This window comes from Populus nigra, chromosome 11, assembly GCF_951802175.1.
Source record: "Populus nigra chromosome 11, ddPopNigr1.1, whole genome shotgun sequence".
Classification (NCBI taxonomy): Eukaryota; Viridiplantae; Streptophyta; class Magnoliopsida; order Malpighiales; family Salicaceae; genus Populus; species Populus nigra.
In genome coordinates, this window is record NC_084862.1 from 6,469,291 (window position 1) to 6,574,798 (window position 105,508).

At 30.5% G+C, this 105,508-nt stretch overlaps 7 protein-coding genes across 16 annotated transcripts; 5 read left to right on the top strand and 2 right to left on the bottom strand.

Moving 5' to 3' along the window:
- The first annotated feature begins 11,192 nt into the window (after window positions 1-11,192).
- On the top strand, window positions 11,193-12,073 carry LOC133668760 (uncharacterized protein At5g65660). Its single transcript, XM_062088749.1, has 2 exons — window positions 11,193-11,581; window positions 11,696-12,073. The coding sequence occupies exons 1-2, from the start codon at window positions 11,348-11,350 to the stop codon at window positions 11,867-11,869; spliced, it is 408 nt and encodes a 135-aa protein (XP_061944733.1). The 5' UTR covers window positions 11,193-11,347; the 3' UTR covers window positions 11,870-12,073.
- Window positions 12,074-14,716: 2,643 nt separating this feature from the next.
- LOC133668594 (uncharacterized) lies at window positions 14,717-18,466 on the top strand. 4 transcript variants are annotated; one of them, XM_062088543.1, is made up of 2 exons: window positions 14,717-14,963; window positions 16,406-18,466. In XM_062088543.1, exons 1-2 carry the CDS (start codon window positions 14,957-14,959, stop codon window positions 18,244-18,246), a joined length of 1,848 nt encoding a protein of 615 aa, XP_061944527.1. In that variant the 5' UTR covers window positions 14,717-14,956; the 3' UTR covers window positions 18,247-18,466. The 4 variants fall into 4 exon arrangements, with proteins under 4 accessions (XP_061944527.1, XP_061944529.1, XP_061944530.1 ...); XM_062088545.1 differs by having other exon boundaries at window positions 14,718-14,963; window positions 16,345-18,466; XM_062088546.1 differs by having other exon boundaries at window positions 14,718-14,963; window positions 16,511-18,466.
- Window positions 18,467-22,077: 3,611 nt separating this feature from the next.
- On the top strand, window positions 22,078-24,568 carry LOC133667957 (acyl carrier protein 2, mitochondrial-like). The gene is made up of 2 exons (XM_062087671.1): window positions 22,078-22,401; window positions 24,083-24,568. Exons 1-2 carry the CDS (start codon window positions 22,183-22,185, stop codon window positions 24,257-24,259), a joined length of 396 nt encoding a protein of 131 aa, XP_061943655.1. The 5' UTR covers window positions 22,078-22,182; the 3' UTR covers window positions 24,260-24,568.
- Window positions 24,569-33,943: 9,375 nt separating this feature from the next.
- LOC133706266 (calreticulin-3-like) lies at window positions 33,944-38,848 on the top strand. Its single transcript, XM_062131763.1, has 14 exons — window positions 33,944-34,103; window positions 34,737-34,844; window positions 35,162-35,354; window positions 36,136-36,394; window positions 36,531-36,587; window positions 36,685-36,732; window positions 36,936-37,022; window positions 37,107-37,164; window positions 37,286-37,353; window positions 37,469-37,561; window positions 37,667-37,723; window positions 37,826-37,921; window positions 38,284-38,313; window positions 38,593-38,848. Exons 1-14 carry the CDS (start codon window positions 34,004-34,006, stop codon window positions 38,602-38,604), a joined length of 1,266 nt encoding a protein of 421 aa, XP_061987747.1. The 5' UTR covers window positions 33,944-34,003; the 3' UTR covers window positions 38,605-38,848.
- Window positions 38,849-49,937: 11,089 nt separating this feature from the next.
- On the bottom strand, window positions 49,938-56,555 carry LOC133668517 (uncharacterized). The gene is made up of 8 exons (XM_062088421.1): window positions 56,175-56,555; window positions 56,026-56,088; window positions 55,840-55,935; window positions 53,759-53,806; window positions 52,302-52,373; window positions 51,067-51,125; window positions 50,457-50,544; window positions 49,938-50,347 (listed from the first exon to the last, which is right to left on the bottom strand). Exons 1-8 carry the CDS (start codon window positions 56,472-56,474, stop codon window positions 50,198-50,200), a joined length of 876 nt encoding a protein of 291 aa, XP_061944405.1. The 5' UTR covers window positions 56,475-56,555; the 3' UTR covers window positions 49,938-50,197.
- A 15,470-nt stretch (window positions 56,556-72,025) lies between these two features.
- On the top strand, window positions 72,026-78,275 carry LOC133668498 (uncharacterized). Of its 7 annotated transcripts, XM_062088389.1 has the most exons (14): window positions 72,028-72,373; window positions 72,486-72,538; window positions 72,642-72,810; window positions 72,889-72,952; window positions 73,472-73,551; window positions 73,689-73,842; window positions 74,271-74,332; window positions 74,488-74,550; window positions 75,145-75,203; window positions 75,510-75,591; window positions 76,852-76,892; window positions 76,989-77,234; window positions 78,047-78,114; window positions 78,190-78,275. In XM_062088389.1, the coding sequence occupies exons 1-13, from the start codon at window positions 72,227-72,229 to the stop codon at window positions 78,063-78,065; spliced, it is 1,239 nt and encodes a 412-aa protein (XP_061944373.1). In that variant the 5' UTR covers window positions 72,028-72,226; the 3' UTR covers window positions 78,066-78,114; window positions 78,190-78,275. The 7 variants fall into 7 exon arrangements, 4 of the variants coding, with proteins under 4 accessions (XP_061944375.1, XP_061944374.1, XP_061944373.1 ...); XR_009833730.1 differs by lacking the exons at window positions 78,047-78,114; window positions 78,190-78,275 and adding an exon at window positions 75,331-75,380 and having other exon boundaries at window positions 72,027-72,373; window positions 76,989-77,083; XR_009833732.1 differs by lacking the exons at window positions 78,047-78,114; window positions 78,190-78,275 and adding an exon at window positions 75,334-75,380 and having other exon boundaries at window positions 72,027-72,373; window positions 76,989-77,083.
- Window positions 78,276-81,821: 3,546 nt separating this feature from the next.
- On the bottom strand, window positions 81,822-88,336 carry LOC133668727 (aspartic proteinase 36-like). Its single transcript, XM_062088678.1, has 10 exons — window positions 87,841-88,336; window positions 87,363-87,492; window positions 87,007-87,254; window positions 86,217-86,441; window positions 85,300-85,462; window positions 85,132-85,205; window positions 84,625-84,715; window positions 83,565-83,640; window positions 82,971-83,042; window positions 81,822-82,063 (listed from the first exon to the last, which is right to left on the bottom strand). The coding sequence occupies exons 1-10, from the start codon at window positions 88,062-88,064 to the stop codon at window positions 81,915-81,917; spliced, it is 1,452 nt and encodes a 483-aa protein (XP_061944662.1). The 5' UTR covers window positions 88,065-88,336; the 3' UTR covers window positions 81,822-81,914.
- Window positions 88,337-105,508: the final 17,172 nt, after the last annotated feature.

Here is a 105,508-nt window from a genome sequence, read left to right on the forward strand (position 1 = left end):
ACTTTTTTATTCAATCTCAATTTCAACCACAGTTTTAACCAAACATATATAAATACCAAACCAACCTTAACAAAAAGTACTTTTTATAAAAACAACTTTTTTTCAAACCACAACCACAAAAACTACCACAATACCAAACACACTCTAGTGGCTTTATTGAAAGAGTTTGTAGATGTTATTCCATTTTCCTACTCTAATATCCTAGGTTGAGATATAGATGTTTTGGTCTACAGGCTATTGATGAATCTAGTCAAATAAAAGCTTAAATGGAAGAGGCCAGATGTTTTGCTTAAAATTAAAGAGGAAGTGAAAAAAAAAGATACTAGATTCATTAAAGTTATGGAGTACCCTTAATGGATTTATAACATAATTGCAATCAGCAAGAAAAATAGAAAGATTTAGATGTGTGTTGATTATCATGACCTTAATATAACAAGCCCTAAAGATGACTTCTCGTTATCATATATTGATGTGCTAGTTGACAATGTTTTCCAGAATGTCACGTATTCTTTTATAGATGAATTCTTAAGTTATAATCAAAACAAAATGGATCTGAAAGATAAAAACAAAACAACTTGTATGATGTCTTAGGAGACTTATTGTTATAAAATAATGCCTTTTGATTTGAATAATATGGGGGCAACATACCAATATGCTATAATGGCTTTATTTCATGACCTGATGCATTGAGAAATAGAAATATACATCAATAATATGATTTTCAAGTGAAGAGAAGAAAAGAATCATGTGATATATTAAAAAAAACTCTTTGAAAAATTAAAGAAATACAAATCAATGCTTTATCCTATAAAATGAACTTTTAAGGTTTGATCTGGCAGATTGCTCGCGTTTGTCACAATCAATAAAGGAATTAAGGTCAATTAAAATAAAATTAAAAGGATTCAAACTATGCTTGAACATAAAATAGAGAAAAAAGTTTGAAGCTTCTTGGGGCGATTGAACTACATTGCCTATTTTATCTCTTAATTGACGGCAATATGTGAACTCATCTTTTGACTATCATGGAAGAAGAATCCAAATGTTTAAGATGAAGATTGTTAAAGAGTATTTGATAAAATCAAGTAATATTTACAAGAATCACCCTTGTTAAGACCATAAGTTCTTGACAAACCTTTGATTTTTATATAAAATGATCATCAATGTAGCAGTGGGCTATGCTTTAGATTAGCATGATGAGTTTGGAAGAAAAGAATAAACTATTTATTACTTGAGAAAGAAATTCACAAACTATGTGTCGAGATACAAAACTCTTGAAAAGATGTGTTGTGCTATAGTATGATGCATACGTAGGCTTAAATAATATATGTTGTACTATACTATGTGGCTTATATCCAAGATGGATCCCCTCAAATAGATTTTTAAGAAATTGTATCTATCGAGTTGCATTGCTTGATGACAAGTAATGTTGTTTAAGTATGACATCATTTATATGGAAAAAAAAAGTAGTTAAAGACAGTGCAATAACTGATCATCAAGTTGATAATATTGTTAATGATTACAAGCCAATAAAGTTTGAGTTTTCAAATGAGTCCATTATAGTGGTGATTGAGAATGATAAAATTGAACCTATAATTGATAGATTGACTAAATGGTAGTAAATATATCTAGAAGTAGTGTTGGAGTGGTGTTTACATCAAAGAATAAGTTAAAAATGAAGATTACCCACCTGAAGCTTCCAAAACAAATAAGAAAACATGTAAAAGATTGGCTATAAATTTTTACTTAGATGGTGAGATCTTATATAAAAGAGGGTTTAACTTTAACAAGATGCCTCGAAAAGGAAAAGGAAAAGGCAAGGAAAGACAATGGTGAAGATTCATTAAGGGTTTATACCACCTATACCAGTGGACACATAATGACATAACAAATTTAGAGAACTTGTTATTACTACACCACCATTGAGAGAGACGATATTAATTATGTTAAAAGATATCACAAGTGATAAATTCATGCAAATAAGATAAATGTTATTCCTATACCTTCGCATAACAAGATTTCACCCTAGTTATTTGCTATGTTGGAAATATATGTGATTGGCTCAATCAATCTAAAGGCTAGTAATGAGTATTGATTCATCTTTTTAGTGATCGATTATATCACTAAATGGGTAAAAATTGCTTCATACATACATATCACTTAGAAAATAGTGTGTCAGTTATTTAAAAGAAATGTAATATGTATATTTAGGTTGCCAAAATTATTGATAATAGATAATGCTCATAATTTTAATGGTAAGATGATGAAAACAATGTGCCAAAAATGAAAAATGAAGCATCGCAACTCCTTGTCATATCAACAAAACATGAATAAGGCGGTAGAAGTTGTAAGCAAAAATTTGAAGAAAATCCTCCAAAAAAATGGTGGCCTTTTATAGACACTAGAACAATGTTCTGCAATATGATCTTGCTAAGTAAAGAAGGAACCACTGAATCTAGAATACAAAAATTAAAGCCTTTAAATAAAAAGGAAAGTCAAATAACCATTATCAAGCTCTTGCAAAGTAGTAAGCCTTTAAATCCCATACCAATAAACAAGAAATCGAATGAATAAGAAAAATGCAAAGGTTTGGCACAATGGCAGTGATTACTTATATATCCTTTAATTTCAGATAAATGTAATTTTTTTTCCTGAAAATATCTTGATTTTATGATAATGTAATACATGTTTGAGTTGCAAGATGAACTTAGAAGATACAATTTGACTTGAATTTTTTTTAAAAATGTTTATGTGATTTGTGTCAATCCTTTATAAATGTTTTTGTGTTTATTCTTTTACGTGTTTTCTCTTTCTTCTTTTCTTTACAACCTTACTACACAAAGCCAAATAAAATAATATTTTTCATAAGCATTATAAAGATGAGGCATCTATCATGACCTATTTTGACCTCATCACCAAAAAAAAATAAAAAAAACAAATATTCTAGAACAAAAAAAAACTTTTGCAAAAACAATTCAAAGAAAAATTGAGCTACCATGTTAAAAATTAAGTTTCCCATTAAGTTTTAATTGAAACATCATTTTATTGTAAAAAACATGTTTTCCAAAATTAATCTTAATTGGTTTACCAAGGTCAAATATATCATTTTATGGTCAAAATCTAGATTCCCAGCAAAATCAGCCAAAACCATCATTTTATAGTCAACACGTAATTTACAACGTCAAAATTTATCAAAAACAATATATCAAGGTTAAATACTTCATTTTGCGATTAAAATATTTTTTTAGAATCAAAAAAATATTTTTTATGGTGAAAATTGGTTTTTTAAAGGTCAAAATTGGTTTTTTTAGCAATCAAAATGGTTTTTTACACTAATTTTAACTTTATCAAAACAATATATATATATATATATATATATATATATATATATTAAAAAAATTATTATAGCCTATGTGAATGTGAATCACATCTCATAACCTAGCTAGTGCAGTGGTTATTAAATCAAAACATCAAACAAATCCTAACCATTGATTCAAAGACTTAATCTAAGCTCATCTACACCTTATCATAGCCCAAGAAGATCTAAGTTGTTAATTGAGTTTAGAATCACTTTCACTTAGATCTAGAGTCTTGGATCAACTTAAGCAACATCTTAATCGCCTATCCAAACAAGCTTATAAACTTATTAGAGACCATGCCACACCAAAGCTTAGCTCACATCTTCTTCTCTCTCCTTATTGGTTGTCAAACTAGTCATCATTTCTCTGTCATCCAATAATAGTTCACCTTGAAACCACCATAGAAAAGAGCATATACTTTAGCTAAACAAATCCTGACCAATCCCCATCTCCAACGCGGTAACAACGTCTAAAAGCCAAAAAACCGAAGGGATAACCCGAGTCTTCATCATTGTTGATCTCCTTCCCTGATTAGTCGTGAGATACATAACCATCATTAATGGACGGATGAGATCATGATCATCCTGGTGAATAGATTGATTTGTCAAAATCTCACAAAGTCTTTCTCTAGACCATCAATAGTGATGGCAAGTATATGCATCGAGTGAACAATGTAGGTGTATTGTTAGGGGAGGAATAGTAATTATATATTCTTGAACAAGGCAAATCAATAACTACTTCACTAATTTCTCGCACTAAATTTTATTTTTAATTTAATTTATTTTACTTCTATTTGTAACTAAAAATAATTATGCTTGTATGTGTATTTATGGATGTTTAATTGAATACAATGTATGTTGAAAGTTGTAGCACGACAAACTCAAGAGGTTTGAGACCCCTTAGGTAATTCTAAGAAAAAATAAGGATTACATCAATGTTTCATTATAGAGTAGGGAGGATAGGAATGTGATTTAGTTTTGAAGGATTATCCGACATAAGTGTCAGTCCTGGTGTTTACCAAATTAATACTTGAATGATTGATCTACCATTGATTTATAAGACTACTTATTTTATTAATTGTTGTCATATATAATTTCATGTTGATTTATTAATTGATTACATATGATGCATCTTCGTGAATTTTTTTATTAAATAAAATCCTGAACTCTTTATTTTGATTTTGATTGTGTGGTTTTTTTTTATATGATATGATTCCATCAATATCGATTGCTTGATTACTTTTGCATCCCAACTATTGATATTAGATGAATTTCAAGGATTGTCAAATTCATTTTAAAAATAATATGTGTAATTAGTTCACTCATAAGTGGTTTGTTTTTCAATCAATCCTTTTTTTAAAATCTTGTGTTTAATTGGTCCATCTATAAGTGGTTTATTTTGACCAGCTGATTTCAAAACCTTTTTTTATTATTAGTTCACCCATGAGTGGTCATTTTTACTAATCCTTTTCAAAATCTTATGTTTAATTTGTCCACTCATTAACGGTTTGTTTTGGTCAATCAATTTCAAAACCTATGTTTTCTTATTGGTTTATCCATGAGCGGTTTGTTTTTGGCAAATTCTTTTCAAAATCTCATGTTTAATTGGTCCATCCATGAGTGGTTAATTTTGACTAATTGGTTTCAAAACCTCTTTTTTTTTCTAATTGGTTCACATATGAGTAGTTTGTTTTTAACTAATCCTTTAAAATTTTGTTTTTTTTATCGGTTCACCCATGAGCGGTTCTTTATTTATTGATCATTTTCAAAATCTCATGTTCAATTGGTCCACCTATAAGTGGTTTATTTTGACTAATTGGTTTCAAAATCTCATTTTCTAATCAATTCACCTATTTTTAATTGATCCTTTAAAAACAAAATCTAGTTGGTTCACCCTTGAGTGGTTTATTTTTAAATGATCAATTTAAAACTCGTATTTTCTAATTGGTTCACCCATAAGTTATTTGTTTGACCATTTTTATTTTTAAATCTTGTGTCGATTCATCCTTATTGTATTTTGTATATGTAATTTCTTTTATGTGATAACGTGTCGCATGTTATATATATATATATATATATATATATATATATATATATATATATATATATATATATATATATATATATATATATATATAAAGAAATCATGGAGGGATGGTTGGCTGATGATGATGAGACTTTATGTATAGTCTATGTCCAATTCCACTAGGTTCGACATTCAACTTGCGTTAAAAGGTGATAAAAATCAAGAATTATATCATTTGCGTTCGATAATTGGAATCTTATTTGCTTATGTGCTTATTTTATTGTGTGCGTTATCAAGTTTTAAGGCCACTATTTTTCCAAGGAATGGACTCTTATGTATTCATTTTTGTTTTCCTTTCACTCTTTTTTTTCCTATGTGCATTAAAACCAGATATTTTGCCTATGAATAATATGTGCATTACAGCTGGCTATAAGTTAGACGTTGAAGGGGTATCGTTGATTAAGTTCATCTTCCCTTCACATAGCCAACCCCGTACCCATGCTCTAGTTGAAATGTTATTAGATTTTTATAATCATTAACCCTAGGTGGCAACTTCTTTACTTATTTATATGATATGTGATCATTATTTTCCTCATCCAATGGACGACCCTTATCCAACATGCTCAATAAGTGCATGAGGAACAGAGTAGAGTTGTGGCTAGCGATAATAATCATAAAGGGCTCTATAAAAAAATACTTACTAATATTAAAAAAAGTGCTCTAATGAAACAAATACTTAAAATAGATAGATCCAAAGAAGCTTAACAAATGTATAAACATATTTAAAAGAGGCAAATTTCTTTAAATACAATATCCATAATTAAGTTTGATAAGTAAACATAATTTGATTATAAAATTACATCACAGCAAAATATTTGTTTTCCCAAATTACGTTGACTAATTTTGCAAAAGATACATAATATTAAGTCTACTTCTCGAATCGATGTTGCAAAAAACTTGAAAATAGTTTTATATTAAGCATGATCAACTTTTCACTTAATAATTATTTAATATTATATCGTACGCATCTACATGTTTACATACATGTTCCTAACCTTAGTTTTCAACAATTTAACTACTATCATACCCTTATTTTTATAATACAATGCCAATTTGTTCCAATTCTATGAACGTACTAAGTTCATCTCTAGCCTAAATCAAGTTTTTAATCTTTTACCAATCATCCGGTTTTTTATTCTTAATTTTCTATTTACCAAGGCACTAACCCCTATTATCGAGTAGATTAATTTCTTCAATTACTCATTAACTGGGGCATCAATTTTCTCAATCATCCATTGGTCGAGGAATTAATCTCTCGAATCGTCCATTAAACAGGGCATTAATCTCATTAACAGGGAATAAGCCTCTCAAATTTTGTTTTCTGATTTCCATTTTAGAATAAGATTCAATTAAAAAAATAATGAAATTACTTTTCAAAAAAATTACTAGTTTCTTTCAAGGTGTTGAACACCTACCTGATGTCTATACATACAAGTTGGTCCCCCATTCTAGTCATGTATAATGTCAATTTTTTTCTTTCATTCATTTTCATTTTTAATCGATACATCTTTATACAACTTACTACTTAATCTAAATAATCTGATTCGTTTCTTCATAACTAATATATTTTTAGCTTTCAAATAATTTAACCGAATTTGCTTAAATATTTGCTTTTTCTCCTTTCTTTTGAAATTTTCCAACCTTTTTCAATCAATTAATATTCATCTAACCATAATCTCCTACAATCCTAATTAATTACATCAAAATTATCAATCTTACAATTTCCTCCTCTTGGCTGAAATTCAAGACAATAAGGGAGAGATTTTTATCCTTTTCATTTTTGAAGTCAAATCATTACCCAATAATAATTCATGCTTACAAACATTAATCAACCACAATAATATTAATTCATTACACAATTAACACAATTTCATCCTCAAATAAGCCTAACATCTCTAATTCGTTAAAAAATAATCACTAAGTCAATGCAATAAATCTATTTGGAGGCATTTATTACCTTAATTGAATGGTTTTCCAAGTGTTGAATGCTAGAGAAACAAAGCCCTCTTCAATCCCCTTTTTCTACCCTTTTTAAAATCCTGACCTTTAATTTATTTTCAAAAAAACCTACCAAAACACTTAATTTTCCTTTTTAATTTATTGTAACCCTTTCACACTCAAATTTATTTATTTTTTGTATGAATTTATAAAAAAATTAAAAGAAAAAATGAAAAAAATTCCCCCCTCTTTAGCCTCCTCTCTCATTTTTCAATTGTAGTGATTGAAATGTGACACAAATAAAGTGTCACAATCAAAATATAAAATTTAAAAATTATAAGCATCAAAATATAGAAAAAATATGTCATGAGCAGTGTAAATGAATTTAATAAATAATGTTATATGAGTCAACAATGTTTAGGTTCATAGTAAAAAAGAATTGTTTTAGTTTTTTTTCCTTTTAATTGTTAATATTAATGTTAATTGTTAATATGCTACATAAATAAGTAAAAACTAAGATATTGGCCCACACTCCATATTAATTTTTTTTTTCAAATATAAAAAACATATTAAGTTAATAGAGAATGTTTTAAGCTCTTTGGGTCTGACGGTTATACTAGACCCAAGCGACTTAGATTGGCGATCATACTAGGCCCAAGAGAATTGGGTCTGGTGGTCGTGGAAGGCCTAAGCACCTTGGGTCTAGCGGTCGGGTTAGGCCCAAGCGACTTGGTTCTGACATATGTGCCTAATTAATGTTTTCTATAATTTTTTAAAAATATTTAAATTATTCTTAGAGTATCTTAAGTAATAACTCTAATTAATATTTTTTATAATTTTTTATTTGAAATAAAGAAAATTTAAATTATCCTTGAAGTATTTTAAACAGAAATTCTAATTTTTTTTATAAATTTTTTTTATTTTTTTATAAAAAAAACATTTAAACTATTCTTGAAGTATACTAAATAATTTCTTTTATAAATGTTTTCTATTTTTTATATAAAAAAAACATTTAAACTACCATTTAAGTACCCTAAACAAAAATGCTAATTAATTTTTTTATATAAATTGTTTTTATTTTTTATAAAAAAATATTTAAACCATCCTTGAAGTATCATAAAGAATATTTTTTATAAATTGTCTCTATTTTTAAAAAGAAAAAAAATATTAAACTACCCTTTAAATATCCTAAATAGAAATGCTAATTATTTTTTATGTTTTATAAAAAAAACATTTAAATTATCCTTAAAGTATCCTAAATAAGTTTTTTAAAACTTTTTCTAGTTTTTATATAAAAAAAACATTGAAATTACCCTTGAAATATCCTAAATAGAAATGTTAATTAATGTTTTTTTATAATGTTTTTATTTTTTAAAAACATATATTTAAACTACCCTTGAAGTATCCTAAATAATTATTTTTATAAATTAAATTATCCTTAAAGTATTTTAAACAGAAATCATCATTAATTATATATATATATATATATATATATATATATATATATATATATATATATATTGTTTCTATTTTATATATATAAAAAATTAAACTATCCATGAAGTATTCTAAATAAGTTTTTTTATTTTTTATAAAAAAATCACTTAAATTATCCTTGAAATATCCTAAACATAAATGTTAATTAATTTTTTATAATTATGTTTTTATAAAAAAAATTAAATTACCCTTAAAGTATCATAAATAATTTTTTTTTATAAAGTTTTCCTATCTTTTATAAAAAACTAATTAAACTATCCTTGAAATATTTTAAATGGAAACCTTAATCAAATTTTTTTATATAAATTGTTTGAATGTTTTTATAAAAAAAAACATTTATATTATTCTTGAAGTATTCTAAACAGAAATCATAATTTTTTTTATAAGCTCTTAAGTCTTGGAACTGACAGCCTTGCCAGACCCACACGCCTTGGGTCTTGCAGTCAGGCTAGATCCACGCATCTTGGGTGTGACAGTCATGCCAACTCAAGCACCTGGGTCAACCAGACATCACACATGGGTGTCAGACTCAAGGCATTTAGATTTAGCAACTCATGCTAAATTCAAGCAAATAATAAATAAAAAGAGGATAATAATGTATTTTAGTTATCAGAAGAGAGAGAAAAGAAAGAAAAAAACTTAAACAATCTATCACCGGTAACAATCAAATCATGATATGTTTACACGCGTCGGTCCATGTGAAAGAGGGCACTTCCCGGTGGCCAAATCTGCTCCATGTGATATGACGGATGTGTAGATTTTATCGTCAAGAAGTGTCTCAAGCGCCTCCTTAATGACCCAGGTGCCGCCCACTAGTTGGAGCATATGAAACATGCTCCAAGAACTTTTTAATTAAAAAATTAAAAATACAACGTAAAAATACTAAGATCCCCTTATAATCCTCTTAATTACACAAAATACCCCTAAAGGCAAAACTTTGTTTTTGTACTTTCTAATGTTAAAATCGTTATTTGCTTGTGCTTGAAAATTAAAAAAACCTAATTGTTCTTATGGAAGAAAGCTAAAAAACATTTATCCGCTTGTAAAAAAAATAAAAAATAAAAAATAAAACTACCATTATAACTTATAATGAAATATTTTTTAATTTAATTTTTTTATATAATAACAAGAAAAGGTACTGAAATGTTCAAGAATAGTTTACTGTCTGTTTGGGAGTATAGTTGTAATTGTTTTTCAAAGTATTTTTCACTCAGAAAATATAATAAAATAATATTTTTTATTTTTAAAAAATTATTTTTGACATCAGCATATCAAAATAATATAAAAACACCAAAAAATATTAATTTAAAATAAAAAAATAAAACAAATTAATTAAAAACATAAAAATAAATAGGTATGTAACAATGCGACGGAGGAAATCATAGTGGGCGAACGAACAAAAGGGCAACATTTGTTGCGAGCCAGGTACATGCAAGAGATAAGAACCAGCAATTTAAAAACAATTTAATTCGATTTTGATGCCCAGCAACCAGCAAAAGGAACCCTTCCCTCCTCCGTACCATCTGCCGGAAATTACGTGTACCTCTTACGTCATGTTTGGACGTGTGTTATTTATCCACAAAAAATAATAAATTAAATGTTTTTAGTATTTTATATGCCAATATAAAAATATTTTTATTAGTAAAGTCATTGTTTTTATATTTTAAAAATGTTTTTAAAATATTTAATTTTTTTTCTTTGTTTTAAATTAATATTTTTTAATATTTTTATATTATTTTGATGTATTGATTTAAAAAATAATTTTAAAAAATTAAAAAATATCTTTAAACATTTTAAAAAATAAAAAAATAATCAATGCATTTAAAAATATTTTAATATATTTTTAAAAAATACCTTCTACCACCAAAACTTAGTAGTCATTGGTTTTATATTTTAAAAATGTTTTAATTTTTTTTTATTTTTTATTTTAATTTAATATTTTAATATAATGATATAAAAATTATTTTATAAAAATAAAATAAAAAATATTTTTATATATTTAAAAAAACATTTTAAAAAATCAAACACCACCGTCCTTTACACGCATTCACCCTCGTCTCCGTCCTTTTAAGAGCGTGTTTGGCAGTGTGTTTTTTAAGAGCTTTTCAAATAACTTTTCGTGCCAAAATACATGCCAACGATGTTTTTTCATTTTTTAAAAATTATTTTTGATATCAGTACATCAAAACGATCCAAAACGTACAAACCATATTAAATTTTAGTAAAAAAAAAAATAAAAAAAATTCAAATTTTTTAGGAACACGGCCGCAGCCGCGTTCCCAAACGGTGCCTTAAATCCTCCCCTCCCCTCCCCTCCGTCCTCTATCCTCTCATAAACATAACAACCATTCATTAACAATCTCTGTAGTGTCTATCTATCTATCTATCATTTGCCTTTTTCCTTCCACACGTGAGAGAAGGAGCTGCTGCATCGCATTCATTCAGGGACTAGTGTGTGCTCTTATTGTTCCATGACTAGTCAGGATTTCTCTCCTCCCTACGTGGACGCATCTCGTCCGTCCCTCGGATTTCCTCTTGGCGCTGCCTTACTCTTCATAAGCATACTCAGCTTGAGTGGTGTTTTTTCTTGCTGCTATCACTGGGATAAACTAAGATCATTCCGCCGGCGCCGGTCTTCCTCCGAACACCCGGATCCTGGGGCCTACATCGAAACATCACCCTCTAAATCTAAGCTATTCCAAATGGTATCCGAATTCTGTCTCTTCCTGACAAATTGCCTAAGCTGTTGATGATAACTGTCTCCTCTCGCGTTACTCACTCCCCTTTTTAATCTTTCCTTTATTTTTCTTACTGTTAAGGATTTGAAGCAATACCACAACCAAGGGATGCCTGTAGTGATGCCTGGAGACGATGTTCCAAAGTTCATAGCATTACCATGTCCATGTGAGCCCCCACGAGGCTCCGAGAGAGTTACTATTGAAGTGCAAAAGCCGCCCAAGGCGCCGCCGCGGCTACCGCTGCTTGTGTATTAGAAATCGACCGTTCTGTGAAGGTACATATAAAAAAAAAATAGGAAAAAGAAAATTTAGATCGAGAGGTTACTCCAGTAGAGATTTTTAATAGAGGTTAATTTGTGCCACGTGCGGGCGACTTATTGGATATTTTGTATTGTTGTGTTGCACTGTGGTTTCGTGACTCTTATAATGTTTGATAATTAATTATTGTGTTTTTGTAAATATTTAAAATAGCTGGATACTGTTTAGAATTTGTTTGATAGTGTGGTAATGATTATTTTTTAAATAATTTTTTGTGTTGAAATACATAGCAATGATATTTTTTTATTTTTCAAAAATTATTTTTGATATTAACATATTAAAACAATTAAAAACATATAAATTATATTAAATTTTTTTAAAAAATAAACTTTTTAAAAATATGCATTCCGAAACGATTTCTTAATCTATTTTAAAATTTAAAATAACTAATAAATAATAATATAGTTAAATGATATAATCATTCGATATAGTTATCAATATAGCTAGACAACACGTCATTTGTTATGAGTAATGATATGTCATTTCTTACAAGAATTTTCAGCCATTTTTAAATATTAAAATTCAGATTTCTTATTTATTTTCATCTCAAAACATTAAAAAAAATCATAAAAATCTTCATAAATCCAAAATACACTATAATGACTTGAAAAGCAAGTTTGAATAAAAAAACAAAATCATGTCTTGATAATTTTTATGTGACTGAATATTAAAATAAATCAATAATTAATTTGAAAAATAATATATAAAGAATATATAATAAAAAATAGATATTTTATCCTTATTGATTATTTATTAGAAATATATTTTAAAAAAATATTATTTTTATATATAATTATTCATAAAGTAATTATTAATATTATCATAAAAACTTTAATTTTTTTAAATATTATTGTAATTATTTTATTTAAAGAGAATTTTATTTTAACATACAAAATAATTAAATAAGAAAGAAAAGGAAAAAAAAAGGTGATGGCCAAGAAATCAAGCTTAGATATTTTATGGCTTGAAAGGGCAAATCTAGGCTCACCTCGGTTTGAAAGGCTAGACTCACAAGTTTGACCTTTAAAAATTAAAAAGCTTATTTGCTCCTGGTTTTGAAAGGCTAGGTTTGTGCAACTTGTAAAAAAAGAAAATCCATAGTGCACAACATGGTATATACGCTTGCTAGATATTTTGTCATTTCTTATAAGAATTTTCAGCCATCTCTTGTAGAAAAAAAAATTAAATTCTAGATTTCTCGGTCCTATAACCTAAATTTAATATATTTTCACCTCAAAACATATAAAAAATCATTGGAATCTCAAAACACGTTATAATTAATCTAAAATTTAAAATCAAATAAAAACATACTTTCTAGATTCTCATCTAATCTTTTTAGCATAATTTAAGACCGATACCATCTCTATTGAATCTTCAAAACAAATCTAATGACATTAAAATCAATACTTTTTTGTGGCTGGAATGTCATGATCAATCTTCAAAACTTATTTTTATTTAATTCTATAATAATTAAAATAAATATATATAAGAATTATAATGATTTAAATCGCAAAGAAAAAAAACTTTAGTTAAAACTTTATTTTTTATTTATTTATGTCTGTCTTTAATATTTTTTCCAAAAACATGAAAACATGTAATTCTTATTAACAACATGTTTTTTTTTTAAAAAAGAAATATCATGACTTGAAAAGCAAGTTTGAATAAAAAAAATAAAATCATGTCTTGATAGTTTTTATGTGACTATATAGAAAATAAATGAATAATTAATTTGAGAAACAATTATATAAAATATTTACAGTAAAAAATAAAAAATAGATATTTTATCCTTATTGAATATTTATTAAAAATATTTTTTAAAAAAATCATATTAGGTTTATATATAATTTTTTATAAAATAATTGTTAATACTATTGTAAAAAGTTTAATTCTTATTTGAAAAGTTATTTTATTCTTATTTTATAATTTTTTATAAAATAAATAATTATTTTATTTAAAGAGAGGTTTTTTTAAAATTACAAAATAATTAAATAAAAAAAAATTCAATGGCCAAAAAAATCAAGCTTAGGCACTCTATGGCTTGAAAAAGCAATATAGGAGCGCCTAGGTTTGAAAGGTCAGGCTTATATGCCTGACCTTTAAAAATAAAAAATCTAGGTGTTTATGATCTTGAAAGATTAGACTTATGCAATTTATTAAAATAAAAAAAAATATAGTGGACAACACATCATTTATGCTTGGTAGATGACATGCCATCTCTTATAAGAATTTTCAGCTCTTTTTTTATAGTTGAAAAATCAAATTTTAGATTTATTGGCCCTATAATCTAAATTTAACATGTTTTCACCTCAATATATATATAAAAAACATTGAAATCTTTAAAAAATTATTTTTAATCCAAAAACACACTCTAATTAATATAAATTTAAAATCAAATTAAATTAAAACAAAATTTTTATGTTCTGATCTAATTTTTCTAGCATAATTTAATATCCAAATCACCTCTATATAAACTAAGAATTTAGTTTTATATTTTTAATTTTAATTTTAATGGAACTATAATTTTCAATGATTTGAAAAAATTAAAAATTAAAAATTTTAATAAGTAGATTTAAATATTTTTTAAAAAATTATTTAAATTTCGAATATATTATTTTTCTTTTAATTCAATAAATATATGAATGTTTGTTTTTTTTTAATTAAAATGACGTGGAGGGACCCAGGTGGTCCTTACACACAACTAGAGGTTTTGGGTAGGAACCCGTGGAATAAAACTTAGCCCAGGTCCATACCATCATTTATCGGGCCGACAACGTGAGAGGAATTAATAACCAGGTCCGAAAGCGTTCGAACAGCTTTTGTCGATGCTTCAGAGTTGAGAAAGATTGGGTGTTCTGTTTTTCTAGGTTTCTGTCTCAGTCCCAGTTGAGAGTCTCTGAGAGTTGAGAAAGATATCCTTTTTCGACAGACTAGTTTCTTTAATTCGAGGGCCATGGATGGATGCCGGTAGCTGATATATTATTGGGATTTCACCTCTCCTCTGCTTGCTTACGGCAGTAGAAACCCATGGTAGGTTAGTCTTTGACTTTATTTATTATTTATTTGCTGTCAATGTCTGTTCCCATGATCTGGTTTTACATCATTTCTCTAATGTGACCTATAGTGCTAGGGAATTTAGACTAAGTAGGTTCTAAAAAATGGATTGCAATGTGCCACTACTTAGCATCAAGTGGGGAGGTTTGAAACAAGGTAAAGGAATCAGTAGCTATGATTTTATTGTATGAATTAGTTTTATGCTTGGCATTTTTTTTTTCTAGTATGATCTTTTCTTTTTGCGCGCAAACAGCCAAAAATGTTTGAAGAAATGGGTTTGTTCTGAAACTCTTCCATCCATTTTTACATGAATGTTTTCGAACAAAACAAGTATTTTCCATAATTGCCAAAATTGAATTCGACTATCTTCTTTTTTAATGTCCAAGACAATTTAGGACGTGAATATTCAGCTCCAATTCCCATCCCTTTCTCTGCAAAGTTTCTTTTGTTCCTTTCAAGAAAACCATTATTCTTTGAGATTAATCAAAGCATGCCAAATTTTTTTTCTTGTACCCTATTTTATCATGTGGGAATATTACTGTTGCAATTTGCTTATTATTGGTGGAATGTGCTGGTGAAATTGGTTGACTGTGTTACTAATCTAAGCTCCCTTGAGCAAAGTTTATTTGAATCAGACACACAAACTTGGGAGAAAAATTGAGAAACAGAGAATGGATAAAAAAAAATTGAATATTTCTGGAGTTTCATCTCCATCATTATATTGTTGGCTTTTAATGCTGACAATGTTCTCTTTAGTGATACCAATTCTTTCCCTTTGATGCATGGGCCAAGTGTCTGGTTGAGAATGTTTTCCTTTTTACTCACTGGCATGACATGATGATTGTAGGTGATTTTTTTTTTCACTACAGAAAATAAGTTATTCTCATTGAAATATGGCATTGGTTCTCCAAAGAAAAGAACCTTTTTTTTTAGCCTGAGGGAATTAAGATGCTTGTGTACTCATTTATGGTCGAAAATTCTTTTTCAGTTTCATTTTCTCTCTTTTTTTTTTTACATTAGATATTATTTACATTTGTATGTACACACACACACACACTCACTCACATATATGTATGTATGTATTGATACCGAGCAAATCAACCACCCCATATGTAGCACAATGAATGAATTTACTTCCCCTTATTTCAAATAAACACGAGGAAAAATTGTAATTGACTTCTGATGTTCTATTGTATTAACCTGTTCCTTTCCATTCAATTTTTATTAAATTCTTGATATAGTTATTTGTTTGGAAGTTAGTTATTCCTTTAATGCGTTCATCTTTTTTAATTTCATGAGTTACCTTCTTTTTTATTTCCTTATTCTTGTCTTTCTATTGTCGTATCCATATTTTGTTGGAGGTTTTATGTGCTAGCTGCATTTGAAGAATACAAGTTTGAAACTGGTTATTTTGCGTGTTAGCACGAGGGGAAGCCTATCGAGCAACTAAAGTTGTTTCTCCACATTTTGGTGGATTCATGGCAGACCTTGCTTTAACTGTGCCTGATGCTCCTCTTGCATTGTCAGAACATGCTTTGGCCATTGGACAAGAGTTTCCTAATGTTGAAACTTGCAGAAGAACATTGAAAGATATTGCTATAGCGCTGCATTTTGATCTTCGGATAGTGAAATCAGATCGAAGCCGGTTTATAGCCAAGTGCTCTAAAGAAGGCTGCCCATGGCGTGTCCATGTTGCAAAATGTCCTGGAGTTCCAACCTTTTCAATTAGAACCTTACATGGAGAGCATACTTGTGAAGGAGTTCAAAACCTTCACCATCAGCAAGCATCAGTGGGTTGGGTCGCTAGGTCTGTAGAAGCACGCATTCGAGACAATCCACAATACAAACCGAAGGAAATACTGGAAGATATCCGTGACCAGCATGGGGTTGCTGTTTCTTATATGCAAGCCTGGCGTGGGAAGGAGCGCAGCATGGCTGCCCTTCATGGAACTTTTGAAGAAGGGTTTCGCCTTCTTCCTGCATATTGTGAGCAGATAAGAAAAACCAACCCTGGAAGCATTGCATCTGTTTTTGCTACCGGACAAGAAAATTGTTTTCAAAGACTTTTTATCTCCTACCGTGCATCTATTTATGGCTTTGTAAATGCTTGTAGGCCACTTCTGGAACTTGACAGAGCACATCTTAAAGGAAAATACTTGGGTACAATACTTTGTGCTGCAGCTGTTGATGCTGATGATGCATTATTTCCTTTGGCCATTGCTACTGTTGATGTGGAAACTGATGAAAATTGGATGTGGTTTATGTCAGAGTTGCGGAAGCTTCTTGGAGTAAATACTGACAACATGCCTAGACTTACCATACTGTCTGAAAGGCATAAGGGCATTGTAGAGGCAGTTGAAACACACTTTCCCAGTGCATTCCATGGATTTTGTCTGCGTTATGTTAGTGAAAACTTCCGTGACACATTTAAGAACACAAAGTTAGTGAATATTTTCTGGAATGCAGTTTATGCCCTCACAGCAGTTGAATTTGAAAGCAAGATCACTGAGATGGTGGAGATCTCACAAGATGTTATACCTTGGTTTCAACACTTCTCTCCCCAGCTTTGGGCTGTTGCATATTTTGAAGGTATGCGATATGGCCATTTTATGCTGGGGGTTACAGAATTATTGTATAATTGGGCCCTTGAATGCCATGAGCTCCCAATTGTTCAAATGATGGAGCATATTCGGCATCAGTTGACATCTTGGTTTAGCAATCGTCGTGACATTGGCATGAGCTGGACCTCAATTCTTGTCCCATCTGCTGAGAAACGGATTTTAGAGGCCATTGCAGATGCACATTGCTATCAAGTGCTTCGTGCAAATGAGGTGGAGTTTGAGATTGTGTCGACTGAGCGAACAAATATTGTGGATATTAGGAGTCGTGTCTGCTCATGTCGTCGTTGGCAGCTCTATGGTTTACCTTGTGCACATGCTGCTGCAGCACTTATTTCCTGTGGGCAAAATGCTCATTTATTTGCCGAACCTTGCTTCACTGTTGCAAGTTACCGGGAGACATACTCAGAGATGATCAACCCTATTCCTGATAAGAGCCTGTGGAGGGAACTGGGTGAGGGAACAGAAGGTGGAGGTGCCAAGGTTGACATTACAATACGCCCACCCAAAACTCGCCGACCACCTGGCAGGCCAAAAAAGAAGGTTCTTCGTGTAGAAAACTTTAAACGCCCAAAGAGGGTGGTTCAATGTGGTCGCTGCCATTTGTTAGGACATTCTCAAAAGAAATGCACAAAGCCAATTTAACTAGGATGTAGCTTCTTACTGTACCTTTCAGTTAATCTAAAAATTGCAACTTAACTAGGTGTGTTTGTAAACATGATGTATGTTTTCATTTAATAGCACAATGGCCTAATCCTTTTTGTAATTCACCTTTGTCTTGTGAATATGGAGTTACCATTTTGTCATATTCAAGCTTTGTTGCTGAGACAAATTTAGTAATAACAAGCACTTGATCGATTCTGAATGTCCTGGGTCTTATCATTTGAAACTCTAAAGCAAAATTTCTGAGCATTACGTGTTGTGTGAAGTGTAAACAACAGGTTTGTCGCAAATTGCAATTCATTCCTTTGATGATATATTTTGTTGCTTATGTTTATTGTTTGTTTTATGACAACATGGATGCTACAAGCACATGGAATATCATAGGATAGAAGATGTCCCGAATAGGAACTGATATCAACAAGAAACTAGAAGTCTTAATGGAATAAAAGAGTTAGAAGTCATGAGTCTTATTTTAAATAGAAGTCTTTAGTAAATTATGCTAGAAAATATAACAAATTAGTTAGAAAATATATGATTTCTAGAAAGAAGATGTGTTGATAGAAATACAGATTGTATTAAGATTCAAGCTCTTAATTTGTTATAAACAAATTGTATATAGGTATGAATTGTTGCTCATGTAGGATTATATAAAAAGACCATCCAATTACTAAAACCAATAGTCAACCATATATACACAATTTATTTACTTATTTCCACGTAATTTGTCCATTATTTATCTTTTATCACAATTTATTGCTTTTCTTTACTTTGATTTTGCATACAGACTTTGCTTTATTTTTTTCTCGCTTCTTTATTCTTTTATCTAGATTAGTTTTCTTACTTTACTCTTTCTTCTTAACTTGTTAAAATCAAATTTAGAATTCCACACTTTATTTAATTTTTTATTTCATTTGTGAGGCTGCTATCAACCTTTGTTTAGGAGTAGATTTCTAATTATAGGTTCTCCTTATTGAAAAGAAGAAATCAAGAACAAATAGCATAATTGATCGTGAATTCAACAATTAATCAACAAATTAATACGTGATCGATAATCAGATTATCTATCAATTCAACAAATTAACACTTAAAATGAGATAAACTTATTATTTTAACACATAATAATCATAAAAAAGAATTATGATAAAAACATCATCATTATAACCAAAGAAAAATCAATACATATAAATTACAAATGTCAATCTCATAGTCATGAATAATTTAATTGCCTCTCAACAATACAAGGACTAACTAGAAAGCCTCAATTAGACATGCCATAAGATAGTTCTTTATAATCTAAATCCCTTAAAAAACAGCACACAAATAAAGTTATAGTGCTCTCATGTAATGTATAACTCAACTAATATTCTCAACAACATTGCCTTCACTAGTTCTACAAGGTATACTAGTGTTTCTACACCTTCAACACAACATCGTGTATATCATTTTTAAGGACTGAAGGTGTAGTCAAATGGTCACAACTAATCGATTTGTTGTTGACATAAGTTAGTATCATGAATACTTGACAATATTTACAAATGTTGACATTCCTCAAATAAGATAATTAATATAAGATAATTAATATGATCATGTTAACAACTTAAAATGAGTCATCAATGATAGATCATCCGTTTGGAACCTCATTTATGTATGGTTTTCAGTTGAGTAATAAAAAGAGTTTGAAGTATACTTATTTTAAATACCATTAGTGGATCCTCTAAACTTAATAATTGTTTTATCTATGTTTAATCTTTACATTAATATCATTTCTCAAGGTTCTCTCAACTTTGTCTCTTTTATTACTTATGGTTTTATATAATTAACCTTCCTATGGATTGATCCCGGTTTTGTCAGATTATTTATTACTTTGACAAACCTATACTTCAAAAAAGACACCAATCATTTAATTGTATCATTCGTCTAGGCTTTTGGGTTGTTAACTCTTTTTTTGTGCTTTTTTTCCTCTAAATTTAATTAATACCCTTCCTTTTTATTTGTTTTTCCTTTACATTAGATTTATTTTTTTATTTAAATTTTAACTAATATCACCTCTTTTATTTATAAAAAAGTTGTTTAGTTCATATTATTTATTTATTATTTATTATTTATTATTTTATAATATTTCTAATAGATTTTTGATATTTATCTTTTAGTTTTTTATTTTATATAAATAAATTGTATTGGTATGGTGTATTTTCAAAAATAAATTTTATTTATTCATGGAAAAAAATAATTTTGAAGATAAAATAAATAAAAACATCAAAATTAAAAAGAAAAGTTGGGGTTAAATATTTTTATATGTATCCTTAACAACTTTTTTATTTTTTTTAATTTATTTTGTCAAGCATAGACAACATACTTGCTGTTTTAATTTAAAAAATATTTAACAATACATTCATAATATTAATATATTCTTTTATTATGTTAGAAATTAACTCAACTGAGTTACTTACTAGCAATCGAAACCAAGAGTGCGACTAAGAAAGCCAACTTAATGGAAGACTTCATGTAACTTATGGCATGGTTAATTATTGAGAAATATGTTTGGTATATACTAGTTATTAACCCTCGAGATCTCGTGGACTAATTTTCGAAATCAATTTTTAGTTAGTTCTTTTACAATTAAAATAGATGTTTGTACGAAATACTATGATTTAATTTTTTTTAAATGATTTTATTAAATTACTTACTATTTTTTTATTCATGTATTTTTATTAGTAGCATGTTTTTTGAATTAAAAGTGAAGAAATTAAAGCATTTTTTTTTAAAAAAACTAATAATTTTAAATAAGTAGTAAAAAATTGTTACTCTTTAATCTACATTATATTTTCTTATTAATGCGTTTTGTTTTATTAAAAATATATTTTTTTATCAGAAGCTTTGTTGTCTCTATAAAAAGACTTATCATCATCTAAAAAACAAGTATTAATTAAAAAAATTAAAACTAATATCTTATTTTTTACATAAAATTATAGGGAAAAAAATTAATCTAAGGAAAAATTAAAAAATAAAATTTCTTATTAAATATTCCTAATCACTTTTTTTTTTAATTTGCATATTAAATTCATATTAGTAATTAACAAAATGGTTGATAATATAAAAAAACAAATGTTATAATCTTAGCAAAATAAAATGGTATTTAATAGAATAATATTTTCAATATAATCTTAATTATTTTATTTAGAATGAATTTTAATTAAAATTCAGAAAAATACAAAAGGGCTAACATAAAAAAAAATTAGGTGCTTAGGCTTGGAAGGTTAGCTAGAGTAATTGTTTCAATACAAAAAAGCTCAAATATATGTTAGACCTGTAAAGCCATACTCACACACTAAATCTATTTTTTTTTTAATAGGATAGACAGAACATGAACTGATTTATTTTTTATTTAAAAATTAATCAAATAATGTGATGTCACGTATTGTGGTAAATATAGTTTGAAAATATAGTTGTACTGTGTTTTTAAAAAAATTAATTTTTTTATTAAAAATTAATTTTTTATATATATTTTGAATTTTTTTATGTGCTAATTTTAAAATTAATTTTTAAAAAATAAAAAAAATTATTTTGATGTATTTTAATATTAAAAATATTTTAAAAAACAATTATAATTACATTTCCAAACAGGTTTGATTAGAAAGAATAATTTTATAAAAGAAAAGGAAAAATAGGAAACGGTATCGATCAGGATTTAAATTTTCGGATAATTAATATAATATTTTTGTTTTATAAAAAAAAGAGAGAAGAGAATATAATAGAAATAGATAATCCCTGAAAAAACAATTATCTGCCGACATATACGACACCGTAAGAAAGCAGCCGATTGAAATATTTGCTTATTTGATTAGAGAGGCAAGAGTGTGTGTGAGAGAGAACTGTAGAAGAAATTTGTAGTCGTGAACAGAATAGAAAAGGAGTAAAATGGCGGCGAGAGGAGCTTTGCTAAAGTACCTGAGAGTGAAGGTACAGGCCATGCCTACCACGCGAAACCCGAACAACAACGGCCTCGTCGGTCTCTCCTTCAATTCCATACGCCGCCGTTTCTCCGAGGAAGTTAGAGGCACCTTCCTTGACAAGTCTGAGGTCACCGATCGAGTCGTCAATGTTGTCAAGAACTTCCAGAAAGTCGATCCTTCCAAGGTAAATAATGTTATTAAATATTTATCAGATTAATACCAGCTACTTTTTAAAGAATAATAGATTAGATGTGTTGGTCCTTCGTTTTTTTATTCTTTTGGGTTTAGGGCTATGATTGGAAGCTGAAAGTGAAATGGGTACTAATATGTTTTCAATTGCAATAGAAATGAACAAGTGTAAAATAAATGGGTTTAGGGTTATGATTTTTGGACCGTTCAAGTCCTTAATCCAATATTTTTCAGGAACCAAACAAAAGGGCAGTTTGATTTATTTGTGTTGTGACTTGTAAGATTCTCTGTTGTGCTGTTTTGATTTTATGGTTCATTGCAAAGTCGACAATCTGATGCGAATGTGCAGTAGAGCTCTGTGGTCTGTATTTGCTACGGAAGAACAAAAGCTTCATGGAGAAATTATAAGCTTCATTAAAATGGTGTTGGAAGATTAGTACATCTTGATTGTCCAAGACAGATATAGTGCTTTTATTCTTATGTGAATGTTTATTTTATTACTCGTGTAATCCTTGAGTTAATCAAGGCAATCAATGCAGATTTGAGTTGAATTTTGGCACTCTAGATTAAATGCATGTTTAGGTTTGACCTACTTTTCTGCATTGAGGTAGCATGGTCTTCTGATCTTCAATCTTCAAAATTATGTGATAATAAGTTTTTTTGCAACTGGTCTGTTGTCAAGAAGAAAATTGATCTGCAAATATGAGGACATAAAGAATATTAGCCCAAATCGAAGGAGTACAATGTTGGATCACTACTTGCCACTGGTTCCTACCTTTAAGTTTGATTTTTGCACCATGATATGGGTCTGTCCTTGCTCTCTTTCCACTTTTTATTATCAATATCGCTAGTAGTAGTCTGCTATATGAATGGTGGTGCAGCTGGTCATAATCACTCAGTCTCAGTCATAATGATGTTCTTAGAATCAAAGTGTTGATACGTTGAAAATTCCTGATTTATCAATGGGTCCCAGCTTATAGATTGAGTTCTTGCACCAAATGATCTCTGGTCTGAGATTTAGATTGCATTATTTTCTACATCATCATTGTCAGTGACGATGTTGCTATGTTAAAAGTTTTGATGGCATAGCAATTTCTCATGTTTCATTCATTGCAACTAGAACTTCGCTTTTTGAATGGATGTGGTGAATCTTTATAGAATGCTTGATGCCCTAGAATTTGCTGAGTTAGTTTGCAGTAGTGCATGAAGGTTGCATGTCTAATTTAGGAATTTGAGTTATGTCGGAGACTCTATCCAAATATTTTTTCTGCACAAACATGGGCTCGCTGTTTTGATTTCCTATCCTTGGCTATTTCACCCCATTTCCACTGGTGCGTTAGGTTGGTGAATTTTGTTGCCATTATAAATGAGTTTTTGGCATGGCCTTTTTATTAGTTTGTTGTAGAGGCTTCATTCATATCTGTAATTATTTTACCCCCTTTTCCTTACGGTGGAATACAGCATTGAGATTTGAATAAGAAATGTAAAGGCTATTCTTAGCATATAGTATTTGGTGTGTTTCCCACATTTCTTCCTAAAGAATCTCACTTGTAATTTCTCATTGGATACTTGCTTTTATTGCCACAAAGGGAGGGGGGCTAAAGAACTTGTAGATTCATAACACCATCTTCTATGTGGATCTGATTTTGGTTGTTATTTATTTTTCACTTTTGTAGGTTACACCAAATGCCCATTTCCAGAATGATCTTGGGTTAGATAGTCTAGACACTGTGGAGATTGTGATGGCCCTCGAAGAAGAGTTTCAGTTTGAGATCCCAGATAATGAAGCAGACAAGATCAATTCCATCAGTCTTGCCATTGACTTCATATCTTCACACCCTCAAGCGAAGTAGGGTACAATGTGAGCCCTATCGTCTTTTTATTTTTTATTTTGCTACAGTGATTAGCTGCAGGATTAAACATCATATTTTGGTACCTACTTTTCCATGTTCGAGTTGGTTTATCTTTCCTCTATTCTGGTTGAAGAGGATTGTTTCAGAATGTGACTGGCATGCTTGCTCTTCTAGTGGAAGGGACTTGTAGTTGTATGGTCCAACGAACCAAACTACTGGTTGACATTAGTTGTTCATGTCTATCTGATATCTTGAATAAAAAATTCTGGAGGTCATTACCCCTCTAGGTGCTTGGACATTCCTGATTAATTGCTCCCTACGATGGAGAAAATGTGTATCTCGGTATTTCGGGGCAACTAAATGTTCAATTCTTATTTTTCAAGGTTTAGGTTTCAGGTTTTGCCCATCAAGGATACTTGCGATCCAGACCAATATAGAAAGAAGTGAAGTGGATCTGGACCATTATAAAAAGAAGTAAAGTTACTGGAAAATGTCAGCCAAAATAATGCAAAAAAAAAAAACAAATATGTAATGATTTTTTAAATTACTTTTTATTCGGAAATATATTAAAATAATATATATATTTTTATTTTTTAAAAAATTATTTTTAATATTAATATATTAAAATAATTAAAAAATAATTAATTTTTTTCGAAAAGGAAGCTAGCTTTTTATTTTAGTAAGTTTTTTTTTTCTTTTTTTTCTTTTCATATTTAAATGGTATTCCCTGCTATTAGGAAGGGAAAGTGATGTATTTATACAAAACATTCTAAGGCCGTCCTTGCTTGGGCTTGTTTGGTTAGAATTTTAGAAGAAATCGTAATATAGGATTAGGATATGAAAATTTGGATATCTATTTTTTTTACTTCTTTCTCTTTTTAATTTTCTTACTTTTCATTTTTTTAACACGCATTTTGTTCATTCTCTGCTGTTGGTCATTGTTTCTTGGCTCACAACCGATCTTTTTAATCTTGTTTTTATCTTCTCAAAGCCAAAAATAAAATCTACAAAAATGTTAAAAATATAAGAAGTTTAGAAAATAGCTAAATTTTATCAAAAAAACATTTCTTTTGGAATATTTGTATTTTTTTGAAAAATATTTTAAAAAATATCTTATGACAACAAATATTTTAGATAATTAGTATGTATTTATTTGTTAAGATATAAATTTGGACAATTGATTTTATATCTCCAAGATTTTAATCTCATACCAAAATAATTAATATAATATGTTAAGTCATTTGTTGGTAGATAAATTATTTACTTCCTATAATTAATATAATTATATAATAGTAATATAATAAATTTGGACAATAATTACATTTTAAGTTTCTTGTTGATCATCATTAAGTACCGAAACAAACACATTAATGACAAATTATTGAGAATTTTTACGGGTGGTACTATTTTCATGTCAAAATCTAAAACAAAATTTTTAATTCTTTGAGAGAAGAAGGAAAGGTTTAACTTACATTTCAATTACAGACCGAAAAAGTTGGAGACTTTTTTGGGAGAGATTTTTTTTTGTTACAAGAGAAGAGATAACTTTTTAATTCTTTGATGCCCATTACAAACTAAAGAGGACATATAGGTCTCGAAATTCAAACAACATTAAAACTACTAAACTAAAAGATAAGCTCTAAACAATTGGCTAAAGAATTTATACAAAAAAAAATAAGACCTAAAAAAAATGGCTAACAACCTTATAGAAAAGCAAAAGATTATGTCACATACTTCGGGCCCATATATTTTTAGGAATCAAAATTATAACAAAGTGACAACAAACTTGATAAGATCAGAAAAGTCTAATGGGCATCAATTATCCTCGAGGTGGGTGCTAAGCTCATTTATGACGTCATTATTATCTTCAAAAGGATCTTTGATAGTCTTGCTACAAACTATGCTCATTAATCTATTTAAAGGCTTTAAACAAAGATCTATTAAGCTCTTGCTTCGAAGATTAGGAGAGGGTTTTTACAAAGTTCTTTTAAGTTTAGAGATCTTGAGCTTTGTCGAGAGAATTGATGTTCTCTGTGAAAAATACCTAGATCATCTAAGAAATTAAATTTATCCCACTATTTAATAAATGTTATCCTAATAAGGATTAAGGTAGTGTGAGTAAAGACAAACTAGTCTTTAACTTGATTTGAGACTTTATAATCCCATTTAACTATCCAGGGGACCTAAAAGTAGCTCACAAAACTAATCAGTTTTAAAATAGACTTATTAGCCTTAAGATATTTCTCCAAATAAGGTCTCATAGAAATTAACATTTGGATTGAGAAGATTCCTCATTTACAGTATTAGCTCTGAAACCATTATGAAAAGATTTGAGATTTCTGAGATAGCTGAAAGTGGATGAATCAACTATGCTTACCAATATTGTTATCATATGTCAGGACTCCTTTCTAGACATTGATATAGTCAAAGTAACTGAAGTTTTAGGTAAAAACTGATAGTTAGCAAGAAATATGAAGATATGAGAATTAAAGCCCTATTTGAGTAATAATTCCTTTAATTAGGAGCTTAAAATAAGCCCAATCTTTTCTACTTCTAGTAATTTATTTGACAAAAATTGATCATGTCTCTAATAAGAGCCATTGGTAATAAATAGCTCATTTATGATCATATAATGGTAGAAAGTATTTTGATAAGTGAAATGTCGCCATCTTTTATGAGGTTGAAGAAGGAATCAAAGATCTTTCAATCTTAAAATGCTAGAAACATTTTATGGAATGAAATAAGTATAAATTTTCTTTATCGTTGATAGGAGGAAGAGCTAGCTCATAAGCTTCTTCGGATATTAGAAGAGATTACATGTGTTCCTTTAATATGCCAAGGATTTGGAGATTTTTTGAATTCTAAAAACCCCTAAATTGTTTTTAGTTTGTGAAGAATTCTCTAATTAGAAAATGAATTCTTTAATTAGAAAATCAGGAAGACATATTTTCTCCTTTGATATATTATTATATATCAAAATCAAATACAAAGAGAATTTTTCTTTATCTAGAAAATATTTGTTTAGAGATCATATTCTTTACATCTTTTATTAGGATTTCTTTTGGATATTTTTAATTAGTTATCAATAAGAATTTTTTTTATTAATAAGATCACTTTTAAATTTAGAGATGCACAAAACTACTAATAAGGTTTCCTTTTGAATCGTGAAATAGTTTTGTTGAGCTTTATTTCAAAGTTCAAAAGTGAATTTTACTAACTGTTATTTATCATAAACTCTCTACTTTATAGTTCCACCAAAACCTAGTTCGGAGGCATTTATCTCAACAATTTTAAAACACTAGGATTAGTAATAGAAAGACAGGGAAACTCTTTAGCTTTGATCTTGCTATTTTTTATTTATTACAGTGGTGTATTGATGGTTTCATTCTACACGTTCTTTTCTAAGCCTATAAAATAAAGGTTTACAATTATGGATAACATTTTTATAAAAATATCACATATAATTAAGGAATTCAAGAAATCATTTTAGTTATGTTTTATCCATAATTTCATTTGAGAACTTATCACTAAATTAGATAGCCCTATCAATATGCTGAATTAGCCCTTTATAAATATAATGTCCCAATAACCTTATTTTAGGTTGGAATATAATCTTCTCTTTAGATGATGCAACTAAGCCTGCCTTTTATAGAATTAAATAATATATTGACATGTTTAAAGTGTTGATCCATGAATTCAAAGAAAATTACAATATTATCAATATAAAATATGATAAATCTTTAATAATGATTTTAGATTTCATGTATGATTTGTTGGAACTTAGAAGAAGCACTTTCTAGTCTAAAAGATATTATGTTCTACTTGTGGTGGCTAAATGGTATTGTGAATTTTATTTTGTATCTATCTGTTTCATTGATTTGTATTTGCTAAAAACCTGATTTTATATCAAACTTAAAGAATATTTTGTCTTTATAATGCTTCTTCAGCAAATCTTTCTTATTAGAAATTTAATACCCAATTCATTTTAGGCACTCATTTAAAGGCTTATAAATAATTACTAGCATCAGGATGCCTTATTCTAGCCCAACAATACTTTTAACATAGAAAGTTGAGTATCTCTAGAAGTTGAGGTTGGGCCTAATTAGGCCTTTAGATAGAAGATCTTTTATCTTATTTTGGTATAGGTCTAAATGCTTAGGGTTCTTAGCAATAAAAATGACCTTGGTTGGGATGTGTCTTTCATCAAACCCATCTTTATAAGATAGGTTGACAACATAACCTTTCCTATCCTAAAAGGCATTATGGATGGGAGCATATATTTTCTTGGTTAAAATACCCTGATTTTGGTTAATTTTCTAGTACACTTCAGGTTCTTTTAGTTTTTCTTCTATGTGATTGCATCCTACCTCTTCTTAAACATGCCTTGACTTTGGTTAAAATACTTTTATGCATGCCCCGACTTTGTATATAATTTTCATTTAACTTAAACATTTATACATATTTCATACAAGAATATTTCACATAAGCATTCAAATAAATATATAAGCACTAATCATTTGATTATTGATAATGGAAGCTATGAAGATATTATTGATAAACATACCACAAATAAATTAAAATTGTCATTAGAACTACATCATAACCCGTACAAAATTAAGTGGATTAAGTTAATAGTAGAAATAAAGATAACCCAATACTATAAAGTATTTTTTTTCTATGAAAAAGTATAGGGGTGAGATTTATTTTGACATGATAGATATGGATGCATGTAGTTTGATATTCGATAAACCTTAGCAATATGGTGTTTAGGATTTATGGTATTGAGATAGGCTCCAAGGAGCTCTTGTTTTTATTTTGTGTCTTGAATTCTATCTATAAAGTCTAACATAAAACTTTTTTTTCATTTATAAGCATTTTTATACCAATACCAAAAAAGCTTTTAGTGATGCAACCATAAAAAAGACAATTATTTTTGCAAGTTTGTGATTTAGAGGAATTAGAATTGTTAGAATCCAACTCATCATATGACGAAACAGATCTCTAAATTATTCTGAGGTTTAGGTCTTCACCTTCTGATTCATTAATCAGAATCGCGCATAGGATTTTCTTGAGGCTTTCATCAATTACAAGGGAATTAATCTTTTTTTTCTTGTATTTATTTTGATAATATCCAGGTTTGCAACATATATAGCAAATTGGAACAGTCTTTTTAGAAGTGTTAACTCCTGAAAAAGAATTATAGGTCTCATTAGACTTTTTTTAAAAAAACTTCATTTTAGAATGATATTCTTTTATGTCTCTAACAAGAAACATATTTTCTCTTCTTCTTTTTCCTTTTCCTTACAAGGGTCTTTTATAGTGGGGTAGCCTATTATTCATAAAAATCCCCTAAAATATTGTTATTATATTTCTTGTACTTTTCACACTGCTTTTTAAACTTGATATCATTATAGAAAGCTACTCATTTATAAACTACTTATGCTGCAAATTTATCATAGGTAAACTACAAGGGAAGAATAATTCCTATAATTTGAATACTTGTTATATATATATATATATATATATATAAGGAGGAATGTTCAAAATATGTTAGGGTATTAGGAGTATGCAACACATAAGAAAAAAAAATTTTAGACACACACACACACACAAAAGAAAAAACCATAAAATAAATCCACGAAAAAAAACCCAATGATCTTACTTGTTTTTTTTGGGCTGGGTCCAGCTCGTTCCATGTGGCTGGGCTGAACCCAGTAGGCCTAGTCGGGTCACTGGCCCAAACCAGTGACCATGTTGGGCACTGTTGCAGTTGCATGCGAGAATTATTCACACATGCACTGCACAATGCAGAGGTAATTAGTTTTATCTCCGCACAACTTAAAATACAAATGCAAAAAACACTGGGAGAGAAGAGACACGACTTACCTGGTCTGCTGGCGATCCTGTTTTTTCAGTCCTCCGCTGTCTGCGTTCGTCTGGTGTTTTCCCGTGTCTTTGTTCTTTCCAGTTTGTTTTGCTTTTGTTTCTCTTCTCTCCTTTTCCTCTGTTCTGTTTTTCTTTTCCTTTCCTTTATAGTGACGAAAGAATGAAAGAAAAACCCCTTTTGTTCTCCCCTGTTATTTGCGTTGTTCTCTCCTCTCGATGTCTCTGTTTTTTTTTCTCGTTTCCTTGCCCCCTTTCTTTCTCCTCATTTTGCCTGCCTCTCTCCTTTTTTTCCCCCTCCTCCTTTAGGTCTATAGAGGAGGCATATATATAGTTTATACATGGCTCTTATTAGGAAATGAATATTACATTAGTTTTAGGATGTAATCTCGGGTGATCAAATAAAGAAAAATAGGACCAAAATATTTTGATTGATATTTAGATGATTCCAGTGATTTCTTTCCAATAATTAGAGGATGATATGGCTCTTTTTTGTCCATCCATAGCTGGGACCGTGAGGCACCAAATGTTTCCTTTGGACTGAGGCAGGAAAAACGTGGTCTGCAGCTCCAAAAATCAAGCGCGATGATAAAGAAAACTAGCAGGAATTTGTAGAGAAAAAGAAATAATTGCATACAGGGAGGGGTATTGTTCAAAACACAAATGAACAATACCATGCTAATTAATTCCTATGTTGTTTCATGCTGCAAAGTCTCAAACGGTGGCCTTTTTTCTTGTGAAGAGAAGCAGAATATAATCCAACATGACGGTTAGTAATAGAAATTATTATGACATTTTCTGATCCAGTCCCTATTTTTTTTAATTCCTCTAACGAAACCAGTTCACTTTCCCAAGTTTGAAATTTGTCTTTAATTAATATGATAAATCCTTAAAATATTAAATCAGGTCCCTCGAATCAAGACCTGAAAAACTCGAGTTGGAATCCTTTTTGCGGTAGGATTTTCTACTTTTCCACTAGATGTTCAAACGAGAATATCTTGAGTTTATGATATCGAAATCAAGTAATTCAAAAGCCCAAATTTATCAGCACGTACAAGACTAAACTTCCATGAAGGATTCAAAGTGAGTTTAAATCATTTTGAAAAACAGAATTGCAAAAAAAACTCGGGCTAGAACCCTTCTCACGGCAAGATTCTCTACTTTTACGCTAGAAATTCAAAAGGGAATATCTTGAGCTTTTGATATCGAAATCAGGCGATTCGAAAATCCAAATTCATCTACACGTACAGAACTTAAACTTTCATGAGGATTCAAAGTGAGATAAATTTGTTTTGAAGAACAGAATCTAGCCGCAATTTGGTTGGTAAAAAAGATCTCCTAATCTGATTTGAAAAATTAACAATTCCGAGCATTCCCATATGATTGAGAGTCTGATATAAGAACAGTGGGCCCTAAGACTCAATAAAGGTTCAGATCAATTCTTTAACATGTCATGAATGACAGAATATAGCTGGGATAATCAGATATTGCACGAAACGAAGTCAAAATCAAAGTCTAAGTTGGAATAAAATTGATATTACAACAGAATCATTTTTTAGTGTAAATTCTAAGGGATTTATCAAACTTAAAAACTAGATAAAGAAAGGATGAGTTCAGCATCATAAAGACTCCTAATTAATCTAAGAATCTTGATGATTTCGGCAACGAAGGAGAAGGATAAAGAGAGCAGAAAACAACTGAAACAAGGTTCGAAAAACATTCATTCCTTCTATGCTTTTGTCAATTTTTCATCAACCATGAACTAAACTCCTGCAGTTGGTTCAAGAGGGATACATACAATCTCTAGCACGTGGGGTCCAAAAATAAGTAACAACAAAAAATATATTTTTTTGGAATATTTTGTGTTATTTTGAAAAATATTTAAAAAACTAGTGGCAAAAAATATGTTATGACAACTAATATATCCTTATTTTTTGTGGTAATAACACAAATGTTTTAGATAATTAGTTTATATTTATTTGTTAAGATATGAATTTGGACAATTGATTTATATCTCGAAAATTTTAATCTCATACCAAAATAATTAATATAATATGTTAAGTCATTTAATGGTAGATATATTATTTACTTCATACAATTAATATAATTTTTGAAATATTCCTTAATCTTATTATTTTGATGCTATTTCCACTCTATAATTTGTTTCCGGCTAAAATAGCTTAATGAATGTGTTTTGACTACTATTTAATATTAGTTTCTTAAGAAACTCCTTGTAATGTTTCTTTCAAAATAATAAGATTAAGGAATATTTCAAAAATAAAGAAGAAAGAAATAAAAAATATATTTTAAAGATTTTATTGCATCTTCAGTATTTGTTGTGCTTTATAATATAATTTTTCTTAAATAATATATTTTATAATATCTAACTTGTCAATATCTATAATTACCATTTTTTTTTTAAATTTGTAATACAAACATTTAATAATGTAGTCCTTATATCATATAATAATATTAAAGTATTAGCTAATTGAGTGGTTCCTGAAATCTAATTGGGCTAATTGAGTGGCTCCTGAAATCTAATTGGCTAATTGAGTGGCTCCTGAAATCTAATTGGCCAGATTTATCTAATTGGCTAATTGAGTGGTTACTGAAATCTAATTGGCCAAATTGATCTCTCAATGCATCATTTTGTTGTCTTCCTTCCAAAATACAAGCGTAGAAGAAGACTAAGAAAGGTCAATGAAAATGACGGTCAACTAAGCTGGGGGACGACCCAAGTCTTTCTTTCCACAACCCTTTTAGAAAATCACCCTTTCTTTCAATAAAATTACAACTTCAGTCATTTGCCCAGGAAATGGGCTGCTCCTGTACAAACCTCGGCTTTAATGGTAGTTTCTTCGAAACGAGCTCCTTCTTTCTTGGAAATTGGACAATGCAACGTCATGCTCAGTTCTGATTGGCCAGCAACAATAAAAATGTCAGACAAAAGTGAGGCCACCTTGTAATAAATCAAGCAAAACCAGGGCAATTTCCCAAATTTGTAAAATCCAACTAGACGTCGAGTTAATTATCAATTATTCCATGCATTAAAACAAAATTAATCAATTGGTCCTCTTGGTTTCGAAAACTATACACTTAATCCCTATATTATTCTTAAATATGTTTAAAACTTATTTATTTCGCCAAATTGTTTTCTTTTTCCAATTTATTTTTTTCTTTTTCTTTATTCAAGAATAAAAAAAGTAGATAAGATGAAAAAATAAGGCATTTAAAAATAAAATAAAACTACATCAAGGATGGTCAATTCTAATCAAAAGGTTATTTGATTATTTTTTATACAATATAAATTAATTAATTAGTTTTTGATATGGGATTGGGTTATAAGTAGCATAATTTTTTTTATTTTTTTATTTTTTTCCCATTACCATTCAAAACCTAAGATAAAATATAACCTATGATTTTATTTAGAAAACTTTAATATTACTAGATAAATTTTAAGAGTTGAATATAAATTATAGTTTAAAATCAATTGGACTCCACCATTAATTAATTATATATAATTTTTTTATAGTATTTGAGTCCAAATTATTTTTTAAAATATTTTTTTTTATAAATGTATTAGAATAATATATATATTTTTTTAAAAAAATTGTTTTAAACATTAATATTTTAAAATAATTAAAAAAACATAATCATTAGTGAGCCAATAGACCCACGAACACGACATCCACACCACCTCTCCCCACTTAAGACGGCAAGACTAGTAGTCAGACAAATACATTATTGCATGGAATGGCAAAGCCGTGAATAAATAGAATATAAAGGGCAGTAATTTGAGGGCCCTTCTATAATTGGAGCTTCGAAGCCCAGGCAGACTAAACACTGAGCAGCATTTCCGCAATGACGGACTTTGCATTAGCTATCAGTACTAAAGTTTTGTTATTCCTATGCGTCATTCAGTTCTCAGTTTCAGAAATCATTTTTGAAGAGAGATTTGAAGGTAGCTTCTTCTTAATTTCTTGCCACCTTTTTTCACTACTCTGTTTTGCTATGTCACCAGCTAGCATCCAATCCTAATGCTAGCTACTTCTAGTTAACCGTTAAAATCGTCATTCACTGTTTTGTCTTTTCTTTGGGGGTCTTGCATGCTGTCATTGTGAAATAATTTTAGGATTTGAAGTGGGATTTGGATAATAATGATACCCTTTTTCTTTCATTCTTTCTACTGTAAATTCAAGTTGTGATTTCCTTTGTTGGTGTAAAGTGGTGTTATTTTAATTTTTTTGAAGTAAAATGTTCTTTTTCTTTCTTGTTTTCTATTTGGTAGCTGAGAATTGTTCATGGAAAAGAAAATAAAAGAAAATCTGACATTTGAGGGTGTTGTTTGTTTTGCAATCAGTGAATACTTTTCTGGGCAAAGAAAATAAAATAAAAATGAAGTCAACAGGCTATCTGGGTTGACTTCAACTAAAGTGATTGTAAACTGCAGAGTTTAAAAGAACCTCCCCTACTTAATTAAAAGACTTATTTAAGTGTGAGAATAATTCGGTGATTGTTCGTAGTTTAAGATGACCTTGTTATATATGCAAAGAGTTGGTTAGTATTAATCAGTGTAATTTTGTGTTGGAAAAAGATGGTTGGGAGAGCCGTTGGGTTAGATCGGATTGGAAGAGGAGTGAAGGATTGGCAGGTTCTTTCAAACACAAAGCTGGAAGGTGGCCTGGAGATCCAGATGACAAAGGTATCGTCTTTTCTACTTTTGGTCATATAGGATTTGATGAATTACATACTCATTTTGCAAAGTACAAAGCCATTAGAGCACAAAAAAGGGCACTGTGGCAGGAAAAATAGTGGACTGCTTGTTCTTCTCGCATGTATTTCACCTATGCTGTTCAGGAACCTTATTGACAAGGTTGTCCTTGAACATTCTAGCAGTTGCTTAAGAATATATGATGGCATGTCGAATTCAGTTGGTTTCTTAATTGGTGAATCCTTTTATTTCACAATAATCAGTTGTTTGTAGATGATTATTCACCTCTTGATTTGGATATCTTGTAGGTATTCAGACAACTACTGATGCCAGGTTTTTTGCCATATCTGCAAAGATACCGGAATTCAACAACAAGAACAGAACACTGGTCTTCCAGTATTCTATAAGGCTTGAGCAGGACATTGAATGTGGTGGTGGTTACATCAAGCTTCTCTCTGGATTCGTGAACCAGAAGAAATTTGGTGGAGACACTCCATACAGGTTTGAATCTTATTGAATTCATTTCACATTATCTACACCCCATGTCTTTTCTCTGAGACATGGATCAAATATCTGTTTGTGGTACTTCATAAGATATCTTCGTGTTCAAGCTGCCCATTTTGCTACATTGCATTGTGAAAAAAAGTTAATTGGATCGATCATTTGGTTGGGCTCCATGTATGATTGCGTTTCAAACCTTGATTTTGTAAAGCTAGAATAACTTGTTTTTCATTCATGAAGACCTGCTTTTCATTTATTATGAATATACAACAGTTTTAATTAAACATATATTTTTTTAAACCACAAGTGTTTTTCTTAAACCCTTTTTGTTAAACGCAATCACAAAAGCTATTATAATACCAAACACACACCAATTCTCAATTGTATACTGTATAAATTGCACACATATCACAAACATTCACTTTACAAAAAGATAAATTGTGCAGAAATGTGTTTTGGTAAAATAAGAATTATACATTCCATCCATCTCTAATTTCTCTCAACCATTTACATGGGAAGGAGCACAAATGAATAAGCAAACAAAGAATCAATATCAACACGGAAGATTATTGTATGGCTTAACATTATGAAGTCAGGGTCAAAATACTTTAGGGCTACTGTAGGTTTGACAGACACCTTCTACTTTTCATGTATTCTGAAGGTTTTAGTCAACTTTCCTCATGCTCGGAAATGTGTTTTGTTTCCTCTTTTCCTGCCTGTTGGTTTCACTATCATACAAATTTTACAAATTTGTATTGATATCAAATTTTATTTTCTGCAGTTTTATGTTTGGACCTGATATATGTGGCAGTCAGACAAAGAAGCTGCATGTCATACTATCCTACCAGGGCCAGAATTATCCGATCAAGAAAGATTTGGAATGTGAAACGGACAAGTTAACTCATTTCTACACCTTTGTTCTTAGGCCTGATGCAAGTTATAGTATCCTGATTGATGGTCGAGAAAGGGATTCTGGAAGCATGTATACAGACTGGGATATACTTCCTCCCCGGAAAATTAAAGCTGTCAAGGCGAAAAAGGTTTGATACATAGAGATTCCATATCCTTAAAGAATTAGAATGTTAAATTGAAATAATATCGGGTTGTCCTCCTCCACCATAGCTAGAAGATTTTGAGGGTATACATCCTGACATATTTCATTCCCATTTTTAACAGCCTGCGGACTGGGATGATAGAGAATATATTGATGATCCTAATGATGTCAAACCTGAGGTATAAAACTTTTATTCTTTCTTTCTTACAGAAGATGTTATTGTAATTGTAGTGAATAGATTACTTAATCCTGTTTTCGGGTATCTTGATAATGCAGGGATATGATTCAATTCCAAAAGAGATTCCCGACCCCAAAGCAAAACAGGTTAGTGGGTTACTTACGTCTTACGGGTTAATGTCTGGATGAAGTTCAAGGATATGAATGATCCCTGGCCTTTTGATGCTGAGCCATCTCTAAAATTGATGTGGTTCACCTAAATAGCGTTTTATTTTAATAGTATGCAGTACTGTTATGGAAAACAGAATATATCAATATTGCTAATAATTGCATTTTGTTTCCCTGATTAGCCTGATGATTGGGATGAAGAGGAGAGTGGTCTATGGAAATCACCTAAGATACCAAATCCAGCATATAAAGGACCATGGAAACTCAAGGTGTGTTTATTGGCCTTCTAGATGGTAGAAGTTAAAAAGTTTAAATGCATATTCTCATTGTTAATAAAGTTTTCTTATCTACAGAGAATCAAGAACCCAAATTATAAAGGGAAATGGAAGATTCCTTATATTGATAATCCAGGTATTCCTTATGCAGCCATTCATGGAAAGTAAATAACTGTAATGCTTGCCCAAAATTTACCTCCCCAGAGTTAATTTACCAACAAAGAGTTAGTTATATCTTTCTTTGTAAATGTCACCAGAGTTTGAAGATGACCCTGATCTTTATGTGCTTAAGCCAATAAAATACATCGGCATTGATGTTTGGCAGGTGAGGATTAAGCATCTTTTTTGTTAATTTAGATACGAGTTTTATCTTTATGATGCAGCATGTGATTTTTTGTTATTTCTAAGATAAGTTGTAATATTATGTGGTGTCATTGCAGGTGAAGGCTGGCTCAGTTTATGACAATATTCTGGTCTGTGATGATCCAGAGTATGCAAAACAAGTGGCTCAAGAAGTTTTAGCTAACAGGGAGGTGTGTCAGTCTTTGGCCCTTTCCGGAGAACACTGAATTCTATTATTGTAGAGTTACATTTAAGGTGAGTGGTGGCTAATTTGTGTTTTTCTTTGGTAATTTCAGATTGAAAAGGAGGCCTTTGAGGAAGCAGAAAAAATTAGAAAAGCTCGAGAGGATGAGGTAATTTGCTGGGTTATTTGCTCATAACATTACCCGAGCTTCATCAATAAGCTTTTACCATAATCGAATATTTCCAAGTAATTCGAGAATTTACATGTACAGGAAGCTCAAAGAGCAAGAGAGGAAGGTGAAAGGAGGAGAAGAGAAAGGGGATACGATCGACGCTACCGAGATAGACACAGAGATAAATACAGAAGGGTATACATGCTATATGCTTGAATCTTTTTAATCTATGTGCTTAGAATATTTTTCTAGTCATTCAGATTTCCTTATACTTTCTTACAAGAGTAACATCGTCCCGACTCGCTCGTGAGTGGAACTGTTGTTCCTTTTACTACTTGCATGGCTATGTCAATTAAACTTGCTGAAGATGTTTGGCTCTTTCCTGGATTTTTATAGCTGTTAAAACCCTCTGAAAAGTACCAGATGTTTGATGTTGATGATTTTTCTGAAACACTCGGTGTTTATTGTGTACCTTATTATGATTGTCGTGTCTAGTTATGAGTGCATGGCTTTACGCATAGATGTTAATTCTGATCAAAATGTTTCATTTTGCGCAGCATTACTCCCGGGACATGGATGATTATCATGTAAGAATCAATCTTGCCTTGAATTTCCCTTTCTCAAGCTTATTAAATCAAAATACAAAACACTTTCAATTGACTTGTATCGCTAGATTCCCACATTTTACAGAGTTTTTTCTATCAAAACAAATGCTTAGTATACTGAGAATCGTTCAGTTATTTCACTCTACTGTCCACATTGCTGGATGACTCCTGGATTTGGAAGTCTGATCATTGCAAGTGTTTCTTTCTTCTTTATGGTCCAATATTATCGGCCCCACATGATTATTTTTATCTGGCATGCAGGATGAGCTTTGAAGAGGCTTTCAAATTGTCAGCTCTCTCTTTGGACAGCGCTATCAATACCTGGGAATGCGAAATAAAGCCACAGTTTTACCTTTGGGTGGGGTGGGGTGGGGGGCAGCCTTTTCTTTCCTCATTGTTGTATGATTTTCATTTCTGAAGAAATATATTTATATATATATCTAGAGATACTAATTAATTGTTTTTGCATCTTCTTAACTCTTTCCTCGATTTATTACTCCACTGTGATTGTCTGATAGGTGAAGTCTTCACACAAATTGATATCCCACTTGACGCCTTATTTTTACGTGCGAAAATCTTGAGCTTTTGAAAGACTTTCCTTCTACGTTTGTATTTGATTTCTCCGACAAGAGGGAGGGCCTTTTCTATTTGCATCAGCTGATCTTCTTCTTCATTCTATTTCTCTAACCTTTTCGTCGTCTTCTGCTTCCCACCATTACTACATCTTCTTTCCTTTCCTCGACGAAAACCAACAGTCACAGACATGCTATTTCTTCTTCCCTCTCTTTCATCATATTCTTCTCACCATTACCGCATCTTCTGAACAACACCCAACAGCCACTACACTCTCTTTATTCTTCTAATTTCTTCATCCTTTTCTTATTGCCATTACTCTATTTATCTTCCTTCTTTCCAACAGTCACACACGTCTTATAAATTCCTCAAGCATGTCTTAGCAATATGCAGCGAAAACATGAAGGGTAACAAATATGGCAAGAGAGTTGTTGTGAGGATATCATAAACTAAAGCCAGTAAAAACAACTTACTTACTTTAATGATGTGATTAGGAATGGTAATATACGGATTAGATTTTGATATTATTCATGTCCCAATCTAAAACCATAATTTATATCCAAATCAAAATCCAATATGTACGGATTTTGGATTTCTAAACCCGATCCAATCGAGTTTTGGATATTCATTACTCGATCTAAACTTGATATATACAATGATTTAAATATATAAATCATATATTTATTCCAACAAAAAAATAAAGATTAAGTCAATATCACATAAGAAATTTCGAATAAATATCTTAAAATATTAAATTATCTATTTATTATAAATATAACTGCAATTTGATTGAAATCAAACTATCATATTAAATTTTCTATTTGTTATTATAATTACAACTACAATTCCATTGAAATCAAATCCTCATTTAGCATTCATAGAACTTTAATCTTCCTTTTACATCATAAAAGAGTCATTTTACAAGAGAACAATATACATGAATAAATAGTTGGTCATTAATACATAAGTTGTCTTCATAAAAGTCATAAAAATAATTCATATATTTTTATAATATAAGTTTCATACCTCCTTCATCTTTATCAATATCATCAAATATGATAACATAATCATCTGAATCTAGTGTCACCCCATTTAAAAATAATACATGTATAATAAAAGTTTGAATTTTACTTCAATAAATGGTTGAAATGTATATTAACATAATAAAAAAAATATTTACTAAATTACCTTCAATTTCAACAACTCATAACTAATTTTGAGCACACATCAATGTTTAAGTGGTTTTTGAATGAGTTTACTATGATGCAAGTTTAATAATCTATTGCTAGTACCTAACAATGGATTGCAAGATTGAATATTTTCCTTGAACCTTCCACCATGATAAAATGTCAAAGTCATCATTTCTTTGCAAAACCTCTTCATTTAAATAATAATCCAATTCAGTTCTAGCATATGAATTTTTTTCTCTTTTCATTTGCATCAAATTGTTATCAAATTTAGCCAATGAACTACAACTTGAATTAATAGAGATATCACCCATATGATTAAATCTAGAAGGTTGAAAACTACCTCTCTTTTTTTTCGAAGCATAAAAATCTATCAAATCATAATAAAGGTGGTAAATCTTCTCAAAGGTATTCATATGCTCACCACCATATACTCTACAAAGGTAAAATTCAATCAAAGTCATTTTGTATTGTGGATCAAGTATAGCTATTTGCTACAACTCTTATTATCCCATTAATGGAACACAAATATTTATATATAAAAAAAATTCAACATATCTACTATTATTTTTATACTACCTCAATTGGAAAACAAACTCTTTTTAACAATTTCAATCTAATCTAAAAAAAAATTAGAAAAGTACAAATTAGTTGTAGGATACTTTGTCGTAAAAAATAATTCAATGACCTCTTAAAACAACTTCAATCTATCATAAATTACACTTGAGAGGGACTCTTATATTAAGAGCCTAGTTGTTTAAGTCGAGCAAATACATCCTTATATATTAAAGCAGTTTTTTAAGTATTGAATATGTTAAATTCTACCCTATTGGGTAATCAAGACCTGATTTTTTGGTTATAGAAATACAAACATGATGGGTTGTTTCCTTAATCTTTTCCTCTCTTGTTGATGAAGCTATTTAATAAAGTACACTCTCTCTAATATTTTCAATCACATTCTTTATTATTTCTAACACATATTTAACTATTAGATTTAAAATATAAGCACAACACCACATATGAATAAATTATCATTTAATATCAAAGAACTAACTTGTAATTTGTCCTTAAACTCAGGTATCAAGGCATCACTAGTTATGCAATTATCTAATGTAATTGTTGACAAGTTAGTATTAACATTCCAATCCATCAAAGAATCAGTCAAAAATTTAGCTAGCTTTTTTTTTATATGAGAATGGTACGTAAGTAAACCAAATTAAAATATGATAACAATTATGTAAACAAAATTATTGCAAAAGCCAATAATAACATATATTAAATAAATTTTATCTCAACATGCAACTTCACAATTTTCACTCATCATTAATAAAGTGCATTGTTATAGTCATGAGCCTTTTTTTTATTGCTAGAAGTCTATATGTCAGTTGCAATTGCCATTCTACTAATACTTCTCTCTAACTTGTGCATTGCCCTTTCTTTCTAATAATCATAAACTTTCAAAATGTCAATTTTAATGTTATTTTTTTGTAAACAAAGGTTGAAGGAAATTTGAGTTCCTTCGGAATCCAACATGTTAAACTATGAAAAGTGGGTACTCATATAAAATAATAGCATTTACACATGCTCTCTTAGAACTCTCTTGATATCTAACCAATTTTTAACTCTCTCTCTTTATGAAAACTTTTTTATCTAACATTTTTGTTGTTGTTATGAATCATGATATTTTCTTCTCTTACAAGTCCTATAATGGTTACACAAACAGCTTGTTCTAGATTTTGATTTTTCACTAAACATCTTAAAATAATAATTACATTATACCTTAACATCCCTATCAATATATTTCTTTATAAAACTCTCTCATATAAAACTCTTGTTTTCTAGTATCAATGTTGAAGAATAACATATATATATTCATAACGAAAGCAAGGAGTTAATTGGACATTTCTTTCAAGCTCCAAAAAAATATATTCATCGGGATTGAAACAGACTGCTTTACATGTCAACAAAGAACCACCAATAATTTGTTTTGATGACACGAGTCAAAACAAGTTTCCTCTCTTCAATAATTCTTCAATATCAATATTGATATAAGCCTTTTGTGTGAGGAAGAATCTCTTCTCACCTTGAACTCTCTATCTTGTTTTTTTAGTTCAAAAACTCAAACCATTTAGAAAAGAAACATTCTCTTAGTTTTTAATTGACATTACTAAGAAAATTAACTCTTCTTATTAAATAAGGATAATGGAGAGATGTTTTCACCCTAATAAGATAAAACTTCTTATTATTATGTCAACAATAGTACCTCAATATAATTAAAAATTCTTCCCTTCCCAGTTATATCATAAAGATAAACTATTTTCTTAGCGATGTCTCATAAGGTCAAATCAACCATGATCGTAAATGACATACTAAAATGGAAAACATTGATTCCGCAAGGTCGAATCAATCACGATCATAATGACATACTAAAATAGCAAACATTGATCATTCACCTTTATGATATAGCCAAAAGTAGCTAAAGGTGCTAATTGAAAACAAACTTTAAAAATATTGTTCTCAATGACTCACATGTTGAGAAAGTAGAGATCCATTCACTCAAATTCAACAAAAATAAGAATATGTTGTTCTCTAAATATTTTACAAGTCTTGATATGGTCATTTCTAAAGTGTCTAATATGAGTTCTTTAAACACTCTCATGCTTAGCACTAAATAATTGAATTCACACCTAACTCTATTTTAGGCTAATACGGATTATGAGACAATCCATATATGATCACAAAAAAAACCTTATCTTGATCTCTAATCAAGTGATATTTTTCATGTCTCATTTTGCTCACTTAATATGGATTTTGTGTGTGTGTGTGTGTGTGTGTAATGGTGTCACATCTCAGTGGATGTTTTAATGGGGGTCTAAATGTACATTACGGATAATTGAGAGTCGTTATCTAGTAATTAGAGGAAACTAGGGATCCTGAAAGTTAGTAAAATGATTAATTATGCTTAAGAGAAAAACAATGACACCCTTTCAACATCCTTTCTTATGAAAGGTTACTCTTACTATGTTTTTTCTCATAAATTTATCTTTTTAATTATCATTAATTATCCTAACTGTTCTTTTTATTTTATTTTTAATCGTCTTGAAAAAAGTTGACGTCAATCCCCAAAAATAAAAGATGCATCGGATTGATCATTTGTGAAAAAATCAGCATCAATCCCTTGAAAGGAGGTTTGTTCAATAAAAAAAAAGAGTTTGACATCAGTCCCAAAAATAGAAGACACATTGATTTGATTATTTGTAAATACTTGGCATTGATCTCATAAAGCAAGAGGTTTGTTCAATAAAAAATTAATATTGAAAGTTTGAAACCTAGATATATTCTTTTTTGTTCTGAAACCGAGAATAACTTGATATAAATGTTATGCTATTTCCGCTCATACTTTTTTTTACAACATTATTTAAACCGTAAAGTCAGAATTATTTTTGATAATTCCGACAATCGACCAATATATGTTTGTTTGTATGCATACAAAACGGTTGACATATAAAGGGTTATCATGCCCGGATTAGGTTGTGTTTGATATGCTAGGAAGTATCCTCCTATATGAGATGTATTCATTCCAAACACCCCTAATAGAGTGCTTGTGATTGTAGAAGTTTTTGGGATATGCCTCTTAGGTGTACATGTCTATGGATTACTAGACTTATTCTAATGTAGATCATTTTATATATGAGTCACCTAGTCAAATATAGCCTATATTATACCTATTTTTTACCCTTAATATATTTTTTAAAAATATATATTTATATTTTTAAATTAGGCTGGTTAAAATTTTTCAAGGTTAATTAGACAAGACATATTTTTAAGGCACATTTAGGGTGCAATTAAAGAAAATTGGTTGTAATTAAAAGAATTAAAGGATCAAGGACCAGAGTTATTAAATTGACATAATTTAAAAGGTCAAATTAATTCAATCAAAGGCTTAATTGAATATTTTTTATTTTCATAACTAATATTGACTCCAATTAAAGGTTTAAAAATCCAAGTACAATTTCAAAAAGTTAAAAAAAGGTTAAAGGGTGCTTTGGATTGTGACCAAGAACCTAATTGAATATATATTTTTTTAGTTTCGATTTCATCCTATGTTATATAATTAAAACTTGTGAAGGGTCAAATCTAAAAAGACAATATTTGGGGACCAAGTTTTGTCTTTTTCTTCAAAGGTAAAAACTAGAAACCCTACCCAACACCTTTGTCATTTTCTCAAGCAAACCTCACTAACCATAGTCATTTTTTTATTATTTTGGCATTATTTTTTCTGATTTTAAGTTTTGTTCTCTTATGATCTTGGTATCATTTTGTATTTAGTTGTTTCTCTTTACATAGCATCAAGTTTAACCTCATTATCTTTTAGTTTTTAATTATAGTTTTCATTGTTCCTTTTTGTGCTCTTTTACCAAAATCTATGGTCCTCATTTTTGTTTTAAGCCTCAACAGTGTAGATTTATACTTAAAAACCCTAGGGTTCTTGTCTTCTAAGTCTTAAGCCTAAGTTATTTCCTATTCCTCTATAAATAGGACCCTAGTTTTAAGGTTTTAAAAGGAAGGAAAAAAGAAAAAGGCAAATAGACAATAGAAATTAACAATAGCAATAGACAATAGCAATAGAGAAAAAAACGATAATTAAAGGTAGTGATAGATAAAGAGAGGTAAACCAAAAGAAAACTTAGAGTTTTAGGTTATAAGTCTTCATTTTATCAAGTCTTAAATGGGGAAGAAGAGGGAGAAGGAGACTAGATCATTACTGTTAAAAAGGCCTACCTTACAGTCATTCCAACCAAATCCTTTCCAGACCATCTAAGTATAAATTTTTGCTCATGTTATTACTTCTTTAAGTTTATATTTGCTTGTTGTTTTTCATATTTAAATGTGTGGCCATGTACCTTTGGAATTATATTAATATCTTTTTATAAGTAGTCATGTTTTGTTGCCTTGTATTTTGACCTGCAAAAACATTTAAATTTGTTTACTTGAACTGTCATAGGTTTATTTATTGACTATATATGGCCATAAGGGATTTTGGTTAAATTTTTGTAAAAGTGTTCTGGTTTTTCTTTTGAGCATTTATGCTTGTTAGGATACCATTGGTATCATATTTTTTTTAGAACTTGTGATAGTCTTTTGAATTGTTGAAGATGTGACTTAAAATTGTGTTAGTTTTAATGTTTCAATATTTATGAGCATCACTCGATGCTTGGTGTCTGTTTGACCTTAAATATGTTAACATAATCCTTTTTTGTCAAGACTTGTGGTTTGAAGAATAAAACATGTCTTTTTTATATCTCATATGCTCATATCCAGAAAGCTTACATATTATTATGACTAAATATCATGTTTATTGTCTGTTTAAAGCAATATTTGTTAATGTGGTCTTATTACTTTGTTTTTTTCTGGTTTAGTTTTTTAGTCAACCTTAAACCCCGATCAAAGTAGGTCTTTTAAAAGACTTATCTTTTACCTAGACTAGTCATTTTCAAAATGTTTTTTATTTAAATTGCATTCTGGTCTAGACCCATTGCAACTTGTATTTTATGTTTTTAGCATGTTTTTTATCATTATTTTATATGTTTTATATCTTCCTATCTTGAATTTAAAACTACCAAGGATGTTACTCCTCTCAATTTTCAATAAAAAAAATGAAACATCATACATGCATTTGGGCCTTTGAGCAAGTTTGCAAGGTCCATTAGGTTTTAGTCCACATTAAAAACATATATGAGCTGACATTTCAACTATTAAAAAAATTCCCTTTCCTCTTAAATCATACAAAAATTATATTTTTCCTTTGTTACTCACTGATAGTGTTTGGGGTAATAGATTTATAGCTAGTTATTACATTGGACATTAATGAGAAGTAACACCTTATTCTCTTTGTTTTTTTTTAAAAAAAAAAACAATTCATTTCCTTTATTTACAAAAATTAAGTTTTTTTTCACTTATAGTGTTTGGGGTAATGTACTTATAACAAATTATTACTTTAGACATTAACGAGAAGTGACACCTTGTTCCTTTTGTTTTCAAACAAGAAATAAGTCTTCATAATTTGTAAGCATTTCAGTCTAATATTCATCAATGGCACCCATGTGTCAATTGAGAGTATTAGTTTCCTTTATAAAACCTCAAGATTGTATACTAATGATTAGGGTGAAAATAAAATTAAAATTGTTCGCTTACAGTTTTTGTACATACACAAGTCTTATCAACCATTGCGTACAAACATTGATTTAGGGCAACACTATAAATAAAAATTCCAATGTGATTATTAAACATAGCAACACAACTAAGGTCCAATGAGTCCATAAAGGTCATTGCCTAAACTTAGTATATAAAGGAACATTTATGCCACTAGATCCTATTTCCAAGTAGATGAACCTATAATGATCACTATTTGGATATTTAGGGTTAGGGTATAAAACTTCATTTGGTAAGATGAGAGTGAACCCTGATATTATAAAATAAATAAGCCTCAATAAGTTATTATTCATTAGCTATCATTGCATAAACAAAACTTTTAGCAAGGATTTGGTCAAGTTTTAATAAACCCAATAACATACCCATCCAATTATTTATTAGCATGGCTTAATAAAATGTTATGGGTCACAAGTTATGATCAGGAGTAAATAGTTGTAAATATATCAATTCATCAAGCAATTAGGGGTGGCAAACATGACATGGACTTTAGAATAGATAGGCTTAACCATTCACCTTATACACAATGTTTAACTCATTGTAGTAGACCCCTTATCACCCATGTAGAAAAACCATTATAGATTAGGCATAATAAACCATTAGGAATAAAAGATAAGTAGCAATACAACTTACTTCAAGTATGATGATTTAGGGTAATGGTATCTTTTCTCTAGCATAATTAGTCCCTTACCTTATAACTTTATAGACCAGTTAGAGTTCTCGGTGATCATAGTACTTGGTGGTGGCTTCTTTTTATAACATAAGACCTTTTGTCCCCTTTCAAAACAAAAAAAAAAAGCATTTTTCTATTATAAAAGAAGGTGGGCCATCACAATAGCTGGTGCGATAGCCTACATGATTTAATTGACCATCATAATATTCTTGAGGTAGGTCATATTTTTTTATGTTCTCTATCTCTATTTAAAGAGATTTATAGGTTAAACATAATATGCTTCTCCAAGAGCAATCATGGCTAATTAGTTGGTATTTGTCATAACTGGTTATGACCATCTTCTAATGCCATTAAATCCAAAGAAAGGATATGCTTATAGTTATGCATGAGGCATAGATACATTAATATTCTCATTTATGGTTGGTGGTGATAACACTGTTAGAATCGATTAAAATATGAAGGTTACATAAAGGCACTAAGGATATGTCCAAACACAATTCAATGTTGTAGAGGAAAATTAAAAGATGATATGAAAACTTGTCTCTAAGCACGTCTAATACTGGTTGATCCACCAGAACTTGGGGAGATGGTAGATTGCCAAGCTCTTTAAGGCCAAAAAGCTAACCTCCTTCATTTCTTGTACTAATTATTTATCCAATGCAATAGTGATGAGTTTACCTGTATTTTTCTTTGGATACATAATTATTTGCACATGGAAAAAATATTGAATCTTGTCACTAGATATTAAATTTTTAGAGATGTCAATCTATTGATGTGTCATATAATATTAGCATTATTTATGCTACTAGTTAATCATTTCTACCTTTTAAGAAGAAGAAATTACATAATAACAATTTATTCCTAAGAGAAGGTAAGTAACAACCTTGTAAAATCAAGCAGAATGTGTAATAATAAGATTTTGAATCTTAAAAGAAGTTAATATGTCCTGATTAACACCATACAAAAAAAATGAGTTTATGAAGAAAAAAATAGGTGAATTGCAATAATTGTAAGTGCAAGAACTAAAGAGAAACAATAAATAAAGCTATAAAGGAAAGAAATAAAAATTAAAACAAAGATAAATTTGTTTTCCAATTACATGTATAGATTGATCATTATTTACAGTAACTATGTAACTTTTTATATATTAGTATAGAGTTTGAATCTTATCTAAACATGTAACTCTAATACTATACCAAAATTGGTATCAGATAATTAGATTTTATTAAATCTTAATACAAACTAAACTCCTCTTGTATTGATACCATGTGAATCCTTTGTTAATCTTGTGAATTCTAAATAGTTATTCTATTAAGAACTCTCACTCTAAATAGAATTAAACTTTTTGGTTCTTCGTACTAGATTATTTTTCCTTAGTCAATCAATCCTCCTTGTTAATTAAGACTCTTTCAACCTAGTTGATTTCACTGTTCATGATTAATTTTATTATCCCTTCTCTTCTTTGGTAATGAACAATTAGTATTCTTATATGGTTGACACGTGGGTGTTTATTACATTACTATTATTATACAAGGATTATGTTACCAATTGAATTTTCTTAGAGTAAGTGAAAGTGATATCTAGAAATTAACTTATAAAAAAGAGGTGAATTTTTGTATTATCAAATGGATACACAGGTTTTTTTTAAACAAACTAGTCAAGAGTAAGAAATAGCAAAGTCATAGATTTACAATAATCAGAACCAAAAATATCATATAGTTGAGGTTATAAGATTGAAAAATCTAATGAATTACAAAGGTTTATGAAGATTGTTTTATAGGAAAAGCTAAGGAAATAAGAACTACACTAAAAACAAAAGCATTAAGATAAAAGTATAAAGCTTAAAAAATGAATTACAAGAGAAAAATATTTATATTGGGGTTGGTAAAAAAAATGTTTCTCTATTTATAGAAAAATAATAAAATTAATAGCCAAGTAAAGCAAATGAGACTATTTAGGAATATGAATTTAACTAAATTTGATTTTTCTAAATAAAAAATAACAATGTACAATTAAAAATGGATGATATTATTCCCTCTCCATATTTTGTTTATCACATTCCATAATCTACTTTTATTATTTATTAGATAAAATAAAATATTCTTAATTAGATAATTAAATTTTTGCCAAATAATATATGTTAAATATTGAAGTTGCATTTATAATTTTAAAAAAATGAAATCAGGGTATTCAATTTTATTTTTTTTATCATTACCTGTCACAAAATATAATTTCTTCAAAAACAAATTGGTTTGTGTTATATTTTTTTTCTAATTAAAGAGTTTTTTTATTTAAAAATGTTATTCATCAATAAAATATTTATTTTAAAATATATAATGAAGCAATTAAAAATCTTCAAATTTTAAAAATTTTATATATCTTGTTTTTTATTTGAATTAATTTCTAATTTTAATAATAAAAATTATATCAATAAAAATTGTTATATCAAAATAAGTTACTCCGTATTTATATTAAAAATAAAAAATAATTTAGTATATTAATAAAACTTGTAATAATATAGATTTAGAGCAAGAATAAAAAAACATTGTTGTAAAACCTAGATTAGCTCATCGGATTAATCCAAGACCTAGATAAGTCAAGTTGAAGAAAATATATAAAAAAACCCTCATGTTAATTTATGACCTAAATTAACTTGGTTAAAAGCTGGTCAATTAAGTTATTGACTTTTTTTATATTCTTTACAAACCAACATTATTTTTAACTTAATTATTAAAAAAAATCTTAAATCAACTCAATTCAATCCAAGGGCAGCAAAAATTTTGCTACCATGAACATGCGTGACAAGGAGAAATGTTAAATGCAAAAAGAAGAAGAAATCCCCATTGTCCCTTCCTAAGAAGAGAATTTCGATAGCATAAACGAGTCATTGCATCCAAAACAGCCCTCCATTGATTTGGTTATTTCGGACAAAAACCAAAAGCATGCAGTATATGATTGGATCGTTTGCAAAAGAAAATGTTAAAATAAACCATAAAATTTGACAATGTGCTCTACGAGTAATTCCTAAGCCTTCCCTGCATGATAATTACGTTTAATTTCCTAAAGTACAACATGGATTCAAATGGAAAATAAGAATCGGTGACTAGAAAATTTACAAAACTTGCAGTCCCCATGCAAGAGATGCAAATCTAAGATCCCATCGTAAGTTCCACTGGTATTGGGATATTGAACGCATGCGTGTTGGAAGGACAATTTAACTCCATCATCGTCTTCTCACAGCAGGATTGGGCCCACGCTGGATTGCTGCAGCTGGCTGAGCACCCGATTGGCCAGTAGCTTGTTCCTCAGGCAAATTCATCGCTTGGGTCATGGCATTCATCACTATGAGTCCAAGAGGGATCAAGTACATCCACTGAGAAAATGAACCTCCATAGGTTAAATTTTCTTCTTTCATACCATGACTGAGCTTCCGTATAAAAATTTGCAGTGTCCAAAAAACAATCAACTAGCAGAATACTTACATATTTAGCCCAAAAGGACCTTTCTGGTGGTGGTACGTCTACACCCTCTCCTTGTTCTCCTGGCAAATCTTCAGCAAATATTGGAGTTCTGCAAAAAGTATATATACAGAGAAATAATAACGACGACATTTTGAGGTAATGGGCAAAGCAAGTGTAAACAACAAATGCAAAAACAAGGAAAGCAATTTACACATCAGTGGGTGGTCTCATATCCCTTGGTAACCTTATATTTTTGTTTCTTTTATACTTCTAACTACAAAAATTTTAGGACTGCGCCATAATAAGTAGAATTTACTCGAAATAAAATCAGTCACAAGGGTACAAGACAGTTTTGGCAGATATACTATTTCTTTTCTGATCATTTTGTAATTAAGTGTTTTGAACCACAGTTTAAGTTAAAAAGAAAACTCTTATTAGCTTTACAATTTGGAAAGTTGATTGCTATAACATGGTGATAAATAGTAAACAAAGCACACCAGAAGCAAATTCTCCTTGCATCTTTCAAGACTCGCTTCAAAAAATACCACACAAAAAACAGTGTATGCCCCAATATGAGGCATGTCTCAGAAATGCAGAGTGCAAAGAAAAATATGCAAATACTTAATTTTACCTTGGTGCCTGCTCGCTATTCTTCAAAACCGTATGAGAGTTGAATGACCACTTTGAAGGCTAAAACAGAAAGGACATAAACATCTGTATGAGAGATTATGCAACTGGAAAAAATTAAATATGACCTCAAAACCTCCATCAATCCTCATATATTCCAGAGGTTTCTTGCAGTGTTGTCAAAGGCAAAAGGCGCTAAAAGGCATCAAGCCTGTAAAATGCCCGAGGTGCTAGGCACATGCCTAGGCGCAAAAAAATATATGTATGATATTATATTATAATATATAAATCTAATATATATATATATATATATATATATATATATATATATTAGATCAGTAGAAAATCAAAAGATAATATAAAATACCATAACAATCAAATAAAGTTATATTTTTCACCCTTAAAACAAAATAAGATAATTTAAAGTAGTAACAGTGTTGTCAAATGTGAAAGGTGCTAAAAGGTGCCATGCCCGAGGCATTAAGTGCTCGCGTAGGCAGCGTGTCTTTGAAATTCATCACCTGAGGCTAATAAAGGTGCTGTGGCCTCGCCTATAGTGCTTAAGCGAGAGCCTGAGTGCCTTTCGACAACACTAGTTCCTTGTCAATTTGATTAAGGAAATTTCTCATTGCGACAAAATAACATGAAAAATGTGATCCACTATGAATGGAATGCTTGGCGAGCATATGACTTCTCAGCACGCAAGGACTCGAAAAATGCTAAGAGGAGGGCAGTGACAAATATACTGAGGCTGTCCCAATGTACATCTTAGAGGAAAAAAGTAAAAAATTAACTAGTGTTTTGGCAGGGAAGGAGCATGCTTTGGGTACTCATCATGGGATACTTTGTAGGCTATGACACAAATCATCAAGCATCTCCCAAGATCTCTGTAGAAAGAAGCCACCAAAACAGGGCGTAATTTCATAATCAAGAAATTTGAGAATGCAGCGGCGACAAGTCGTATGGCCAGGAGGTCAACATTTCAACTATCTGTAGGTGTTTCAGATATTTAGTAATAGTAGTATAATTCTCGAAGAGAAAAGGGCTCAATTAGGAGGAAAAAGGAGGAAAGCTACGAACTTTCCCTTCAACTATATGCTTCCAGCTCTGAAAACAATCCTGATGCTCAAATTATGGTCTCAGTAAAGTCCTCTGTCTATGTGAGCAAATTAGTTCTTGTAGTTTGCTTTGTTACAGCAAGAAACTCTACAGAAAAAGGAAAAAGAAATTCTAACTTACAAGTTTCAATTGCCGTGGGTAGGGACATGCCCCAGGGGAACCATAATTGACAGCCAAGATATTAACACCTTCCTGCAACAAAAGATGAAAAATAACACCTTTCTGATTATGAAATGCACTTGTACATTGCAGAGAAAAAATATTCCCTTTTATTATGATAATTGAAGTATGCTTTTATAGCCTTGGTTTTCACAGGGCAGTAACAAGATATACATGGCATATTCCCACATACACCACAGTTACCTCATATGCTCACATCATCATGAGAGGAGAATTAGTAACTTGAAAATCCCTTGATTAGGTTTTCTTTAGAAGTACTCAAATTTCCTCAAAGACTAACTTTACCTGCTTATTTTTCACGATAGAAACTAATTTTATAAAAAGAGAAAAGGGATGAAAGTACTAAAAGGTAAACATTCTTATAACGGTGAAGCATATCTCTCTTCGAGCCTAAGAGCACCACTGGGAGAATGAAACCAAACTAAAAAAGAAATCTAATCAGAGACAGTAGCAACTAAAGAAAGGAACCAAAAGTGTCATTCTACCTTGCAAAAAAATTCATGGACAATGTTTGATGCTTAAAAACCCTAGCATTCGACTCAAGACAAACAATGAATCTCAGCCATAATAGCAAAAATGCTCAAAAAGCAGACAGCCCTTCCACTTTTCTATTGAAGTAAAAGCGGCTCACTAATCATATCTCATACCATGCACACGATCATATACGTGCACCGACATATGAGAGGCATGAAACCTAAAACATTTTTTAAACAATAGCTTCAGTGAACTATTAAATTATCTCATACTCATGCAATATGATTTTGTTTGATTGAGAAATTAAATTGTTTTTAACGAACAACTTATTTTCTTAAGCTCCTTAAAATTAATTACCATTTATAAGAATCAGAAATCTACTGTTACCTGAGTTGATAGATTAGTAAGAAAGGTCGTGCCAAGTCACTAATGACGAGTAAAAATTCAATGTGTTAAATATATTGAAAAAGTAGCATGGTTTGACCTATTTAAATTAAAGCATAGTCCAATATCACATTCACTCTAGTCAGATAGGATTGTAGGCGAACTAAGGTTACTGACTCTCTGGTTCCATTTCAGTGCACAATTGGAGAGTTCATTGAATTCAAAAGCCAATAAAAAATCTAAAAATTAATGCAAATAAGATCATGTGCAAGCACAGGTGTATATTCATCAGCGAAGACTGAAAGCAAAAACAAAGGATTACAGCGTCCAACACTGATTGAGAAAGATTTAATGCATGAAAATACATATTTACTTCAAAAGAGAAACATGTCATAGAAGAAGCTCTTGAAGAGAAAAATGTTTGAGAAAGATTTAGTGTGTGTAAACCCATATTTACTTCAAATGTGAAACATGTAACAGAACAAACTCCTGAAGAGAAAAGGCAGGCATGAATCATTAATCAAGGAGCCGAAGATTACCGTGTGTATAACAAAGTGCTCATCCAAGCCATCCCGTGGAAGACATCTCTGTAGTTGAAGAATAATGAGGGTTAGAGCTATATTGAATTGGAATTTCCATATGCAATAATCATTAGACAAGAGAAACAAATAAACAAAGGTGTGCAAAATATGGGGTGAGTATCATATACATAGATATATGATAATGTGGTGCCGCATCTATAGCCAACTCTGGAACCCATCCCAAGTCGTTAAACCTAGGCTTTGAAATTTTAAATTTAATGTGAAAAAAATTGATGCTAGATATGCTCAGGATTTAATTGCCAAGAATTTCACGAAGCAACATTAGATCGCACAGAATTGAAAATGAGGATTCATGTAGCCTACTTTAACATTTTGAGATTTCAGCTTATATGAGGTTAGATGAATTGGTTCATTAATTGGACCTTCAGAAGCATTTAGAGTCTTGGTACACAGTGTTCCATTATGCCTTACTGACATACACCTATAGCACTGCAAAGAGAAGAATCGTCTGTTTTTTATTTGAATTTTCAAATTTACAATTTCACGATACAAAAAACTTTGGTAATCTCAAGTCCAAAGCATAGGCTTTTTTCTTCATTACTACATAAGATTTGAGCTTCACTAACAAATAGCATGGATAAGCAAATAACATTTCATGAATTCAAAATCATACAAACAATCAAATATCCCCATCTAGAGAACAAATGAAATCACAAAAAAAGGAAAGGAAAGGTTTAAAGGATGCATCTAAAAACATTGCTTCGATAAAACTAATTCTTTAAAACTTTGTTAAAATTCAGTCAAGGAAAAATGTCTATTGCAAGCCAAACAGCACAATTTAGTGGTACTATTTCCAGCATATGAAGACAAAAGGATGATAGAAACCAGATAAAACTGAAAATAGCTAACCATTAGAGAGTATTGAAGAAAGCAGTTGATGACTAAAGAAAACTCTTGGGGCTGTAGATCTCTATATCCCAAGCCAGTAGCCTTGAAAAGGTTCTAGACCCAATGCGGCAAAATGCCTTTTGCAAAACTAGACAAACATACATGAATAAAGAAGCATACATTGCTTTAATGTTATTTTCTTGTTTTTCCCTTTTATCTGACTTTTGGGGTTTTAGCGACACATATCCATTTGGTTTTACTTACATGCAAAGAGGGGAAGATGGCAAATTTGAGATTGTTCCAGAAACAAGACCCTTCAGTTTCTTTCCAGATGCGCAACCAACAGCAAAAAAAAAATTGTTTTTGAAATTAGAACTTGTGTCAAGGAAAGTATTAAAAATGCAGTCATGGGTTTAGAGAGAGAGAGATACAGCTTTTGTGGGTTAGATATGAACTTAACAAAATCATGAAAAAAGGAAACTCAGGCAATAGAGGAAGATATGACTTGAAAACTCGGTACAAAGTGCATTTGAGATGTCCAAAGGTCTAAACCCAAAGCTGTGATATCAGCAAGAACAACAACAACGGGAAAGAAAAAAGAAAAACAATCAAAATCAGCAAATTCAGCATGTTAGGGAGGGGAGAGAGGCAGAGACCAACAAGAGGAAAACAAACAGTTCCAGGTAAAACCAAAGCAATGTGAAGTAATTAGAACAGAACCTTGAATTCTTTTCACATTTCCTTCCTTTTCTTTTAATGTAAGGTGAAGGCTGGTTCTAGGGCCCACAAGCCTTAAATCCAGAGATACTGGAATAGACATGACTCATGCTTTTTGTTAGTAAAGTATTTGAGAAAGACAATATAGTAACCATTAAATATAGTCCTCTGCTAAAGATTGAGGGTTTCACAATTTAATGGCATAAGCAACAATAATAGAGGATTGATTATTCATACCAGCGCTCGCCTGATATGCCTAATGATCTAGGACAGCCAGTCCATAAAAGGGGGTTTGTTATTCAAATAGAAATTAGTAATTTGAAAAAACACGAAAAGGGAGGAAATAATAAGCTAAAGTGTCAGCTCATCTTTCATATTTAAGCAAGCAAGCAAGCACAAAGAGTACAAATAATTCCAATATCATCCAAAAAGCTTTAGAAAGAAGAAAAAAATAATAATTTTGGGCAACTTACAGCTCTGACAGATGATATGACAAAATCCTTTCCAGGAGGGTTCAAAACATTGGAAGGCAGTCTTATCCTGTAAAACTCATCGTCTTCCAGCAATTTCTGCAAAATATAATTTAGAAGAAAAATTAAACTAACTTGCAAGGTGCGAAATAAAAAACATCAAGAATATTACAAAGACGTCGGGATTACTTGGAATTTCTGTTTCTCCACCTCCGTAAAAGAATTTCTTGAAAACCGCAGCTTTGTTAGTGTCTGCATCAGTTAGGCAATGGATTTGGGCTTCAGAATTCCCGAGATCTTGAAAATTAAATATGGAAAGAAGAAGAAGAAGAGCAAACCTGAGCACCGTGACTCCACGTTTTGAGGCGCGCTGAGAAGGTAGCAGCAGGGAAGAAATCGGAGTCGCCAAAGGCGTGTTCAAGGGTTATTTGGATCTTTGAGTCCGAATCTGAATCCGAATACTTCACTCGGTTGGGAGTTGATCTGGTGGGTACGACCGGATCAGGGATTCGTTCTTGAGGTTGAAGATTCCCTCCCTCGAGGCCGAACTCTTCGTCTAGTTCATCGGATTGGAATGCGTGAAGAGATGAGATTACGAGTAACAGAGCGAATACTTGTAGCAATGCCGCCTTCTCCATTTTTTTTCCTTGCTTGCTTTCGGAGAGGTAGAGAGAATTTGTTTGGTTTTGAGTTTTCACTCTTGCTTTCTAGTATTAGCTAGTTAAATTAAATAAAAACAAAAATCTAAAAGAGCTATTGGTTTCACTGTAGACCAATCACAATGATTTGTTCTTTTTATCTTTTGTTTATTAAAAAAGTATTTTTAATTTATTTTTTATATTATATTTATTAAAAATTTAACTTTATTAAATCTATTTTTTATAAAATGATTGTGATCTATAACAATATTTTAATATTGGAATGGTGAAAGATTCAGTTTCATTATTTACAAAAATAAAATGAAAAAGATCAAAATTGACAATGAGGTAATTAGGAGGGTTTTTTCTGTTAATTGTTATCATCAAGTGATATTTTGAGAAAAATAGTCTATAAGATTTTTATAATTTTAGTTTTGGTCTTTTTAATTTAGAACTTTTACATTTTAATTTAAAAATTTATTTTATTTATTTGTTATTCCCTTAACTTAGAAGATAAAAGAGAAGGTCACCGATAAAAATTTAAAAGTGAAAAAGTTGTTGAATGTTGATATTCATAGCTGCTAAAATACAAAAGTTGAGAAGTGAGAAAGTTGTTGCATATCGATATTTAAACCACCATAATAGGTGATCTTAGTGTTAATGAGTTGGAATTCTTGAAAGTAGTTCAATGGAGTTAAGTTTTTCCTATCAAAATGATGGGAAAAGTAGATTGGGGTTATTAATTTTTGTTACCATGTTATTTTTTATTTTTTAGAGAGATTATAAGTTATTTTATGGTTGGAAAAAAATTTTTAAAGGCTTTTATGAAGGGGACATCGCCCACTCCATAAAAAAAAATAACTAAGGCATGTGGGCTTAAGATTCTAACCCTCGGCACACCTAGGCTCCTAAGTACCTGGTCAGGTGCACGAGCATAAACTATCAAGCTCAGCATCTCTTAGGCTTTTATTTTTCATTAATTTTTTTATTTAAGTTTTAATTATAACTCTATCTCTTATTTTATTTTTAGATTGTTTGTGATGTGAAATTGTCCCCTAGATTGCTAATTTGAATTTTGAAGAAAAATTTACAACTTAACCCAACAAGAACCTTACCTTGGAGAACTACAATTATATATAATTGATTACCCCCACCCTATGCCTATAACAAGACACGAATGAAAAGTATAAATCATAACAGAGTCAATTAATCATTCGAAGAGTTTGTAAGTTCAATTAAGAACTTAGTATGAGAATCACTTAATTACGCAAAGAGAAACAAAGCTCACAACATGCGACAACGTTAGAGAGACTTTCACAAACTGAAAAATAATGTTAACAATTAGTTTATATAGTGGAAAGCTAACCTTAATTAGACTTAATGGACCCAAACTTGATAAATAAATCTTAACACATTAAAAACCTAAAATAATAAAATAAAACCTAACCCAAATAAACTTTTAAATTTTATAGGCCCTAAAATAAACTAAAAGATAAATAAATAATAGCTTAACTAATTAAAACAAAACCAAAGTCGAATTTTGTAATTTGTAGGCAGAATTGAAGCTCAACTTCAAATGAATGGTTCTCTCTCGTATTAACTAATTATAAGGTCTATCATATATCATTGGAAATTTGTGGTTATCTACTTTACAATGCAACTAGAATTACATCAAAATTCATTTTATAGCTCTATTTATGGCCAAAACATTAGTGAAAGGTCAAAACTAGCAGATTCGAATCTTCTTATTTCAATCCTTCTGTAATCTGGATGCTCCCCTACAAGATCTTCTTGAACATTAATCAAATTAGTCAAGGATTGTTCTACATTATTTGATATCCTCTTAAAGTCCACCTTAACCTATGTATCTTAAATAAGTCCATTAATTGCCTCCTAATGGATCCAATGAAACCTCTAATGGATCTATTGGTATTGAAGTTAGGATCACATCATTCTCTCTCTCCTTAAAAGAATTTGCCCCTTGAATTATCATTTACATCAAACAAAGAAAGTTCAAATACATGAAATTAAGGGTGTTCAAAAAAACCGATCAACTGAAGAAAAAATTAACCGAAAAAACCGAACTGAGATAAAAAAACTAATTAAACCGATTTTTAAAACCATAAAATCTAACCGGTTCAGTTCGGTTTTAGTTTTACAGATGAAACCGGTAAACCGAACCGGTCAAACCCAAATAAAGGGTATAAATTATCCTAACCCTAACCTAACCCCCCTCACAAAAAATCGTTGCATACTTTTCTCATTCTTTATTTTCCTTTCATTTGCTTTGAGCCTTTCTCCCTCTCATTCTTTCCTTTTCATATTGTGGATCCTCTAACCCAAAGCTCTCATGACTTGTTTTACTTTCTAAATCTCATCGATTTTTCTGATTCCATTAGTTCATACAGGCAAACAATGGCTGGGTGTTTGGAAGAAGATTAACATTATGGTTTGTTAGTTGAGTTTTATGGTAGTGTAATGGCTTGGTTACTGTGTTGGTGTTATGGTAGTGAGAAGGAGAAAGAAGGGAGGCTTTCACAAATTTTTTAGAAGAAAAAGCTCAGCATAGGTTCTTTTATGGGTCTAAGAATGATGGGTTTGTGGCTAATATTGAGAGAGGTGTCATTGTTGGAGGAGAAATGATGCATGCAATGTTCTGCTTTGGTTTTAACAGAGAGGGATAACAATCCGTGAATCTAGAAAGGGGTTTGTTTGGAGTTGTAGGCAAGTGGTTCTGGTGTTAACAAAGAGAGTCAATAGATGAAGAGTTAATTTTGTTTCTTGTTTTCTAGTTAAGAGGGGCTTTTGAATCCCTTGTAAAAATGACAATCCAGCTTTTGATTTCTTAAAAAGAAAATGATGAAGTTGATCCTTGTTTTAAATGCAACGAACATTAATGATTTGTTTAAATATGCATATCTTCCGTATGATTAGGTTTACCAGTTTTATTTAAAAAAACCCGAGCCAAGCCGAACCGAACCGGTTCAGTTTGAACCAGATTTCGGTTCGGTTCGGTCTCTATTTTTCAAAATTAATCTAATTCGGTTCGGTTGGTTTTTTTAATTCAAACCGAACTGAACTATAAACACTCCTACATTAAATATAGAACTAACACCATATCTACTTGGTAATTCCACTTTGTAGACACTATCATTGATCTTCTCAATGATTTGGATTGATCTATCTCCTGTCGGCATCAGTTTAAATCTTCATTAAGCTGGAAATCTTTCTTTCCTCATATGCACTCAAACTCAATTTTCCTATTCAAATACCATTTTTCCCTACTTTTATTGGCTTTAAATACATATTACTCATTCATCTTTTCAATATGTTTTCGTAACTTAGTATGCAAATTTTTGACACTATATTTTTGTATTCCTATCAAAACTAACTCTTTCATCAACAGGTAAAAGTAATATGTTTGGCTATCTGTCTGTGCATGACAAGTATTAAAAAATAATAATTTAATTCCTAATTCACCTCACAAAACTTTTTAAATGTAGCTTAGAAACTTAACATTTTTATTAGACATAATGCTCATTAGAACACCATGTAACAGAACTATTTTCTTAAAGAAAAGATCTATTAAATTTGTTGCATCATCGATTTTATGACATGGTATGAAATGCACCATATTAAAAAACCTATTTACAATAATAAATATTGAATCTCTACCCTTTTTAGACCTAGGTAACCCTAAAACAAAATCCATTGATATATCAACCTAAGTTTTCTTAGGTACTAGTAAAGGTATATACAAATCATAAGGCATGACTTTAAACTTGACTTGTTTATATGTTATACAACCATCATATATTCTTTGAACATTCATTTTTATGTTAGGCTAGTAAAAATACTTATGCAACATATCAAAAGTTGTAGTTACCTTAAAATATCTCATTAAGTCATGAACTTCCCTCAAAAGCAATCCACATAACGAACATTTAGACGCACACGATCTCTTATCTTTAAATAAAAATTTATCATACCTAAAATACTTATCAAAGGCCGAGTGCTCACATTATCCATACACTCGACTAAAGTCATCATTATCCATATATAATTCTTTCATATGTTCAAACCCTAAAAGCCTAGTGTTCAATGTATTAAAAAGAACATGCATTTGAAATGATGTTTCCTTTATCTTGCTTGTACTTGATGAAAGGGGTGATCATTTTCGATTCGGTTCGGTTTTTACCTATTAAACCAACCAAACTAAAATTTTGTAAAATACAAAAACTAAAATTGAAACTAGTTCAAACTAACCAGTTTCAATTCGGTTATTTTATATTAAAAATCGAAACCCAACTGATCGATTTTGGTTCGGTTTGGTTTCAGTTCGGTTCGATTATTTTATATTAAAAACAAAAAACTATATTGTTTTTTAGGGGTTTTTTTTACTTTCTAATGAGCTTGGTTTTGGTTTGGTTTTTTCGGTTTAGTTTTTTTATTTTTTTCTGTTCGGTTTGCTTCGTTTTTTGGTTTTAGGCTTACGAAATCGAGATTGAACCGAACTGAATATTTTTTTAAATATTCTAATTGGTTTAATTAGTTTTTTTCTTGGTTCTCTGTTTTAGGTTTTTTTTTTGTTTTCTCAGTTTAATCGATTTTTTGATTTTTTTGCTTACCTCTACTTGATGACATACATCATCTTAATGAACTAAATCCATTTGGCATGTCGCCTATTCAACTTACTTTGGCTCTTTAAATGTTTAAATATTGATGGTTTATATATATCACAAACTCCTTAAGCCAAACATAATGTTGCCAAGTCTCAAAGGTCTTCCATCAATATATACAACTCTTTATCATATGTTGGATAATTAAGAGTTGCTCCATTAAGCTTTTCACTAAAATAGATCAAGGGTTGTTTTTCCTATATGAAAATTGTTCTAATATCTATACCTGAGACATCACACTTAATCTCAAGAGTTTTAGTAATGTTAAGTAAAGCAAGCAATAAGATGGAAATCAACATTTTTTTAACAAGTTAAAAGCTTTTTCTTGATCATCATCTCATTTAAATCCTACCATTTTCTTTATAATTTTAGTCAATGGTGCAGTTAAGTACTAAATTTTTTGACAAATCTTCTATAAAAAAACTTCTTACCTCACTTACTATCTTAGGTGTAGACCATTCTTGAATATCTTTGATCTTTGCCTCATTCATCTCAATCCTTTTTCACTAATAACATAACCTAAGAACACAATTAGTTCCATGCAAAAATCATACTTCTTTATATTAACATATAATATGTATTTCAAGAACTTGTCTTAATTGATTAATATGTTAATTCAATCCTTTGATATAAATTAAGATATCATTAAAATAGATAACAACTACTTTTTCAATAAAATATCTTAATACATGATTCACTAACCTTATAAATATACTATGAGCATTACTAAAATCAAAAGGCATTACTAACCATTCATATAATCCATATCTAGTTTTGAATGTTTTCTTCCATTTATCCTCTTTTTTCATTCTAATTTGATGATAACTACTTTTCAAATTAATTTTAGAAAATACTGAAAAACCATGCAACTCATCAAGCATATCATTTAATCTAGGGATATGATATATATATATATATATATATACACACACACACTTTACTATAATGTTGTTAATGGTTATGCAATTAGCGCATATAAGCCAAGTATTGTCTTTTTAAGGCACAAGTAACATTGGAAAGTCACCCTTCCAACATCAACTCTTCTATAAGCTCTTTAGTCTCGTCGAGATTACTTCTATAGGCTGGCCAATTTGGAATTGATGCTCCCTACATAAAACCAATATGTATTTATTCTCTTGAATTGGTGAAAAACCATTAAGGATCTCTTCAGGAAAGATACCCTAAAATTCCCACAAAAGAACTTTAGCAACATTAGGACACAAGAATTTAAATCATCATAATTAAAATATGTCTTCTTATACAAGAGTAAAATCAAAGGCATATTGAAATGATAAGCATGAGTAAGGTCACTTTATTTTGTATAAAAATTAAGGTGTTTCCCTAATTTTTCTACACACTTTTCTTTTCTCATCCTTACTTTCTTCTCTCAACTCATTTTATCTCCACTCTCGGCCTTTCCCGTGTTTTTTTTATTGAAATCTTCGAACCTATTTCTAATATGAAATTTCCCTCTAATTGTTTCACACTCACAACTCACCTTATTTTCACTCGGCCTCACATCTTCATTATTATTTTTCATAAATTCTAGTTTAGTTTCCTCCAAGCTTCAATTGATCCTCATACCCTTGCCTTAGTGATAATGGAGCAAGTGTGTAAATCTTTATATCTTTCTCCATAATATAAATATTTCTGAACCTATCATTATTGGCCTTCTTATCAAACTATCAAGGTCTTCTCAACAATAAACGTATAGCATGTATAGGAACAACATCATATTTAACATCATCCTTAAATTTTTCCTACTATGAATGAAACCAAAACCTACTTAGTCACCCCAATTTATTCACATTCATTTAACCACTAAAACTTATATGGCTTAGCATACTTGGATGTATTCAGGTTCAATTTTCTAACTAAAGTTGAGATGACAACATTTGTACAACTTCCATTATCAATTATCATACTACATATCTTTTTATCAATGTACCACCTAGTATAAAAGATATTCTTCCTTTGTTGCTCTATATCCTCTCCACAAACCTGAAAATTCAAAGATCTCATTATAACTAAGGATTCTCCTTACATAACATACTCCACATCATTACAATCATCAAGCTTTGACATCCCCTCTAAATCATCCTCGCTAGCCAATTCCACCTCATTATCATCTTTTATAACCATAACTATCTTATTTGGACATTCATGTGTATAATGTCCAAGCCCTTGATATGAAAAACAATTGATCTTTCGTTTGTGCTTTGGTTAAGCAATGCATTCTCTTTTTTTCTCTAAAACCACAACTTGCTTCCTAACAAAGAAAGGTTTGGTTATTTTAGGTGTAGTTATTGGTTTCACATATGCATTACCTTCTCTCTAAAAATTTGACTTACAACCCAAAAAGAAACCTAAATATCCACTAAGTTTTGCACTGCCCTTTCTCTTCAATTGTTTCTCTATTTTTACAGACATGTGTATCATATCCTCAATCCTCATATAATACTACAATTTCACCACATTAGCAATATATTTATTTAATCAATTCAAAAACCTAGCCATGTAGCTTCTATATCCTTAGAAATATTAACTTTAATCATAACTGCTTCCATATTCTTAAAGTACTAATCCACACCCCTCGAACCATGAGATATGGTTTGTAGTTTATTACAAATATCCATATAATAGTGAGTAGGTACAAACCTTTTTCTTATAATTGTCTTCATCTCCTTCCAAGTTTATAATGGTCTTTCTCCATTTCATCTTCTACTTATAACAATTTGATCTCACCAACTAATTGTATAATTAGTGAATTCAATCATAGCTAATTTAACCTCTCTTTTTTCTATGACAATTAAACACAAACACCACTTTCTTTTCTCAATCCAATTGAGCCTTCAAATCACTCTTTCCCTGAAACACTAGGATTTTAAGTTTAATACCACCCAAATTATTATATAAATCATCATGCTACTTAGAAATCTTACTCTAGCTAAATATATTAGTTGGTCGTGACCTATCTCCCATTCTCTTTCTTGGTTGTGACTCATACACAAGACTTTGTTGCATTTAAAATTTTCTACTATAATAAACTACATCATCATCCTCCATTTTTTTTTTAGAATTATCGCCCATACTCTCATCATTCATTGTAGATCTAATGGTAGGTATTTTAACTTTCTTTTTTCTTAAGACTAGGAACTCTTTGTCTACTAATCATCTCATCAAACTTACTCATTAATACCTCCATAATAGCTCTCATTCTATCATGTCTTTCCTCCATAGTTCTCACTTTTTTTTTCCAATGTTTTTTGAAATTATTGTTTACACCCAAAATAAAAGTTAGTAGCAAGGAAATTTTTTGTTACACAAACCTCACGTGCTTACACTCATAATAAAATTCACTCCTCTTATGCTTCACATAATTTATTAGGCTTTTCACTCTAATAGTCTCGCTATGTCTTTTACCATTATATTCTTATACTTTTGGTTCATAAAAATAACTCATCAACTTATTGAACAATTAACCAAACTATGAAATGATTTATTTTATGTTTAAAGACTAAAGAATCAACAATTATTCAAACTTTTTAAAATGAAACTTGAGGATAAAATTATGAGTAGCAATATAAATTTGTGCAAATATAATGATGAAAACGAAGACATGAAATAAAAGCAAGAATTATTTTATGAAACAACAAAAACTATGAAATTAAAGAAAATAAAGAAAACAATGCAAGAAATCAAGAAATTAAAGAAATTGATGCAAGATAATTCTATTCTACCTAAATTTACAAGAAATCAATCAAGATCACCAAGAGTTCCCAAGACAAGTTTTAGTTAAACCCTAGTTCATGCAAGATCCAAGATTTTTTAATTTCTTCCCCAAGAATCCTTTCAAGATTGAAATTTTGATTCTTCTTTCTTTTTTTTTATTTCTTTATATATATGTGCCAAATTTCTCAAGTCACAAAGATAAACACAATTTATTATTTTGTATGCAATGTTTTGGCAACTTTAAGACTTTTCCTATCAAAACCGACTTTTTTCTTCCTTTTTTATATATTAACTAAAATCCAGAGAGAAAGAAAACAAGAAAAACAAGAAAATAAACCCTAGATATGAAAAAATCTAAAGAAAACCTTAGATATGGCAAGACCTAAAGATAACCCTAGAATTACTTGTAACAATGAAAATTAAAGAGATATAACCTAAAATTAGTCTTGCTCTAATACCAAATTGATGCAGAATTATCCTTTAGATTACTAATTCGAGGTTTAAAGAAAAGTTTGCAACTTGACCCAAAAAGAACCTTGACTTGGAGAACCAAAGTTATATACAATCAATCACTCACACCTTACGCCTATAACAAGACATGAACGAGAAGTATAAATCACAACCAAGTTGATCAATCATTCAAAGAGTATGTAAATTCAATCAAGAACTTAGTATGAGAATTACTCAACCACATAAAGAGAAACAAAGGAAACAATATGCGGAAACTTTAGAGAAAAATTCATAAACTAAAAAATAATATTAACAATTGGTTTATATAGTAGAAAGTCAAGCCTAATTTGACTTAATAGACCAAAACTTGATAAATAGGCCTTAAAATATTAAAAGCCTAAAATAAATGAAATAGTAAAATAAACCTAACCCAAATAAAACCTTAAATGCCACAGGTCCTGAAATAAACTAAAAGATAAATAAATAATAGCCCAACTAATTAAAACAAGACCAAAGTTGAATTTTATAATCTGCTGGAAAAATAGAAGCACAACTTTAAATGAATGGTTATCTCATTGTCTTTATGAATTAAAAGGCTTAACATATATCACTGGAAACATGGGGATGTCTACTTTCCAATGCAACTGAAATCGCATCAAATTTTTTTTGTAGCTCTAGTTATAGCCAAAACAGTAGCGAAAGGTTAAAACTGTCATATTTAAATCTTCTTATTCTAGTATTTCGGTAATGTCTAAATGCTCTCCTACAAGCCCTTCTTAAATTTGAATCAAATTAATCAAGACTTGTTCTTTATTCTTCGATATCCTCTTGAAGTCCACCTTAGACTATGTATATTGAAAAAAGTCCATTAAATGCTTCCTTAAATATCTTTGCTCTAAGTCCTGGACCTAATGAAACTTCCAATGGATCACATCAGTTTGGTCCACTCTTTTTAAATATTTTTTTTGTTTTTCTATAATTGTTTTGTATTTTTATAATGTTTTAAAGAGATTATTGTAATTTATCTTTTTTTCCTTTCATATTCAATTGAAATAAACTATATTTTCATTATGTAAATAAAAACCATTTGTTCTTAGTAAGAAAAAATAATATATAAGATAAAATATATAAATTAAAAAGAAAAGGTAGAGTCAAATATTTTGCATACTCATATGTATTATGATTTTAAGAGAATGATTAGCTTTTTATTTTTGTTTTTAATTTGAATTAACAACTATTTCTCGGTCTATCACTTCATATATTTTTTAAATTTATTTTATTAAGTATAAATATTATCTTTGTGCTTTTCAATTAAAAAAAAAATCATAATATGTATTCATAGCATTGTCATGTATGCTTAGCATACTTTGTTTGGGCTAGAAACTAGCTATGAGTTTTTTTTATTTTAATTTTAAATTGTTTAATTAAAATAAGTAAAATTATTCATAGGATATTAATTTTAATTTACATTATAAAAACATTACATTAATCACAAAGTAGGTTTTGATGAAAAATACATTTGGGTTCCATAATTTTATTTGTTATCTTGGATATGTATGCCCTTTTAATAATTATATGATTAGTTAAAAAAATATATTCCACAATTGTTTTCACAGCAGTGCGCGAGTAGTATATTATTCTTTTCTGTTCTAATATATTTGTGTCAAAAATATCAAAACATAAGTTTTTTGTTTTTTACTTAAACTTTCTTTTATTTTTATGATAAATTGTTATTTAAAAAACAATTATTCTTGTCACACACAAAATGAAAAATAGAATTTCCGATATTAAAAAGGGAAAATACAAAATGGAGTTGCTACCTAGTTCCTTTAAAGAGACTAAGAATCATAAAACATGCCTTGTTTATAGAGATTTGCGTAAATGACTGATTATGCTTAAGAAAATATAGAAATCAACCTTATCACATCCTTTTAAATAACATGTTGCATTTTCTATGTGTTTTATCCTTAATTTATTTTACATAGTTTACTATTTAAATTATTTTTCTAGCTTATTTGCGAGTCATTTATTATTGGTGGATTTTCATTTAGTTAGTGTTGGTCTTTGAATAAAGAGTATCGTAACTTGATGATTTTTTTAGTTTTAAATTTTATTTGTTTATATTTCTTGACTTTTTTTATTATCATTATTATTTACAAAACAAAAAAGTTGAAAAGAATATGGCATCCGTTCCATGTCAATCCTAATTCGGAAGAGGCTCGTGGATTTATTATTGACCTTGTTTTTTATTTTTAAACCATTGCTCTAGGTCTATGCCAATACCTAAAACCAAGAGACATATCGACCTAGTAGTAAAAATTTAAGTTTTCAAAACATGACACTAACTGGATGAAAAATGTGTAAACTCATTATTGAATTTGTTTTAAGGTTAAAAATGTCACGCCAGGCCTATGGTGGTCCGTTAAAGCTAGGAGAAACATCAACCTAACTATTAAAGTCCAAGTTTAATTAAAAAATTGACTCTAACTCGATGAAAACTCGTCAACATTGTTTTGGAACCTTTTAAAAAACAAATATTGACACACATATACATATGAAAAAAAGACAAAATTGCAATTTTTTTAAAATAAAGATAATGTTAACATGAAGTGAATAAAATTAAATATAAAATCAAAAGAAAATAAAAATGCATGAGTGAATAATAACCATGCATGAATAGTAATATGTGCATTATTTTGTGTTTTGAATAGTAAACCATGCATAAACCTACTGAAAAAGAAGAAAAGAGAAAGAAGAAGGACTTGATTCACCTTAGGGTTGTTTATAGATGATGGAAGAGCTTTTGTGATGGTAGAGATGGTGGCATGTCAGTGGTGTGGTTTTCGATCTACTTTAGGTTCCTTTTCATCTTTGTTTTTTTTCCTCATTTTCTCTCTTTTTTTTCCCCTCTTTTCCCCTCTAGTACCTTTTGGTTCAAAACACCTCTATTTCTAACTCAAAACTCTCTCTATTTTTTTTTTCTGGGTTTTTCTTGGTTAACTCTTATTCTTTCACCTCTCCTACATTCTGGCTCAATTTACCTCACTTCTCTCAGCTCAAACTTTTTTTTTCTTCTTTCTCCCTCTTAAACTTGGCATTTTCTCTCTAGCTTAGCTCTCATTATTTTTTTTCTTTCCCCCTATATTTTTAGGCAAGTATGAAGCTCTTAAAACTTTTTTTGAATGATTATGACCATTAGTTTCTTAAATTAATCTTAATCATCCACCATGGTTATACCTCTTTGGCCAAACATGCTTTTGATGGTCTTTTTGCAACAATTCAGTGGTTTTAGAGGGTCAGAGCATGCGAGTTTTTAATTGAAAATGGAGTATACATGCAATGGAGGAGAATGACATGTTGTTTGGTATTTATAGGAAGTAGGGAAAGAGAAAGTCCTGTGTCACAGAACCATCTCAACCCAATAGCTTAAGCTGTTAGGTGAGGTTTCAAGATATGATTTATGTTATTCTCTAACACGCCCCCTCAAGTGAAAGCCCTTTGGGTTTGAAACTTGCACAAGCTCACATTACCTTGTACTTAATTTTTATCAAATAAATAGGGATGGTGAGATTCGAACTCGTGACCGCTTGGTCATCAAGGCTCTGATACCATGTCACAGAACCATCTCAGCCCAATAGCTTAAGCTGTTAGGTGAGGTTTCAAGATATGATTTATATTATTCTCTAACAATGTAAATATAAGAACAGAGGTATGAACAGAGGAAAAATGAGATGAAGCTTGGCTTTGTTCAGATATTGACATGGTATCAGAGCTTTGATGATCAAGCGGTCACAAGTTCGAATCTTACCATCCCCATTTATTTGATAAAAATTAAGTACAAGGTACTTGAGGGGGTGTGTTAGAGAATAATATAAATCATATCCTGGAACCTCACATAACAGTTTAAGTTATTGGGTTGAGATGGTTTTTTGACATGGTATCCAAAGCGAGACGAAAACAATGGGAAAAACAAAGAAATAAAGCAAAAGTTACAGCCATGTTCATTAGAGAAGAAGGGATTATTTTGTATCCATTCATAAAATGACGCCATTTTAGGCTTTTCTAAGTGAAACACACTATTTCACTTAAGATTTTGTTTTTGTCTTTCTTAATATGTTTTATTTTCTAAAAAGGAGAGTTTTTTTCGTTTTTAAATAAGTCCTCCAAGTTTCCCATTTTTAATTCTAGTTCTTGGTGGTCCAATTCTTTTATTTTCAGCCAATTTCAATCTCTTCCTCAATATTTCTTTCATTTTCATCTCCAAATACGTTAAAATAGTCCCTCAATATTGGTATATTTTTCAAATCAGTTTTTAGTTTTTTAATTTTTATTTTTTAGCTAGTTTCAACCATTTTCTCTAAATTTCTTAACAATCTTCATCCATAATTGTATTTTTCTAATTTTCTTTTCTAATTAATTTTTTTTTTGAAATATCTCTTTTTGATTGAAATATTTTTGTTTGTCTTTTTGGTTGAAATATATATTTTTTGAGAGGGGTTAAAAATTGAATTTTAACAATTGTGATAAAAAGATGTTGTAAAAGGGTTCACATTAATAAAATAAAGAGGATTTTAATTAAGGAGATGCATTTCTTATCATTATTTTAGATCATTAGATCTTCTTTTGATATTTATTCTAATTACTTTCTATTTTTATTGAATACACATGTCTTGAAAATGTTTTTTTAAAAAAATTATGGTAAGGAATGGAGGAATTATAATATAAAATAATTTTGTTTTGATGGATTTAAATTAGTGCTATTCTTGTAGAAAAAAAAAGTTTTGATGTATAGTTTGAACAAATAATTTGAAGTACTCCTTCTTACATGAGAAGATATATCTTAATTTACATCTATCTTTTATTTTTTCTACTTGATATTTGGTTAGCATCATCAACTTTTTTCTAATATTTATTGATACATATAATTTTCGATTAATTTTATTAAACACATGCATCAAGTTTTCAATTTACAAATAAAATTTTTTTAGATGCATGAAAACACTTTATCAACGTTTGCACATTTATTTATGTTACAATTTGTTTTGTTTTTATATGATCTACGGTGAAACACGAGTCAACTAACTAGTGCTCATCTTATATCAAGAGGGTATGTTTAAAATTTATTTTTATTTAATTTTGTGACAAATAAAATAAACATTTGTAAAAAATTAAATAATTTACATTTTAAAGAAAAAAATATTTTTTCAATTAAAATTCTCTTTCTTTCATATATATATATATATATTAACAACATGGTGATTTGAATAACAACTTAAGGTAATTAAAATAAATATTTATAAGAATTCAAACAATTTTAATTCATGTGAAAAAGATTTATTTGGCCAAAACTCTCTTTTCTCTTTTTTTATTTATGTATTTATTTTTATTTTTACACAAACATATCTTTTTTTATTAACAATTTGGTTTCTTAAATAAAACTTTATCATAATTTTAAAAGTAAGTTTTAATAAAAAATAATATGTTGATAATTTTTATGCAACTATACAAAAACAATCAAAGAATAACTAATTTGAGAAGATTATATAAAAATTTATGATAAAAAATAACAAATATATTTTATTCCCATTGAATATTATTGAGTAATTTATTTTAAAAAGACATTGTATATTTGGTTTGTATTTATTTATTTATAAAATAATCATTAATATTATCATGATGTAATCTTATTTGAAAAACACATCGAATAATTTTTAAAATATTATTGTAATTATTTTATATAAAGAATATTTTATTTTAAATTATAAAAAAATAAATAAAAAAAGTAAAGTACTAAGAGAATCAAGCTCACACTAGGAGTCGGCCTAAGTCAATATAAATTTTTTTTTTAAAAGAATATTCATAATATAATTAATTTTTTATGATAAAAATTAACTTAAAATTCTAATATCTATAGTATATCACAAGGAAATTGCTCTTGTATTTTTATTTAACAGTAACATGTCTTTTACAATTTATCGATTTATATATTTTTAATTTATTCCATCAAGTGTAGCTAGCTTCTTTGTATTTTTTGCTTTAAAAAATTATAATATAATAAAACATGTCTGTTATAATATTAACACATTCTTCTTAAAATTTAGCCTAAAATTTTATCCTCAGTGCAGAGCTGGTTTTGAAGCTACAAAATATATAAAGGTAAATATATATAGGTATTGTTCGTGATAACAGTTATTTTATAAAATATTTTTTATTTTAAAATATATTAAAATAATATATTTTAAAATATATTAAAATAATATATTTTAAAATATTTTTAATATTAGATATCAAAACAATCTAAAAATAATTTAATTTTTTTTTAAAAGCACATTTTGAACCAAAAATAAATATACTTGGAGGTATTTAGAAGAGTGTAGCGGTTGTTTTTTAAAGTGTTTTTTCTCATAAATATATTAAAATAATATATATTTTTTATTTTTTAAAAAATTATTTTTAATATAAAAAACATGATCTATAAACATAAAAAAAATAAATTAATTTAAAATAAAAAAAATAAAAAATATTAAAGTTTTTTAAAATATTTTTAAGACTGGGATCCACCTTGGCTGGTTGGTCCAATGACCTACGATCTCTACCGGTTCATAATTTGGCTGGGTTCAAACGCTGCACGTCACAAACCAACGAGTCACGTACGAGGCTGGTCATGTAAATAAATACCTCAGACGACGAGGGCATATAGTCTAGAGACAAAATCACATAATCTACCAAAAAGCAGCAGTAATTTAACCAAGGATAGATAAGTAAGAAATCAAACCCAAGCCCTAGAGGTCCCGAGTCTCTCCCTCGATCTCAACAAACACAGGGAGAGAAGAAGCAGTGCTTGCTGCTTTGTTTGTTTGTCTGTCTCAGTGGAGATTGGAGAAACCAGAGATGGATGCGATGAGGAAACAGCTGGATGTGCTCATGGGAGCAAATCGAAACGGCGACGTAAGAGAGGTCAATCGCAAGTACTACGATCGTGATGTTTGTCGCTTGTACTTGGTTGGCCTTTGCCCTCACGAGCTTTTCCAACTAACGGTATTATATTTTTGTTTTTCACTTCTATTTAATCTTTCCTGTTTTGCTTTTCTTAGATTTCTAAAACCCTAACATAACATCTCTCTCTCTCTCTGTTTTTTTTTTTTTTAAGAAAATGGATATGGGACCATGCCCGAAAGTCCATTCACTGCAGCTGAGGAAGGAGTACGCCTCGCTTTCTTTTCATATATATATTTTTTAATTTCATTTACCAATGTTGAATATATATATGTATGTATGTATAATAAAGTGTAAGATTTATCTCTAGATATGAAGAATCGACGGCGAAAGGTGTTGATAACTATGAGATAGAGTTAGAGAATGTTATCGATAAGCTCATTGTCGAATGCGATAAGAAAATCGGTAGAGCACTTAAGCGTCTTGAAGATGAAGACGCCAAGGCTGCTATTGCGATTTCAGTCACTGAGGTTACACAGGTGATGGCAGCATTATCACTCTTTTTATTTAATTCCCTATGTTTCTTGTTAAATAATTTGATTTTTTCTAAATTACAGAATGCTGAGGTAAGTGAGTTGTCGAAGCTGATTAAAGAGAAACTGAAAGAAGTTGACAAATATGGTGAGATTTATTTAATAGAACTAGTTTGAGATCTTTTATTTCAGGACTTCTTTGCCGATAATGCTACAAAATATGTTTGATTGTTATCTTTTTGTTAATGTTAGAATCCAGTAACCATTTCCATGCAGCCAGAATGATAATTATTTTGAAGTTTCCCGTCTTGAGCAAGTTTATGCAGTGAATTAACTAGCTAGAATACAGTTTAGTCATTTGTTGACATTAATTTTACCAATTAGCAATTATCTAGAACATTGTTAATGTACACATTGAAGAAGTATGAAATAATTATATAAGGTTGTGCAGATTATTGAAATAGCTTGTTTAGAGGTTGTATAATTGTTGTAATTGTTACCTTTTTGTTTGATTTGGGATATTGGCTATCTTTTTAGCACGTATTACAAACTGATGTGGATAGTGTGCATGGATTTTTCCGTTGTTACATGAAAATTTTAGTGTAGTTGGGTTTTAATCTGCTTATATTGGTTTTGTACTGACATACGTATTGCTATAAATCTGCAGATCTCGAAGGCAAAACAGATTTTAAAATTCAAGTTTTGGAAGAAGTGGAAAAACTCAGAACTGAAAGAGCAGAGAAGCAGGTATAGGGCATCTATTTTGTTTGTTGGGCCCACCATTATCTTTTGCATAGTCTTATATGAATTTTTTCCATAAGAAAAACAATTCTGCAAACTTGAATCTCATTTTGGCTTCTATGCATGTCACAATCTTGTGGCAGTCTGCACTGCTTTTGGAGGCCTTCAATAAAGACAGGGCTTCTTTACCTCAACCCATGCTGACCCCCCCACCACCACCACCCATGCCATTACCTACTCCTGATCCTCGCACCCAAGAGATGATAAATGAGAAGCTGAAGAAAGCTGAGGATCTTGGTAAAAGACTCTAATCATTCATACTTGTTTGTCTTTTAGGTTTCATTAAATGCTTCAAGTTAACACAACGTACTTGCATTCTATGCATGTTTCCCATTGTGTTTGTGAGTTTCAAAGCAATAGTAGTCATTTCTCCATATTACCCCCCATTCTTTTGTTGTTTCCCTTTTCTCCTTTTCTCTTTCTTTCCAAAATGGAAAAAAAAAGTTCAAAAAATATAGAAAGATCCGAGAAGAAATAGTATCCAGTAATTAGCTTTGCTCATTATATTTCTTAACATCCTCAGGCATTTTATAACCAGTTGGAAAATATGGTATTATTAGGTTACCTGACACCCATTGTCAATATGATATCAATATGTTGTATGTATTACCCTTTTATTTCCAGGATATCTTATGCAGTTCTCAACCTCTTACACATTCCCTCAGGTGAGCAAGGAATGGTAGATGAAGCTCAAAAAGCATTGGAAGAGGCTGAAGCACTTAAGAAGGTTTTTAATTTTTAGATTTTGGCTTGCATTACTTTTGACCTTGGTGTTTTTGTCCCTCTGTTTTATTGTCTCTCTCATTCTGCTCCTTTCGATCCATCTTGGTCTATTTTAGTACTATGGTGTATTTTGACTGCTTATACTTCCTTTCTCTTCAGCTTCCTGCCAGGCAGGAACCTTCTGCAGATTCCTCCAAGTATACTGCTGCTGATGTGCGCATTGTGAGTATTCTTACCATAGTTTTAATCATCTGATTTCTACCTCATTTTGTTATTTTCCAAAGCCAAAGAAACAAAGTGAAAATGACGAGGGACACTGGTCTACCAAGAATCATTGAATTTCTTACAAACATCAAAAGGAAAGTTAGAGCTGTGCAATTTGATACCTTACATGTTGCTAGGAAAATAGATCTTGAGTTACTTGACACATCAAAGACAATTTGGCTGCTTAGGCTTGTGTACCTCTCTCAAAATTTTTCATGTAATGTGAAACTACTGAAATATCCATCAAATCCAGTCTGAAATATGCATATTTAAAGTTCATAATCTGTTCATTTATGCATTGTTATCAGTATGAAAATGTTTGAAATTTGAGCACAATGGGAACTTTCCGTTGTGTTTCTTCCCTTTAATGGAAATTTAAGAATCATTGAGGTGCAATTTTTCAGAATGTGCTTTCTTAAGCATGCAACTTATCTTTTCCCCATTTTATAGTGGCAATCTGGGAGAATTTAGGTATTTAGCTCCGTCCATGCTCAGTAATTTGGGTTCTCTAATTCACCATACCTATCTCCTATTTTTTTTTTCTTATTTCAGACTGATCAGAAGCTACGTGTTTGTGACATTTGTGGAGCTTTTCTAAGTGTATATGACAGGTATGATTTTGATCTTATCTCTCCAAACAAGTGCAGTCCTTTTCTCTTCTTTCTGAGGGAAACAAATGGTATTTGGGGTTTCAAGTGGTTAATCTTTTGACCCGACTATATACGTCCTTGTTACCAGCAGGCTTTTGGGCCCAAGTTTTACGAGGATAACTTTTGCAGCTAAAGAATGTGCGTCTTTTTTTTGTTCTGTATGTTTGTAGACCATGATATAGTTAGAATATTATGCGGCAACATATTATGCAAATGCTTCCCTTTCATTTTTGACATCTTCATGAAATGCCTTTCTGCTATTTTCAGTGACCGACGTCTTGCAGATCATTTTGGAGGGAAGCTTCATTTAGGCTATATGCAAATTCGTGAGAAACTCACTGAGCTTCAGGTGTGCAAAATGAAAAAATTGCTTGCTTGTACTATTTACCAATAGATCCATTGTCTTTCATAGTTTCATTTTTCAGATTAATTGTGCAAAATGTTGAACATATCAAAATCATCTTAATTGCTTATGGTCTCCAATTTTCTATTGACGAAAATCATATGCTCAAAGTTTCACTGTAGTTTAGGCATTAAATTGAAAACAATAACTAGAATTGGCATGCTGTGCTATGTGGGATAAATATAGTTGTTTTACCTCTTTGGGATGTATTTAAGTTGGTATTGTGAATATGTTGGCTCAGGTGCTGGTATAATGTTTCACATTCTACTATAGAGATTCCCAGTTAGTATTTGATCTGTGAGTTTTCTGACCTTGAAGAAGAATAATCTGTTTTCAGTTCCCCCCCCCCCCCCCCCCTCTCCTTATTATAATCTGGTATAGCTGCTGAACTTTGATAGGGATGTAACTCTTTGAAAAAGACATTTGGTGTATTGGTGTCATATATGGAAAAACAGTCTAATCTGTAATGTGGATGGACGTGATGCATGCTAAATGGTCATTTTTGGACAATGAAAGACGTTGGATGCATCCTAGTATTTGTCTGGTCAAAAGATAAAAGAATTGTTTTTATGATAACAAATCATCTGCTTTTTGCTGACCCTTTTTGTGAAGGAGTGTGTGGATCTTGTTCAAAGTGTTACAGGGAATTTCAATTTGGTGAGTTAAAGAAAGCAGAATAAAAGGTTGTTTTAATAAGCCGGGCCTCTTTTTATTCATGCTGCTTAGTTGGAGAAATATCACTTGAGTGTGTCTATTTTGTCAAGCTGTATCCAAAAACTGGGGTTAATTGTGGTGGTATGTATTATTTATGTGGCCTGGCTGTTATAGTTGCAAAGGTTACTTCAACTTGTGCCGTTTATTTTACATTAAATTTCCTTTGAAAGCACATTGGTCTTGTTTCGATGATGTGTGTCCCTTCTACTTGGTGCATGGGTGCTTGCCTTTGAGTCAGTACATGTTCCTTATCATTAAGGAGCTTTCCTATTTGGGCCTTTGGGTGGTGTTGTGACTGCTTGTTGGGGGTGCTAAATTTACTGTGAAACAATGTTTAAGTGTTCAAGTAGAGACATTTGCAATTGGGAATAGCTGTTCCTCTTCTTAAACTGGTGGCATTTCCCATTTCGGTTTGTCTTTATATCAAATAAAATGATATTTCATGTTATTAAAGAATGCTTTTCAGTTCATTCTTCATAATTAATTTTCCAGGAAAACAAGCAACGCAAGGTTGACCGGCACGATGATCAGAGGTATTCTTATTTGAGTTACTATCTGATGGATCCAGTTTTTTATTGCAATTTTCTTCTTTCCTTGACCATCGAATTGCTGATATTATTATGTTGTAGATCGAGAGAACGAAGTAGAGATCGCGATAGAGAACCAAGCAGGGATCGAGATCGGGGAGATAGTCGTGACCGGGGGAGAGAGTATGATCGAAAAAGCAGAGACCGTGACAGGTATAATGACCGGGATCGTGGATATGATCGTGAACGTGACAGAGGTTCAGAGCGCTCCCGCAATTATGATTCAAGAAGTCGTCGCAGATCACGTTCTCGATCTAGGGAACATTCTAGGGATTATGATCACCACAGGTTGTTATTTACCCGTGTCTGGCTGGTTGTTTGTTGTTTTACCTTTTCTTTTTAATCAGTGACCATTCATCTTTTTAAATTGATTCCGCTTTTTATTAGAGTTGGATAAATGTGTTTATGCTTTTCAATATAATAAAAATAACACTAGAGCTCAAGCAATTATTATGTGTGTGAGAAGTTATTGTTATGCATCTGCACGCTCCACTTTGAAATTGAGAATAGAATGAAATGATTCCTAGCTGTGCTTGTAAGGGAACAACTCATAAGATGGTATCTCCCATGATGCTTGAGGTGGAAATAAATTCTTGTTATCATTTGAAAACCTATTTTGTAAGTGAGATCCAAATTAATTCCTCATTTCCTTTTCTCCCAGAACTTCTTAACTTCCATTTTTTATTTTTTTTCCCTTCACCTCTCCATTAAACAAAGAAATTTTCTGGGAGGAGCATTGAGAAATGTCAAAGCTCTGGACTTCCTGTTGCAAAAGTTTTGTTTTGCAAAAAAAATGATTTCTCAACTGTTATTGATTCAAATTACTTGGCTTTAGTGCTTAGATCTATGGTCACTGAAGTTGTTTCCTTGTCATGCACCTAATCCACTCTGACAGTCCTGTGTTTATTGTAGCATCAACTGTATTCTGATTGTGGTCAATTGCTGTAGCACCCCAGATATTATACTTACCTGAAACTATTCAGTAAAAATGTTAGCGAATTTGGTCGAAATGTGGACTATTTGATTGTCTTTGTTGCTTTAATGCTAACTGTTTATCCTTCTAGCATGTTACTGATGGCTCCCTTTACTCACTTTGGCAGGCGCTTTGAACGGTACTAAGATTGTGTTGCTGAGCAGTTGGCTATGGAAACTTGTGTTTGTTGCCTAGGTCAGTAAACTTGTGGTTTTGAAGCTTATGTATGATTTTCTCTGTCGTTCTGATACTTTTAGTGGAGTTTGACAGTTGTCTCCTAATATCGTGGATACCAACTACTTCGTAGATTTTCTTGACTTCTATTTTTAAGAGGTATGAGTTGAACTGTTTTCCAAGTTTTTATGTTTCTAGTTATGCATATGCTACATGAATTTCAAAGCTGCTCCCTCTTCATTATTGTCATTGATCCGTAATCAAATTGGTCATCTACGTCAATTGGCTCACCATTTTAGCTCTATATTTGTTCATGTATGGATTATTACTTGGAGAGAAGGTTCAGCATGAATGCGCGTTGTGTGCAATCTCAAAAGTACATTGTTGTTGTGTGAATATATAATCCTTCGATTTCATTCAGCAGTGAATGTATAACTGTCCTTGGGGGTGATGCATCTTCTATCTCCCTCCACCTTACACATGCACACAAGCATGTGTGTGCGCAGCCCAGTAGATATAACTTCCTTGCTCCATACCAAAGCAAGGAGCTTATCTACAGAAAGGTGCTGACCCTTTTTTTAGTTTATAAGTCGGCTTGAAGGGCTTTACACTACTGGTGGTGTAGAGCATGCTGCTTTGACTAATTCTTTTCCCATGAAAAAACAAACTCACAAAATCTTTATTTTTGGGTCCGGGAAAGTTGAATTGGGATGCACGGCATGGAGCTGGTACTTGTTTTATATTTGCTTAGAAATGTAGTTTCCTTCACCAAAGTGAAAGTCGACATGTAAATTCTAGATAAACGACCGGAAAGAGGTATACAGTGGCCGTGAGATGCAGCAGCTGAATTCGATATTTGTCTGTTGAATTTGTCTGATATTTTGGGGCTTCCTGAGCATGTGCTTTTTGAGCTGCATAAAAAATCCCAAGACTGAAAGAAACGGAGGTGCTTGCTTTTGCGTTCATCACATTTTCCTCCTTTCTGTACAAGTCAAAGATTGTTTCATTGCTTCCCGGGATGTTGAAGCAAGAAATGTAGTTTCTGGTAGATTCTGTTAGTGCTTGGTGAACACAAGGTTAAGCTTATAGAAATCCACCATGACATTCAAGTGGGTGAGGTGCCCATTGATTCTCCTCCTCTACATTTTAACGTAAAAAAAAAGCAGTTAAAAATTCAGCTAGTTGCCAGCAGTTATATTTTGCTGTCAAATTGTTACCAGCTGAAGAAGAGTCTAATAACCAGTGATAGTAACTTAAGGTGCCAGCGCGATGACGGTGCTTGGACGGTGCTGCAGGGTTTAGGGTCTGTTTGGACCACCGTGTTCTTTTAAAAAAAAATTTTATTTATATTTCGCTCAATATATATATATATTTAGATGGTTTTGATTTGTTGATTTTAAAAATAATTTTTTAAAAATAAAAAAATATTATTTTAATGTATTTTTAAATAAAAGTTACTTTAAATTTCAACAGCAATCTAATCACAATTCCAAACAATCTTCAGATTTTTCTTACAGTAGTCCTTTCTAACGCATGTCCAGCAAAATGGCCCATCATCTGTAAGGGTTCGCGAGCCTATTTTCCTCGTTGACATGGTGGGAATTAACTGGGCTTTAGAAAGGATTTCTGCAATTAAGAATTCGACAGGAGCAAACTCGTGACTGAGCTCCTGTCTTGTCACTTGGACAGTACCAACTCGCTTGGATTTGCATGTGTAAAGCATACGAGTCAAGGCTAGCAACTAGACGCATTGAATGGGTTGGGTGATCTTTAGACGGCCTTTGTGACGATGTCTCAAATTCGTTGGGCGTTTTCTCTTCTAAGAGAACGCAAAACATCTGTTGGAGATGTCAATGGTCCTTTGCCGAGGACTTACCAATTGACGTGTAGTGATTTTTTTCAGAAAACAAATATGCAAAATGTTTCATTCGAAATCCTAAATGAAGGGAAGGGACGAGTGATAAGAGAGAATATTTAAGATATGAAATGATTCCTTCCCTCTTCAAATTGAGAGCATCCAAAAGGCTTATCTTGGGGTTTAGCTATGAATTCTTGAGCAATTAAATCCCACCCGACAGGAAAAAAGAAGGAAGCTATACGTGTGGATGCCTAACCATGTTCTTGACTGCTGATCGTGGAGATGAAGTGTATATAACCAAATCCCACTTCTCAAATGTGCCTATCTGCAATTCCCACAGCAAAAACCCTATCAAAACCCCACTCCTTTTCCTCCTTCAGCCCTCCCTTAACTCCTTAATGGGTGTGCTTAATCCATCCTTACCAGAGGCTTCGAGTTTATTGAGTGGATTAAAAGAGGATATTAGACCTATGCTCAAAATACTAAACTCAGCAAATGTAATGGAAGCTTTCAATCAGACAAAATAGTATGAGCTAGCAAATAATGCCAAAATGAAGAAATCAAAGATTCTCCCATAGCAAACAATGCTTCTTCAAAACCTTATAATCATTCAAAGGTGGAGACTGTGTAGGGACCAAAATATCAAGGTAAGAGCTTACATGACAGAGACGAAGGCTGGGATAGTGTTTTAGATGTGGAAGCAAATATTCACCAGGCCATGAATGCAACGATAAAGGCTTCCACATGATAGAAGGAGTGAAGGATGAGGAAGAAGAATCTCTAGAAGTAGCTGAAAGAGAGAACAATGTGATTCTGCCTTCATGATTATTGGTCGGGAAGGAAGAAAACATGAACTTGTTGATTTCTATAATTTGTTTTTACTCAGCAACGATTTTCCTTATTCTTTTGTTTAACAATTTCGGCAATTACACTAAAGTCTTGATTTATTAAACTCATCATTATTATGTAAAAATTATTTTAATGTATTTTAAAACAAAATCCACTTTAAAAAATTAATCTTTATTATTATTCTAAACACTCTCAAAACCAATAATTAAAAAAAAAACTTATTTAATTAAAAAATTATTTTGATGAATTTATCATGGATTGATCTTGAGTGTTATATTTTTATTTTAAAAAAAACATATTTAGTCAAATGATATTGTTTCAATATTTTTTTTTTAAAGTTAATTTGGACAAACCCTTTTCATATATAAAAAAATCAACTCAAGTTATGAAATAAACAAGTCAACTTGGAGATTATATTTTTTAAACACCCAATTCCAGACAGTGTACAAGCCAGCTGGTCCCATACAATTTATTAAATAAGGAGAACATTCCCTCTGTTTCTGAGCTGGAAACGGATAAATCTTCCAATTTAATTTAAACAGAATTATCACTCAGTTCATCATATAATTAACTTATTTCGGATTTTTTTTACCGGTGCTGAATTAGTAAATGACAAGTTGCTCAATATAACTAGCTGAATGAGCAGAGTCCAAGCCACCGACTGTGAGAATTGAGAAAAGGCGACTCCTACCATGTGCCAGAGGTAACCTGTTATAGAAGAATGCAGAGCTGAAAGAATACAAGTAAATGGGGTCCCAGGCATGCATCCAAAGTTGACCACAAAACTTGCAAGATATTGAGGGGAAATTGACAACTAGACAGCAAATGACGCGTTGTGAAATAAAAGGGCTCATGCCCCACTCGAGCCTCAAATAATTCATTCCATAGTATGCTTTCAGAAGTACATTTTAAGACACAAGGCACGAACACAATACTCGAAAACTTCATCCACTGGTGGTGGTAATGTCATGGTGAATTGAACAAAAGAATACGTTTTGTGTAGATAAAGAGGGAAAAGATATTCAAGAATGAACTATACCCAGCACGGGTTTTTTGATTACATTATAGTACACAACAAAAGCAAAGAATGTTGTTCCAATTGTTGCACTTATCATCATGTAAATCTATGCAGCATAGCAAATAGTAATAACAAAAACGTTACAATTCTTCCGCTTAGAACGGGAGATGCCGACGAAATATTCTCAGCACCAACAGAATACACTGATCCAGATTTATCATCCTTCACTTTGATGCTTGAAGAGCCTAAAAGCAACCATAGCATAGTTTGAGAAAGGCCACACTTAATAGAAATGAAAAATAAATAAACATCTTCCGTTCTTAAAACAGATACAGAATGGTGTTGGATGAATATCATCTAAGAAACAGAATCCTACAGAAAAAAAGGCACACATTTTGATCCCATGTCAATAATTTCTTTAGCATTTAATAACCCTTTGTGAGCTGATAAAAAAACCCAACAGACATAACAAATGATCGACATATAAACTTAAGGTGTTCTACATCTTTTCAGTTAAATTTCTCTACTTAGATTGTATAGATAAGCTACACCGATGAAGTAGCAATCAAGTCATCTTTCCTCTTAATTTCTGAATCTGTGACGTTTTCTTTAGCACATCTGTCTAATTTGTAGATTATAAACACAACCTATTTATCCTGATTCACTTGAGTTTTTAACCAGTCATTATATCTATCAGCATATTTTTAAGAAGAAAATGCAAAGTGTAGAACACTTGCTTCAAACACATGGACAACTAAGCCTCAATACCAGACTAGTTACGTTGCTTCCATGGATCCTTTTGCAACATATAGCTGGATTATAAAGCACATCTGCTTCAATATCAAAGCATTTTAAATGCTTCAGTACCACTTCACCCCATGCTATCTTAGGTCTACCTCTTGTCCCCTCTCCTTCCTTGACAACTTATCACTTCTCCAAACTGGGCCTCTAGTGGCCTACGCAAAGATATCACATGGAATGTGGGGTTCAAGACTAATCCATGCCTAAAAGCAAGGCACAGACACCACTCTGCCAAAATGCATATTTAAATACATGATTATCTATTTCTTTATTTACTTTAATAGGTCGCTTGTAAATTACACAAATGAAGAATCAAAACTAAAGCTCATAAAAACAGAAAATGATACTTACAGTTGTACTCTGTCCATCCAATGGCCTGATTTTCGATATCATATAATACAAGTTTATTAGAAAGCACCAAATCTGCGTTAGGAAACAATTGATGTAGTTAATAGACAAATAATCCAAAAAGTATGGACCTTTTCATTTTTCTTAGCATCATGTAAAAACAAATATTATTAGTCCATCAACTACTCCCAGCTCCAGAAAATTATATTTGAGTGTCTCAATTTCTTCTAGAAGACTCAGAATCTATGCAACTGACCCCGAAGAAGTGCAACTGACCCCAAAAAAACAAAGACGTTGTTGGGCACTAAGTAAGAGCAATATTGAAATTTAAAACTGGATGTTGGATTGCTACGTACTAAGTTAATTTCCCTTCATAATTGATGAATATCCAGAGTCTTCAGCCAATTGTAAGGGGAGAGAGATTTAGATGGGTAAATTCAGCTCCTCGGTAATTTTATTAAACACAAGTGCTATTGATTATGATTTTCATACAGGGAAGAGTCTGATGCATGAATATATAAAGTTATGGAGCAGGTTGAGTGACACACAACGCACAAGAGGAGGCTGTTTGCATGTAGAACCAATTAAAGACCATACCTCCTAAAAGAGTCATATCCCTCCCATCCTTTGACTGCATCCCACCGTTCTGCCACCCAAAACACCAAATATCTTCCTGTGGAAATATGATGACAATAACATATTAACTCTTTGGCTGGGAAACAGTTATTTTCGGAGATATCCAAACTAAGATTCAAACAAGCAATGTTCCTTTGGGATGGCCTGAAAATAATATTGAAATTTTGGGAATCTAAAAAAAGATAATAGGACACCCACTGCAAATTTTACCAAGGACTGACTAAATGAAACATGCAATTAATTACCAGGATTATTTCAATTTCTAAAGTTTATTATCTGATATTTGCTAATGTTTGGCTGGTCATAAACACTATATGATTCTGCCTTTATTATGAATATTAATAAAACATAGTTCAAACACTTGTCGCGCACAACCTATCAGCCTATCACAACCAATGAAATCTACAACGGCAAAACATTTTCTACAAGTTGGTTGAAAACAACATAGATGATCCTATACATGTGCACAATTAATTACTTCACTTTCAAATCCAAAAACTAAAACCCATGCTATGTAACTGCAATTCCACCAATATCTATTCTAAATCACACTTGACTGATAGGGAAATTTAATTACAACTGCATTTACATGATTGACTAATCATAAAATCTATCTAAAATAGATTTCTTTTCCAATTCATCTATGGAGTTGAATACCTCATTCAAGAATTGACCGATATGAATTTCTTATTTGACTAGTATGAAGCATCTGAATTTTATAATATTTGGCTGGTCACGCAGCAGAAATGGGTTTATCCCAGAACAATTTATCCCAGATAGCTCAAAAAATAATATCTACTCTGCTTTACAAAGTAAACAAGAAAAATAAGAAGACAGAAAAGATGCAATAAAATATAAAATATAATCTTAGTAGCTAGAACCACTTTTCAATTCAAACAAAACATCCCCTTCCATGTTAGACATACTTCCTAAGCAAAAAACTTAAAAGAAAACCACCAAATAATGAAAATGATGCACTGAACATGAAGATTCTCTTAAAGTAGCAAACCATTCTACTTACACTAATTTGGAACAAATAGTCATGGGGAAACACTGTCAAAGTAAGTGAATCTCTGAAGTGAAACTTGATGTCTGGAAATCCATCATCAACACTGCAAGAGGTGAAAAAATAAAATTGAGAAATCTTACACATAATTGTTGAAGAGAGGTGGAATGCCACAACCAAATGCTAAATCGGCAGCTTGGTATAAAAGCAAAAAGGGTCAACAAACTAAAGAACAAAGGTTAACAGTTTGAAAATTACTTTCTAACAGCAACCAACGAACTATATCCGGATATTACAAAATACATTTGAATGGACATCTAAATGACTCCCGACATATGGATTTAACAAACAACAAGAATGTATTTTCAGAGGGTCGGGACAATGGCTAGATGAATAGTCAAATGATTGAACTTGGAACTTTTTTAAATGCAACAATCATAGTTTCCATGTTAAGTATAGGCTAACAATAAGTGCTTAAAACCTAAATTTCAAAAGAGTAATTACACTTTGCAGGATCCTTACTTTCCACTGTACTTAAAACAGATAAATTGCTCCTCGACGGTATGTAAACTCAAACCAGGCTGCTGACTCCTGATCTAATTAACAAAAAGAGATGAGAAAGAAAACCATGTAAGTCCAAATTATTGTTACAAACAAACAATAGAAGAAAGTTAAGGAATAGCATGTAACCTCATTCATCATTGAATCATAAACCACCTCTGGAAGATAGGCCAAAGTAGTACCACTATCTATTATTGTTCCTCTCCGATCTCCGGAATCAAATACATCTGTTGGGAGTTCTAGAACTGTATCACCCACCTCAATTTCCTTCATATAAACATTGTAATGTGCCCTAAAATTATCGAAGAAAATATAATTAGAAAAGAAAATATTAGTGAGACCTATCCTAAATGAAGAAATAAAACTAAACCTTGTAACAAGATTCAAATAAAGTGAACAAGAAAAATGCAGTAAGTTCTTTGCATAAAAGAAAAAAGAAGCTCATAATGAGTAATCACTTCAGTGGCGTTGACAAGGTGCTGTCTTGTATCCTATAAAATCATTATAAAAAGAAAATACTTAATTAAATAGACATCGGGATTGGCCTTAAATAAACTTGTTACATAATGTTGTCTTCTCCACCACATGACGACCAGAAGTGCCCACTTTTGAAATTTAAAGTAACCCAGGACCTAGACAGATAATGCACAATTTAAGTTCATTGCATCATTTTCTTTTAAGTAAAACATAGATTCTTAAACTCATGTGAGATGAATTTTATTATTTCCAAGATACTGTCTCTGGAATACACATTGAATGAACACTCACGTGGTTCACCTCTCTAACAAAAAAAAAAAAAAAACTAGAACATACCACCTTCACCATTAATCTGGTGACTTCACGAATTTTTTTCCCTCTTTTTCTTTCTTTTATTTATTTCATGTTTTATCTCTGCATACTTTTTGTTTCTTATCATCTGATCTCTCCATATGCATATAAAGTTGGCAATATCAATGGAAGGTAGATAACTAACCACAGCATCAACCATAACTGTAATTATATGAAAGAAAAGAAAAATAAATAAATACTAAGATAGTGGCACATACTGATTTGGTACCATAGGAGTTGTATTCACTTTCGGTGAGACCACTTCCCCAATGGCAAAGATTCCACCTCCATTTACATTATCCAGGCAATGCGCAAAAGCTCTTTTAACTTTTCCAGCTGAAGCAAGTTGTGAAATCATAGATGAATTTGCTTGCCCGAACCCAAGTATTCCATCAAGTGCTTCACCTGATGTACCTAATCCCCCAGATTGTTGAGCTCCACACCTGTTAGACGGGAGATTTTGTAAGTGAAAGAAGAAGCAGTTGACACTATATATTTGTAAACTACAGAAAAAAAAAAACTTAAACAAGCATGGATATGCTAAAATTATTTGTTTCTAGGAATTTAGGCAGAAGGTGAATTCTGTTTTGGTAATTTACTATTATTAAATGAGTCAGAATATCAATATTTTTCAAATAATAATAACTCGTGTATAGATGATTGGAAATTTTGTCACTGGAAGTTTTGTCATGTAAATAATTGAATATTCAGTTAAAAAATGTTTTAAAATAAGCTGCGCCTCAGCCAAGTGATTAATAGAAAACAGCTCCCCAAACCAGGTCATGCTAGCATGAACTCAAGCTATAGCTTTCAGCTACTCAAATCCACCCACAAAAATTATGCGGGTCCAGCTGCATATGGTGCATGCATTGTCCTTCCATTTCCAATATCCATTTCATAAGCTAAATTAAAAGTTGGATGCGAATGAGTCCTTCGAAATCCAGACACAACATTTGAAATATGTTGAGCACAACAAAACCACATTATAATAGGAGAACTGCAACTGACCCAAATGTAACAGTCCCATTTGATAATGCCGTTTGTTGGTTTCCAGTGACTCGCTCAAACTGCACCGCGTCCCTCACAAAGTATCCAGCAGTTGAGCTTCCATCCCCATAAACGACATTGTATTGGCAGGGCAATTCTTTTTTGCAATCAGGAAGTAAGCCATTGTATGTGGAAGTACAGAAATCGTCATCACAAGAAATCCTTGTTGCAGACACAGAGCTGGCTGGATCATACAGTGTCAATTTTATCTGTCACAAAATAACAGAAAAGAAGGCGATTCTTAAATAGAAGTCCTTGCATAATTAAGAAGACATATATAACAAAAAGAAAACAATCACAATGATGAAGAAGCATACACCAAGGTCACTTTTTGTGGGACACTTGTCACAGCCGATGCAATTCACCCATAGAATATCGCTCCCAGTATCCACTTGAACAAAATAGTCCTTCGATGGATTGCCAAGCCCAATCTTGGCGAAGTAAAGGCTAAACCAATGAATGAAGTAAACCAAATAAGCAGCCAGAATAAACGATACAATAATTATATCATGAAGAACCATATATCAATCCACAATATTCAAAGCAACAGTAAAATCAAACCAACTACAGCAAACCCCCACAAAAAAAAAAAAACAATTCAACCGATCTTAACTTCGGATCCAAAACAAAATCAGACCAACCTATCAGATAAATAGGTAGCAAACGCTAATACCAAATTATTATAATCATAACAATACATACATATACATAATACAAAACAAAACAAAACAAAACAAAAAAATCAAGAAAGCAAGCTGGAAGTGGTTAATACAAAAAAGAAAGGTAAAAACAAACCCAGTTTCAGCAGGATGACCATTGCCACCTAAAGGAAGGTCAACAGAGGAGAGAAGGCGGCTGTGACGGCGAGCATCATGGGCTTTAAATTCAGTAAGGTTGCGTAAACGGCCGGCAAACTTATGCTGGACCTTAAAAACCACGTTTCCTAATGAGAAAGAAACCAAACCCAATTGAACCACCAGCAGTACCATTAACAACGCCACCAATCTCCTTAGATCCATTGCCACCGACGCCACCGCCACCTTCTAAGAAAAAAAGGAAAGATTGTCCTTTTATTTATCTTATGCCAAGAGAATGTCGTTACTGTAGTTTCGGGGAGGTGGAATTAATGGCTTTGCCTTTGGTTTTGGTCTCTGCTTTTGTTTTTTTTTGTTTTTGGTTTGGGATTCTTGTAAGAGAGAGAGAGGAAAGAATTGAAAGGGAGGAGAATAGAAGAGGAAACAAGGAACGTGAGGAGAAAAAGCGCGTTTTCAACGGCAGAGGGCACGTATAAGCTTAGACGAACAATAAATAAACTGAATACTTTTATTTATTTATTTATAGAAACTACTCTCTGTCCTTTGCTTCTTCTTTTTTCCATGCTCCGTGAAACAATTAATTGGTAAATCCTTTTACCTTAAAAAATTAATTATTAATTAATTCCATGTCATTAACTCACATAAAATCTACAGGGATAAATTATAGGGACGGGTATTTAAAAATTTAATAATAATTGTTTTTTAAAATAATTTTATTTTTTATTTTTTAAGAATTATTTTTTATATCAATAGGACATCAAAACAATTTAAAAATATAAAAAACTTAATTTAAAATAAAGAAAAAAAATAAAAAAAATCACAAACAGGTCTAAATACCGAATTGTTTAATTTATTTTAATTTAACCTAATGTTTTCATCATTTCTATGCCTTATTTAAACTCGTCAACGGGAGGTAGGAAACATTAAACTGCCTAGAAAATCTGGAAGAAAATATATGAATTAATAAATATAGAAATATATAATTTATTTTCGACGTGTCCTCTCAACGGCGTGCTTCTCCTTTGTGGAGTCTGAAAAGGCCTTTCTATAAAGATGGAATTTTTTTGTAGTTCAATAGGAAACCCGACAGGGTCTTGACTTTCGTTCGTCTCGACCATCTGGACTTCTATCTATTTTAAGAACCGCCGTTTCTCTCTGGTCGTTAGTGTTTGTACTCTGGTACGGTATTTATTGTTTTTTGCTTTAAAAGTATTTTTTTTAGTTTTTAAAATTTATATCAGAACTATATAATAACATTAAAACTAGAATTGTTCCTTGGTTTTATGAAAAATATTTATTTATTTATTATTTTGACAAAATATGTGAAGAGAAAAATTATTATATAGAATCAGTCTCAAAATATAAAAGCATATTATAAACTAAAAACTATAAGAATCAATAACCAAATGACATATTTTTATTGTATATAATTCTAAGAATCATGAAATGATGGCAAAAAAGTACTGGTTATAGTAATTTAAAACATTGATTGGGATAATAATAATAATAATAATAATGTTCACTAGTAAAATAATGTATATGTATCTATAAATATAAGCAATCACATTTTCCAAATAAGAAAAAAAATCCTAAGTCAAATAGAAAAATATTGTAAATTTCAAATAATAACTTCTAGAACTTATTTGAAAACATTCCAAATCTTAGATAATCGTGAAATTTTAATTTTATAAAAAATATAATATTTAGAATCTTCTATAAAAATTTGAGAAGAGCTAATAATTAGATAAAAAGTTAAGCCTATTAACATGAGGTTGCATGGTAGAAAAAAATCTCATATGTCAATATTAAATTACATGTATTTTGTTTAATGCAGGATGGGTCTGCATGGGTTTGTGGTATATATAAAAAAAATTCAACTTGGTTTCGTTACTCTATTCTTCAATAACAAAATAGGGCGGCAAAAATATATTGCCTATCTCAATCTTACTTTTAATTTATTTGATATTTATATTTAAAATTATAAATATAAAATTTCACTTCACGTTCACTTAAATTATTTTATCATCTTGATAATTTATCTTTTATTTTACTAATATTTTTGGTTTTAATTTATTTTTACGTTATCAAATATATCAAACACTTTATTGATATTTTAATAAACTAAATACAAGTATGTATATTTTCTATTGAAAGCATTTAACTCATTATATCGATTAATATCCTTTAATTTAAACTATAGTGGAATGCATATGTATAGATATTGTATGTATATTTTTATGTATATATGTGAATACCATTTAGGATTAATCACGGCTCTTCCTGTATTCAACTGATGAGGCATATTATATATGGAATCATCTAGAATTAATGACGGTCCTTTTTATATTCAATGATTCATATACCATTGAATTTGTTGTTGCGGAAATTGTTTGGTAAAAACAATTAAATATATTTATAAGATAATAAAAATAAAAATATTAAATAAAAAATAAAAAAATAAGTAAAAAGTACTTGTAAAATGGTAGAATTTCGAATCAAAACTAAAATCATGACAATAAAAAAAGTTAATGTCGAAGATTATACTTTTTTTTATAATTAAGGCTAAGTTACCCGTAGTCTCATTACAACTTGCCTTTTAGGATTTCAGTAAGGGGAGCACAATAACAAACAAGGCAAAGAGAAAAAATAAAAATTTTCTATTTATATAAATACCATGTCAAAATTATTATTTTTTAACAATCTTCCAGGTGAATGAAAATTATTAACCAATATACCAAGATGTAATGAATCATAGGAAGAAAATGAATTGGACAATCACTATATCAGAATAATATAGTAATCAAAATTTCATATTGACAAAGAAAGGTTTTAGACAATATATAAATACAATGTTAAAATTATTTTTTTCAACAATCCTCCACGTGAATGAAAATTATTAACCAGTATACCAAGATGTAATGAATCATAGGAAGAAAATTAATTGGGCGATCACTATATCAGAATAATATAGTGATAAATAAATTTCACATTCACAATGAAAGGTTTTAGACAATATATAAATACAACGCTAAAATTATTTTTCTCAACAATCCTCCACGTAGTAAATGAAAATTATTAACCAGTATACCAAGATGTAATGAATCATAGGAAGAACATGAATTGGATGATCACTATATTTGAATAGATAATTTTTGGTTTTGAACCTTCCTTATAAAAGTGCTATCAAATTTACTTGGCTAATTAGTGAACTTGATATCATGATTATTTTCTTTGTGTAAACCAAGACAATAGTATTCATGTAGATCTCTTTCCAGAGTTTTTCTTTATTAATTCTTATAGTTGTGTTCATTTTGGATCTGAACATCTCTTGATTTTGTTAGTGTTTTAGAGAATTCATATATTTTTCAAAAAAAATAAAAAAATGATCATATTTCTTACTTATATAGATAGTTTCTCATTAAAAGTATTCCATTTAGTAAACCAAGATATGAGAATCATTAATAGCACATTTTATCTTTATCACTCTACATCTAGCATTTTTTTTTAATCATAGAAATAGACAAAATTCTAATTGCTCCTTTTCCTTTGCTTTCTCTATTTTCTTTTCTTTCTTCTCTAACCTCACATAATTTGTATTTGATTTTTCTATTTACAATTCTATTGAAGTAAAGGTCATTTAATCTAAAATTTACTTTTAGAATATATGATTTTCTAGTGAGGCTTTCAAGCTCAATCCATGATTTTAGAGTTGTTCAAATGTTTTATTTTTTTTTATGTGCATCATCTTTATTTTAGAAAAAAAAATATTTCTAGTTGTATTGGTTTGAGTTATGTTTAAAACAAGTTTTTGGACTTTAACCTTGAAATTTTTAAATTATTATATGCTTTTCTACTCGTAGCAACTTGAGTTTTTCTTTTTTGTTTTAAAGGCTACCCGTTTCTCCATAATGGCCTTAATTTTATTTTAATTAGAGCCTATTTTATTAGTTTTTTAATTAAAGCCACTTATTTTTTACTATGTCCAATTTATTACTCTTCATTCAGCTGCACAAATTTTTGGTCAAACCCTAATGTTTTGTCTTTAGCAGTAACATTTCTAAAAGACCAAAAGAAAATGACCTTTTTTTTTGTCTTGCTTTTATCATGTAGTTTATTTTGCATAGATGTGCAAAAAATTCAAAAATTTTATTTAAGTATGCAACCATGCAATAATGTTGATTTCTATATGCTTGGTCTGAGAGTATTGGATGGGGGTTTTTGATCAAATTTATACCATGATAATAATGCATGTCGTAAGAATTGGCAAGTCTTATTAGTTTTTTTTATTGACTGTACAACCAGCAAAGTTAGAGTTTGAATAACTAATTAAATAGAAATTATTCATACGAGGGTACCAAAAACCCAATCTAATTGTTCCTTTAGATATCTAAAAATACATTTAACAACACAAAGGTGAGACTCTCTATGACTAGTTTTAAATCTAGCACATAAACCTACACTAAACATGATATCGGGTTTACAAGTTGTTAAATAGAGTAAGATATCAATCATACCTTGATATCCTTTGATGTCCATCCTTTTACCTTCGTGTTTGACAAGTTTTGTGGTTGTGCTCATTAGTGTAGGACTTGAACATAGGAAATCCAAGTCAAACTTTTTTTTATTAGCTCCTTGTTATATTTAGCTTGCATGGTGAATATACCATCATTTTCTTATTTGATTTGAAGTCTGAGGAGGAAAGCTAATTCTCCGATTATGGTAATCTCAAATTCCTTACACAAAGATTTGTTAGTAGCACCAAATAAAATATCATCAATATAAATTTATATGATAATTAAATTATGATTTTTGTATTTTAGAAATAATGTTGAATCAATCTAACCTATGTTAAAACCTTTTAAAATTAAAAATTTACTTAGTCTCTCATACGAAGCTTGAGGAGCTTGCTTAAGCTTAAAAACATAGTTTGAAAAATTATGGCTTTCAAAACTAAAAGGTTGTTCTACATAAAATTCTTTCAGGATATAATCATTTAAGAAAGTACTTTTCATATCCAATTGAAAAAAGCTTGAAAATTTTAAAACATGCAAATGCAAGCAACATACAAATAGATTCCATCCAACACACTTTTCACATTTAATTAAAAAAGCTTGAAGATTTTAAAACATGCAAATGCAAGTAACATACAAATAGATTTTATTCTTGCTCTAGAGCATAAGTTTCATCATAATTTATTCCTTCCTCGTAGTTGTATCTTTGGGTAATGAAGTGAGCCTTGTTTCAAACAACTCTGAATTCATAAAGTTTGTTGTGAAACACTCTCATTTGGTTTCAATAATTGAATGACCTTTGAGCCTAGGAACTAATTCCTATACTTTTTTTTTCAAATTCATTAAGCTCATCTTGCTTGGAGAGTATCCAATACTTATCTTACAAGGCTTCATCATAACTTTTAGGTTCAAGTTTAGAGATGAAAGTAACATTACCGACTTGATTTATTATGGAAGATCATGTCCTAACTCCATTTGATAGGTCATTAATTATTAAATCTTGCGAAAGTCCTTTTAGTTTTCAAATTGATTTGGAAAGACTTTGTGAGCCTTGCTTTATGTCATGTTGATCATGTTCTTGAGGAGTTAATTGAGGTTATTTCTTTTAACCATTCCTTTTAGATGTGTCTTCTTGTGATTCATTTAGGTTTAACCTATCAAAAATAACTTCTATACCAACATATTCAATTAAACACATCATATATAGATTCTTCAACTACTAGAGTTCTTTGATTATATGCTCTATAAGCTTTACTAGTAGAGGAATGACCAAGAAATGTACCTTCATAGGATTTGACATCAAACTTTCCCAAATTATTTTTATGATTATGAAGCATTTTGATCCAAATACATGAAAATAAGAAATATTGGATTCTATTTTAAACTAAAGCTCATATGAAGTTTTATGTAAAATAGATTGAAGAAAAACTTGATTTGAAATATAATAAAAAGCGTTTATGGCTTTCTCCTAAAAATACTGAGGCAAACTATACTCATTTAGCATAGTTCTTTCCATTTCTTGAAGATAATGATTCTTTCTTTACGTAACTCCATCTTATTGTGGAGTTTCAGGAGTAGAAAGTTCATGGTTATAACTATTTTTAAAAGCAAGATTGTCAAATGCTCTACCATGATCACTTTTAATTTTGGAAATAAAACAATTTTTTTCATTTTGAACTCTTTTGCAAAACTTTGAGAAAACTTGAATTGCTTTATCCTTGTGAAAAAGAAATAAAACCCATTTAAATCTAGTATAATCATCGAATATAACAAATGCAAAATTTTACCACCAAGACTTGAAACACGCATAGAACCAAATAAGTCCATATAAAGGAGTTGAAGTGCACGATTTGTGAAAAATTGATTATTAACCTTGAAAGAGCTCTTGACTTGTTTCCTATTAACATGAATAACATATCACTTTTTTTATACATAAGATGTGGAAGGCCTTTTACAAGACCTTTCTTTGACAATTTAGGAATCAATTTCTGTTAGTGTATATGTCATCTAACCAATCAGTTGGTTACATGTGATGCTAATTTTATTCATGCAAAATATATTTATAATTAACAAATACTTTTATGTATCTTTAATATTCATTAATTAATGAAGTTAATTTTTTAGTAATGAATACAAAGTAAAGATAAAATTCTTATGACAAAAATATTTTGCAAAGAAAGTTATAAAGTGGTTACAATAATAAGAACTCTTCTTGATCGTTTTTACTTTTTATGATTGATTTTAGCCTTCTTGTTCATGTTTGGCAGTGAACAACTATTGTTCTTATTGAGTTGGCACATGAATGTATATTTTTAGCATAAAAAATGCAAGAAATTTAGCATAAAAATTACTCTTAACAAAATATGGCACAAAAACCAAATGAATACAAACCACACTTGCAACAAATGAATATAAACAACATTACATGAAAGTAATTTTAAAGTTAGAGTTTTAGAGGGGAAAGGATTTTCATGTAAAAAAAACTAATACAATGACAAACATGCACACAATTTTAATTCTAACTACATCAACCTAAAATTGGTTGTGTCATGGATTTTACACAAAAAACCCAACAGAACATGAAAGCAATCAAGCAATAACAATGAAAATAACATGACAACAAACATATATTTTAAGCAAAAATTTAAAATAAAATAATATGATTTTATATCAATATCAAAATTGGTGTAGTAAAGGTCATGTACATAGCTCAAATCCAATAATAACTTTATAAAAATATATTTTAAAGCTAAACCAATCAAGCATAAAAAAGCTTAATAAAAAATATCACACTGAGAGCAAATTATAATGTCTTGTATAATTCAAATATCAATACTTTCAATCTTTCCAGCCTTATTATGAGATGTTGAACCTGACATTATTACTCCTTACAAGTCCTCAATGATCTCTACCCTAACCTCTAAAGTTCTCAATAATTTCCAACTTCTGAGACCTCATGCACTAGTATAATAAAAGTCTTTGAAATATCACAAATACATACAAATATAGAGATACCATAAAGTATAAAAGAGGATAAAACTACCCTCAAAGCATGCTAAACTTGGCTATTGACATGGTGGCATGTAAAGCCTACTATTATCAATACATGGATCCATACGTCTACAGGTTATAGTGTTGCATTATGGAGAGGGGGAGAGAGAGAGAGAGAGAGAGAGAGAGAGAGAAAATCGTCAATGCATGTGATTATGTGTTGTTGTTACTACTATTTTAGTGATGCATTTAGAGGTTACTCGTGATTGATGCTAATTTGTGGCTAGTTCATTTAGGTGGTCAATGATTATTGGTTTATTTAGGTGTTAGGGTTGACTCAATTGTAGTTCGTATAGGTGTTAAAGGTGACTCAGTTGTGAGCTCATACCTAATAAAACACAAAGTGAATTTGAATTTGGAATTTTAGGCCCAAATCCATATATCAAACCATATAAACAAAATACAACTTCAAAAAACTATTAACAAAAAATCCAAGATAATAAAGATATGTGCCTTAAGCAATATAAACCTGCCAAATTATATAATTTAAAAATAAAATCTAGTTCAAAGCTCAATTCTATTTTTCTCCATAAAACAAATCTACCACGAGAAATTCATTAGTGGAATTAAAATAAAACAAAATAAAAATATTCAAATAAAAATAATAATTCATTAGTGACCCAAACAATTTTGGAAATGGACCAATTTTAGAAGATTTTATAAATGCATTTTTCATTTATATATGATCCTCTTATAGATAAAATAAAATGTCAAATAATACTTTTAAGCTATATTTCTTAATTTATAATAAATGACAATGTCATATAGAAAATGATATCATTAAAAAGTGTTGTTTATCCCATATGAAATAAAAAAAAGAAAATAAATTGTTTCTAAAAGCAACATTTTAAAAGTTTGACACCATCTCATTACATACTTATAAAACCATCTCATTCCATGCCCATTAATCTTCACATGATCTATGTTGGCAATTATATAGTTTGGAAGAGGATTTGTTCTTGTGTTAGGCAAAACTAGGTTCTCTTCAAATGAAATCCAACTATGTTTAGTCAGTATTTAAAGTTTAAAAGTTTGACATTACTAAATATTATATCCTACTAACCTTGCATGGTCATCATATTTATACTTAGGTTTGTATCCATGTGGATATGGTAGCAGGACTAGATTCTTTAGTGTTGTAGTGATTTATCTAATAGAGTTAATATAGTTGAGTAGTTCACTCAATATCATGGATGTAATATCTCGATTTTAACCCGTTGTTTCAATCACTTCTTTCTACTTTGTTCCAAAATAGAAAAAATATATATACAAAGTTTCCATGGAAAATGCATTCTTGACACCATTTGATCAATTCTCAGCTATTTCACATTTTTAATCCTTTTGTTATCATTTTTTAAGAACAAACGACAATGTTTTTCTATTTTTCTTTCTCACATCCATAATAAAAACCTCATTTTTATTTTCTCATAATAACAAACCAAAACTCATGCTTTATCTCTCTCTCTACTATTGTATGGCTAATTGCAGCCATAAATTCACATTTAAAGCTCACATAATCTGTTGAAAATCATGTCAAGAGGCACCCTTTCCATCCATTTGTTATTTGTTTCAAAGTTAAGCCATAAAAACTCACATTTTCATCCATGTTCTACCTACAAAAAGAGCTAAAATGACACCTTTTCAAGCCTCTTTTCATTTTTTAAATATTGTACAATTTATCATGAAAATACAACTAATATACCCTTTATTATTGCTACAAAAAAGACCAAAAACCACACCATTTCATCCCTAATTACAATTGAGAAAAGAGGCAAAAAACCACACCATTTTGTCTCTTATTCCAGTTATAAAATCAACCAAAAGCCCACCTTTTGAAACCATTTTTTATCTTGCAATTGTGCCAATAATACAATCATTATCTGTTGTCATAGTCTTCATCCTATTTTGTTGCTACATACTTTGTATAATAAAGTAAAAAAATGAATCCTTACACCTTTTTTTGTGTGTTGCATATTCTTCCAAAACTTCAATCTTTGCACCTTATTTTTATGCTATAAAAGCATGCCAAAAAACATACCATCATAATTCATGCAACTGTTATACATTCTCCACAAAATGACACCTCATTATAGCATCTTTTTTTTTAGCTGTAAATGTTGTATGATCAAACCATAAAAAACAAAGCTCTTCATTTTATTTTTCGTACAACCAAACTAAGCAAAAGACACCTCTATTTGTCCTTCAAAACCAACAACATCATTACCATTAAAGACACATTATTTCATCTTTAATAAAGACAACTAGTACAGAAAGCTGAATGGAGAACATCAATTTTACAAAGTTAAGGGACAAGATTAAGTGTTGAATGAGAGGTTCTAGATCCTTCTTTAAGGCTTATAAAAGGGTAAAAATATTAAAAAAAAGAGGGGAAAGAATGACAAAGAGGCTGAAAAAAAAAGATATACATCAAGAAAGGTTTGATTTGGAATGGGCAAATTGGTCCAATCAAATCAAAACACTATTTGTTTTTTTAGTTCTAGTTAGAGCTTAACACCTTCTTTTCAAGCATTCTTTATCTTTTAGAAAGTTAATACATAGGGCTAAAAATTTTATAAAGAGTCAAAAACTCAATCCTACCATTTTAAAGTTCTAAACATAAAAGAAATGAAGAAGTCTAAATCTGTCTAGAAGCTTACTACAACTCAAACCCTATTTTGGTTTTTAACCTACATCTAGAGTTATATTCATAATAAATCAAGTTTAAGTTATTTATAAAGATGAGAATGAGATCTAAAACTTTTGTGGGAGCCTAACTCTAAATATTGTTATTTTAAGTCTCTAAATCTACAAACAGTTGCATCCTTTTTGTAATAGCAGCAACAACCTTCATCAAGGTATAAACCCATGCCCTATTTAGAATATATATTTTGGTCTATGTTTAATATTTCATTTCAGACCTTCTGAGATGCTCAAGTTATACCTAGCTTTTGATATGCATCATAATACCATGATTTTAAATATTATAAGTCTAGGTGAAACCTAATGTATTTTTCATATATGGTTTGTGTTTTTGTTTTTCCCCTTACTATTCTTTGTTTAAACTTTCTAAATATTCAGGTCAATAAGTTTCTTAGTTATAGAGATTGATGTAGACCTAACAAATGGTTTCTAACCCTAAAACGAGTTCAAAATGCATCGATGAGCTTTCATCGAGTTTTAGTCAAGTTGGCTATATTTTGATTAAACTTGATTTTCAATGATAAAGATGATAAGTCTCCTGGTTTTAGGGATTGACATATACTTAACACATTATTTTCAACCTTAAAATGAGTTTGAAAATGCATTAACAAGTTTCCAATGAGTTTCTGTCAAGTTTTCATCAAGTTGGCGATGTTTTGGTTCAATTTGTCTTTAATTGTTAGGTCAAAGGGTATCATAGTTTTAGAAATTGATGTAGATCTAACACATAGTTTTTAACCCTAAAATGAGTACCAAAATGCTTTGATGAGTTTTCATCAAGTTTTTTTTTCTAGTCGGTGATGCTTTGATTAAAGTTGGTTTTAACAGCTAGGTAGATAAGTGTACTTGATTAAAAACTTGTTGTATTATTTGAAATAAAAAGATGGGCTACTCTTCTTAATATCCAAGATAACAATTTATATTTCATTTATCTTAAATACCAAGAATGATTAACAAAACATTTTAGACATGATGTTATTTTAATAGAAAAAGAAATGGGTTTATGAAAGATTTGGAATGTCGGTCCAATAAACCTTTCAACGTAGGTCAAATCTTAAAGGATTTTTATAAAGAAGTTATAAGAACTCAATATAAAAACCTGTAATGTCATGAAAAAAAATTTCTTTTTTTTAGAAAAGACAATATGGAAATAACATGTAAAAAAAAAGGACTTATAATAAAAAGCCATTTAAAAAGTTCTAATCCTCCAATTTCTAGATTAACATCTAAAAACCTTGAATTTTATTTACGAAATAAATAATCCATCATATAAGCAATTTGAGCATGTTTTTTATACAAACTCTAAGAGACTTATGATTTTATGTCTTTCCTTCCATTTTTCTAGAGCACATCTAAGATTGTAAAAATATTGGATCACAAAAAATAAATTTTAATGCATATCAATAAGTGGCGGAGCCATATAGAGATGAAAAGGGGCAATTGCCCCTTTAATATTTTTTAATATTTTTATATTAAAATATTAATAGAATAGTTTAGTGAATGGTAGATACATGGAAGGAAAGTTGTTATTGTTGACTTATATCTTAATAGAATATATATAATATATATGTCCAGCTCATTACCCTAAATTTTTTCATTTTCTTTCTTTTTCTTACCCTAACTAACCGAGAGTCTTTTTTTTTTCTTTTGAGCTGTTGTTTCCTGTCTCTCTTCCATATGCAAATTTGTCTTCAAGTACAATTAAACAATTAACCTCTTTTGCTTTTTGCTTTTTTGCTTTATGCTTTATGCTTTATGTAAATTTCATTCATCTTTTTTATTTGTTTCATTGTCTAATTTTAATTTTATTCTTTTATAATTAGTTATTAAAAATATTAGGGTTTATGATAATTTAAGGGTTTTGATATTATGGAATCATTTAATTTTGTATTCATGCTTTATTGTTTGAGAAGGATACTAACAGTTACTAATGAGTTCTCAAAAGTATTACAAAGAAAAGATCAAGATATAGAAAATGCTATGAGTTTATTGAAAACATATAAAAAAAAAACAATTCAAAATAATGAGAGAGAATGATTGAGAATCTTTATTGGAAGAAGTGTATCTTTTTGCATCAAACATGATATTAATATTCTAAACATGGATTACGAGTACAAGCTTCGTGGGTGTTCAAGACGAAAATCTCAAGGGATTACAAACCTACACCATTTCCGTTATGAATTGTTTAACAATATCATTGACATGCAACTTACTAAGTTAGATGATTGTTTTACTGAGACGAGTATGAAGTTACTTATTTGTGTGACATGTTTAAACTCAAGTGACTCTTTCTCTACTTTCAACAAAGAAAAGCTTATTCGCCTTGCTCATTTTTATCCTAATGAATTCTTTATAGTGGACCTTATGGTACTTGGTGACCGACTTGATACGTATATTATTGATCTACGTGCTGATGATGAGTTCTCTGGTATTGAAGATATTGTTAGTCTTGCAGAGAAAATGATAAAAACAAAAAAGAATTTGATATTTCCATTAGTATATATCAAATTGTCATTACTTCTACCAGTTGCAACTGCTACAGTGACAAGAGTTTCTTCTGCTATGCATATTGTCAAAAGTAGATTGCAGAATAGGATGAGAGATACGTGGATGAATGACAGTTTGATTGTATACATTGAGAAAGATCTCTTCGATGAGATTAATAATGAAGTTATATTATGAAGCGGTTTTAAAATATAAAAACTTGAAAAGAACAATTATAATATAATTTTTTTTATTTTAAAGTATTTTTAAATTAATTTTACTTAATATGAGTTAGTATATATGTTTTAAATTAATTTCTAACACATTTCTATATAATATAATATAATATTTGTTAGTAATTTACCTACTCGTTTAAAAAACTCTTACTCGTCGCCACTGATTTCAATATTATGTGATTTTTATGTGATTTTAAATTAATGACCTACATTTTATTTGCCTCTGCATATATATACATAATCTACAAATATTATTAACAGCGGGACAAAACTAAAATAATGTATTCTTTTTCTAGTCTCCTTTTATAACATAACCTGGACAAAGGAAAAGAAGATTATGCTTTGCCAATGCATTATGATTCAAGAAAACTACCAGTCCAGCTTATTTTTTCCCTTCATGGTAACAAGGAAAATGTAAGGAGAAAAACTGAAGAAAGAAAGAAAGAAAGAAAAACTTCTGCTGCTGAGATGTGAACTTCCAGTAACGAAATGAGCAAACAAAGTTATTTTTCTTTTGTCTAGATTTCTTAGAACTGAATTGCAGGTAATGAAGACAAGATTTTGCATTGCAGAAGCCTATTACACTCTCATAATTTGAAGGAATAAACGTTTTTTTTATTTTTTTTATTTTACAGATCATGAAAGTACATGCTGGCTTATCAAAACTCATGACAGTAAAGTAATAAACGCAGAAAATATACTAAGAAACCCTAAACTGTAGCCACTGACAATTATTAAGCACATGCATGATGAACTCTCTCGGTTTTTTAATTGGGTTATCTTTCTATTTCTTTTCACAACATAAGATGAACTGACAAGCCTAAGCATTTAGAAGGGCAAAAATTAAAAAACTGGGTTGCAAAAAAAAGGTTAGCATTGGATCAGCATGTTACTTAATTAAAGGAAGAACTAGCAGCCTAACACTCTCTACTTTCTGCAGATTATGAAAACCGGGTTTAGAAACGATTCTTTTAGAAGGAAAGCAACTATCTACTGACCATGCATGCATGTATATTGATTTGCCAACGTTCATAACTGGAACAACAAAATGAGGTGGCTGTTCATCTAAATTCCTTGGAATTGTTGGGGATTCCGGCTCCCCCATGCACGGACCGGTGGTGTACTGACAGTTGCCCAAAGGAGGCTTAAGCACACTGAGACACAATATTTAACGTGGTTCGGCAAAACCGCCTACATCCACGGGAGAGAGTCCATTTTATTAGAGATTAGAGAAAGGATACAAAACAAATACATGGAGGAGGAGAACTTGCAGCTGCTGCAATGGCAGCAAGGCTGCTGCCATTGCAACTCTCTTTCTCTCCACTCTCTTGCACACACTCACGTTCTCTCTCACACTCTCTCAATCTTGCTCTCACAAAATATGCCTCTTTTATAGGCATTTCATGGCAACCTTCTCCAGCACTTCTTCAACAAAGGTGGCTGCCAACTCCATCTCTTCTTCAACAATGGTGGCTGCCAACCTTTGACATCTTGGATGGGTGCACATGGTTGGTGCAACTCCAGCTGCAGCTGCTGCAATTGTCAATGGTTGTTGCACATTAATGGCAACCAACCTAACAGGAATTCTGGTAAAGAAACACAATATGCTCCTATATTTCTTTTCTTACTTCTATTCCATGCAAAACCTAAGTGATAAACATTAAGATTCTAACAAAACAAGTTGCCTCATTACTCAATGTTTACACAATTCATACATGTATTAACTTAGTTTATCATAACAATAGTGTTCAAAACATAAAAATTTATTTAAAAAAAGCCTGAAGTGCATTCAATTTTAAATCTACAAACATGAAAAAATAAAACACATTTCATTTAATATGTTTTGTAGTCAATCGATTGGTTATACGTGATATTATTATATTCAGGTATATATATATATATTCATTATTATGGAGAGTTGTTAAATGCTGACTTCTCACCCTATTTCATAATGAATTGTTGAATATATACAACATCTAAATATCTATATTAGGACAGCTATTAACTACATATAAATAGGTATTATTGCTAGGTTCTGATTTATAGGAAAGGATATCTGACTTTCTATTTTTACTCCCAACAAATCAGCTTCAAATCTGCCTTAATTACTTCAGAATCTTCAACACTCCCCCTCAAGCTGGATGGAAAAGATCTTTCATTCCCAGCTTGTCCAAGGTGTTTTTGAACACAGGATTCTGAATACCTTTAGTAAGTATATCAGCAAGTTGTTCCCCGGTAGGCACATAAGGAGTGCATATCAATCCACTCTCTAACTTTTCTTTGATGAAATGTCTGTCTACCTCTACATGTTTAGTTCTATCATATTGTACTGGATTGTGTGCTATTGCAATGGCAGACTTATTGTCACAGTACAACTTCATTGGTTCATCCCACTTGATTCTTAAATCTTCTAGGATAATCTTCATCCATAGCAACTCACAAATTCCAAGGGCCATTGATCTGAATTCTGCTTCTGCACTTGATCTTGACACAACACTTTGTTTTTTGCTTCTCCATGTCACAAGATTTCCTCCCAGTAGAGTACAATATCCTGATGTTGATCTTCTATCTGTTAATGCACCAGCATAGTCTGTATCTGTATAGCATTCAAGGTTCAAATTCCCATGATTTCTATACAAAATTCCTTTTCCAAGAGTAGACTTCAAGTATCTGAGAAGTCTATACACTGCTTGGAGATGTGAATCTTTCGGGTTGTGCATAAATTGACTCACCACACTTACGGCATAAGCAATGTCTGGACGAGTGTGAGCTAAGTAGATCAACTTACCAACTAACCTTTGGTATTGACCCTTGTCAGTTGTAGCTCCTTCCTCATCATTCTCAAGTCTGTGCTTTAGATCAATAGGTGTTTGACATGGTCTGCAGTCAACCATTCCTATTTCCTTTATAAGGTCAAGAATATACTTCTGTTGAGAGATAAAAATCCCCTTTTCTGAATGTGCCACTTCTATGCCAAGAAAGTATTTCAACTTCCCCAATTCCTTAATTTCAAATTATGCTGAAAGTCTCTTTCTCAACTTATCTCTTTCCACAAAGTCATCACCTGTTATTATAATGTCATCAACATAAACAATCAGAATAGTAACTCCCCCTGAAATGGAGTGTTTGATGAAAAAAGTATGATCTCCTTGGCTTTGCCGATATCCCATAAAAACCATGGCTTTGGTGAACCTTTCAAACCAGGCTCTAGGAGACTGTTTTAAGCCATAAAGTGCCTTCTTTAGTCTGCAGACCTGGTTGGGAAGAAGGGAGTGACTGAATCCTGGTGGTGGATCCATATAAACTTCTTCTTCCAACTCTCCATGTAAGAAGGCATTCTTAACATCATATTGCTGCATACACCATCCAAGATTAGCAGATAAAGAAAACAGAATTCGAATGGTGTTCATCTTAGCAACTGGAGCAAATGTCTCTTGATAGTCTATCCCAAATGTTTGTGTAAATCCTTTTGCAACTAGCCTGGCTTTATACCTTTCTAGGCTGCCATCAGCTTTATATTTCAGGGCATAAACCCACTTACACCCTACTGTTTTCTTCTCTTTTGGTAACTCAACTATTTCCCATGTTTGATTCCTCTCTAGTGCATTCATCTCTTCTCTCATGGCAGTTTTCCAATTCTCATTTCCTAGAGCCTCATATAAGTTTTTGGGGATAGGTATGGTGTTTATTTTTGAGAGAAAGGCTTTGTGTGATGGTGAGAACTTTTGAAATGACATAAAATTAGCTATAGGATATAAGGGATTCTTAGTGCATTCTCTTCTTCCTTTTCTAATAGCAATTGGCTGATCAAGGTCAGGAATAGGTAGAGATGAATGAGAAAGTTCATTACCTTGCTCTGGTTCGGATTCTTGGGCTTGCAAGAGAGTCAAATCAGGTTGTATCCTTCTTCTATATACCTGAAGAGGTCTGTCAGCAGTAGTTTCTGCCTACAGAGTAATATTTGGAGACTCACAAGATGGTGAAATAGGAGATGATTGCTGCCTAGATGGGATTTAGAATGAAAAAATGTCAAAGTCATTGTTAGTCTTATCTTCTGTGTTGTTTTCCTCCCCCTGAAGAGAAGATTTGTTGAAGAAAGACTGATTTTCATTAAAACTTACATCCTTTGACACAAGAAATCTCTTTGAAGATGGATGATAACATTTGTAACCTTTTTGTGTGATAGAATATCCTATGAAAACACACTTAAGAGCTCTAGCATCAAGTTTGTCTCATTGATGTTTATGAATGTGAACATAGGTGACACACCCAAAGATCCTTGGGGGAATTTTAGAATAAAAATTATTCTTTGGAAAGAATTCTGACAAATAGTTTAAAGGACTTTTGAAACCAATAACTCTTGAAGGTATTCGATTTATCAAATACGTAGAGGTTAAAACTGCTTCTCCCCAATAATTTTTTGGAACTTGATGCTGGAAAAGTAGAGCTCGAGTAGTCTCAAGGAGATGTCTATTTTTTCTTTCTGCCAACCCATTTTGTTGGGGAGTATTAACACAAGATGATTGATGAATAATCCCTTCTTTTTCAAAGTATGATGATAAAATCTGATTAAAGTAGTCCCTAGCATTATCAGTTCTAAAACCCTTAATGCTAACCCCAAATTGATTCCTTATCATATTTGTAAAGTTTGGAAGGATATGACTCA

Excerpts from the sequence above, each read along its gene's own strand:
- LOC133667957 (XM_062087671.1), top strand. The coding sequence starts at position 22,183 with ATGGCGGCGAGAGGAGCTTTGCTAAAGTACCTGAGAGTGAAGGTACAG. Across the intron at positions 22,402-24,082 it reads AGAAAGTCGATCCTTCCAAG|GTTACACCAAATGCCCATTT; the intron begins GTAAATAATGTT and ends TCACTTTTGTAG.
- LOC133706266 (XM_062131763.1), top strand. The coding sequence starts at position 34,004 with ATGACGGACTTTGCATTAGCTATCAGTACTAAAGTTTTGTTATTCCTA. Across the intron at positions 36,395-36,530 it reads AAGCTGTCAAGGCGAAAAAG|CCTGCGGACTGGGATGATAG; the intron begins GTTTGATACATA and ends CATTTTTAACAG. Across the intron at positions 37,354-37,468 it reads TCGGCATTGATGTTTGGCAG|GTGAAGGCTGGCTCAGTTTA; the intron begins GTGAGGATTAAG and ends GTGTCATTGCAG.
- LOC133668727 (XM_062088678.1), bottom strand. The coding sequence starts at position 88,064 with ATGGATCTAAGGAGATTGGTGGCGTTGTTAATGGTACTGCTGGTGGTT. Across the intron at positions 86,442-87,006 it reads AATGGGACTGTTACATTTGG|GTGTGGAGCTCAACAATCTG; the intron begins GTCAGTTGCAGT and ends CCCGTCTAACAG. Across the intron at positions 82,064-82,970 it reads TGGATGGACAGAGTACAACT|GCTCTTCAAGCATCAAAGTG; the intron begins GTAAGTATCATT and ends GGTTGCTTTTAG.
- LOC133668760 (XM_062088749.1), top strand. The coding sequence starts at position 11,348 with ATGACTAGTCAGGATTTCTCTCCTCCCTACGTGGACGCATCTCGTCCG. Across the intron at positions 11,582-11,695 it reads AATCTAAGCTATTCCAAATG|GATTTGAAGCAATACCACAA; the intron begins GTATCCGAATTC and ends CTTACTGTTAAG.
- LOC133668498 (XM_062088387.1), top strand. The coding sequence starts at position 72,227 with ATGGATGCGATGAGGAAACAGCTGGATGTGCTCATGGGAGCAAATCGA. Across the intron at positions 72,953-73,471 it reads GAAAGAAGTTGACAAATATG|ATCTCGAAGGCAAAACAGAT; the intron begins GTGAGATTTATT and ends ATAAATCTGCAG. Across the intron at positions 75,592-76,851 it reads AGAAACTCACTGAGCTTCAG|GAAAACAAGCAACGCAAGGT; the intron begins GTGTGCAAAATG and ends TTAATTTTCCAG.
- LOC133668517 (XM_062088421.1), bottom strand. The coding sequence starts at position 56,474 with ATGGAGAAGGCGGCATTGCTACAAGTATTCGCTCTGTTACTCGTAATC. Across the intron at positions 51,126-52,301 it reads ACCCACGGCAATTGAAACTT|CCTTCAAAGTGGTCATTCAA; the intron begins GTAAGTTAGAAT and ends TTTCTGTTTTAG. Across the intron at positions 50,348-50,456 it reads GGTCCTTTTGGGCTAAATAT|TGGATGTACTTGATCCCTCT; the intron begins GTAAGTATTCTG and ends TCATTTTCTCAG.